This window comes from Petromyzon marinus, chromosome 10 (genome assembly GCF_048934315.1).
Source record: "Petromyzon marinus isolate PM22_M1 ecotype Great Lakes invasive population chromosome 10, UKy_Petmar_22M1.pri1.0, whole genome shotgun sequence".
Lineage (NCBI taxonomy): Eukaryota > Metazoa > Chordata > Hyperoartia > Petromyzontiformes > Petromyzontidae > Petromyzon > Petromyzon marinus.
In genome coordinates, this window is record NC_133676.1 from 4,676,573 (window position 1) to 4,799,183 (window position 122,611).

The window sequence follows — 122,611 nt, forward strand, 5'->3', positions numbered from 1 at the left end:
AGGATGGATGTAGCCCCACCGCAGGACGTGGAGCCATGAAATCAGCTCTCGGTGCACAAGCCATTAACATCGCTGGATCGTGAGGAATGCCGACGCCTGGGGGAGACTTTCATCTAGCAGTGGATAAAACGTGGCTTATTCTGCTGTGTGACGATGACGCGTCTATACAAACGCGTTGCCGCTTTGTATATTAATTTACGAAACATCAAAAACAACTCAAGAAGGTCACTTTACAATAACTCGGAGCAAGTCTTTTTTTTATTCAAAGCAGGTGAGAGCGCATTTTGAGGATACTGGTCTCTGGGTCAATACGCGCTCTTCAAATTATATCCAAACATTGACATTCTTTCCGACGAAACTTTCTACCGCAAACATCAAAAGTAACCACCACACTCGTTTGTCACGCGCGGTCACTTCTGGCTCAGCTGCCAGGACCACAGTGGCGGCGCGCGGGAGGTCACTGCTCAGCTTCATACGCCGTCTGTCATCATCACCATCATCATGTGTAACCACCTCCTCCTCTTCCTGCTCTTCTTCCAGTCTCTGCCGATGCGTTCCACGTGCCCCATGCGGAGGGCCGGCGAGCAATGCTCGCGAAGACGACGAGTGAGCGGTTCGAATCCCGACCCCCAATTCCGATGGCACGCTTGTTCCAATCAGGCTACACGTGGCTCACGATGGAGTCATTGTGACTGCGATCCACCCTTGAGTGAGGCCCCAGCCTCAATCTCTCTCAATGCTCGGGCCTTCGGGGCACGAGTCGGGCACTTTGCGCGTGGAGGCGGAAAGCGGTTGTTTACCGGCCCTAATGCGAACAATTCCCACCGGATGCGCTCCGGGCCTCCTTAATTGCGGCGCCGTTTACTGTACTTAATAATCGCCGCGTTTAGGAAACCAAAACGAGCCTGGGATGGATTAATTCCCATATGGATGTAAATGTATTCACGACGTTAAATGTATTCACGACGTTAAATGAAACGGTGACACGGACGTTCGCCACTCGGCGATTCCTTGGCTGCTGTGCGGTTAATCGGCACCAGGGAAAGAGTAATGGGGGCTTTGGGTGGCCAGCGATGGCATTTTTGCTGGTGGCGAGCCGCGAGCCACGGCCACCGCTGCATGAGTCTCGCGTGCAGCCGGCTGCAGGTAAAGATGGCCCAGGTCTCCTGCGCGCTGCACGAGTGGCGGCGTGAGGCATTGGGAGTGGGGGGATGAGAGAAGCAAAAGCTTAGGGCTCCCAAAGAGCTCAAGGGAGCACCCCCGATTCACGGCTAAAATTGGGTCGCACCAAATATCAGCTCAAATTCAAATCTAAATGAACATAACGAGACGCTTACCATGAAGGGGCCATTTGCCTGTGTCTCGTCTGCATCTCACTCTATTCATCCCACTTCATATCGGATGTCGTCTAATTGTCTCTGAAATATTGATCTCTTGACTCTATGTCTTCCGTCATTTTCTTCCATCATATAAATCCCTCATTGAAACAGCAAATGGGCAAAGATCGTAAAGCAGGATCCCCCCCCCCACGACCCCCCACCCCTTAAAAACATATTGAGACTCATGAAATACATTGCATTACAGACTGTCCTCAATATCCGTGTTATCATTGTCATTGTTATATCTCCCGCAGTGAGAAGCGTGGCACTCGAACTTGAGTCGACACCGGGCGTGACAGCGTTAGAGGCTTCCCTTTCGTGACAGCAGGAAACGTAGCGCCCCTCAGCTTGTCGGCTCAACCAGCAGATGTTTCCGCCTGGATGGAGGACCCTGGAGCCGTGTGGATGGAGGACCCTGGAGCTGTGTGGTTGAAGGACCCTGGAGCTGTGTGGCTGGAGGACCCTGGAGCTGTGTGGATGAAGGACCCTGGAGCTGTGTGGATGGAGTACCCTGGAGCTGTGTGGCTGGAGGACCCTAGAGCCGTGTGAATGGAGAACCCTGGAGCTGTGTGGCTGGAGGACCCTGGAGCTGTGTGGATGGAGGACCCTGGAGCTGTGTGAATGGAGGACCCTGGGGTCGTGGGGATGAAGGACCCTGGAGCCGTGTGAATGGAGACCCTGGAGCCGTGTGAATGAAGGACCCTGGACCCGTGTGAATGAAGGACCCTGGAGCCGTGTGAATGAAGGACCCTGGAGCCGTGTGAATGAAGGACCCTGTACCCGTGTGGCTGGAGGACCCTGGAGCTGTGTGGATGGAGGACCCTGGAGCCGTGTGGATGAAGGACCATGGAGCCGTGTGGATGGAGGACCCTGGAGCTGTGTGGATGAAGGACCCTGGGGTCGTGGGGATGGAGGACCCTGGAGCCGTGTGGATTGAGGACCCTGGAGCTGTGTGGATGGAGGACCCTGGAGCTGTGTGAATGGAGGACCCTGGAGCTGTGTGGATGGAGGACCCTGGAGCTGTGTGAATGGAGGACCCTGGAGCCGTGTGGATGGAGGACCCTGGACCCGTGTGGATTGAGGACCCTGGAGCCGCCTGGATGAAGGACCCTGGAGCCGTGTGAATGGAGGACCCTGGGGACGTGTGAATGGAGGACCCTGGAGCTGTGTGGATGGAGGACCCTGGAGCCGTGTGGATGGAGGACCCTGGAGCCGTGTGAATGGAGGACCCTGGGGTCGTGGGGATGAGGACTCTGGAGCCGTGTGGATGGAGGACCCTGGAGCCGTGTGGATGGAGGACCCTGGAGCTGTGTGGATGGAGGACCCTGGAGCCGTGTGGATGAATGACCCTGGAGCTGTGTGGATGGAGGACCCTGGAGCTGTGTGGATGGAGGACCCTGGAGCCGTGTGAATGGAGGACCCTGGAGCCGTGTGGATGAAGGACCCTGGAGCTGTGTGGATGGAGGACCCTGGAGCTGTGTGGCCGGAGGACCCTGGAGCTGTGTGGATGGAGGACCCTGGAGCCGTGTGGATGGAGGACCCTGGAGCTGTGTTGATGGAGGACCCTGGCGCTGTGTGGCTGGAGGACCCTGGAGCTGTGTGGATGGAGGACCCTGGAGCCGTGTGGATGGAGGACCCTGGAGCTGTGTGGATGGAGGACCCTGGAGCTGTGTGGATGGAGGACCCTGGAGCCGTGTGGATGGAGGACCCTGGAGCTGTGTGGATGGAGGACCCTGGAGCTGTGTGGCTGGAGGACCCTGGAGCTGTGTGGTTGGAGGACCCTGGAGCCGTGTGGATGAAGGACGCTAGCGCTGTGTCTGGCTATGAAACAAGCAGTTGCCTCTACGGTGCCACCACGCTCACAGAGCCTATTGATTCGGTTGGCCAATTGCGAAGCGGTGAACCGCTGTTCACCTCCAGTTAGACCGCTTCGATCAGAGCCGAAAGTACAGTGGGAAGTGGAGTTTGTGAAATGTATAAACGAACCTTATTCAGCCCTAAAACAAAAACTCACATTCATCATTCTTCTTGTTCTTCTTCTCCTAGCTCATGCCTTCGTACGGGGGCGGGGGCAGGAGTCGGTGGGGTTGGGGGGTGGGGTTGATGAGATAACCGCGAGCCCGCGCCCTTCCAAAGATCCGTTCGCAGTAGTAATAATAATAATCACCGTTCCATCTCCGCGGGCTTGGCACGGCACAAGGACGCGCGAGCTGGACAGATAAACGGAGGCTCGCGCGCCACTGCTGCCAGCGACAGTGGCTGAAACTTTACTTGTGGATTCCCTCGACACGTGACCCCCGCGCCCCCCTCCTCCTCCTCCAGGTGGCTGCCTCTTCTCGTCCCCGTGTGTCTGCGTGTCTCTGTATAGTGGGGAGCGGTGGCGAAGTGGTTCGCGCGCTGCCCTACCGAGCCCGGCTACCCGAGTTTGACACCCGTGGCCTACGACCATTAACAGTGGCAGCGAATATTTGGACCGGTCCCGGGGGTTTTCCCCCTTAAAGGTGGGCTCAGCCTAAAAAAAAAATGTTTACCTGGCGCGGTGTGCACACGTCAGCGCTGGGGAGGCAAAGGCGACCGGGCGCGCCGCTGGTCACCCACCCCCTTCCTGCACCGCCAACAGCACTTGCCCCAACAGCCTGTTAAAGGCTATCCGTGGGGATGGGGGGTGGTGGTGTGATCTTCGTCGCGAGTGTGGGGCGCGTGTCTGCCCAGCGCGTGGGTGGTTGTCTCTGGGGCTGCAGCTCAGAGGCCGCGGCCCACGCGCGACACCGTTCCCTCGCCCTCCACCTTCCTCCAATGCCATCTCACGCACTCCGCAATGCCGCCCCCTCACGCGGGCTTGGCATAGGGAGTATTGGCGGCGTAAGGCACTGCCACGGGAGTACGTGGTGCGATCTGTGAATATCGCCAATAGGGAGACAAAGGCGGCCGGGCGTGGTGCTGGGCACCCACCACCTCGTGCGCCGTGCCGGCCTTTATAGGTGCTCGCTAACAGCACTTGCCCCTACAGTCTGTTAAGGCTCTACGGAGGATCTTTGTCTTTGTGTGTGTATGTGTGTATATGTGTGTGTATGTGTATGTATGTGGAACTTCTTGTGCACCGTACGTAGCCAACCGTGCTATTCGGGAAGGACAGCAAACTAAACACAACAAAGCAGTTTTAAAGAAATTAGTTTTCATTCTCGATTTAAAAGTGCACAGCTCCCAGTGGCTTCCTAACATCGGTAGGCAAGAGCGTTCCAGACGGCCGCAGAGGCGCATCCAAGGACACGCAATACAATACATTCCAACAATCCAATGGACAGGTCTCTATATGAATACAGGGCACAATGAAGACAAAGCAAGGCGAGATGGATGTGTCGTGCAACGTTCATTCGGACCGTTCCGGCTGAAGTTCAGGACACGTGTTATGCAACTGCGCAGATTATAGCGGTCGAGCGGCACAGCTGTCCCGTGTGTGTTGTGCCGCTGTCATGCGCTATGATGCCCGACGTTTCGCTCCACGTGCTCGAAGCTTAAATCTGGAACTGAATCGACCCGCGGCACCAACTATAAAACACTTCAAAGGGCAACAACAAACAACGATAGCCCTTGCCGCACTTCGCATTGACACCCCCCCTCCTTCCCCACAGAAAAAAACAAAGACAAAGATCCACCGTATAGCCTCACCAGGCCGTTGGGGCTGTTAGCGAGTAGCACCTACGAAGGCACACGAGCGGCACACACACACACCCTCTGTGTGCGTGTAGGCGTGTGTATGCGTTTGCGCCAAAGTAAATATTCTCTGTGTATATTAAATCGTAAAAGTGTTTGTCCCTTGCGGACTGTCTCGGTGTATATATCTCTATTACGGGGGCGGTGGCGCAGTGGTTAGCATGCTGTGCTATGAGCCCGGCGACCTGAGTTCAATTCCCGCTGACGGCCAACACCGGTGACGATTATCTGAAACGGTCCTGGGCCTCCCCTAGGTCGACTCAGCCTCAAATGAGTACCTGGTGCGGTGCGTAAAAACATCGCCACTTGGGGAGACAAAGGCGGTCGTGCGTGGTGCAGGCCACCCACCCCCTCGTGTACCGTTCCGTCCTGAATAAGTGCTACTTGCTAACAGCACTTGCCCCAACAGTCTGTTATGGCTATACGGGGAGGTCTTTGGCTTATATAGCAAATACAACGGCAAGCACATTCGGTATTCGGTGCCAGTTTCACAGCGCAAAGCTACCGCGGAGGGGACTGTATTTTATCTGGGGTACAAAGAGAGGTTTGTGGGGTGAACTTTCATGCGTATTTTTTTTTAAAATCTACAATGCCAGAAAGCAATGCCACATTTACCAGGGAAATTCAACGTTAAACTTCTTTCGCACCGTACGTAGCTGCGGAGGAGGGGGGACGACAAACTGAACAAAAAAAGCAGTTCTAAAGAAATGAGTTTTCAATCTCGATTTAAAAGTGCAAAGCTCCAGTGGCCCTCTATTGAAGGGTCATTCCCCGAAACGTTAGCTTACTATATACAGTAAATGCATACAGTCTTGGGGCGGTGTTAATGGTGAGGGTAGTGAGAGTTTTTATTTTATTTTACATGTATTTGTCGTGAGTTATTGTTGTAAAAAGCTCGCATCTAGTGCATTTATTGTTTTAAAATTGTGTCCCAACACCCAGGACCGGTTGAGAAATTCGTCAACGAGACTCAAAAATGAGCCCCAAGACTCATTTTTGATAGGGTCCTGCATTCAAGTGTTTTGGTCAATTTCAATAACACATTTAATGCATTTCCACTGCACGATTATCTCCCCCTAATGACGTTAATGAAGTCAACGTGCATGTCCCCTTCTCTAATGAGCTTTCTGCAAGCACCAGAGACATTAGCGGGAGCGGCTTTTTGTTGTTGTTGTATCAGCCAAACTGCTTTTTCGTTGGGCCTTAAAAATCGACCATTATAACAAATTCATCAACATCCTGGCTTTGTACAGCCTATGTGATTCATCTCAACCCTGCCAACTTAAGCGCACCGAGAAAATGACGTTATTTTATTTTTTAAGTTTTTTACTATTTTTTTATTTCACAAAAGTGCATACACAATACGATTTTTTATATTTTTTTCAAGGATGCATAATCGAATCTTATCTTGGGCGTTTTCGTTCATAAACATGTTTACTGTTATACTACGAACAACGACACGTAACGTGCAGAGTAAAAACACAAACAGCAAGTGACATGTTAATTAAAGGAAAAAGTAAAGGAGCTCCAGGCAAAGAGACCCACACACATGACACACACATGACACACACATGACACACACGACACACATGGGACAACTAACACAGTATTCACCGCATAGCCTTAAACTATTAGGGAAACAAACCAAAACACATACATAAATATCCTTATATATACACAAAATATACAAAGATCCCCCACAGGCTGTATGAGCAAATGCTGTTAGCGAGCGCCTATGAAGGCCGTCAAGACGAATTAGGGGGTGGGTGGCCAGCACCAAGTCCGAGACCACCTTTGTCTCCTCAATGGCGAGGCTCAGGGACCGGTTCAGTTATTACTCGCCAGTGATATTAGCCGTGACCGGGTTTGCTACAATTTACATAGCCCGGTCCTTACAGCAGTGGGCTATTCACTGAGATGTACATATATACATGTGTACACTTACACAAAGACATAAAACATGTACACGCATACACATGCACGTATATACACACACACACACACGTGTATGTCACCACATAAACGAAGAACCCACAGTCGCACGTAAATACACGTACACACAAACATATAAATAATGTTGAACTTCTTTCGCACCGTACGTAGCCAACCGTGCTAATCGGAGCATACATGTGCACAAACACATACCCTGACAGTCGAAATGTTCCCCCACGTTTGTCGAGGCAATAGCGAGCACCTCCCAAGGCCACGATTGGGGGGGGGGGGGGGGCTTGGCTGGTCAACTCCCCAGCGCCGATGTTTCAACAGTGCACCGGGTAATCAGCTACATGTCTGAGTCGTGTATGGACGGCGACATCCATATAGCGCGTGCGTCAACTCTGACGGTCCAGGCGTTCTGCATGGATGTTGGGGATGTCTGAACAGTCTGGCGCATTTGTCTGGAATGTTTTCTTTTGTACGTGTACACGTGTACGCAAACACACATATGCATAAACATACACACACACAAACATGCATATACATAAACACACAAAACACACGTACACATAAACATAAATACATAACATACATAAACACGTACACAAACATACATAAACACATGAACACGCATATACATAAACACACATACATGAACATACATGGACATACATAAACAACCATATATACATAGACCCACACACACATATCTAGAAAGGCACACACACACATATACATAAGCTAAAACAGAACAGAAAGTTTCCCCTGTGTAGCCGGCAAGTGCTGTGAGCGAGCACCTATTAAGGCCGGCACGGCGCACGAAGAGAGTGGGGGGGGTGTGGCCAGAGCAAAGCACGGCCACGTTTGTCTCCCTCGGGCTGATGTTACTCGCCACGACCGAGTGTTGCACGTCGCGCCCGGGTGTGCTCGTTTAAGGCTGAGTCGACGTAAAAAAAAAATCCTGGAGAATGGGTTCAGATATGACTCGTCACGGGACTCAGGCCGTGATGGAACCTGGACTCGAACTCAGCTCACCGGATTCGTAGCGCTGGAGTCTAACCGCTAAACCATCGCCATCCATATACATACCAAGGACAAAGTTCCCCCGTATAGCCTGTGCACACTGTCGGGGCAAATGCTATTCGCGAGCCATTTATGAAGGCTGGAACGGAACACGAGGTGGGTGGCCAGTACCACGCCTGACCGCCTTTGTCTCCCCAGTGGCGATGTTTAGTACACACCGCACCAGATACTCATTTGACGCTGAGTCGACCTAGGGGAGGCCCGGGACCGGTTCAGATATTCATCACAGGTGTTGGCCGTGAGCGCGAATCGAACTGGGCCACCGTATTCGTAGCGCAGCGCGCGAACCGCTACACTACCGCTCCCCGCTCTACACATAAACACGCTCACACACACACACACACTGACCTGCGTTGCTCGGCTTTGCTGAGTGAGACGCCCGCAGAAGGCGGTGCGCAGGGAGAGAGCCGTTCTCGCCTTGGCACGCCGTGTCCCAGGGTCACTGGCCGTGACCTCAGCATCCGCGCAATTCGCACCACGCAGCGAAAAGCGGCGAGAGGCACCGTGGCCTCGTCACCCAATGCCCCCGTGAATCAATGCCCAGTGACCCCGTCCACGTCGCTTCAACCTCCCCCCCCCCCCGCCCGCCCCACCAACTCACGAAGCAATGAGAAGCGCATCCACGGTGTTGCCAGTGAACGCGATTGTGTGTGTGGTGGATGAACGCAGTGGTTTGTGACTGTGAGCGGTTTGACAAGTGCTGTGCGAGCCCGTTGGACTCCGTATGAACCATCATACATTTATTTAGACGTTATACATGCACGTACAAAAACATGATACGTACATTAAATGGGTATAATAAGCCATTACTTAAGAACAATTTTTTTACGTAATTGTAATATTGCGATTGCATATTAGATACTATAAATAGCATTTCCAACCGTGCTATGTGTTGCATAGATTATTTTCTATATTTAATAGAAAATCCATTATCGTCCGTAGTCAGAGATTAAGGACTACTGATCTGAACGGACACTCCACTTGCCCATGTGACAAGGTCACGTGCAGGCTACGTCTCTGCGGTGCATCATTAATGCGCTCATTGTGACTATATTTGGGAATAATGAATGCTTCCATACACACATCACCGATTACGCAATAGCCCACTCAAACACTGGATATTATGCATATATTTATATGAATTATACTATTATTTACATAATTATAATGTCATCTGAACAATATTTCCATGCGCTTTGTGTTGCTTTATTGCGACGCATAGTAAACTCACGACGACCAACGTCGACATTAAACACAGATTACATTGAAGCGTACGAACGCCACCACAAATGACCTTTAACGAGTTTAAAGAACGCATGGCTCTCCGTCCAGAAGTTACCAACCGCATTTGATGGTTGTTCTTGTTGCGACTAACACTAATGACAGCACACGCAGTTTACAAGTTCCCTTCTCGCTACAGCCCACGCTGCTGTCACGCCTGAGCCATCGCGAGGGAGTGAGCAGCAGGAGCAGCAGCAGCTTCACGAACCCCGTGGATTCTCCTCCATCGCTGGCGGCGCGCTCCCCAGGCAAGGCGCGCCACGCCTTCGTTGGTGGCCGGTTGACACCTCTAGCACCACCCTGGTGGCGGTGGTCGTGGCCTCTCTCTCAAAACGGGGAGTCCACCGCCACTGTTCCAACCGCACCCCACTGCCGGCCACACCAAGTGCACGATTCCATCCCTGGACGGGGTTAGGGCACACGGGGCGCGGCTCAGACTCGCGGAAGAGAATTCCGCGTCACGTTCACGCGCGCCCCCACGTGAGCGACCGCGCTGCCGGGGTGCGCGCGCGTCGACTTTCCTCCTCCTCCTCCTCCATCGCGTCCTCCGCCCCCTCTCCAGCCGCCGCCTCCTCCTCCCCCGCCTCCTCCCAGAGCCCCCCCCCCCCCCGTCCTTAGCCTCTCTGCGCGGAGCCGCCTCCGTGGCGAAGCCCCATCGCGCCGTGCACTCCGTGCGCCATCGCGGCCTCGCCACCGCCGCCACCGCCGCCGCCGTCGCCGCCGCCTTTAAATTCGCCAGCGTCACAACTTGAGACAACCGAATAAGCCTACGATCGACTCTCTCTCTCTCTACCTGCCTGTCTGCCTCTCTCTCACCCGTCAGCTCCTCCGCCGTCCGAGCCTCGCCTCGCTGCTGAGCCGTGAGAGTCGCCGAGAGTCGCCGAACGAGGGACCCCCCCCGCCCTTGGGGACCCTCGCACTCGGGGAACCCGCGGGGTCCGTGACGCCACAGACCCCGCGCAGGGGTTCATGCTGGCGCTCAGCCCCGCAGACGCTAGCATGGAGCAAGGATTCCTCCTGCCGTCGTCTCGCGCCAGGATGCCGAGAGACAGCGGCGCTCTCCCGGGCCGCTCCCCTCTCTCCCCGGGGCCAGCGCTCGCGCCCTGGGCCCCGGGACCCCCTGCGTCCCCCCACCAGCTCGCGGCTTCCAGCGTGGGGGGCTCCGGGGGACTGTACGCGGGCAAAAAGCGCAAGAAACCCGTGATAAGAAGGTAATCGCCAGACATTGATGCGGGGGGCGTGGGGGTGGGGGGGTCGGGTTCACGGGAGTTCCCTTGGCCAGTGGCGTTAGCTATTGAGTGTGCAGGCGGTGCAACTGCACCGGTGCCTACGGGGCAGGAGGTGGGGGGGCAAGGACCGGTCACTGAAGTGGAAGAGTAATGCATTGGACCTCAGCCCCCCCCCCCCCACCGCCGTTTCATTCCTTGCAGTCGGATGAGGCACGCGCCAAAGTACCCTAACGCCATTGCGCTGTCGTTGTTTACCGCAGTCGAGAGATGGTGGTCTTGCTCGTCAGGGTTTGCCCCGATTCCACGCATCTTCTGATATCAATACACGCTCGTTGAGTGAGAGTGATGTGCATTCTAATTCTGTGTCGGAATGTTTATGGAGCTCGAAAAAAGTTTGCACGGGCATTATAACTCGAATGACATATGTATATTAAACTTTAGAAGTTGGACACTCTTAAAAACAGAAAAAGGTTCGGTCCGAATTTTTAATTGCTTCAACCACTCGTGATACACGCTGCAGAGTAGACGAACTCTGTGGGGTGTGACGCTGAATCAAAAAGGGGAAAGCGTTCACGTGCAACTGCCTCTGACTTTCCTTTATTCAACAACACTGGGAATTTAACAGAGAGTTTGTTTGGGTCAGATCGCGTAAATATAATACATATAGATTGTAAATGTTGTCGGTTTACTCTCTAACACACAACTGGTGTGTGGCTGTACTCGTAAAAAAATTGCCACGTTTTGTTTACATGACAAAACCTTACTAATTGGCTGTGTCGGGTGGTGGCGGGTTTAACGACACACTTTATAGTTACGCGATCTAACCCCCTGAAAAAAAACCTTTATTACGAATAACACTGGTAATTATTGTCCCCAAATTATCAAACAATGACCCTGATATAATAATAATAATAATGATCATCATCATCATTGTAATTTCAAACATCTGTGCCCCTTTTATAAACTATTTGCTCAGCGCACCCAACCACTGCCCTGTGAGCCCTGCGGTAGTCCACCGGAGAAGCTAGACCCTTTGCGTATTGTGTGTGTGTCTGTTTCGATGGTTGATTTAATACAACTCCGTAGGAGGTTTTTTTGCGGTACAATACGCGCCGTGCAAAGATTTAAACGGAATACACGGGGACCATTCGGAGCAGACAACAACAACCACCGCAACGTACATTCCATTCGTCAGCTTCCATTCGCTCAAGATATATTTTGCATAGAACCCTTTGACGATCCACTGCTGGATGAAATTGCCTCATTAGGCAATGTCCGTCACAGGTGGGGAGGGCGAGTAGGTGGAGGTGGGGGGGGGGGATGTTTGACCATATTTCACCACGCCTGTCAGTGGCCGGTTGGTGAAGGGGGAAGAGATTTGTCGCTGACCCAGTGCGCTGACGATGCAACTACTTTGACGGCCTATGGGCCGGGGGGTGAATTGGATAAGAGGTTCATGTTGAATTCATCGCAATCAGGGTCCATGGCAGCCGCGCTGCGTCACTCATTCTCCTCCACGTGCTTCTAAAGTGCTCTTTATGCTCGGTGTGAGCCGTGAGCAGAAATCGCGAGCTCAGGCTTGCTGGCATCAGTGCAGCGTGCTAACCACTGCGCCACCGCTCCACACCTCCGGGTGAATTCATAATATAAGTACGGTATATAGAGAGCATGCAGAAAGAGCGTGGGAACCGAAAACGGCTGATATCGATAATGACATGTAATAATAATAATGATTTAAACTTCTTAAGCACCTTTCACCCGGAGGTCGCAGGCTGCTGTGCAGGTCTAAAAAAAAAAGCAGAACTAAATGTAATCACAAAAATACAAAAAACCGCGGTTAAAACACACACACAAAGAGCTGCTGCCCGAGTCCGTGACACCCTAAGCGCAGCGCCAGGGGGGGTAGGGGGCCCTCGGAGTTGCCTCCCGCACTCCAGTAGCAGGCACGCAGCGCGCACTCAGTCTCGTGGGGCAAATGAAGGGGGGGAGGAGGGGGGGGGGCACACAGCGGGCATTGGCTTCGGATCGCGAATCCACTCGCGCCGGGACTCCACTGCTGGATGAGTGGCTCCCTCCTCACGCCGCGTCAGTCAGGGGCTGGGTGGTTCGGTGGGGGACGAGGGGGGGGGGGGTCGACCACACTTCCACCGTCACGTTGGTCAGTTGCCGTCTGGTTGAAGCGGCGTTCGTGGTGAAGAGCAAGACCGGTTGAGAGATATCGATGCTGACAGTGGCCCGGAATGTAACTCGGATAGCCCTGCCGGATTTGTAGCTCAAGATACTTGCGTCACCGCTCCACGCGTCCGGTGCAACACAGGAGGGGCGCGAACACAATATTTGTTTCGGATCATCGCGTGTTGAAACGAAGCACACGAATAGACGCCAATCGAGTGGGTGAAACGCGACGGCTACCTACGTTGGTGAGGAATGGCAGGCAAAGGAGGGAAACGTCGTGGAGAGGACGAACGCCGCCGCGGAGATGCAGCGATGAGATTAGTTTCGAGTGCTGGAGTGAGATGGAATGTGGAATTGCAGGACCGCGAGGAGCGGCGATGGCGTGGGTAGGAGGCGTTGATACGACAGCGGATAGAGACAGTGGATGACGATGATGCGTATGAGGCTCAGAGATATGCCAATCGCTGTGGGCTTTCACTCGTATACAGTACGTGGCACGTGCTGTGTGACGAAACGCAACACGTGTGTGCACGCACGCGCGCGCACACACGTGTTGCATGTCCTGCACGCTGCATAGACGTGTTAAGCACGCCAGATACACACGCGTCTATCCTTGTGTCTTTGTGTCTCCCCGTTGCTCCGTCTCTCCGTGTCTCTCTCACCTTGCATCTCTATCCCCGTCTCCTTTTCTCCATCTGTTTATCTCTCCCCTTGCCGATGTTTCCGCGAGCTTCTCTCTCCCCACGTGCATACCTCGCTCTCTCCACGTCTCTCCACGTGTGCACACCTCCCTGTTCGCTTATCGTTTAAAAAAAATGTACAATCATGTCGCCGACTTTTCCTTGATCCACTCCGAGCTGAACTGTGCGCGAGTCTTCTAAATTCCATCGCCTCCACCGCGGAGGGGACAAACACACGAATGCCGTGGTCGAAGGTTATCTTATCGCGCGCGCGCCACAGTGTCTGTGATGGTCTGCGCGCAATGCGGGAGTTTTACGATCCCAGCGGTGGCGATGGTGCTGGTGGTGGTTTTCTGCACCACTCAATCTCGGAGGAAAATTTGATGCGAACAGGGGGTGGTGATGGTGCTGGATTCCTGCACCACTTAATCTCGGAGCGAAATTTGATGCGAGTGGTGGTGGTCATGGTGGTGATGGTGCTGGTTTCCTGCACCACTCAATCTCGGAGCAAAATTCGATGCGAGCGGAGACAGCGGCCACGCCACAACAACAACAACGGTCATCCCAGCGTAGCCCGTTGGTTTGACGCGCCAGACAACAACACGAGTTATGATAATGAAATCGTGAATGTAGTCGTGCCGTGCGACTCGTGTTGATGCGATGGGAAATTAAAGACGCGTTAAATCATCCCGCTTCTGCGTTGCAGAGTTCTGTGCTTGCGTATGCTGGCAGCAAGGAATGTTCAGGGGCTCTGTGCGAACGCCGGGGTCTGTTGGCCACGGACGAGAGGGCTTCAGAAGAGCGCCCGTGTGGTTTTTGCTGTTCCTCCTCCGTTGAGGGAGCGCAGACTTGCCGTGGTTGACTCTACGCTCTGTAGTTTACCGTTGGTACGGCTATTTTATTACACACAATGGACAGGAAGGACAAGATCAATGGGCTCGCATAATGCGCATGCATAATGTATGTTGACTCAAGAACGCAGAAGCGCGGTCACCACATCTACGCCTCTAAGGAACGAAACTGGTGGACTTCTCCACAAATATTGTTGTCGCCTGATGAAGCTAGTTGTAATTACCGGCAAAACATCGTAATCAGATTGTAAATGTTGTGGCGTGGCTCTCCAACACACCGGTGTTGCTGTACTATAGTGACGAATGGACCACGTTCTGTTTGCGTGACAACCCTTACTAGTTGGCTGTGTCGGGTGGTGGTGGGTTTTAACGACACAATCACATTACTTGTATCGAATGCAACAAAAAAACTTGTTGCATGGCCACAATCGCATTACTTGTACCGAATGTACAGCAACATCTGCGTGTCTCTATGGCTTTACCGTGTGGTCCATAGTTTGGGTTGTGAGGCCACAATCGTAAACACCGCGGCTTGAGTCCTTTAATGAATTTATTTTATTTACGAAGGAGATGTTGTGTGTCGGCCATTTGCAGAGGTACACAGTTTTGTTACTTAGCTGTTCTTCACCAGGCGGCATCAACGCTCAAAACCGCTGTCAGCTTCACGACCCCTGCAACGCAATAACGAGTTTACAACTACGGCAGTATTGTCATCACATCGAGAGGAGCATTGTTCATTAGCGATCAAAACACAAAATGAAACCCCACAAAATACCGGCAACAGTATCCGCAGACGATCGATCAATCGGTCACACTTGTTCATATTTCATTTCACGGAGCTCCGTGGTCATCGCTTCTTGTGTGTGTATATATATAAAATAAAACACGTGGCTCGTGTTCTTTGTTGCTGTTGCTCTGGAGAACGGAAGATCGACGGTCGATGTTCGGTCGCCCCGCCGTCGATGGCAGTGTGTGGCTTCTCCACTCGGCAGCTCGCGTGATAGGCCCTGCCACCTTACGTGGAAGTGATTTACACGATCACGGGACCCTTTTTTGCCAGCATCAAAGCATGCAAAAATAGGAATAGGTTTTTTTTTAACCCTTTCTGGCAATAAAACAGGTGTTAAGATGAAATAATGAAATGATAAAAATAAAACAATACAATTCTCACGCCGTTTCGATTTCAACACAAGCAATCATCATCAGGTGTGAAAAACCACAGCAAGAAAAGTTTTAAAAACCGCCACTTTTTTCAAATTTTCTTGCTGTGGTTTTTCACACCTGATGATGATTGCTTGCGTTGCAATCGAAACGTCGTGAGAATTTTATTGTTTTATTTTTATAATTTTATGATTTCCCTTCTACGTGACTTTACCGATAGAACCAAGAATATGAATCCCTGCAGTCACGTGTTAAGATGTTCAAACGAGGATTCAAGTACTACATTAACCACACACAGTACCTGTGATGAACATGCAAACAAACACGGCTCTGATAATGATGATATATGTGGCATTGTGTTCGTACTCTTCGCCTTTAGGCGTTGGCCATCAAGAAGGCGGCTGTCTCTGGTGTAGGCCAATCAGTCAAAGACAACGCATCAGATAATGACCAGAGCGATGGTCGTTTGCATGTTCACCACAAGCACTGTATATGTGGTTAATGCTGTGCTTGATTCCTTACAAAATGCATCTGATTGGTGTTTAAACATCTTAACACCTCCTGTTTTACTGCCGGAAAGGGGAAAAAAAACAATTATTATATTTTCATGATTTACAGTCTTGCCCCGATTTACGTCGTTTCGCAAGTACGTCGTCACTTTATTATCAACACCGCTACCCGATTCGCGTCGCCTCGACCCCACACACGCTCACGTCGCTGACAGCATCTTCCCTCCTTTCTCTCGTACCCGTCGCCTCCACCCATTTGACCCGGTGCCATCGCTTTGATTGACGTCGTTTCGACGTTCGTTCGTCCGTCGCACATTCATTTCGGGAACGCATCCCCCGCACGTACACCGGGGCATCGCTGGAATACACTTCAACTTTTCCGCATGTCACTCACGTGAAGTTGGGAGCTTTTAAGACGTTGCTGTTGTTGTTGAGTGCAACCTGCCACTTCGTCGGTGTTTCCACGTGTTCGTAGATAGTGCTGAGTGGTTCTTTTCTGCGTCACGTGTGAAGGTTTACATACACAAATGTGTGCGTGTGTGTGTCTATGTAACCCTGCTCATGTGTGTGCGGGAAGCGGTAGTGTAACGGTTAGCACGCTGCACTACGAACCTGGCGACTCGAGTTTGATTCCTGCTCGCGGCCAATACCAGTGACAATTATCTGAAACGGTCCTGGGCCTCCCATAGGTCGACTCAGACTCAAATGAGTACCTGGTGCGGTCTGTAAACATCGCCACTGGGGAGACAAAGGCGGCATGTGCCGTGCCGGCCTTTATAGGTGCTCGCTAACAGAAGTTACACACGTCTGTACGTGTATAACATGCATGATTACACACACACGTGTGTGTAAATATGCATAGTTACATGCGTATGTTTGAGTGTGTACATGTACATAGCAAGCAGCGTTACACGTGTGTGTATGCATGTGCTTAGTTACACACACGTGTGTGTGCAGGGTTACATGTACGCGTGTTTGTGCATGCATACCGACGTATAAATACGTGTGCGTAGCAATGCATGCGCACACGTCTGTGTAACCCTGCAAGTATAAAATAAAATTTAGAGCCTGTGTGTGTGTGCAGCTTTACACAAACACACAAAGATCAAGATCCCCCATTTAACCTTTACGGACTTTTTGGGCAAGTGCTGTTAGCGAGCACCTAGGAAAGGTGGCACGGCAGGTACTCATTTGAGGCTGAGTCGACCTAGGGGAGGCCCAGTACCAGTTGAGATAATCGTCTCTGGTGTTGGCCGTGAGCGCAAATCAAACGCCGGGTTTGTAGCGCAGCGCGCTAAACTTCAGTGACTCAGTATCAAATGAGTACCTGCTGTGGTGTATAACGCACAATGTATTTACAAAGACAAATCCCCCTATAGCTGATAGCCTATAGCGACTTTTGGGGCAAGTGCTTTAGCAAGCACCGAGCGTATACACACACACACATTCACGCGTGTAACCCTGCACAAACCCCCCCCCCCCCCCTTTGTGTACGCCTCGCAGCCCCAAGGCGGAAGTCGTGGTGCCCAAGAAGACGAATCCTTCCAAGCGGCACCGGGACCGCCTCAATGCGGAGATGGAGCGCCTGGCCGGGATGCTGCCCTTCCCTCCGGACGTCATCTCCAAGCTCGACAAGCTCTCCATCCTGAGGCTCAGCGTCAGCTTCCTGCGGACCAAGAGCTTCTTCGGCGGTCAGTGAAGACCTACGCGGGTTCATACTCTTTGGTTTTTTTCGGTAAAGTCACGTAGGTGAAATAAAATAAAAAGAAAATAAAACAACTAAATTAAATCACGACGTTTCGGAGGCAACCACAAGCTTCCATCTTAAGGTGGAACAGACACAACAAAGTTCGCTGTATCAAGTGTATCAACCTACGCGGGTTTCACATTCCTTACCAAGTCATATTTTAGCATCCGCGGTCAGACAGAGAGGTATTCTGCTCGTGATGGGCCAAGTGTGAGAACATGCATTCTGGGTCGCTGGTAGACCAGAGGAGGTGGCATGTGACCGGTAGTGGCCACAGCCACACAGAGAGGTGTGGTGGATGGATGTGGTGTGCCGGGTGTGGAAATATTTTCAGGGTCCTTGGTAGACCAGAATAGGTGGCACGTGACTGAATATTATCCGCATCCACAGCAATACGGTATAACTGGATGTAGTGTGCCGGGTGCGGAAATATTTTCCGGGTTTCTGGCAGACTGGATTAAGGCACGTCGTTTGAAAGCCACATCCACGGTAAGAGGGTATACTGGATATGGTGTGCCGGGTGTGGGATTTGTTTACGAGTCGCCCAGGCGGACAGACCCAGCTGAAAAAGATCCGCGCGCGCTGAAGACGCAACGGGCGTCCGCGTAGTTGGCGGATTAATAACGCAGCGTCCTCGAAGCCCATCTTACTCGGATGAACAAAGTCATTTTCCATTTTCCCTGCAGAGGGGAGAGGGAGGGAGCGAGGGGATTGGAGGGGAAGGGCCGAACGCGCTAAGCCAGAGCATTTGTAAGATAAATTAGCAGCCCTCAGCAGAGGAACACGTCATTGGCTTTGCCCTGTAAAGGAAAACAACATGTACGACGGGGACGTTTTGGGCATTCGCCCTTCTTCAGGACAGAGAGGTAGAGTCCAGAGAAGTTTTATTCACTCATAGTTAGAGATTGAACCCTTCCCATTGGTCGTGCATACACGTACGGCAGCGGGCGGCCGTCAGCCCCCACCACCGGCCCTCCCAACCCACTCGTTCGCGCATGCGCAGTTGAGCGAACGGTGCGCCGATGAGATTGAGCGAGCTCGAGAGAGGCGGCCTGGGTGGGACACGTCGGTAGAGGGGGGCGATGGCCGATGGTCAAGACCAAGGATGGAGTGGCAGCCCAGGGAGGGAACGCGTCCGAGGGCACGTCCTCCGTGACGTCATTGCGTGGCCTCGAGGGTTGCGGTGGCGAACTGGGAAGGCCCTCATCCAGCAGTGCATTGGTCATGGCTGATGACGATGACCGTTTGGGGCAATGACCTTCCATCAGAGGTGCTCTCCCTCAATACCGTGGTGAGGCAATGAACGTGCCACAGTCAACCCTGCATTCGCTCACAGCATCTATAATCCATTTATAAATTAGAAAACATTCTGAATTATTCACGAATGCAATAGTAAATTGTTTTAAACTTAGCGCACGGTGAATATTTTACTGATCGTAAACAATTTTTGTTTTGCTGATGCAATAGGTTGCATTGTGCGGATTTGAGAAGCGAGATTAAAGCAGTCGATTCTGTTGGCTGGGTTGATGATGAATAATATATATAATTATTTATCTTCACGATTGCATAATCGTAACCCTCGAGTGCAGCGCTCGACCTCGTGGGACCCATGATGCCTTGCCACTGCTCAGATTCCGGGTTCCAATCCAGGTCTCAGCCGCCTGTAATTAAACTGCATTCCCAAGTGTCGTGAGCTGATGGTCCCAGGGCCAGTCACTGGTGGTTTACATAGAAACGAATAGACTCGCATAGAAACCCTTAGACTCACATTTAGACCCACAGACTAATATAGAGACCCATAGACTCCCACAGAGACCCATGGAGACCCATATACTCACATAGAGACTCAAATACTTATAGAGAGACCCATAGACTCACATATACTCACATAGAGACCCACAGACTTATATAGAGACCCATAGACTCACATATACTGAGATGTAATTAAGCTAGGTTCTCAAGTGAAGTGAGTTTATGGTCTCGGCATGCATGACATACCTGCTCGGGGTGAGCAGATATGTCATGGCACCTTAGTTTCCCTACTTTGGTACTGACAAAAAAGGTTCCATGATAGAACTACTCATCCCGAGCGATAAAGTGCACTGATACGTGTGGTGTTGTCTTTGGACTGTTCGCCTTTTGGCGTTCTCTGATCAGACACTGGTGCGACTAGGTCACAAAGAAAGCTGTCTCTGGTGTAGGCCAATTAGTTTCAAAGACAATGCCATCTATTTTCAGAGCATGTTTTTGTTTGCATGTTTTGGCACAAGTGCTGTGTGTGGTTCATGCAGACTCGATGCCTTGCAAAAAAGGTATCTTATTGGTGTTTGACCATCTCAACACCGTTTAATGTGTAGTAGGCTTTCGTGACCAATATCATCCATAATAGAGGTTTTTGGGTTAGATCGCGTAAATATTTAATGTCGTTAAAACCCGGCACCACCCGACACAGCCAACTAGTAAGGGTTGTCACGTTAACAGAACGTGGCTAATTCGTCACTAGTACAGCAACACCGGTGTGTTGGAGAGCCAAGCCACAACATTTACAAACTGAGTATGACGTTTCGCCAGTAATTACAACAAGCTTCATCAGGCGACAGCCAGATTTGTGGAGAAGTCGAACTGTTTCGTTCCTTATATAGCGGCGTAGATGTGTTGACCACCCTTCTGCACTCTTCCACAATGTGGGGGGGGGGGGGGGGATGACTGAGGCAACGTACATTATGCATGTGCATTATGCGAGCCCTTTGAACTTGTCCTTCCTGTCTATTGTGTGTATTAAAATAGTCGTACCAACGGTAATCCTTATTGAAGTACGCTGCCCTGTGTAGGCATGCATTCAAATAATGCATTACTTGATTATTCGCTTCCACGCAGCACTAAGGCGGTAGCTATCTGAACGGTTAAAGTTATTTTGATTTATTTCAATTTCGATAGATGATCTAATTAGTCTTGGCCAGTAGTAGCTAGTTTTGCACAAACTTCAACATTATCAAAATCAATTGAGTGTCCTTGTTGGCACGCGTGTTCTGCTACTGCTGACATTTGCATTTGGGAGAATTTAATATTTATCGGATGTTCCTTTAGTCTCGTGCTGATCATTTGTTTGCCCAACAAAACATTTACCACACGTGCAGTTAATCATGTACACACCTTCTGTTGATAGCTTCGGTAATACATCTTTTGTACCAGATATTAATTTCTGCATTTTATGTACCGTGCCAAGTCTGACTCGGATGTTTTGTTTTTCCAAACATCTGGCTAGTTTATCAGTTACTCCCGCAATGTACGGTATTTTAAATGTTTTAATTACTCTGGCAGTTTCAATGCCCTTGTTATTTGATTTGGTTTTGGTATTCAATGCCCTGTTGATTTTGTGCATCATTGTAACCGTTCATTTGCAGCGCCGGATGACTAAACTAAAACATGTTTATTATTTTACCAGGTGTAAGGCCCCCGGAACAATGTAGCTCTTTTAGCAGAATCCACCTGGCTATCGCGGATGATAGCTCACCCAATCGTCATGTAGAAACGTGTCGCAGCAGCAGCAGCCAAATACTCGAAAGCGACGACAATAAACAACTCCCCCGTCCCCCCCCCCCTGGTGAGCGTTAAGCGGCCGTCAAACGGCGCGCCGGCGGGGGTTGGTGGTGGTGGTGGCATGGCGGCCGCCACGCGGCCCCCACCGGGAGTGAGCGGCGAGGAGCCCGCTGGGTTCTCTGGGCCGTGAGTCACCGGTGGCGGCCTCCGTCACAAGCGCGCCATTCTCACAGGAAAGAGAGAAATACAATTTTTTTTTAAAAAGACCAAAGCCTCAGAGTCTGCTCCGGCTGCTGCTTGCGAGCGGCGCCCTCGTCACGGCGGATCTCGTTCGTTCGCAAAGGGAGCTTCAAAATTGCAGCGTCGTTTTGTTATGCATTTTTTTGATATATTAATACTGTCGAGTGACCTTAGTTGGATTTCCCGATCACGGTTAACGTCGGTTGGAGAGTGGCTGTCTCTGGACTGGCCCTGGGCGATCACTGTCTCCGCCAACTCGCGCTGAGCAGCGTGGTGAAGGATGACCAGACAATGACGGGCAGCATTGGGAGGCCTTCCTCCAGCAGTGGACTCATGAAGAGCTGTCAGAAAATGGAAGTCGTCTGTGTATGTATTTATTCATTCATTCGAGAAACATTCGTTGAGACTCGAGACTCCTTTGTTTTTTCAAGAGTGCCTGCGTTGGCACGGCTGGCCAGTTCCTTTGTAAGAAGTGTTTTGTATGTGCGAGGACACCTTAGGAAGCTAGTAGGTGAGCCACTAAAGCACTCCTTTGATCGATGAGTCAGCTCGTGGCTGCTGACCAAGTGGTGGAAATCCGCCACATTTCAATGACAGGGGTCATTCTCCACATAAAATAACAACTGTTGACTTCCAACAAAGCTGTACCCATTAATCCACGAGGGTGTTGACTGTGCCTTAATTTATTTATCTGTTCGATCACTTCCTGGGAAATACTCGTCGAGAGCGATGAAAGTTTATTTCGGTATATTTCGCCCACGCCCCCTCCGCCCCCCCCCCCGCCGCCACCCACTCTCACCACCGCCGCCACCGAACCAACGGAGAGGCGCTTTGCTCCGTCCACGGATCCATGCAAATCATCCCCCGCGCTTCGCGTCCCCCGTGCCGTTGTCTCCACGTTGCGTAACCGCCGCCACGGCGCAATGCGATGGCAACGATCGCGCCCTGAAACCGCAACCTGCATGCAACAAGCCGAGACCCCACTTGGCGATTCTTTCGCGGGGGAGCTTTGCGGAGGGCTCTGATGAATGGTTTCGGGTTTTCCCTCTCCTTTTATGCGACTCAATTCATGGGCCAGACGCCTCTGTCGAGCGGTGCCCCCTCTCTGTGGGCCACGGGAGTCTCTCGCCCGTGCCAGGTTTTGCCCGCCGGGCATCTTAGCCTCCGGTGCTGGTACAAAGACAAAGATCCCCAGTATAGCCTTCAACAGACGATTGGGGCAAGTGCTGCGAGCGAGCACCTATGAAGGCCGACACGGCATACGAAAGGGGTTTGGTGACCGGCACCACGCCCGACCGCCTTTGTCTCCCCAGTGGCGACGTTTTTTACACACTGCAACAAGTATTCATTTGAGGCTGAATCGACCTCGGGGAATCAAACTTCGTAGCGCAGCGCAGTAATCGCAACACACGCACGCACGCGCATCCAGGGCGAGTTGACACATTGGGAGAGTACAGATGGTGCATCCGATTAGAACGGCTTGGCTACGTACGGTGCGAAAGAAGTTCAACATACATACGTTAACCCATGGCACCTGGCTCTGTGCCATGACCTCCTGCCAGCGAGTCTTCCACACCTCTCGTGGCCTCGAAGTGCACCTAGCTTGGCACCAGCGCTGTGGTGATGTCACCGGCACTTCGTGGCAAATGGTGGCAGCTGTTGCCACTGCTGTTGTTGTGTGGAGGGCGGTAGCGTAGTGGTTGGTGCACTGCGCTACTAGGCCTTCGTGAGGTCAACTAGATCAACTCAGCCTGAAATGAGTACCCAGGTGCAGTGTGTAGCCAGGGGAGACAAAGGTGAGCAGGCATGTTGCTGGCCACACCACCTCCTTGTGCGCTGTGCCATCCTTCGTAGGTGCTCGCTGACAGCACTTGCCCCAACAGCCTTTGTAGGCTATGAGCGGAATCTTTCGCTTTGTGTATTTGTGTGTGTGTTACAGGCATATTGTATATCCAAGCCTTTGCATCATTTGCAGGAGTAAACTTAGCAGCCCGTTGCGTGCCGCCATGTCACGGGGAACAGGAAAGTGGAATTAACAATCATCGGGGAGAAAGAAACGTTCTGGCAGTGAGAAATCACGCACGCTGGCAACTCAGCCCGCTCTGTTCGGGGATTGGACTGCCCGGAGAAATGCGAGCGCACGTCAAAAACGGGCACATGTGCTGGGGCAAGATAACACCTAAAGCGCTTAATTTAAAGTATCTAATTGGCAATCTCGTCCCCCCATCCCACCAAATGGTACGTATCTGAGTGTTGTTATCGGCGAGACGTTGTGAGTTTCACAACGATTGGTGTCGCGGCGTTGTAGTTTTCATTAACAAAAATCGTGAAGTGTGCTCAGAGAACCGACACACGCAGGCAATAAGACTTAGCCAGGCAGAGCGATAAGCAGCTGATCGCACAACTCTTTGAACAGTCTTAAAAATTATAGAAATAAAACTCATCATCATCATCATAAGCCTTGGTCAATCCACTGCTGGATGAAGGCCTCTCCTCAAGTCGTCGCCACCTCTCACGATCCTGCCTGCACTCGAACGGCCGTCACTGCTCCATCTCCCCGATAGACGCCCTGTCGTACCCGCCCCATCCCTTGGCTGCCCATTGCCACTATCGTCCTTGACCATCAACATCGCACCTCCGATTAGCGCGGTTGGCCACCTACGGTGCGAAAGAAGCTCAACAGACGTCAGCAGTAAAAACAATCTGATGACAAATTACAAACACGATGGCTGACCCTCGCCATGACGACCCCCGCCGAGGTGCGACAGCGTGTAATCGGCAACCGCTCGCTGACCCCCCCCCCCCCGCTCCGCCGCAACCAACTTCGCCTTCCCCCTCCCTGCCCGCGGCGCGGCAGTACAATGGGACATTGTTGGGCTGGGAGCAGCCGAGCGTGCCGCAGGAAGGGAGCAGCACCTCGAGCGGCAATGCGCGATTTTGAGGCCAGCATGAGAGGTGCCTCGTTTTGAATCATTTTAATTTGTACGCCCGTTGCGCGCTGTGTGCAATGTCGCGCAATTGTTATTACTTTTTCTCTGCATATCCATACACCGACGACCGAGAGAGTGAAAAAGTGGGGAATTTCGGCGGAAAAATTGCGGAAGGAAAAGCCATCCACGCAATCGTGCTCGGTGAAAAAGCGCTCACGGTTACGCAATTTGTTTTGGGTGAAGACGGAGCGAATGCAAAGTGCCATTCGTGGGGCGGCTCCATCGATACGTGGTGGTGAGATGTTAACTACCTCACCTGGTATGCAGGAGGTCGTGGGTTCGATCCCGACCCTGTCGCCTGTATATTTTGCCTTTGCATGTTCTTCCCGTGAATCCTCCGGTCTTCCCCCTCCACATTTAGAATCAACATGCGTTTATAGCGTAGTGACATCGCGGGAGGTCAACATGCTGGGTGCAGTGCCGGCCCTAGAGGGGCACGGCGTGCGGTGTAGCGACATCGCGGACACCACAGTTGTGTGGGTGCAGTACCGGCCCTAGAGGGGCCCGGTGAGCGCTGAATGATAGCGCTGGATGGCACCACGCTTTGCATGCGGTGCCAGCCCTACAGGACAGGGTGTGTGGGTGCCGGCCGAAGGATGAGGCTACTCGAGGCCATGGCACTCTGGTTGACCCGGGAGGTCACGCGACCCGTTAAGTCTACAAAGGGGCCCCAAGAGGGGGCTAGGGGTGGTCACGTGATTGGGACCCAGATCCTTCCCGAGGATTCTGGAAGGTGGGCGTGGCCAAGGGCGGAGCTGGCCATGCCGCAGAGAAAATCAGCCGGGTCCCGAGAGGGACCAGGGTTGTTGTTGTTCATCCTGGAAGAAACCTTCGTCTGCGTTCTCCGTTCAATGAGTCTCCAACACCTGGACCCGGGCCGAAGCTGTTGGTCCCGGTCCGTAGTAGCAGTTACGTTGTGACTTGCTACTACGTAGTAACTCGTGTTGTAACTAGTGTAGTTAGCCTGGTGGTCACCACCTGGCTAACTACACTAGCTACGTAGTAACTAGTGTTGTAACTAGTGTAGTTAGCCTGGTGGTCACCACCTGGCTAACTACACTAGCTACGTAGTAACTAGTGTTGTAACTAGTGTAGTTAGCCTGGTGGTCACCACCATAGGTTGTTATTCTGTTAAGGGGAAAGTTAGCCTGTGTGTTGGAACTGAATAAATGTGTTGCCTCCAAGTCTACGTCTGTGATTCAGTTGAACCCATTACAATTGTATTTGGCAACTGCATTCAATTTCCACATGATAAGCCACTTCTTTGAGCTATTATTTGTGGCCAGGCTGCTTCTGAAAAAGAGCTATGTAACTCAGTGGGCCTTATCTGGTAAAATAAAAAAATGTTTAGTTTAGTTTCAGATACAGCACACTCGTAGAGAGCTGTTGTAGAAGGAAGTGGTGATGATGGTAAGATTGGGATGTGGTGGCATTAACCAAATATATAAAAGCTTTACATTCGATGAAAAAAAAAGATAAATGTATTACTCTTTGGTTCTTTCACGTAGAAAGAAAATAAATTAAATAATAATATAAAACGCCGTTTCGATTGCAACGCAAGCAGTCGTCATCAGGTAGAACTAAATTTGAGAGACAAAACACAGACACGGAGACACACAGACAGACACACGAGCAGAGAGAGACAACACAGAGACACACAGAGAGAGATACAACATAGACACACAGACAGACACACAAGCAGAGAGAGAGACACACACAGAGAGACACAGAGAGAGACGCACAACATAGACACACTGAAGCAGCCTGGCCACAAATAATTTAGTTCTACCTGATGACGACTGCTTGTGTTGCAATCGAAACGTCGTATTCTATTGTTTAATTTATTTTCTTTCTACGTGACTTTACCGAAAGAACCAAAGAGTAATTCCTGCAGTCACGAAAGCTTCAAATCAAGTTTATAAACGTTATTATTAAATAGTACGGCAGTAATATCCACACTTTTGAGTTTGAGGCTAGGCGAAAGCACAGAAGCGACTTGTGAAAATGAGATGTGGTGTCATCGATGGGGTGCGTAGAAATTAAAACGTTATAAAAACATTCGGTGACGACACATAACGAGAGCAGCAGTTACAGATGAAGGCAGCACAACCCGTTCTTACTCGAGAGCTTTAGCAGAAGGAAACGATGGTGAGATTGAAATTGCGGTAACACTGACGACATTTTGCCGTGATGACCTGATATCTCAAACCCGTACTCTACCACGCTCGTGACTTCTGTGAACCCGTCTTTTGGAAGAGGCTAAAACAACGCGTGTAGATTGTCGCACCTGCAGCACAGGCTGCTGGGAACACAATAAAATATTTTTTTATCTTGCATTTTTTTTTACAAATCAGCTGTTCTGGTCACTGGGCGCCGGTCCGCGCCATCTCCCGTGCACCCGCGAGGGTGCCATCCCCGCCGCATCACAAGGCAGCAGGCAGACAGGGCGGCATTGACGACCCACCCTCTCTCAATGCGGCCTCTCTCAGAGCCGCTGGGGGCATGTCTCGCTCAACCCCACTGCGGTCTCTTTGTGCCCCACATTTCAACAGAGAATCAAACTGAGAATTAAATACGCCGGAAGTACAGTTTGGCTACACCAGTAAAAAAAAAAGACAAAAGGGGGAAGAGCAAATCTGTAAAGAGACGACCTTCCTTGCAGACGCGTTCGGCGCGTCACCGTCTCGCGGGCGTTGCTCGCGTTTGGAATTTATAGGGAACTACGGCGGTGTGGCTCGCGAGCTTGCAGGCGGTGCGACTGCGCTGGTGCCCACGGGCCAGAGGAGCCCGGGGAAGGGGGGGGACCATTGGAAGCAGGGACGCAGCAGGCTGAGCTGCGTGGGAGAAATTGAGTACAATCTCAGCTTCGTGTTTAACTTCTTTAAGTTTGAGGTGCGTAGATTTCACGTAGGGGTTGTATTTTTCAGAAGCGACCTGGCCACAAATGATCGCTCAACGTAGTGGCTTATGTGGAAATTCATAGGAGCCAAATAATATAAATGCATGTTTCTAAATGTGGAGGGAAAAGCTGGAGGACCCGGAGAAAAATCCAGGTGACCACGGGGAGAGAGAGAGAGACATACTAACTACACATATACAGCATGCATCAGGGTCGGGATCGAACCCACGACCTCCTACTTTCCTTCGCTCCAACCACCACCCCCCCCCCCCCCAGCATTCTATGCCAGCCTGGCTATCGGTTTCATATCAAGAGATGAAGAAATTTCCTTTCAGAAGTTACATTCGGAATGCTGGCACTGAATCGGCCCGTGTCAGAGAATTATCGACTTGGCATTCGCACAGACGCGCGTGAGCCACGAGCGAGATTTTCGAACTTCTGAGCGCTGGACTTGGCGAGAGAGTGGCGGCGAGGTCACCACGAGCGAAGCACGCGACAGGCTGATGCAGTCGGGTGAACCGGTGCGCCCTTGAACGCCGTCAGTTTTTGTTTTCCTTTCGGCACGTTGGCGTCGTGCGTACGCCGCACCGACATTAACCGACCCCGTCCCAAGTTGCGCCGAGGAGGTGGTGGTGCTGCTGAGCCTTCTCCTCTCCTTGAACTCGCTGCAGCCCGTGTGGTGACGGTGCTCCCCACTCCCCCTACCCACACAGCTGTTCAAGAGCGAGTTTCTGGGATTCTGACCTAGCGACGGCGAACCAGCGGCGACAGCTGCCCCCGGGTCTACCATGTGCGCTGTCAGCAGGAAAACCTTGCGCCCTCTCGCTTTTGGAAGTAATTTTTTTCGCCGAAATTATGTTTCGGATGTGTTTCTTTTGTTCATCATCCATTCAATATTTCTAATTCGGCCCGCCACAGGTACAGGCAGTACCCGCTGGTAACTCCGACGTCGTTTTCCCATGGACAGGAGAAACAGAAGAAACATCACTTGCCGATGCGTTTTTCCATTTATTGGCCAAATTTAACCGGGTTTAATAGGTAAGCATCCACAAAAAAAACACTTCCCAACGACGAAAGCGCCAACGAGACCGACTGTCCAAACGCGTTTGGAGTCAAGATGCGTCGTAAATCGGGGTTCCGCGTCGTAAATCGATCCACATAAACGTCGTCAGTGTGGATCGTCGTAAAATCGGACCGCCGTAAACCGGAGACCACGTCTGATATGTTTACCCGCGTCACCCACGCCACCTGCCCTCCGCTCACCCCTTGTCCCCAGCGGGGCGGCATCACGAGGCCTCCACGCCGTCGGCAGAATCGAGCAGCCGCTATGTTCCTGCTGACAAAGCGCTCGCTCTCTTCAATGTGAATTACGGCCACGCGCGTGTGTGTACATCATTCGCGACGGCCAGGGCTGCGATGATTTCGCAGAGCGGAGCCAAACGACCTCGTATTTCAGAGCCGCTTTGTGAAGAGCGTTGAAGCAGCAGCGGTGGCGCCGTCGTTAATGGCTCGTCCTGCGGAGCCAGAGAATCAGGTTCGGTTCCCAGACGAGGCAAACGCCAGGGGTGAGAGCGATATCTGCAGCGGTGCCTGATCTCGCTACTTCACCGACTCTCAGTGACCATCATGGTGAAGTACGGTTGAACAACGCCCCATGGGAGAGGCCATGATCCAGCAGTGGATTTATGGAGAGCCGTGAGATGTTGTTTTACATGAAAGATTGGTACCAGGTTGAAAACATATTCCTCTTGGCTGACCCAGGTCACACTTTCAAAAGGAACTTGCAATCTCATAGGGTGCTCACGTGGTTAAACAAAGACAACTGAGCCTGATAAACTGAATCATGCCACCGCCAACTTCCCTGTTGGCTGCTGAAAGTTTACTGAGTTAACCCCACCCCCACCACCCGCCCCCACCATGCCATCGACATGTTAATGTCAAGGAGCCGAATTTGGCCGAAACGTTCAGATACCGATGTGACATGGACACACCTGGTGCTGATGAAAGTGATGAAATCTGGGGTGGAGATGCTCTGGAGGTTCAGCGTGGGCCAGCTCTGACAACCGAGACACGCCACGATGATTTGATCTTTTTTTGCTGTTGTTTTGTTTTCAACGGTAAAAAGATGTGAGATTGGCACGGAGGGGAGATCGGGAGTTCCTCCGTTTGCCGTTTGGTGATCGATGCTCACCGAGCCGAGCCGCCTGCGTCAGGCCTCCGCGCGCCAAACGAGGGGGAGCAGCAGTTACTGTGCTCGCACACGTTTCGATACCGGCCCGTGCTCTCTGCCATGCAGTAACCGTCCGGTTAGACAGCAAGAAACCGGAATTACAATCCCCAAGTGAAGCGTAAATGTTCACCCCATTTATCTTTTTTTCTTCGCCGCCGCCGCCGCTGCGAGCACGTTCCAAATGTACGCCGCCGGCATCGTGTCATGGCACGAGGAAAAAAAAAAGTCTGCAGCTACGAGCATTATTGCATCACCCCCCCCCGACCCCGTCAGAAACGGCCGCGGAAAAGATGATGTCGCAAAAACGAGCGGAGATTGCTCTCAAGGGGCCTCTTTCATCCCCCCCCCCCGCTTTAATAACGTCCTGAAAAATTGGCGTTTGTCATATGTCAACCGAACTGAAATTTAGTCGGAGAGCTATAATTTAGCCAGATCAAGCGATAAGCTCAATTTTTAAAAAAAATGTAGTGCGTGTGTGTGTGCACGCAGTCATTGGTGACCAGGATTCTATCGTCAAGTCATTGCACCTGAGAACCGGTTTAATCGCAGGTGTCTGCCCGGATTTGTACCCTGCATCTCGGCGGTTGCAGCTCAGCACTAATGAGCCCTGAACCGTCCGGCCAGCAGCTCGACAACTTAAAAGCTCCAGTGACAAAAACACTTTTTTTTTGCTGCAGTGGTTTGGGCAGTAAATCGACTGAAGGTGAAGAATGCTCAAATCTCGCAATCTCGACTCGGAATTCGTTTAAAACATAACTTCGCGAATGGCGTTGCCAGTGTTTGCTCTCTGCCGACTTCTGCTCCAGGGAAAGTTGCTCCCATACGTTGCGTTTCTCTCTGCCAATGGAGCTGGCCGCTCCCCGCGTGCACAGCTTTCAGGTTTCTCGCACAAACACCCACGGGGACAGGCTGGGGGGAGGGGGAGGTGTGCGGCACGCGACCGGAGCGGCCGCGTGGCGTGCACCACAGCAACACATTGCCTTGTGATCGTAGGTGGCACCCAGTGTCATAGCCACACTGTGGCATAGCCTCTGAGTGTGCGGGCAGTGCATCTAATTGGGACATTCTTATCACGGGAAGCAGAATTAATCACAACAGCAGCAGAGGAGGGGAGAGAGCTGCATGTGTAGTGTATTTCACGGAGACACACTTGAACTTGGAGGCAACACGTTTATTCTACAACCCCTACAGGGTAACTACATAATGTACAACAGTTTAGACCCCAACAGGGTAACTACATAACGTACAACAACAGTTAACTAGACCCCAAAAGGGTAACTACATAACCGGGTTAAGTCAGTGACGTACTGCCTGACCCACGATGCCGAACGTGACGACCGAAGACCAAAAATCTTAGCACGGCGGGTTGATTCCAGAAGACAGCCGCGATTGCTCTCGCAACTTCCCTTTTATGCTCCCGAGCGTGGCCTCGCTCCGCCTTTGGCCACGCCCCCTTCTGGATCTCACCAGAAGGTTCTTGACCGAGCATCACGTGTCCCTCAAGCCACCCTTTGGGCCCCCACGCTACCCTGTGCCGGTCACGTCCTCACATGCCCTCTCTCTGACCGCCCTCGAGGGCCCGCTTCCATGCCATAGCTACTCTGGTGCCAGAGAGGCTCGAGACGCATCGTTATGTAACAGTAGCTGGCGCTAACGCCATAGTGTCTCCATTAACGTCACTACACGTGAAAAGTTTTATCTCGAGTGCTCTGTTATCACGCAACCGACAAAAAAACTGGCACGTTCAATGTATCGGGACAGCGACTTACAGATTTCCCCAGGACACAGCGACCACAACAAATCCTGGGTAAACCCCCCCCCCCCCCCCCACTAGGGACAGGTAGCAACTCCGGTTTACGCGGGCAGCTGTGGGCCGGCCGCACGGTGCGATCCTCTCGCCGCTCAGGCCTCGCGTGGCCAGCGGAGATGCGCGTCGGTACCGTGCTGCACCCCTCCCTCCTCGTCCTGGACTCTGACACACGCCGCTCTCACTTTGGCGAGCTATAGAGCGCAGTTTATGACCACGTCCTGGGTGAGAGTCTCCCGTGAGCAGATGCGAAATATTGGCTCTGACCCGAAGCGTCAACGTACAGTCACGTGACGTGTTTTCCCAGCGTACTATTAATATTTAACTTCAGGCCCGTGCCCGTGTTTTCGCTAATGACTACAGTATTTCTTTATTCCACTTCTCCTTCGTCATGTTGTTTTGCTTACACATTGTTTATTTTACTGTGTGTGTGTATTTACACGCGTTGTGTATTTCTTCTGCGTTTCACTCGCTAATTTATCGACGCGCGTCGCCTATGGGAGGGCTGTTTTGCCGTTCCCCATTTCGCTCTGCTGACCCTCGTGGGCAAAGCGGCGAACAAAGCAATCGGAGTAAGGAAGTCAGCCAGGGGTGGGGAAACCCTTTCACGCACCGAGGGCCGAATAAGCACTTTAATATCTTCCCATGCGGGCACGCGCACGTCGGTTGACACTTTAACAGCGGGTCGCGCTACACGCACAGCGTGATGCCATGCGCTGGCCGTGTGATCGGAGCTACACGGAAGACAACGGGTTGAGCTGAGCTCGCTGCGAGTTGATACGCAGTGTTGTTGCAAGGCACAAAATGGTCCCCTCTGGTACCCGATTGGCGTGGATAAGATGCCCCGCAGTGACGGAGAAGTGATCGTTTTGCGGGCCTTTCCGAAGTGGTTGAAACCTCATGTGGCCCAGGTACCATACGAAACGAAGCCGTGGGCCGTGCGTGTCTGGCCCCATGAGGCCATAGGTTCCCCACCTGCAAGGGGAATGAAATTGTTTTAGTTGATCAGGTAAAGCTCAGTGAGCTATCGACTTGTTTTCAGAGGCAACCTGGGCACGCATCATAGCTCATCAAAGTGACTTATATCATCATCACATGTGGGAATTCATAGTAATAGCCCAATGATTTAAACGCAAACCGGAGGACCCAGAGGTAAATCCACGCCACCACGGGGAGAGAGAACATGCAAATTCCAAATATACAGGTGTCCATAAAGAGTTTTTTTTGGGTTAGACGCAGCCAATTAGGATCCGGGATCGAACCCAGACCTTCTGCAGAGCAGGCGAGGGAGACAATGACGGTGCGTCGATGTTTGCAGACCCTACCAGCGTCGCACGGAGGAGGTGGCGTTATTGCTCAGAGATAAACATTGACGCTGAGATTAACAACACACGCCTCATAGACAAGTTTGGTTTTGCATCTGTGTATCGAGACCCTTGAGCGCAGAGCACGAATCCTCAGCGGTCTCTCGGCTCTCACAAGGCCGGTGGGGGGGGGGGGGGCAGGGAGGGGGCGTGGGTGGGGGAAGCCAAACGTTGTCAAACGCAGCGTCACTTGTAATTGCGAGCTGCCACCTCGGCTCGCTGTGGCTGATGTCACCTTGTCCCCATCTCCTCCCTCCCTCCCTCGCATCACCACCACCACCACTCCCCCCCCTGCTCTCCCTCCCCCGCCTGCCACAGCCGTGAACCACAAGCGCCACCTAAGCAACGGGATTGCCGGCTACGGGGTCCCGAGCAGCCGCGTGGACGTGCCCGCGGCGTTCCCCGAGGGGGAGATGCTGCTGCAGGTGAGGTGCGAGCGTGCCCGGGCAACGCGCCAGCCCGCCAGCCCGCCCAGCCGGCGCCGGCGGTCGGCGCTAGAGCGGCCGCCTCTTCCCCCCCCCCTCTCCACTCTGCACCGCGTGAGGTCACCGTCGCGTTGGTCGTCGCCCAGCGATTCAGTCGCTCGCTAGCTCGTTCGCTCGGGCCCCCGGGTATTTGTTGTGTGGGTTATTCCACGATGGACACGCAATCTTGGAAGCCATCGGTAACGCTGCCACCACGAACGGGACTTAGGTGTAGCATCGATCGGGGTTTATTTCATTCCATGGAGTGATCCGTGTGGAGGCATGGGAAAAGTCGGAACAGAACGCGTCAGAGGTGCAGACAAACGTAGTGGGATATGGCAATGAAATTAAGACCCTTGTGTTATTACCGGTGCCCTCTGGGAAATAAAATATAAAAGTTAAACATAAGGGATATCCCACTCATGGGCACTGAAAGGGAAATGCTCATCTCATCTGTACAGCCTTGAGCCAGTGGTGGAAATTCCACATTCCTCAGGTAGGGGTGAGTTTCTCCAAAGGATAACCCACTTTATCGACCCCGGAGGGATGATGGGCTGTGTCACCCCCCCCACCTAGCCCAACCAAGATTTGAACTCAGAAACTTCCAATCATGAGCCGCGAGCCCTACAGCAACTTACATATTGGTTGTTTGCGTAATTATAAAAAATATATATGTTTTGTTCAAATAGAGATTACTTCGTTTACAGATTGCAGATGAACGGTTTGAGGAGGGGTAATTCTTTCCTTGTCAGTGGAAAGTTCGCTCGGTTTATCTCTAATGCCAGACGAAATAGCCGCGCAGCCAACGCTTGCTTTGGCAGCCCGTCAGATTTCCGAGCGTGAGCTCATCGCTCCGATTCGCCCCCATGGGAGATGCCAGGTATTTGTGTATCTGTTCACATGTCTGCGTTCTCGTCTACTCTCGGTGCACCGTCACATATCCGACCTGACCAATTGACCGCACCAGAGAAGCACAAAGAATTCCACCCCCCCCCCCCCCGTATAGCCATAACAGACTTTCTTTTGGCGCCAAGCAAGTGCTGTTCGCGAGCACCTCTGAAGGCCGGCCACGGCACACGATGGGGTGGGTGTCCAGCACCAAGCCCGGCCGCGTTTGTGGCGATGTTAACACACCGCACCAGGTATTCAGTTTAGGCTGACTCGACCTAGGGGAGGCCCAGGACCGCTTCAGATAACACACGCGCACAGTTGCAGCGCGCGTACGTGGTTGCGGCTACGCGTCAGTGTCCAGGGAGGAGTTGTCGAGGCGACGTTGTACTGTACCCACGCTTGCTCCTCTCTCCGCCTTACCCCTCGCGGCGGCGGGCGAACAAACGGGCGGGAGGGCGGGATGGTATTGCGTGCAAATAGCGCCTTGGCACACGGGGCCGCAATTATAGAAACCACATGCAAGAATGCGTGACTCTGCCTCGGAGCCTCGCGCAGGCCAACGCGCCGCCTCGCCGGCGCTCCGTCCGTCGTCCGTCAAGGCTCAACAACGGCGGCGTGGACCTGCGTGACGCTGCGCCCGTCCGCCGCTTTGCGTTGGAGTATTCCCCCCTCCAAATTTTTTTAAAATTTGTCACTGCGAGGCGTTTGCGGTGCACGCTTGGCAGTCCTTGCGTTGCCCCCGTGAGAGTGCATGGACAGAGGTGGGTGGGGGGAGGGGCGTACTGGAATGTTGAGATGTCGGTGCAAGCCAGGCCCGGCTCGAGCTCCTCTTGGATTGGGGGGGGGGGGTAGCAGAGCAGTGGGGGGGGGGGGGCACCGTAGCAGTGATAAACCGCGCTGAGGAGAGTGAACTTGGGTCGGACAAAAGGAGATTTGATGGTGCGCGGCCTGACCCAGTATCCCCCCCTAGCACCGGAGCCGTGGCGCAGAGTTGACTTTCCGCTGTCCGTGAACCGGGTCGGACGTTGGTGCGGCGACCGATATAATTGTTGAGGCGTACAAGACCACCGCCGTGCTTCGTAGAAGCCCTCGCAGCCAACTTACTTGCCGTGCCCATTGATCCTCTTGGTTTGTGTCGAGGCACCGGGTGCATTGATCAAATCGTACCTACGAGTTTTTAATCCCTGAATGCCGTACAAACACGTTGGCAGGATTAACGCTGTGGTTGCCCACATGCGCAGGCAGCGTGCAAGCGCTGTCTCCGCGTCCAGAACGGCCGAGACGAACGGCAGCCAAAGGAGAGAGCACGCCCGAGGAATGTTGCATCGCAATACCGTGAGAGATAGCGATGGCTTTGGGAGGCCTACATCCAGCAGTGGATAGATCATGGCTGCCGATGATGATTACGGCGAGTTATTTCTTAGAATACAGCAGAAAGAACTACTGAACTGTTGACCTTTGAGCCCAGGGGTCTGGCAGTGGGGGTTCCTCTCCTGCATTGAAGCATCCGAGGAAGTGTAGCGATGCAATCGGCTAGTGTGCAACGAGCTCCGTGGATTTTTACATCGCAGCATTCACGAGGGACGGCGGCGACTCGGCGAGGCTTTCGTCCAGCAGTGGATCGATGATGGCTGCTGCCGATGGCAATGATGTTGGTGATGATTCAGGCTGCCGGGAGAGTTGTGCTAAGAGTTTGGAGCTCGTGCCCCTGCCACCTGCAGTTCCCTGCCACTGCCAGGCGTCAGTTTTGCTCTCCCGCCGTCCCGGCTACGGCCGCACTCGCCAAATAAACTGCTTGTGGGACGACTAAGCCTCGGAGACAAATGGCCTGTCCAGGCTCGGCGGGGTGGCGAGGGGGAGGGTTGCAGCAAGGGCAGGCTGCCTGCTTTGGCACTTTGTCATCGCAGGCTCAAGCGCTGATAAACCCCCGTGTGCGCATACCATCCGCCCTGAGTTTTTAGGGCAGGTGTATCATCATCATTATCATTTCCATATTGCCGCCACCTCTCAGGACCTTACCCATGTATCGTCTTCATCAGCAGCAGCAGCAGCCATGCTCATGAGCGGCGCAATGTGGTTGGCAGAGCCCCATGATTAATCTCTATATATATAAAAGGGAAATTTGTGAATATGTGTGTCTGTTCCAAATGTTTAGCATACTTCCCAACATGCAACAAACTTTAAATTTGGCATGTGGCTAACTTCCAGACTGTACACAATGCAACAAGTATAAAAATAGACTTTTGTATTTTGGGGGGGGGGGGGCGCAATAATGAATATATTTTGCACGGCAAGTGAGCGGTGACGGCGTAGGCCGTCTATTAACCTAAGACAAGAATCCAAGTCCCGGGCGAAGTCGGGTAGTAAAGCTAGTGTGTTATATGGGGCGCCTCACCCACCCCACCCACCACCTCTGCAATTGTGCCCAACCTCCGTGTAGCCACCTGGGCGACTGATTCGCGTGGTGCCTCGGTGCAGTCGCTACGCCTGCACACACGTTAGGGGCCGTCCATAAATTACGTCACGCTATTTTTGACCCGCCCCCTCGTCACAAGGCGTCACAAAAAGTCAGACCCCCACCTCAAATATGACGTCACAAAGCTCTGCCCCCCCCCCCCAAACCATATTTCCATTTTGAAAAGAAAACATGCTTCAAATCGCTTTAAACTATTGTCATTGTAGTGCGTATTTAATGTTGCACTGTACTCTGATGTTGTAGGAGAAAACATTAAAAAGTCTATTTAATTAAGTAGAACGTGTTGTCTATATTTAAAATTGCGCATTTTGATGTGACGTCACATTTCTCAAACCCCCCCCCCCTCGTCACACATCGTCACAAATGTCTGACCCCCCCCCAGGTGCGTGACGTCATTTATGGACGGCCCCTTAGCCACGTACTCATCAATAACTTGCTGAGCAGCCTTGAGGATGCAATTTGTGGCACTGAAAACAATATATATTGCCTGTCCCACCAGGCGCACTCTGGTATTTGTCATCATTACGGTCGGAGCCGTTTGCGCCGTTTAGAATTTTGCCCCGACGTTGGGAACACCCCAGAAGCCGTTCCCTCGAGGGTTAAGTTTGCAACATTCCGCGTGAACGACGCGTACAGTGGCGCCGTGTCTGGCTCGTCCGTACGCTCAAAGGGAGGGACGATTTTTAAATAACGAACGAGCAAAATGGCATGGCCTCAGGACGGCGAGCTGCGGCAGAATGTTCTCTGAAGCGGTGATCAAAGGGGCGAGCGTCGTTCTTTATGTGGCATCCGGCCCTGGGGGAGCGGGGAGGGACAGCCACCCCCCTCGAGGACGGCTCGGTGGGACTGTCCGGTGATTGCCCTCACCACCAAACAGCACCCACAATCGTCGTTTGGAGGCGGTGGGGGGGGACTGAAGAAGGCGCCCCCCCCTCACCCCCCCCCCCCTTTAAACATGGTCACGTTTACAGGGCTGCCACCCAAACTCTCGAATGCGAATAAATTACGGCAGGAGAATCAATTTCTGGCAAGGTTCGGGCCTCTCTCAGAAATGTGACCGTAATAAATAAATATCCTCTTGTAGCGTGACAGTAAAATTAAAACAGCAACAACATTACAGCAGAGTCAATTATGGGAAAATAAACATCCCGAAAGCATTAATAATGTTATGCCAATGAATGCTTTTTAATGATATACTAATATCAGGTTATAAAGGACATGTATTTTTTTACGAGTTTTCTTTTGCTATTATTAATTTGGGACATTGGGATGTTTACAACGTATGGTGGCGCTGCAGTTAGCGCACTGTGCGGCCACTTCCAGTGCCTCTGGGGATCAAAGCGAGCCCAAAATCACAGCGTCAACTCACGATGATTCACGTGTACCTTTGTCAACCCATTGCTGCGTGAGGAGGCCTCGCCGTGCTGCGTGAGGCTGTAGGCAACTGGTTGATCGTACATTGCCACGCCAGCCGGGACCGTTTCGGTCATCGCTCGCCACCGATGTTACCCGCGGCCAAGAAGCGAGCTCGGGTCGCCGGATTTGACGCCCGGACCACCGGCGCCAGCGGCCCCCGTGCGTGCGCGTTCCGTGGCGTGCTTGGGCACCGTCGCGTGCACGGTGTTGGTGCCCCCACGGCGCTTTCAGATTGTCGCCTCGCTGCGTCGCGGCGGTGTAGCGGTTGGCGCGCGAGCGCTGCTGCCAACACCTCTCTGACTCCACTCTGGGGGGTGACGCGTAGGCGGACGTCAATATCTACAGAAAATGACATCCGCACCCATGTACACGTGCTGCACTGTGCGTGTGTGTGTGCAGGTATTTGGGGAGAGCGGTATTGCAGTGGTTAGCGCGGTGCGCTACGAACCCAGCGACCCAAGCTCGATTCCCGCTCACGATTAATCTGAACCGGGCCTGGGCCTCCCCTAGGTCGATTCAGCCTCAAATGAGTACCTGGTGCAGTGTGTAGACATCGCCACTGGGGAGACGAACAGCGTGGCGTTGGTCACCCACCCCCTCGCGTGCCGTGGCGGCCTTCATAGGTGCTAGCTAACAGCACTTGCCCCAACACTCTTTTAAGGCTATACGGGTGATCTTTGTCTTTGTGTGTTGTGACGCACACACCCCTGCGGCGCTTTGAGATTTGTCGCCTTGCTGTGTCGCGTGCGTGTGCAGGCGCTGCACGGCTTTGCGTTGGTGGTGACCGCGGAGGGGCTTGTCTTCTACACATCCCACACCATCCAGGAGTACCTCGGCTTCCACCAGGTGGGCTGCACTCCCACCTTCTTCTTCCCTTCGCCGAGTTTCCGCCGGTTTCGCCGCCACCGCCGCCGCCTCCGGCGCCATTTCCTGACCTCCCGTTGAGGAGGTCACATCGCTTGTTCGCGTCGGAGCGAATCCGTCAATCCCTCCGCCGAGTTTCCGTGATGCCGGGGGGACAGGAGAGTCATGCAGGGGTCACGTAGGTGACCTCTGCAGCGCAGCGATTGATGCGTCCATGCTTGAGCGTCGTGGGGGCCCTACAGGGAGGCGAGTAACGACCAGGAGCTTCATAAAAAAACTACTAAACAATTTATTTATTTTACCAGGCAAGGCCCACTGACTATGTCGCTCTTTTTCAGAAGCGACCTGGCCACAAAATGATAGCACAGCGAAGTGGCTTATCACGTGCAAAATTATAGCAGGCAAATACTCGAAGCACATCTTTCTAAATGTGGAGGGAAAAAGCGGAGGACCCGGAGAAAAATCCACGCGACCATGGGGAGAGAGACATGGAAACTCCAAATATACAGGCATCAGGGTCAGGATCGAACCCACGACCTCCTGCATACCAGTCATGGGAGATAACATCTTGGCAACCCGGTTTCCATTCCCGCACACACCACATCCAAGCGTACCTCTCGTCTATGACCAGTCACGTACCCGTGCCACTCCACGGGCGACTCAAAATCATATTCAGTAAGAAAATGAAATCCCCCCGGGAATGGCGACCAATGCCGATGGGCTCTGGATGACGACAGACGAAGCGAGCGGCCGTTTGGCAAAAACCCAGCCGATGGGAGACAGAATCAGAATCTGTATTTACCCTCGAGAAATCCGATGAGCTATGCAGCTCTTTTTTCATAGATGTTCAGTAGGGGCGGGTCAGAAAGTTACAACAAACAAAGCACCAGAGACAGCTTTTCTTAGAGCCTAGGTGTTTTGGCGTCATCTGGTCGAACACTAGGCTCTAAGAAAAGCTGTCTCTGGTGTGGACCAATCAGTTTCAAGGACAATGCATAAATTATCTTAATATTGTTTTTTGTTTGCATTTGACAGCAGGTATTGTGGTTAATGTAAACATGATTCCTTGCAAAAGGTGTCAGTTTTGTTTCCAGAAAAAAGGGGAAAAACCCTATTAGTATATTTTGGTACTGGTAAAGGAGGCCTCATGATGAAACACATAATCCCTCAATAACATTAAAATTGAACTATCAATACATGGGCAAGGATTAAAGTTACAAATCACATTGGCAAATGTGGTTGCGTCCAGCACTAAACTAAACCGTGGCGCTGCGACGGCAAATGGCTTTGGTCCACCCATTCCAATCGCTCGTTCTCGGGGCACTCGCATCGCGCCGGTGTGCACCCGCTGCGCCCGCTCTCGCGTCACACCGAACCTCCTCCCTCTTGCCGCCGCCGCCGCCGCAGTGCGACGTGGTCCACCAGAGCGTGTACGAGCTCGTCCACACGGAGGACCGCGGCGAGTTCCGCCGCCAGCTGCACTGGGCGCTCAACCCTGCGTCCACGCAGGGCGCCCGCGGTGGCGGCGACGGCAGCCAAGGAGGTGAGAAGCGGCCGGCGGTTCCCCTGGGGGGCTGCCCTCAGGCGAGAAAAAACGAGCGGGTCGACGGCGTCGTTGATTTAGCGCAGGCGACAGTGGCGGGGGTGGTGGTGGGGGGGGGGGGGGGGTGCCCCACTGAGAGCGATGTTCTCTCCTTTCAAGGGGGGGACCTGGGTAACGAGGAACAACACGGAACACGTGTGTGAAAGATCAAAAACTACGGCGTGCGCACACGGGGGATGAAATGTTAGCGAGAAGGTGCGCATGTGTCTGCTTGTGTGCTTGTGTGTGTGCTTTTGTGCGCGCGGCCGGTTTGGGAAATCACTGCTGTGTGGAGGTCTCCCCATGCCATGCGGGGTCACGGGCGTTGTTTGGCTATACTTCACCGTGCCTGTCAGTGTGGGTGGGATGGGGAAGTGGGGGGTGGGGGGGCGTGTCCAAGACCAGCTCAGATGTGTGGTAGCATAGAGCATAGTACAGCCCAAAAGTGGATTGTGCTGCACTGCTGAAAGATTAAACGAAAGCAATTGAAGGGGTGAAGCTGCGGTGCGGTGGTCCAGGCACCGTGCGGCCTCTCACATCGGTGGCGAGCGACATCTGTACTGGTGTGGTCAAACTCCACCCCCATCCCCCCCCCGTGATCCTTCATCCAGCAGTGTATTGTCAAAAAAAAACTTGATTATTCAGCTCTGCCTTGCAAAAGGGACTCGTAGTCTGAATGAGCTCTCACCTGGTCCCGAATAAAGTCGATGAATGAACAAACGAACGAATGAAGGACGAGTGGGCGTTTGTCTCTGATCGCCGCAGACGGGCGCGCGGCCGTGGAGCAAGGGCTGGGCACGGTCACCACTTTCCACCCGCAGCAGCTCCCGCCCGAGAACTCCTCCTTCCTGGAGCGCCAGTTCATGTGTCGCTTCCGCTGCCTGCTGGACAACTCGTCCGGCTTTCTGGTGAACACTTGCCCCCCTCTCCTACCGCTGTCCCCCCCCCCCCGTCCCCACCATGCGCCACCCACCCACCCGGCCGGGTCAAGGCTTGACTCCTGCTCACCCACATGCCTTGCCTAGGCCCGACCCCTCCTCACGCAAACGCCTGCCGGGCTCAGCCCCGATGAGAGCGCCGGCTGCTTGTAATTTGCACTTCTAGACTCGGATTTATTGCCGTTTACTCAGTCGCGAAGGATTGACGACTGTGATAAATCTCATCGTAGGCCTATAAGTGGACTCATTTTTAATTTACAGCATAGGTGACTGAAACAAAGTCTGATATTCACCAGGATGCTTCCGAAGCCGTCCGCTGGCTCACTCGCCAATCATTAACACGTAAAGTTCGCAATGGGGGAGAAACATTGATGATGAGAATCCAGGGTTTGAATTTAGGTTGCAGCCTTCCGTGATTAAACTTCTCAAGTGTCGTGAGTTGATGGGCTCAGCCTGGTCATCGACGAGTGCTCAATAACACTCCCATAATCAGTCAATTTGATTTTACAGTTAATTTAATTCGGGTCACATTGATTACCGTGGATCCCTGAGGGATAATTTAAGTTGACGTGTGAATACATTTAAATGAACCAAAACCATGACCTGCATCAAGCTACAGTTGAAGGCTCACTCATTCACGTTCTCATCCGTTCAGCTCTAGCTACGTGCTTCCGAGTACCCGATGGAAGCATTGCGTCTAATTCGTGACATATGCACGTGTCATAAATCGTCTTTTTATTATTATTATGATGACGATTAACAAATGCGTCTGTAGATGTCTACACGGCTAACACGTACGACAGGAGTCACATCAGCCGTCGATCGTGACCGCAAAAAACGCATCACTGGAAGTGGAGCTCGGACAGCGCGCACAGCCCCTGACTCGCACAGCCCCTGACTCGCACAGCCCCTAACTCGCCCAGGCCCTGACTCGCGCTGCCCCTGACTCGCGCTGCCCCTGACTCGCACAGCCCCTAACTCGCCCAGGCCCTAACGCACGCGCGGCCCCTAACGCGTCCTGGCCACGTTGCCCCCGGGGGTGGCTGCAGGCGCTGCTGATCCAGGGCCGCCTCAAGCTGCTGCACGGGCAGAACCAGCGGGGGCTCGACGGCTCGCCGACTCCGCCGCAGCTGGCGCTGTTTGGCGTGGCGACGCCGCTGCAGCCGCCGTCCATCCTGGAGATCCGCACGCGCAACATCATATTCCGCACCAAGCACAAGCTCGACTTCACGCCGACGGGCTGCGACGCCAAGTTCGTGCACGCGCTCGCGCGACGGCGGAGCGGCTGCGCCGTCCGTTCGCTCGCACGGTCTCGTCGCGTCGTTCCTCAGAGCATGGGACATTTTTGTTCGTTAATTTCCGGCGCCGGCGATGTGAATTTTTTCGTGAATCTCTCTCGGTCAGTGTCCTTAGCTCGACCAGGTGAGACGCCACCGCAAAGTGTCGTCTCGTGTTGTTGTTGTTGTTGTTGTGCGGAAACATCTGGGGGCAGTGCTTGTTTTTCTCGTGCCGATCAGAGTTATGTAGCGTCGTGTCACTGGCTCGTGAACGCCGATCACTGTGAAGCGGCACAGAGAGAACGGTAGCCGTGTTTTGCGTGACAGTGATCGAGGTTTAGCATCGATTTGTCGATTCTTATTTATGATTAAGCTCCTGATACAATCTGTCATTATCTGATGGGTTCACAAGACCCCCGGCAGCCACAGGCAGCTGTTAAGTTCACCACAATTAGTATTGTCACTCGTACATGATGAGTACGGATGGTGTATATTTCAGATGGGTCTCCCTCAGCACTATTTGAACTCTTCTTGACTCTTTAAACCGTTGGCGTGATCTACGCCGTTGTTCCAAACGCCTCTTTTTTGCCAGGACGTACGTCTTCCGAAATGCGACGCTTTCTGTGCGCGAGCTCTGTCGCCCTTGTTTTCTAAAGTTCACATCTGGAGTCTCGAACCGCCAGAGTATTATTAAAGAAAATAATGCTTTTCGAAGCGAATCGCTACCCCAATTTGCAACGACTCATCGAATGCCTGCCGGGCAGGTGAATCATTGCACCTCCAGTTTTCCTTGTGCAAGAGTTGTCCCGCCAGGCGCTTTGCCAGCGGTGCCAGCGGCACTCGCGCTCGCCATCTATGCAACTAACCGCCGGCGTCCGTCGGTCATGTTGTGCCGTCAGGGGCCGGATCGTGCTGGGCTACAGCGAGATGGAGCTGTGCATGCGCGGCACGGGCTACCAGTTCATCCACGCCGGGGACATGCTCTACTGCGCTGACAACCACGTCCGAAGTGAGGGCTCTACGCGCGCACTCGCGAGCTTTTAGTAGCATCGTCGGTTTTGTCGAGCAATGGTGGCTATGCGTGTGGCCTGTAATCGCACGGGTGTTACGGAGCTCCCTTCCCGTTGGCCGTTTAAGTACCACACCCTGGCTCGCCAGGCGAAGGCAGTACAGCAAGTTGGACTAATTGCCATCTGTTTCCATCTGTATGGGGATAGAGCGTTGCCCCTTCACGCACGTGGGTTTTCTCCGGGCGCTCCGCTTTCCTCCAAGGTGTATACACAACAACATTCAATCGCTGGAAATATCTTAAAATAAATTAAAAACGCAAAACAGGACCCTCCTGAAAAGGAGTCATTCCACTCAGTGCAATACAATTATTATCCACTATGGCCTCTTGCATGTATGTTGAACTTTTTTCACACCATATGGATCCAACCGTGCTAATTGGAACTGCGGAGGGGGGGGGAGGGGGGGAAGGGTTAACCAACTAAATACAACAAGAATCAGTTCTAAAGAGATGTTTACATCCCGGCTGCATTTTTACATTTCTCATATTTCCTCTCGGCCCAGTGATGAAGACCGGTGAGAGCGGGTTCACCATCTTCCGGCTGCTGACGAAAGACAACGGCTGGGCCTGGGTGCAAGCCAACGCGCGGCTCGTCTACAAGGGCAACCGCCCCGACTACATCATCGCCACGCAAAGGCCGCTCAGGTGGGGGGGACCCGCCGATCGCGCGCCCATGAGCCGCCCGACAAACTCGACGGTTGCGCGCGGACGACAGTCGGCAGGCAGAACAGCCCCACCCTCGTTCGGCTCTTGCCGTTACTTCGTAACCGCTGTCCCCCCCCCCCCCTTTCCACACTCCACACCCCGCCCCCCCCCCCCCCGCTACCGCTTCCCCCTTCACCTCCCACCCCTTGCCGCGTCCGCCGATCGCAGCGACGAGGAGGGAGAGGAGCACTTGCGCAAGCGCGCCACGCAGTTCCCGTTCACGTTCACCACGGGCGAGGCCCTGCTCTACAACATGGACCTCTTCCAGCCGCCGATGCAGGACCCCAGCCTCGGCGGTGGCGACGGCGGCGGCGGCAGCGATGGTTACGGAGGAACCGAACAAACAGCGGTGGCGGCCGCGGCGGCGGCGGCGGCGGCGGTGGGGGGAGAGAGTCAAGCGGCCGGAGGCAGGGGCGGCGGGAAGTCATGGCCCATGGACCCCAGCTCGCTGATGGCCGCGCTGATGATGCAGAACCAGTCGGTGTACGTGCGCACGGCCGCCTCCAGCGAGGACCGCCTCCCGTCGTACACGTTCAACGACGCCTCGTGGCTCGCACCGAGCGGCGTCGCCGCCGGCGGCTCGGTGTGCCGCCGAGGTGGCGACGACGACTTCAACCGGAGCCTGGGCCGGATCAAGCTGGAGGAGCACGATAGGGGCAGGGCGGGGGCGGCGTTGACGCCGTACCCCGGCGCGTGCACCAGGGACGAGCTGACCGACATCCTGGACACGCTCGGAGTGAACGTCAACGACATCGAGCTGGTGGAGGAGGAGCGGCAGCTGATCATGGGTGACATGGAGATGTCGCCGCACCTGGGCAACATCCTCTCCAACGACGACATCATCTCCTTTGTGGAGGACCTGCTCAAGAAGCCCGACTGCTGCGTCGCGCCAGGTGCCGACAGCGCAGCGTCGCAGCTGCCCAACCCGAACGCCGGCGCCGTGGGCCCAGAGCCGTCCGGAGCGCAGCTCGGTTTCCCGAGCCCGCTTTTCGCACGCGGCTTTGAATTCTACAGCGGCCGCGAGACGGCGCAGAACTGCGTGCAGAAAGCGCCAATGTCGAGGCCAAAGCAGGCAGCGATGTCGGAGGGCAACGACGTTCGCGACGGCTTCCTGCCGCAGAACTTCTTCGACGGGGCAAACGGCGGGGCCGTCGTAGTTTCACAGGGCGCGTCAAACGTGCCGGCACTCGGCCTGCCCAAGCAGGGCACGCCTCGCGGCGGTGCCGGACAGTGGAACGCGAATGTTGCGTCGGCACATGGCATGGCACACGCCCGCTCGGGGTACGTGGATGGTCAGCTGACACTCGGAAGCAAATTACAAAACTGGAGCCCGACGACGCAACCAGGTTGGGACTGTGCGAACGTCATGCAAGACCAGATGCAAATGCCTGGTGTTGCGGGACACTGCGGAGTCACCGGGCCGGCCCTCGTAAACAGCGCTCACGGCCACGGCACGATGGATGGCGGCGCGTGTCAGGGCCCTTTCGCCGGTTTGCCAGGCCACGGCTACGCGGGAGGGGTCCCGAACTTTGGTGCCGAGCCCGTGGCGTCCTTTCAGCCCCCTTGCCAGGGGCCGGTGTCTGCCGGATTGATGCAGAACGGCCGCTCTGACCGTGGCTGGCCCGCCGCCGCTCTAGTGCAGCAGCACGTGACGGTCACGGGCGCCGGCATCGGCACGTGCTTGGCTTCGGCGGGGAACGGGGACCCGTGGAACGCGGCACCGGTGCCACCGTACACACCGATGGAGGTGGAAGGCATGAACCCCCCGCAGTACTCGGCCTGTGTCTCTCAGATGCACGTGGCGCCCGTGGGCAGTGGCGTGGCCGGCCTCCACCCGGACCTCGCCGCCCACTTTCACCAGCAGCCGGCGCTTACGCAGCCGGTGAGCACTCGCAGCAGCAGAGCAAAATCATTTGACATGGCCTAAGAGCACGACCCTGAATTGTCTGTATTTTTTTACGAAAGCAGAAGTTTGGTCGCACTCTCTTCTTCTCAGTGGCATAGCTATCAGGTGTTCAGGTGGTGCAGCTGCAACAGAGTCCACAGACCGCACAGTCTCAGGTCTTGGGCTCAGACGAAAGGGGAAAATTGGACGGAGTTCCCCGTTTAATTCCTCGCACTCGAGCCCTTGCCAAGCACGCCACGCCATTGCCTCTCTTCAACCCGCCTTTAGTGCGCGTGCCCATTCTCGTGCGCACATCTCAGCCAATGCGACACATATCCCACCGGGCGATTGGCCACTGCCGATGCACGTCTGGCGTTTGGGTTGGTTCAGATGCCGCCTTCCCACCATTTTAAACTAACTGACCGATGGTCCATCCAGAATATGAGCGACACAGCTCACAGGAGGCCGTGTGGTTGATAAAAATATATTTAAAAATTCCCTCTCGACTTTTTTCTTTTTCCAACGAAGAAAAAAAATTGGCGTATTTGCCCCAACATAATCGTTAGATAAGTGACAAAGAAAGCATAAATCATGGCCTTGTAAGTAACTTTTGTTACGATTCATATTGGACTGAGTGGCCCAGAAAATGTTAATGACTTATTGTAAAGGTCAGTTTCCCATGAGGGGGAGCAGGTTTATTCAATTTAGCTCAAAAATGAACCCCCACCCATCTTCCTCTACCCCCTCCCTTGATGCTTTGCAGCTGTAGTAAATACAGCATGGCTTTTTAAATAGTGAAAGAAGGTTTTTTAAATAGCGAAACGAGGCTTTTTAAATAGTGAAACGAGGCTTTTTAAATGGCGAAAGAAGGCATCTGTGCGAATCCAGTGTTCGGGTAATTTTACAGCACTTCTCACTTCGTTAAACCTTCTGGAGACGTGTGCGAGGTGATTGACGTGGGAGACCCGTCGTGAGCGTGGGCGGGGTCAATAGGTCAACGCAGTACATTCACAAAATGGCAACGGAGTGAGTCGGAGCCGCGTCTGCAGACGTGAGGGCAGCTTGTCGAACAGCGCCTCGAGCGTCTCGCCGCAGCGTTGGGGCCGGGGCGCGGGAGGCACTTTGCCCGTGACCGTCGACAACTCCTCAGATTAAACAAACAAATATTTACTTTGCCGTTCAATTGGTTGGCGAGAAAAGAACAGGCAAAAATAGTTCCGGTCGTGCTGGAAGCTCAACGTGAGAAAGTTATTTTTTTTTGTTGTGCGTGCGTATGTGTGTGTGTGCACGCGTCTTGCTTGTGGAGTTAACGGCTGCCATTCGTCTTGGGTGACTGTATAGCCCCGGCTTCCGCGGGGAAACTTACGTCAACACGACTCAGGGTTACTTTGATAGAGGGCAGAAGTGCAGAACATGACAGAATTTTGCCTTTGCCCATCATTTAAGATTAACGCGAAGTAAAAAAAAATTCTAACACGTTAACTCCCTCTTCAGCTATTTTAGGGAAATGTTAAAGGAGCTTTGTCCATCGAGATAAAAGTGTGGATTATTATCGTTCATATTTATTGACTGCCATTAAAACCCAGTCAAAGAGGCGGATGTTCATTGGCATGCACAGGGACCGTCTCTGCGTTTGCAGCTACGTTCCACACTTCACGGCTGGGAAAGTCTTTATTTGTCCAGAACGCAAACGTCACATTCAACATATCTTGTCCAGTTAATTCATATTTTATTCTGCGGTAGAAAAATAAAACAACATGATTAAAAAGTCGCCCCATGACAGAGGGGATTCGTATTCAAAGTGTGCGTCTGGCGGAAAGGGCGACACATGGGACGATTGTGCCGCTCGCGTTCTGCCGGCGGGCGCTTTGATGCCTCGCAACAAACTCGAATTCGACACAGATGCAGCGCCAGCTTGGGGTACCTCGCGGGAGCTAATGCATTCAGCATGGGCGACCGGGCCAGGGCACCCTCAGCTAGCCGCAAGTCTAACTCGAAGCAGGTTTGCGAAACTCACACACGCGCACACAAGCAAGCACGCTCGCACGCACGCGTTCACACGTTAGCAAGCCCGTCCACTCACGCGCACAAAGACAAAGATCCCCCGTTATAACCTCAACAGACTTTTGGGGCCAGTGCTGTTTCGCGAGCACCTATTAATTTCCGGAATGGTACGCATGGGGGCGGGTGGGCAGCGCCACACCCCTACTGCCTTGTCTGCCCAGTGGCGATGTTAACACACCGCACCAGGTACTCGTTTTAGGCTGAGTCGACCTAGGGGAGGCCCAGGATAAGTTCAGATGTTGGTCATGAGCAGGAATCAAACTTGGGTGGCCGGGTTCGTAGTGCAGCGCGCTAACCGCTACACAACCGCTCCCCACTCACGCACACACATGCACACACTCACACAAAGATCAAAGTCTCAGATTTAGCCATACAGACTGTTGGGGCAAGTCCTGTAATCAAATACCTATCAAGGCTGGCACGGCGCATGAGAAGAACTACTGAGTGGCAGCCAACGTTTGTGTTCTGTTAGCGGCACCTATTAAGGCCGGCATGGCACACGAGGGAGTGAGTGACCAGCACCACATGTGGTCGTCTTTGTCTCTCCAATGTTGATTTTTTACACATTACCAGGTACCGTACTTGTTTAAGGCTGAGTCGACTTAGGGGAGGCCCGAGACCGGTTCGCACATCGGCACCGACACACACATGCTAAGGCCCATTGCATGAGTGGTCGGGTGATAATCAGTCATCATCATCCACAATTAATCCACTGTTGGATCAAGGGCTCCCCCAAGCCATCGCCATCCCTCACCGTCCTGGGATGCAACAATCCGCCCAGCACCACGAGCTGATCGCATCGCTCTCCCCCGTGAGCGACGCCGTCTTGGGGGCGAACGTTCTCTCCCTTGGCTGCCGCTCGGTAGTTGTCCTCAGCCACTGGCAAGAGTTGCGGCGGTGGCTACGAGATGTTAAGTACCTCGCCTGGTATGCAGGAGGTCGTGAGTTCGACCCCTGTATATTTGGAGTTTGCGCGTCTCTCTCCCCGTGGTCGTGTGGATTTTTCTCCGGGTTTTTCCCTCCACGTTTAGAATCAACATTATTCGTTTAGAGTGTTTGGCTACTGCTATACATTTCTACAGGATGATGATAAGCCACTTCGTTGAGCGATCATTTGTGGCCAGGTTGCTTCTGAGAAAGAGCTACATAGCTCAGTGGGCCTCACCTGGTAGCATAAAAAAATAGTCGTAGTAAATAGTAGTTTGTTGTCCCCCCCCCCCGCCGCTCCTCTTCTTAGCGTTATTGGCTACATAGGGTACAAAAGAAGTTCAACATACACGCATGCACACGTAGTTTACACAGCTGGCTGAGAGTGTTGGGGCAAACGTGCGTCTGCAGCTGACTGGGCAGGCGCATGGGATAGCTCGAAATACTGAAAGTGGAGCACCAGAGGCCGAATCACAAACGGGAGGGATTCTCCGTCGCTGTGGCAAGCGCAGCTCTCACGCTGACCTGAATTGCACGCGCGCGATTTGAGCGTAGGGTTCATTAAATAGTTTTTGTTTGCGTCACTGGGGTAACCCGGTTAGCGTTGTTGCTGCGTGAATAGAATAAATGTAAGGGTTGCGTGCCTCTCAAGTGAGAGGCGAAATGCGGTTGCCACCTTTGGAAGTTGAACTTCTTTCACACTGTACGTAGCGCCGTACGTAAGCCAACCGCGCAAATCGGTGTGGTGCTTAGCACACTGGACTAGTCCATCGGCGCACGTCTTGCATGGTTGGATAGAGTGTGGGTACGCCAACCTCTTTCGAGAAGTCTGCTCAGCGTGGAAGAGTAGGCCAAATGCCCTCTGGAGATTCCTCCAGTGTGGAGGCCATTTCCGTGAGCAAGCAGCTGCAGCGCTGCACCTGTGCCTTTTGAATACAATAAAGGAAAAACGTAACTGGCATTGATTGGCCAAACATCCTAAAGCTGAAAGTGACTTGCACAATACTCGGCTGGGACCACACGGAGCAGCGTCGTTGCCTTCTGGGACCAAAACCTGGTGGGACCCTGCTGGAAGTGCCCCTCGAGAAACAAAAACGTTGGCTTTCCCGGGTGAATGAGCGGAACGACGACAACGAAAACTGAGAAATGAGGCCAAATGTGACTTTAGCCGTCGTGCCGCGCGCGTGTGTCGGCGCGTGCCAATTGGTACATTTAGAAAAATTCTGCCAGGAAATATTTCCCCCGTTGCCGACATTCTAAAAACCGGTAATCGAACATTGAGAGGGTTTTTTTTTGTTTGTACCGGTCTAGCGGCTCTCTCGCTGTGGCGGCCCTGATTTAAATCTTCGCGGCCAATCGTGGCCGAGGAGCAGAGAGCCAGTCCGGTTTCTGTGGGCTCACGAGGCGATCGCGACCAAGGGGTTTAATGAGCTCTGCATGGGGAATCTCGCGGCTATTCGATGTAAATGTGCTGGCTGCAACCTTCACCGCCCGCTCAGCAGATCCCGCCAGGCCTTGCTCGCTCTCGCGTACACCGCTGGGCAGAAAGCAATCCCGCATGTGAGTTCGTGCGTGCGTGCGTCGTTGTGTGCATGTGTGCGTTGTTGTGTGAATGCTCACAACGATGAGTGTGAGTCAGCACTCTGAGGAGCACAGCTGGTGCATCTGTCAGTCATCCCCGTCAGTTAACCCATAACACCCGGGTCTGTCCCGTGACCTCCTACCAGCGCTTCACGTGATGGCCTCGGAGCACACCTAGCCTGGCACAAGCGCTGTGGTGACATCATCTCCACTAAGTGGCAAATGGCGGCTGTTGTGTGCATTTGTGCATGTGCGTGTGTGTGCATGGGCTTAGGGGATCTGTAGTGTGGTGGTTCGCCTGGCGCCGGTGGTGTTGGCCACCCCCTCGTGTGCCGTACCGGCCTTCATAGGTGGTCGCTAACAGCATATTTGCATGTTTGTGTGTATGCGTTTGAATACACGTGCGTGCGTACATGTGCATGTGGTTCTCTGTGCACATGCGTGTGCGCGCATCTGTGATTGTGTGCGTGCATGCGTGTGTGCGTGCGTGCGATTGTGTTGTCCGCACTCTGGTGCAGGAAACACGTGGCAGGAACACTCACAATTGGGGATTGTTGCTAACTCTAACCCCCTTGATGAAATTGACCTCTGCATGCAACCCATGACAATCGCCGCCGTATCAGCCATGCAAACCTAACCTGCGACTCGCCAGCGAATAGCAACACACAAACACACACACGGCTCGTTATCCCGTATCGCCTCGGCACACAATGGCCCGCTGCTGCTGCTGCTTGCGGGAGCGGCAGCGCGCTTGTTTCATTAGGAAACGAGTTGGACGCTCCAAAGTCTTATTTGCTTCGGTTGTTTTGTCTCCGTTGGGGATTTCGCACGTGTGTGTTTTTTTTTCATTTAGACAGCGCAACCTGTCGGGCAGGTTCAGCCAGACCGTTAAAATGGACGGATTGTCACGGCTCTTCAGCTTGCAGAAGGCTCTGCAGGGGTTGCGGGGGGGTGGGTGGATGTTGACAGTTGTTCCGTGGTTGCCGGGCGCCGATGAAAGTCAAGCGGCGGTCCCGGGGCCCCCCCGCGGATGAGCCACGGGCAGAGCCGGCGGCTGAGATGATGGAAACGGTTGTGACGCAGCAATTCTCGGACGTTTCCGCATCCGATGGAAAAACTCGTGAGATAGCCCCCCCGCGCGCTCACGAGTGATGGGATTGGATCACGAGTGATGTTAACTACCTCGCTTGGTATACAGGAGGTCGTGGGTTCCATCCCGACGCTGACACCTGCTGTAAATTTGGAATTTGCGTGTCTCTCTTCCCGTGGTGGCGTGGATTTTTCCCCGGGGTACCTCCAGTTTTTCCCTCTACGTTTAGAAACATGCGCTTGGCTGCTGTACATTTCCACGCAATTAAGCTACTTCGTTGAGGTATCATTTGTGGCCAGGTCGCTTCTGAAATGAGCTACATAGCTCAGTGCGCCTTACATGGTAAAATAAAAAAATTGTTCATAGCACCTCACAGTGTCACCGGAACATCCCAATGAAGGAGCCTCCTGTAACATAGCCTTGAGACTGAGCTAGACACTTCTCGGTGACCACTGTGCAGCAGCATCATTATTATTCTATGGGGCCCTTTTTTGCCAGTATCGAGATGATGAAAAGATTAAGAGGCTTTATCATTATCCGGCAAGAGGTGTTAAGATGTTCAAACGCCAAATAAACAGCTATCACATAGATTATCAAAGTACATTTGTTTGCGCGTTTGACCACAAGAATGTGTGGTTAATACAGACGTGATTGCCTTGTGATGGGTGTCAATTTGATGTTTGAACATCTTAACACCTGTACGGTATTCTTGCCAGACAGCAAGTTAAATCTTTTTCCTTGTTTTTTCATTATCTTGATACTGGCGAAAAGTGTCCCATAGATGAAACTGCTGGACCCAATAATGTCATGCTGTAATATTTCCATTGTGTTTGTGCTGTTCGCCTTTGACGTTCTTTGGTCTCACACTGTTGAGACAAGGCCATAATGTGTATATATGTACGTTGAATTTCTTTCACACCATATGTAGCCAACCACGCTAATCGGCTAATGAGGCTGTCTCATGTGTAGGCCAATCAGTTTCAAGGACAATGCATACATTTTCAAAGGCTGTTTGTTCGTTTTACCACAAGCATGCGTGGTAAATGCAGGAGGCTTGATCCCTTGTGATGGGTGTCTATTTTTAGTTTTAACAACTTAACACCTGTGCTCCTGACGGTAAGGATAAAGCCTATTCTTTTTTCATGATTACAATCATAAATGGTTGTATAATTTGACACGTAGGCTTTCGCAACCGATATTATTCATGGGTTTTTTGGTTGAGATCGCGTGAGTATAAATGTGTCCTTAATGCGCCACCTACCCGACACAGCCAATTAGTAAGGTTTGTCACAAAAAACTAAATGGCAATTCTGGAAAAATCGGCCGATGATGCTGGATGTAATCACCAGTGAAACATCGTAAATGTTGTGGATTTACTCTCCAACGCCACATCGGTGGGCTGAAGTAGTAACTAATGGGCATGGTTTGTTTACTTGACAAACCTTACGAATTGGCCGTGTGGGTTGGCGGCGGGTTAACGACACATTTATACTTACGCGATCTAAACAAAAACAAATCTTTATTATGTTGTATCATTGTAACTGCCAATCACAGCAGGTCTCGGTCGTGGTGACTCGTGAAGCTGTCCTTGGGTCCACCCACTGATCGCCGACCTCCCTGACTTCCCTTGCTGTCTGGCACTGAGTTGCAGGTGGCGACGACCTTCGACCTGAGGAGCAACCTTGCGTCCTGCCACCCGAACGGCGCTCATGGCCACGAGGCTTTCCTGGGGGGCCCAGAGGTTCTACCTTCCTTTCCCGACATCCTGCGCACGGGCCACTACAGCTGAGCGACGGCACGCGGGCTCCGTCACAATCCCGCCGCTCCCCCACTGAGCCGGAGACTTCATTGAACAGTTTCTCTGTCTTGGTGTGGTTTGTGGAAGTACCAATGTGGCCGAAAAGGAGACATTTAACTTCACATTAACGCAAGTCTACGTGTACGCATGTTACAGTATATTCTATCCGCTTTATATCGACTTGAATCCAGCCACCTGACCCAGTGGTTACCTGAGCTCCACTTGCAGTCAGAAGGTTGTGAATTTGAATCCCGATCATGGGGGTTGATGCCAGTCAATCATCCCTCTACGGTCGGTAAAAAGAAGTATCACTTTGCGGATAGTTCAACAGTGGTGGATTTCCTCTGGAAATACTCGGCTCTGTGTGGTGAGAATGTGGACTTTGTACCAATGGAAATGAGTGAGGCTCCATGCTCATGCTCTTGACTTTGGCCCGTGTCAGTAGTGGCTGAAGGTAAGAAGTGTTGTTAAGGTCTTCCGCTGGTCCTGTGATATGTAGAGATAGGAGAGGCTGCATCACAATCATTGTTCGAGCTTTGGTGATGACTTCACCAGACTCCACTGGGAGGACAGACAGCTATTTAGTTCTTTTTTGAGCGATAATGCACTTACATGTGGCAGTGCCGAGAGGTTTTTGAGCAGACATCATTACATCATAAATACAATACTCGTAAATCCCTGCCAATGCTCATTTAATGGCCCAGGCCTTGCAAAACCAGTTACGAAAGTTGGCAAAAAACCACGAAGATGCACATTGCATATACAACACAAAGCGTATCTGTTTGGATAAAAGTGCTAAGTGGTAGAAACACAGAAGAGATCATCTTTGACACTGTTTACCCAGCGCTGTGACATAACAGAGGTGCTGCAAAACAAGCAGATGCCTCGTTTATGGGCGCACGGAGCGAGCGGGTACAGTCACGAGGCTCGCCACCGTCGACGGTAAATCGCAGGGGTGGGTGGAAGTGCGGTGAGGTGCAGCGGGCAGTGGTGTGGCGATTGAGTGCGCCGGCGGTGCCATTGCACCGAAACCCATGGTCAGGAGGGGCCCAGGGACCGGGCTATGAAGGGGGGGGGGGGGGGGGTGCAGGGATTAGGGGTGGAAATTGAACAGGGGTGGCTTCATTTCATTGCTTGCGCCAGGACTCATGCTAAGCGCACTACGCCAAAGAGAGTGGGGCGAGCGAGGCGAGCGGAATGGTGAGCGCAGGCGAATGAAGGTGATCGTGGGAGCCGTGCTCAATCGCGGCTCGCCGTCGAACTGTGAAGGTCCGTTTTGTTCCGTTTATTTGTTTCCGACTCTTGCGAGGCTGCGGTTTGCTGGGCCGCAGCAGTAGCAGTAGCAGCAGCAGGAGCGGCAGGAGGAGGAGGAGGCAGTCTCGCGGCTATCGAGCGTGCAGGCTTGTGCGAGCGCACTACTGTGCCACTGGCCGGGGCCCATCTCGGAGGTGGACTCCGTGCTTGTGAACATCCGTGCCCTCGTCAAAAGCAGGGCTTACGCAGGAGAAATCTGCGTAAAAACGGTCGAATTTGAACGTCTTCTGTCGTGAAATTGAAATGTGGTCTCATTGGCTTTTATCTCAGACTCACAGTGACACGCATGCCTTCCAAAGCTATTATTGCTATTATTTTCACATCATATACACATGGATGGCTGTGACCGAGTGTTGGATTTAAATTCCACTGTTGTTCCACAATGGCTGCAGAGCTCCCATTTGGTGCAACCATTGTCACGTCTATGGGCCCCCTAAACTCACGACAAAGAGGCTTATTGTTTTCACTTATCGGGGGGCATGCTCGGCCTAGAGTTTAAAAATATGAGAGTTAAAAAATATCCGATCAACTATGACACTAACTCCCGGTGACTACTTCAAGATTACAGGTCCCAAAGTATGATATTCCTCGTTCAAATTGTACCAGAATTTTGTCACTAAAGGAATTCAGAAAAATAACTCTGAAAGAGACGCGGTTTACAGCTACTGCACTGTTTTTAAATTTTATCGATGGGATTTTTTTCTGAAAGAAGAAAAAAACACGAAAATTACATTTTATATATATTTTTATCGTAATTGCTTGCCTGGTAAAGCAAACATCTGCATTCAAATGCAGATGGTGAAATCTAAACCATTCAATGCAGTTCGATATGTTTTAACTTACAAAGTGAGCAATATTAAAACCACGTAGAAGGGAAACAATACAATAATAAAAAAATATAAAACAATACAATTCTCACGACGTTTCGACTGGAACACAAGCAATCATCATCAGGTGTGATAACCACAGCAAGAAAAAATTGCTGTGGTTTTCACACCTGATGATGATTGCTTGTCTTGCAGTCGAAATGTCGTGAGAATTGTATTGTTTTATATTTTTTTATATTATTTTATTGTTTCCCTTCTACGTGACTTTACCGAAAGAACCAAGAATATGAATCCCTGCAGTCACGAAAGCTTTAAAGAAAAAAATATTAAAACCAATAAACCGGCCATCTATCCTCGGCAGAAGCTGTTCTCAGTCCGCTATCACAAACACAGTAATGCTGAGTAGAGATACATGCCTTGGCATAGCACCAGATGGTGCCTTTAAGCGACCCTCCTCAACAATTATATTGGTATTGAAATCCAAATGTACATTTTAAGTTAAGCCAGAAACTTTCCCCAAGTGTAGGAGAGCTCTGTTGTGTATCTTTAGCTGCCTAGAAAGTGCCTTCATTTGCGCGCGCGCGCGTGTGTGTGTGTAACGGTTAGCGCACTGCGCTACGAACCTGGCGAGCTGGGTTCGATTCCCGCTCACGGTCAACACCAGTGACGATTATCTGAATCGGTCCTGGGCCTCCCCTAGGTCGACTCAGCCTCAAATGAGTACCTGGTGCGATATGTAAACATCGCCACTAGGAAGACAAAGGCGGCCGGGCGTGGTGTTGGCCACCCACCCCTCGTGTGCCGTGCTCGCTAACAGCACTTGCCCCTACAGTCTGTTAAGGCTATACGGGGAGTCTTTGTATATATAGCAGTGGAGTAGCGATTGAGCGTGTGAGCGCAGGAGAGCGGTAGTGTAGCGGTTAGCGCGTTGCGCTGCGAACACGATTCCCACTCATGGCCAACACCAGTAACGAATATCTGAACTCGTCCTGGGCTTCCCGTAAGTCGACTCAGCCTCAAATGAGTAGCTGATGCAGTGTGTAAACATCACTACTGGGGAGACAAAGGAGGCCGGGTGTGTTGTGCCGGCCTCCCACCCCCTCGTGTGCCCTGCCGGCCTTCATAGGGGCTCGCTAACAGCACTTGCCCCAACAGTCTGTTTAGGCTTCAGGGGGGATATTTGTCTTTGGTTACAGCTTGCGAACCGCATTTGAACTTTGAAGCGACACGTGACATTAACTGTTGAGACGCACAAAACCGCGAGGGCTTGCCGCATTCGTCAGCGACACTGCTTATCGCGGAAACAAATATTTCATGGGCTAACGCGTCGGTGGGTCAGTCAGTGAAGGAGACTTGAAGAAAATTGTCATTGTACAAAGCGTCAGCTTCATATGTATAATTTCTATTGTAACGCAGTTGTGATGACTAAACGTGGCGAGCTCGTTTTAATTTGTGCTTGGGTACCCCTGCCAACATGGTCATGCATTTTGTTTAGCTTTTTGGCCACGACCGATTAGCACGGTTGGCTAGGTATGGTGCGAAAGAAGTTCAACATACACACTAAGAGAAACTGCCCTACGGAGCACGAGCTCCCCCCCGCCCCCTCCACAACCCTCCCCCCCCCCCCCCCCCATATGGGCCTCAGATTTATTTTTGAAGAAACTTTTCGCTCGCAAAATTTCAGCAGAAAGGAATACCCGACTCAAAAACACAGGTCCCAACGCCGTGTTTTACGGGAGGGTGCCACAGTAGCGAGATGTTAACTGCCTCGCCAGGTATACACGAGGTCGTGGGTTCAATTTCGATCTCGAGTTCTGACACCTGCTGTATATTTGGAGTATGCATGTTCTCCCCGTGGTCGCGTGGATTTTTCTCCGGGTCCTCAGGTTTTTCCTTCCACATTTAGAAACACGCGTTTCTGAGTATGTGGCTGTTATACATTTCCATGTGATAAGCCACTTCGTTGAGCTATCATTTGTGGCCTGGTCACTTCTGAAAAACAGCTATATAGCTCAGTAGGCCTTATCTGGTAAAATAACAATTTAGAATAGTTCGGTAGAAAACTATCCAGGAGTCGATCAAAGACGGTTTGTCAATTTCATTAAAAAAATCCAGTTTTATTTTTCAATTTAGAAGTCGGCAAATCAATCTTCACCTCTCTTTGCTCTAAAAGGAGGGCCATTACCCTTAACGTCAGCCGATATATTTATTTTTCTGTAATGAGGCAGTGGAAGTGTTAATAAGTAACGTGAGTCTCTGTGAATTTGAAGCTTCCTTCACATGAAACTCACTTTGAATAGTTTTAATTTCAGGAGTGCAACATCATCCTCCACTGACACACCTGCTGTGGTGTTTTCAAAAGCGCAAGACTCAGACCACAATGACGGTAATAACACTTTAATTTTATACCGCGTCATTCATGCCAATGGCATCCCCATAACGCTGTACATTAATGATATGGGGACCAAATCCCATAGACGGCCACGACCGAGCGAATGAAACCCCTACGACAAAAAAAAAAAAAATCTAAAATAAATAAACAAATGAATAAATTTCGCCAAAACAAAAAGCGCCAACAACGAGAAAGTTACCATAGCAGATAAACGAGTCCACGAGGTCTACCACCACAATATCCCCGAGCACAGTCCCAACTTCCCAACCAAACCAGGAAACCTTCACAGGAGTGGCGAAAAAGCTGCGGCTCGTTCATACCGATCGCTCCAATGTCCAAAAATGCATAACCTGTTTTTCAGCGCATGCCTGGATGAATTAAAAAAAAGGCCTATAGTTCAGATTTGAATAATACTGTGATGGAGTTTATGTGTCGGATGGGGAGTGGGAGGGTATCCCAGACATCACGAGCAATGCAATGAGCACTCCGCAAAGTCATTTTAAAGTCTTTTTTTTTCTCAACACCGAAGCTTCAAACTCTCCTGAGACGGGCCTGGAGGAACACACTCCCTAAAAAACACGTCTGTGAAATTATAGATATTTGCTGTCTTTTTTTCCTCGAGGCTGCAGAGTTCGTGCCAATGTCCGTTAACAGCCCGTTAATGATCACTTCTCTATATATAATTAAGCTTGTTTACCAAGGAAAAGCCCTTGCCGAGTCTCTGATTGGCACGGTTAGCTACGTACGCTGCGCAAGTAGTTCAACATACACACGTGCACAGTACATGCGCGGTTCCTTTTTTTCCCAGGAGGCTCCTGCCAAGGTAAATCACCTGCCGGTGCGCGCATGTGAAACGACTGCTCCGCAAGTCTCGGCCGTCGTCATACGTGTCCCACTCCCCCCACCCCCACCCCTTGCTCTTTCCCGTAACACAAACACACAGGAGGGCTTCCCCAGTCGCCTGTGGAAAAGGGGACACGGGGGCGATTCAGGGGTTCGTCGAGCTGGGCTGAACATTTACATCAACAACAAAAAAACTGCCATTGTCAATGCATTTTCTTCGTGACTGTCCCGTGGGGGTGGGGGGGGGGAAATCCTTTGTTGGCATCCTTAGCCTGATAAGAATTTTAAATGCACTATGAATGCTTATTATGTATTTTTTTTATAATGTGACGTTGCTTTCCGCGCTCTTTTCGTAGTCTTACACATGCATTAAGCCACATTTACGTGTTGTAAAGTCCACGGTTATTTTCAAAAGAAATGTCGACTCAGTATTAAAACGCGTGCATATATACCGCATTGGGCTTGCTTTCACGTCTGTTCCAGCGAGTGCTGAGCGCGATCGAATCAACCATGAACGTGCCTGACAATGTGAGACCTAATAATAATAAGGTTTTTCACCTTTTTTCTGGCAACAAAACTGAAACCCTTTTTTTTTACAAGGATTCATGTCTGCATTAACCACAATGCCTACAGTCAAAATGCAAAAAAAATACTATGATAATATATGCATTGTCCTATATTATATATTATCATAGTATGTTTTTTGTTTGCATTTTGACTGCAGGTATTGTGGTTAATGCAGACATGAATCCTTGTAAAAAAGGTTTCAGTTTTGTTGCCAGAAAAAAAGGGGAAAAAACTTATTATTACATTTTGGTACTGGCAAAGGAAGTCTAAATGTGAGATCTGTGAATGAAAGAGTTCAGCCTGCTTACTGCTTGGATGGGCGACCACCATGCTTTGTTTAAGTATTATGACTCACTGATGCTTTTCGGGACATTGTCATCATTATTATTATACTAGGTTGTTGGGGGGCGCCATAGATAAAGTTGTGTCTGCTTAGCAACGTAATGGAACGTCTGTCCCTGCGACTTGTAGATTGTGAAAGTGTGTGCGGGGAGAATGGGAAATTGTCGTCGTCGCAAAACAAATGGCAAAGTCGTGTCGGTGGGGGCCAAGTCGATTCTGGGAATCAACACCGAATGGCCTCGTTCTCTCTCCCTCTCTCAAGCGTTCATTATATTCATCACAGACAGATAGAGAAAGTTGTTTATATATAAATAGAATTTTATATCTGGAAGACTTCATTGAAAACGACATTTCGTGTGAATTTTCTCTCGTCGTTAAGTCGATGTCCTTTGCTGGGGCTTCGGTTCGATGCGGACTTTCACCTGGTTGGGATTGCGGGATCGAGATAATGCGACGTAGAGCTGCTGGCCGTGCGAGAAGACCGCCGTCTGCAGATCGATTCCAACGTGATCGAACGTCTGTCCCTGCGCCTCCGCCGTTCAAGCACGGCGCGCGTGGGTTTGCAGCACCCCCTGCATGAAAACGACGGGAAATGCAGCGTTCATCATATTCATCACAGATCAAGTTGGGCGTTTATATTATAAAATAAGTACCTGTAAGTCATGACGAGAGCACTGTTTAATGGAAGTTGCAAAACATCCCAATGTTAAGGATACTCTGGTATTCTATTCTTCTGCATAACGGCGCGCAAGATCATCAGGAGCTAAGCTCGCCACCACGAGAGGGGCTTCAGGAGAAAGTTGGTGTAGTTTTGCTGTTCCTCATGCATCGAAGGAGCGCAGACTCCAGTGGGTTTATTGTACGGTCCATAGTTTGGATTGCGTGATCACAATCGCACGACTGTGGCTTGTCTTCCAGTTTCCATTTGTGAAGGAGATGGCGCGCATCGGCCTGTTGATTAGTTCCAACGCGGTTGATGGTTCACTCGCCGGCATCTTTGAGAAAGAATGTCAAAGCCAGGAGGAGATGCCATGTTTGGGTCTCAAATGAGGCGTTTATTCTGTACGGCTGCTTTGTTCCGCTACGTTCGCCAGCAGCGTCCTGCCGGATCTGGATACCCTGCTGAAAGAGTCGTGAGACTCGGTGAGAATTCTTTGGGAAAGGGAATTATTATAGTGTATAATATATCACACCTAAAGCTAAAACTGTAACTTTTAATATTGATCAATTGGGACACTTTTGGCAAGAAACGTCTTAATATGAAAGGTTCACAATGCAAGTTATAAATACCGTATACCAAAATAGATATTTCCTGTAAATCCTGGCAATTTCTGTCAAACCACAGCACTGAATGACCTGGAAAAGTTTACGCAGCGCTAGCGCTCTTGGTCCAATGACTCAGCCGTGGCGTTGATCGATGCCATGTGTTTATTGCGCCCTAATTCAGGCAGCGTGCTGAAGCTGTTGGTGATAATTGACACGGGAAAGTGCCACATGTGGTTCTCATAACCGACAGAAATTCACGTTGTTTTTTTTGTTTAATGAGTTTCCATTCCAGTCTATAGCAGCACCAATATGAGTGGTGGATGTGGATGTCAGTACAGGAAGTGGGTCCTTGGCCTCTCTGTGTGGATTTGTGCCGACAACATTACATTGCAAAACACTTCTTAAAAGTGTAACTAACACTGTGTACTTAAAACGGAACAAAAATATACATGAGTGACATTTTGAGCAATGGCCCTTCTTCATAGTCCATCATGGAATGCGTTGAGTTTGGTTTGTTAATTTTAAAGGCAAACAAATTAACTATTTTTTATTTTTCCAAGGCATAAGGCCCACTGAGCTATATGGCTCTTTTCCAGAAAGATATTAAAAAATGTGTGCTTGTGCCCCTCAATCGCCACAGCAGCACCACATAAAGTTGATTAACTGCTTTAAAATGGTTTGGGCCAAATGTCCAAAGGGAGGACCCTCATCAATGTGTGTTGAGACTCAGAGAGGCTTCACTGGATGAATACATTACATTATAAGTTATCCCCTCTTATGGAATTGAATTTCTCCTGCCACTCCCGTTGTATTATGAACGCACAAAATGAGCCAACCATTCCAGACGGGAATCTCTTGAAAATTACTTTCTAAACCCATATGGGAGAGCGTTGTGCTACCTGCAAGTTGGAGCGGCTGCACGGTTGGTCACTCACTGCACTCTGAACCCAGTTAACCCGAGTTCGACTCCCGGCGACGGTTAACATCAGTGATGAGTGATATCTGAGATTCCCCCCCTCAGTGACCAACGTGGTGAAGTATGGTCAAACAACCCCTACCCTCCCGCTCCCACCCCCCCCCCCCCCCCCAAAAAAAAAACGTTGCAGCGTATGAAGGAGGCCTTCATCCAGAAGTGGATTTGACAAAGGACATATCAACATTTAATTTGCTGTGGCATAAAAGCTACCTCCAATCCGTACCTCGCGTGAGCCCACCGCCTTCGTATATTGCGCAATGCCGCAATACAACAAAGGCATTGTGCAACAACAAAAAAAACCACCCCAATAAACAACGATCGTGACTATCGAATGACGGATCTTGCAGCAGTGGGGTGAGATGAAGGTAATGCGGCCGAAAGGTGTTAACGCCTCCCCCCACCCACCCCACCCTCGAGTTGATTGGCTCTGGGCCCGGCCTCCCTCCCTGCCGAGATGGTCGTCTCAGGCCCTGCCCGAACCTCCCGGTGATGGTATCTGGAATGCGGCGCAACAGGATGTTTCCGCCACCACCACACACCACGCCACACACACACACATAACTTTGACGCTCCTCTGTGGAAGGCGTGCTGTGGGGGGGAGGGCCTCCCACATTCAACAAAAAAACAATAGCCATGTTCATCTCTTGTTGGCGCTTTTGAACCCCGCTCTGTTTCCGTCTTTAAACGCAAAAAAAGACTCGACAGATTCGTCAAAAACACCGTGGCCTTAAAATATATAAAGTACGTTACGTTTTAGGCAATGGCCCATCGCGTTCAGTGAAGAACGGCAATCTCCCGAAATGTCAGCGTTTTAGGGGGTACGGTACTGTATATATATACATATTTTATTTAAAGCCAGTGTTATCGATACATGTAGAGTAGTTTTGTGTGTGTGTTTAGTAGTTTTATGTGTATCAATTTTGCTCGTGTCCCACTGGCCAAGACTTCTGTCAGTCTAAATCTGTAAATGACGAGAAAACCCCCAATTTGAGATGTGGCCACGTTTCCTCGACTCCCCGAGTCGTAAGCCGAAATGACAAACTGGCCGCATATTCAGAACCCTTTTGAAGTTGTATTGAGAACGTTCCGTTCTTTTGTTTAGTTCGGTGTGCAATGCGAACCCTCCCCTGCCATCGGTTTTCTTTTCAAACGACAAGAATACGCGCCAAGTTACATTAAGTTTACCCTACAAGTTTACAGCTAAAAAGATAAACGACGTTGACGTCTGTAGCGACTGACTGCCGGTGAAATGGCATCGAGACAGGCAGCAGGCAGGCAGGTCGAGGTTGCCTGTGCATACGTGAGATTGCTTAGTGGCGACGCGAGACTGCACGACCGGGTATGACGGCTCCGTAGTCTACAAGATGCTGGCTGTGGATTAATAATGGCCTATTGATTATAGAATTGAAAGATTTTTTTTTTTTTAAACCCAACCCGTGTGGATAGCCCAGTTCCTGAAAAAGCTCCCAGCACGTGGAGCAAAACGTCGGACATTCATGCAGAACAACCCGCAATGCAACCAATAAGGCCTCGTGGCCTCTGGGTTACGTAAAAAAAAACATTATTTGTTTTAATGTGAAGAGACTGATGTATGCAAGGAGAAATTGTTTATTACTATCATAGTCTCCACAAGGTTGATCGTTTCCGTAATCGACCGCTAGAACGATTATCGGCTCAAGTGCCTGAAAAATGGGGTAACACGAAACTTGGAGGGGGACACAAGTCTCACCAACATTCCCAATTGTGCCGCTGGACTGGAGGTGATGGGCGGCGCTTGCCGAAGTCACGTGCACCTCACGCTGGGCGGGGGCGACAGGGATGGGGGTTTCCCACCTTCAAGAGACGGTGGCCGCGATTTTAAACCGCAAAATTAGTCGATTGGAACGTCAGTCGATGAATGTGGCTAGAATGTTCCATTTGTCCTCCGCACTTTAAGTTCCATTTTGTAAAAAAAAAACTAAATTAGAAAACACGAAACATTTAAGCGAAGCAGCGCCCCCTAGTGGACACCGCGAGGTGAATCGTCGTTGGCAGTGATGCACAGGCACAACGAACAACACAATAATAATAATCATCTCCGCGCACATTTTCTTATTACTAACAGGGGGCAATTGCCCGAAACGTCGCTTATTAACATCGATTTCCCCTCCCCCCCCGTTCTAAGGGTTTAGCAGTATGAAGGATTTTATTTTTTATTTTTCATAACTTCTGACAGGAATGTGGGGTGCCGACTTAGCGTGGAGCGCCCTCTCCGGGTGAATTGTGGAGTTTTTGTGTGCGTCATCATCAACAACATCAACATCAAAAACTAAAAATGCGTCAAGTTTTAAAGAGTTGAGCTTGACGAGATGAGGGCACGTGACGGTTCGCATGCGAGCTGACGGTGCTCACGGTTTGGGGTCACGGTTTGGGGTCACGGTTCGGGGTCACGGGTTGGGGTCACGGTTTGGGGTCACGGTTCAACGCAAGAACATATCGGCCGACTCTCCCCCATGCAGAGATTACATTCTGCCACGTGTCAATACACTTTCCTCAACAGGAAATAAACAAGTATGACTTGTCAAAGTGTCGCTTGCTTTTTAACATTTCCCCTGCAGTGCTGAAAAAAAAACCGAATAAATATCCTTGTTTGCCCACTTGACAAATGTATTTGATTGGCTGTTGGGTGATGGAGGGTTATCGTTAAGACATTGCAAACATACGAATTTACCCGAAATATACTAGTAATTAGCAATAAAACCAATTGTTTCGCAAAATGTAATATTCAGGTGGATATTTACATCGCAGGAGCATGAGGGATAGCAGCGGGCAGGCGAGGCCTTCATCCAGCAGTGGATTAAACACGGCTGATGGTAACGATGTCGACGTTTAAAAGAACATATACAGTGAGGGAAAAAAGTATTCGATCCCCTGCTGATTTTGTACGTTTGCCCACTGACAAAGAACTGATCAGTCTATGATTTTAATGGTAGGTTTATTTGATCAGTGATAGAGAGAATAACAACAACAAAATCCAGAAAAACGCATGACAAAAATGTTATAAGTTGATTTGCATTTTAATGAGGGAAATAAGTATTTGACCCCCTCCCAATCAGAAAGATTTCTGGCTCCCAGGTGTCTTTTATACAGGTAACGAGCTGAGATTAGGAGCACTTGTCCACAGAAGCAATCAATCAGATTCCAAACTCTCCACCATGGCCAAGACCAAAGAGCTCTCCAACAATGTCAGGGACAAGATTGTAGACCTACACAAGGCTGGAATGGGCTACAAGACAATTGTTAAGCAGCTTGGTGAGAAGGTGACAACAGTTGGTGCAATTATTCGCAAATGGAAGAAACACAAAAGAACTGTCAATCTCCCTCGGCCTGGGGCTCCATGCAAAATCTCACCTCGTGGAGTTGCAATGATCATGAGAACGGTGAGGAATCAGCCCAGAACTACACGGGAGGATCTTGTCAATGATCTCAAGGCAGCTGGGACCATAGTCACCAAGAAAACAATTGGTAACACACTACGCCGTGAAGGACTGAAATCCTGCCGCGCCCGCAAGGTCCCCCTGCTCAAGAAAGCAGATATACATGCCCGTCTGAAGTTTGCCAATGAACATCTGAATGATTCAAAGGACAACTGGGTGAAAGTGTTGTGGTCAGATGAGACCAAAATGGAGCTCTTTGGCATCAACTCAACTCGCCGTGTTTGGAGGAGGAGGAATGCTGCCTATGGCCCCAAGAACACCATCCCCACCGTCAAATATGGAGGTGGACATTATGCTTTGGGGGTGTTTTTCTGCTAAGGGGACAGGACAACTTCACCACATCAAAGGGACGATGGACGGGGCCATGTACCATCAAATCTTGGGTGAGAACCTCCTTCCCTCAGCTAGGGCATTGAAAATGGGTCATGGATGGGTATTCCAGCACGACAATGACCCAAAACACACGGCCAAGGCAACAAAGGAGTGGCTCAAGAAGAAGCACATCAAGGTCCTGGAGTGGCCTAGCCAGTCTCCAGACCTTAATCCCATAGAAAATTTGTGGAGGGAGCTGAAGGTTCGAGTTGCCAAACGTCAGCCTCGAAACCTTAATGACTTGGAGAATATCTGCAAAGAGGAGTGGGACAAAATCCCTCATGAGATGTGTGCAAACCTGGTGGCCAACTATAAGAAACGTCTGACCTCTGTGATTGCCAACAAGGGTTTTGCCACCAAGTACTAAGTCAAGTTTTGCAGAGGGGTCAAATACTTATTTCCCTCATTAAAATGCAAATCAATTCATAACATTTTTGACATGCGTTTTTCTGGATTCTTTTGTTGTTATTCTGTCTCTCACTGTTCAAATAAATCTACCATTAAAATAATAACTTAAATATACTTAAGGACAAAAACATGCAAATACAGGCCCGTATTTTTAAATTTTTATTTCTTTGTGTAGTGCGTTTACCTTTAATAAAAGATACGTTAAATGTATTTTTTTATTTGGCTTTAAAATATAAATAATGTACAATCACAAGCATTGCACAACTCCGGATGACATGTGAAGTGAACCCCTGCAGACACGTGAGTTTGGAAGTCATGTCTAGTTGCACCATGTATTAACATGCTTACATATTACTATGCATTCATGTAATTTCAATTAACTAGAGCATGCCAACTCTGAACAAATATTAACATTACACTAATTAGGAGCACACTCTTAAAGGGAGTGCTCCTAATCTCAGCTTGTTACCTGTATAAAAGACACTTGTCCACAGAAGCAATCAATCAGATTCCAAACTCTCCACCATGGCCAAGACCAAAGAGCTCTCCAACAATGTCAGGGACAAGATTGTAGACCTACACAAGGCTGGAATGGGCTACAAGACAATTGTTAAGCAGCTTGGTGAGAAGGTGACAACAGTTGGTGCAATTATTCGCAAATGGAAGAAACACAAAAGAACTGTCAATCTCCCTCGGCCTGGGGCTCCATGCAAAATCTCACCTCGTGGAGTTGCAATGATCATGAGAACGGTGAGGAATCAGCCCAGAACTACACGGGAGGATCTTGTCAATGATCTCAAGGCAGCTGGGACCATAGTCACCAAGAAAACAATTGGTAACACACTACGCCGTGAAGGACTGAAATCCTGCCGCGCCCGCAAGGTCCCCCTGCTCAAGAAAGCAGATATACATGCCCGTCTGAAGTTTGCCAATGAACATCTGAATTATTCAAAGGACAACTGGGTGAAAGTGTTGTGGTCAGATGAGACCAAAATGGAGCTCTTTGGCATCAACTCAACTCGCCGTGTTTGGAGGAGGAGGAATGCTGCCTATGGCCCCAAGAACACCATCCCCACCGTCAAATATGGAGGTGGACATTATGCTTTGGGGGTGTTTTTCTGCTAAGGGGACAGGACAACTTCACCACATCAAAGGGACGATGGACGGGGCCATGTACCATCAAATCTTGGGTGAGAACCTCCTTCCCTCAGCTAGGGCATTGAAAATGGGTCATGGATGGGTATTCCAGCACGACAATGACCCAAAACACACGGCCAAGGCAACAAAGGAGTGGCTCAAGAAGAAGCACATCAAGGTCCTGGAGTGGCCTAGCCAGTCTCCAGACCTTAATCCCATAGAAAATTTGTGGAGGGAGCTGAAGGTTCGAGTTGCCAAACGTCAGCCTCGAAACCTTAATGACTTGGAGAATATCTGCAAAGAGGAGTGGGACAAAATCCCTCATGAGATGTGTGCAAACCTGGTGGCCAACTATAAGAAACGTCTGACCTCTGTGATTGCCAACAAGGGTTTTGCCACCAAGTACTAAGTCAAGTTTTGCAGAGGGGTCAAATACTTATTTCCCTCATTAAAATGCAAATCAATTCATAACATTTTTGACATGCGTTTTTCTGGATTCTTTTGTTGTTATTCTGTCTCTCACTGTTCAAATAAATCTACCATTAAAATAATAACTTAAATATACTTAAGGACAAAAACATGCAAATACAGGCCCGTATTTTTAAATTTTTATTTCTTTGTGTAGTGCGTTTACCTTTAATAAAAGATACGTTAAATGTATTTTTTTATTTGGCTTTAAAATATAAATAATGTACAATCACAAGCATTGCACAACTCCGGATGACATGTGAAGTGAACCCCTGCAGACACGTGAGTTTGGAAGTCATGTCTAGTTGCACCATGTATTAACATGCTTACATATTACTATGCATTCATGTAATTTCAATTAACTAGAGCATGCCAACTCTGAACAAATATTAACATTACACTAATTAGGAGCACACTCTTAAAGGGAGTGCTCCTAATCTCAGCTTGTTACCTGTATAAAAGACACTTGTCCACAGAAGCAATCAATCAGATTCCAAACTCTCCACCATGGCCAAGACCAAAGAGCTCTCCAACAATGTCAGGGACAAGATTGTAGACCTACACAAGGCTGGAATGGGCTACAAGACAATTGTTAAGCAGCTTGGTGAGAAGGTGACAACAGTTGGTGCAATTATTCGCAAATGGAAGAAACACAAAAGAACTGTCAATCTCCCTCGGCCTGGGGCTCCATGCAAAATCTCACCTCGTGGAGTTGCAATGATCATGAGAACGGTGAGGAATCAGCCCAGAACTACACGGGAGGATCTTGTCAATGATCTCAAGGCAGCTGGGACCATAGTCACCAAGAAAACAATTGGTAACACACTACGCCGTGAAGGACTGAAATCCTGCCGCGCCCGCAAGGTCCCCCTGCTCAAGAAAGCAGATATACATGCCCGTCTGAAGTTTGCCAATGAACATCTGAATGATTCAAAGGACAACTGGGTGAAAGTGTTGTGGTCAGATGAGACCAAAATGGAGCTCTTTGGCATCAACTCAACTCGCCGTGTTTGGAGGAGGAGGAATGCTGCCTATGGCCCCAAGAACACCATCCCCACCGTCAAATATGGAGGTGGACATTATGCTTTGGGGGTGTTTTTCTGCTAAGGGGACAGGACAACTTCACCACATCAAAGGGACGATGGACGGGGCCATGTACCATCAAATCTTGGGTGAGAACCTCCTTCCCTCAGCTAGGGCATTGAAAATGGGTCATGGATGGGTATTCCAGCACGACAATGACCCAAAACACACGGCCAAGGCAACAAAGGAGTGGCTCAAGAAGAAGCACATCAAGGTCCTGGAGTGGCCTAGCCAGTCTCCAGACCTTAATCCCATAGAAAATTTGTGGAGGGAGCTGAAGGTTCGAGTTGCCAAACGTCAGCCTCGAAACCTTAATGACTTGGAGAATATCTGCAAAGAGGAGTGGGACAAAATCCCTCATGAGATGTGTGCAAACCTGGTGGCCAACTATAAGAAACGTCTGACCTCTGTGATTGCCAACAAGGGTTTTGCCACCAAGTACTAAGTCAAGTTTTGCAGAGGGGTCAAATACTTATTTCCCTCATTAAAATGCAAATCAATTCATAACATTTTTGACATGCGTTTTTCTGGATTCTTTTGTTGTTATTCTGTCTCTCACTGTTCAAATAAATCTACCATTAAAATAATAACTTAAATATACTTAAGGACAAAAACATGCAAATACAGGCCCGTATTTTTAAATTTTTATTTCTTTGTGTAGTGCGTTTACCTTTAATAAAAGATACGTTAAATGTATTTTTTTATTTGGCTTTAAAATATAAATAATGTACAATCACAAGCATTGCACAACTCCGGATGACATGTGAAGTGAACCCCTGCAGACACGTGAGTTTGGAAGTCATGTCTAGTTGCACCATGTATTAACATGCTTACATATTACTATGCATTCATGTAATTTCAATTAACTAGAGCATGCCAACTCTGAACAAATATTAACATTACACTAATTAGGAGCACACTCTTAAAGGGAGTGCTCCTAATCTCAGCTTGTTACCTGTATAAAAGACACTTGTCCACAGAAGCAATCAATCAGATTCCAAACTCTCCACCATGGCCAAGACCAAAGAGCTCTCCAACAATGTCAGGGACAAGATTGTAGACCTACACAAGGCTGGAATGGGCTACAAGACAATTGTTAAGCAGCTTGGTGAGAAGGTGACAACAGTTGGTGCAATTATTCGCAAATGGAAGAAACACAAAAGAACTGTCAATCTCCCTCGGCCTGGGGCTCCATGCAAAATCTCACCTCGTGGAGTTGCAATGATCATGAGAACGGTGAGGAATCAGCCCAGAACTACACGGGAGGATCTTGTCAATGATCTCAAGGCAGCTGGGACCATAGTCACCAAGAAAACAATTGGTAACACACTACGCCGTGAAGGACTGAAATCCTGCCGCGCCCGCAAGGTCCCCCTGCTCAAGAAAGCAGATATACATGCCCGTCTGAAGTTTGCCAATGAACATCTGAATGATTCAAAGGACAACTGGGTGAAAGTGTTGTGGTCAGATGAGACCAAAATGGAGCTCTTTGGCATCAACTCAACTCGCCGTGTTTGGAGGAGGAGGAATGCTGCCTATGGCCCCAAGAACACCATCCCCACCGTCAAATATGGAGGTGGACATTATGCTTTGGGGGTGTTTTTCTGCTAAGGGGACAGGACAACTTCACCACATCAAAGGGACGATGGACGGGGCCATGTACCATCAAATCTTGGGTGAGAACCTCCTTCCCTCAGCTAGGGCATTGAAAATGGGTCATGGATGGGTATTCCAGCACGACAATGACCCAAAACACACGGCCAAGGCAACAAAGGAGTGGCTCAAGAAGAAGCACATCAAGGTCCTGGAGTGGCCTAGCCAGTCTCCAGACCTTAATCCCATAGAAAATTTGTGGAGGGAGCTGAAGGTTCGAGTTGCCAAACGTCAGCCTCGAAACCTTAATGACTTGGAGAATATCTGCAAAGAGGAGTGGGACAAAATCCCTCATGAGATGTGTGCAAACCTGGTGGCCAACTATAAGAAACGTCTGACCTCTGTGATTGCCAACAAGGGTTTTGCCACCAAGTACTAAGTCAAGTTTTGCAGAGGGGTCAAATACTTATTTCCCTCATTAAAATGCAAATCAATTCATAACATTTTTGACATGCGTTTTTCTGGATTCTTTTGTTGTTATTCTGTCTCTCACTGTTCAAATAAATCTACCATTAAAATAATAACTTAAATATACTTAAGGACAAAAACATGCAAATACAGGCCCGTATTTTTAAATTTTTATTTCTTTGTGTAGTGCGTTTACCTTTAATAAAAGATACGTTAAATGTATTTTTTTATTTGGCTTTAAAATATAAATAATGTACAATCACAAGCATTGCACAACTCCGGATGACATGTGAAGTGAACCCCTGCAGACACGTGAGTTTGGAAGTCATGTCTAGTTGCACCATGTATTAACATGCTTACATATTACTATGCATTCATGTAATTTCAATTAACTAGAGCATGCCAACTCTGAACAAATATTAACATTACACTAATTAGGAGCACACTCTTAAAGGGAGTGCTCCTAATCTCAGCTTGTTACCTGTATAAAAGACACTTGTCCACAGAAGCAATCAATCAGATTCCAAACTCTCCACCATGGCCAAGACCAAAGAGCTCTCCAACAATGTCAGGGACAAGATTGTAGACCTACACAAGGCTGGAATGGGCTACAAGACAATTGTTAAGCAGCTTGGTGAGAAGGTGACAACAGTTGGTGCAATTATTCGCAAATGGAAGAAACACAAAAGAACTGTCAATCTCCCTCGGCCTGGGGCTCCATGCAAAATCTCACCTCGTGGAGTTGCAATGATCATGAGAACGGTGAGGAATCAGCCCAGAACTACACGGGAGGATCTTGTCAATGATCTCAAGGCAGCTGGGACCATAGTCACCAAGAAAACAATTGGTAACACACTACGCCGTGAAGGACTGAAATCCTGCCGCGCCCGCAAGGTCCCCCTGCTCAAGAAAGCAGATATACATGCCCGTCTGAAGTTTGCCAATGAACATCTGAATGATTCAAAGGACAACTGGGTGAAAGTGTTGTGGTCAGATGAGACCAAAATGGAGCTCTTTGGCATCAACTCAACTCGCCGTGTTTGGAGGAGGAGGAATGCTGCCTATGGCCCCAAGAACACCATCCCCACCGTCAAATATGGAGGTGGACATTATGCTTTGGGGGTGTTTTTCTGCTAAGGGGACAGGACAACTTCACCACATCAAAGGGACGATGGACGGGGCCATGTACCATCAAATCTTGGGTGAGAACCTCCTTCCCTCAGCTAGGGCATTGAAAATGGGTCATGGATGGGTATTCCAGCACGACAATGACCCAAAACACACGGCCAAGGCAACAAAGGAGTGGCTCAAGAAGAAGCACATCAAGGTCCTGGAGTGGCCTAGCCAGTCTCCAGACCTTAATCCCATAGAAAATTTGTGGAGGGAGCTGAAGGTTCGAGTTGCCAAACGTCAGCCTCGAAACCTTAATGACTTGGAGAATATCTGCAAAGAGGAGTGGGACAAAATCCCTCATGAGATGTGTGCAAACCTGGTGGCCAACTATAAGAAACGTCTGACCTCTGTGATTGCCAACAAGGGTTTTGCCACCAAGTACTAAGTCAAGTTTTGCAGAGGGGTCAAATACTTATTTCCCTCATTAAAATGCAAATCAATTCATAACATTTTTGACATGCGTTTTTCTGGATTCTTTTGTTGTTATTCTGTCTCTCACTGTTCAAATAAATCTACCATTAAAATAATAACTTAAATATACTTAAGGACAAAAACATGCAAATACAGGCCCGTATTTTTAAATTTTTATTTCTTTGTGTAGTGCGTTTACCTTTAATAAAAGATACGTTAAATGTATTTTTTTATTTGGCTTTAAAATATAAATAATGTACAATCACAAGCATTGCACAACTCCGGATGACATGTGAAGTGAACCCCTGCAGACACGTGAGTTTGGAAGTCATGTCTAGTTGCACCATGTATTAACATGCTTACATATTACTATGCATTCATGTAATTTCAATTAACTAGAGCATGCCAACTCTGAACAAATATTAACATTACACTAATTAGGAGCACACTCTTAAAGGGAGTGCTCCTAATCTCAGCTTGTTACCTGTATAAAAGACACTTGTCCACAGAAGCAATCAATCAGATTCCAAACTCTCCACCATGGCCAAGACCAAAGAGCTCTCCAACAATGTCAGGGACAAGATTGTAGACCTACACAAGGCTGGAATGGGCTACAAGACAATTGTTAAGCAGCTTGGTGAGAAGGTGACAACAGTTGGTGCAATTATTCGCAAATGGAAGAAACACAAAAGAACTGTCAATCTCCCTCGGCCTGGGGCTCCATGCAAAATCTCACCTCGTGGAGTTGCAATGATCATGAGAACGGTGAGGAATCAGCCCAGAACTACACGGGAGGATCTTGTCAATGATCTCAAGGCAGCTGGGACCATAGTCACCAAGAAAACAATTGGTAACACACTACGCCGTGAAGGACTGAAATCCTGCCGCGCCCGCAAGGTCCCCCTGCTCAAGAAAGCAGATATACATGCCCGTCTGAAGTTTGCCAATGAACATCTGAATGATTCAAAGGACAACTGGGTGAAAGTGTTGTGGTCAGATGAGACCAAAATGGAGCTCTTTGGCATCAACTCAACTCGCCGTGTTTGGAGGAGGAGGAATGCTGCCTATGGCCCCAAGAACACCATCCCCACCGTCAAATATGGAGGTGGACATTATGCTTTGGGGGTGTTTTTCTGCTAAGGGGACAGGACAACTTCACCACATCAAAGGGACGATGGACGGGGCCATGTACCATCAAATCTTGGGTGAGAACCTCCTTCCCTCAGCTAGGGCATTGAAAATGGGTCATGGATGGGTATTCCAGCACGACAATGACCCAAAACACACGGCCAAGGCAACAAAGGAGTGGCTCAAGAAGAAGCACATCAAGGTCCTGGAGTGGCCTAGCCAGTCTCCAGACCTTAATCCCATAGAAAATTTGTGGAGGGAGCTGAAGGTTCGAGTTGCCAAACGTCAGCCTCGAAACCTTAATGACTTGGAGAATATCTGCAAAGAGGAGTGGGACAAAATCCCTCATGAGATGTGTGCAAACCTGGTGGCCAACTATAAGAAACGTCTGACCTCTGTGATTGCCAACAAGGGTTTTGCCACCAAGTACTAAGTCAAGTTTTGCAGAGGGGTCAAATACTTATTTCCCTCATTAAAATGCAAATCAATTCATAACATTTTTGACATGCGTTTTTCTGGATTCTTTTGTTGTTATTCTGTCTCTCACTGTTCAAATAAATCTACCATTAAAATAATAACTTAAATATACTTAAGGACAAAAACATGCAAATACAGGCCCGTATTTTTAAATTTTTATTTCTTTGTGTAGTGCGTTTACCTTTAATAAAAGATACGTTAAATGTATTTTTTTATTTGGCTTTAAAATATAAATAATGTACAATCACAAGCATTGCACAACTCCGGATGACATGTGAAGTGAACCCCTGCAGACACGTGAGTTTGGAAGTCATGTCTAGTTGCACCATGTATTAACATGCTTACATATTACTATGCATTCATGTAATTTCAATTAACTAGAGCATGCCAACTCTGAACAAATATTAACATTACACTAATTAGGAGCACACTCTTAAAGGGAGTGCTCCTAATCTCAGCTTGTTACCTGTATAAAAGACACTTGTCCACAGAAGCAATCAATCAGATTCCAAACTCTCCACCATGGCCAAGACCAAAGAGCTCTCCAACAATGTCAGGGACAAGATTGTAGACCTACACAAGGCTGGAATGGGCTACAAGACAATTGTTAAGCAGCTTGGTGAGAAGGTGACAACAGTTGGTGCAATTATTCGCAAATGGAAGAAACACAAAAGAACTGTCAATCTCCCTCGGCCTGGGGCTCCATGCAAAATCTCACCTCGTGGAGTTGCAATGATCATGAGAACGGTGAGGAATCAGCCCAGAACTACACGGGAGGATCTTGTCAATGATCTCAAGGCAGCTGGGACCATAGTCACCAAGAAAACAATTGGTAACACACTACGCCGTGAAGGACTGAAATCCTGCCGCGCCCGCAAGGTCCCCCTGCTCAAGAAAGCAGATATACATGCCCGTCTGAAGTTTGCCAATGAACATCTGAATGATTCAAAGGACAACTGGGTGAAAGTGTTGTGGTCAGATGAGACCAAAATGGAGCTCTTTGGCATCAACTCAACTCGCCGTGTTTGGAGGAGGAGGAATGCTGCCTATGGCCCCAAGAACACCATCCCCACCGTCAAATATGGAGGTGGACATTATGCTTTGGGGGTGTTTTTCTGCTAAGGGGACAGGACAACTTCACCACATCAAAGGGACGATGGACGGGGCCATGTACCATCAAATCTTGGGTGAGAACCTCCTTCCCTCAGCTAGGGCATTGAAAATGGGTCATGGATGGGTATTCCAGCACGACAATGACCCAAAACACACGGCCAAGGCAACAAAGGAGTGGCTCAAGAAGAAGCACATCAAGGTCCTGGAGTGGCCTAGCCAGTCTCCAGACCTTAATCCCATAGAAAATTTGTGGAGGGAGCTGAAGGTTCGAGTTGCCAAACGTCAGCCTCGAAACCTTAATGACTTGGAGAATATCTGCAAAGAGGAGTGGGACAAAATCCCTCATGAGATGTGTGCAAACCTGGTGGCCAACTATAAGAAACGTCTGACCTCTGTGATTGCCAACAAGGGTTTTGCCACCAAGTACTAAGTCAAGTTTTGCAGAGGGGTCAAATACTTATTTCCCTCATTAAAATGCAAATCAATTAATAACATTTTTGACATGCGTTTTTCTGGATTCTTTTGTTGTTATTCTGTCTCTCACTGTTCAAATAAATCTACCATTAAAATAATAACTTAAATATACTTAAGGACAAAAACATGCAAATACAGGCCCGTATTTTTAAATTTTTATTTCTTTGTGTAGTGCGTTTACCTTTAATAAAAGATACGTTAAATGTATTTTTTTATTTGGCTTTAAAATATAAATAATGTACAATCACAAGCATTGCACAACTCCGGATGACATGTGAAGTGAACCCCTGCAGACACGTGAGTTTGGAAGTCATGTCTAGTTGCACCATGTATTAACATGCTTACATATTACTATGCATTCATGTAATTTCAATTAACTAGAGCATGCCAACTCTGAACAAATATTAACATTACACTAATTAGGAGCACACTCTTAAAGGGAGTGCTCCTAATCTCAGCTTGTTACCTGTATAAAAGACACTTGTCCACAGAAGCAATCAATCAGATTCCAAACTCTCCACCATGGCCAAGACCAAAGAGCTCTCCAACAATGTCAGGGACAAGATTGTAGACCTACACAAGGCTGGAATGGGCTACAAGACAATTGTTAAGCAGCTTGGTGAGAAGGTGACAACAGTTGGTGCAATTATTCGCAAATGGAAGAAACACAAAAGAACTGTCAATCTCCCTCGGCCTGGGGCTCCATGCAAAATCTCACCTCGTGGAGTTGCAATGATCATGAGAACGGTGAGGAATCAGCCCAGAACTACACGGGAGGATCTTGTCAATGATCTCAAGGCAGCTGGGACCATAGTCACCAAGAAAACAATTGGTAACACACTACGCCGTGAAGGACTGAAATCCTGCCGCGCCCGCAAGGTCCCCCTGCTCAAGAAAGCAGATATACATGCCCGTCTGAAGTTTGCCAATGAACATCTGAATGATTCAAAGGACAACTGGGTGAAAGTGTTGTGGTCAGATGAGACCAAAATGGAGCTCTTTGGCATCAACTCAACTCGCCGTGTTTGGAGGAGGAGGAATGCTGCCTATGGCCCCAAGAACACCATCCCCACCGTCAAATATGGAGGTGGACATTATGCTTTGGGGGTGTTTTTCTGCTAAGGGGACAGGACAACTTCACCACATCAAAGGGACGATGGACGGGGCCATGTACCATCAAATCTTGGGTGAGAACCTCCTTCCCTCAGCTAGGGCATTGAAAATGGGTCATGGATGGGTATTCCAGCACGACAATGACCCAAAACACACGGCCAAGGCAACAAAGGAGTGGCTCAAGAAGAAGCACATCAATGTCCTGGAGTGGCCTAGCCAGTCTCCAGACCTTAATCCCATAGAAAATTTGTGGAGGGAGCTGAAGGTTCGAGTTGCCAAACGTCAGCCTCGAAACCTTAATGACTTGGAGAATATCTGCAAAGAGGAGTGGGACAAAATCCCTCATGAGATGTGTGCAAACCTGGTGGCCAACTATAAGAAACGTCTGACCTCTGTGATTGCCAACAAGGGTTTTGCCACCAAGTACTAAGTCAAGTTTTGCAGAGGGGTCAAATACTTATTTCCCTCATTAAAATGCAAATCAATTCATAACATTTTTGACATGCGTTTTTCTGGATTCTTTTGTTGTTATTCTGTCTCTCACTGTTCAAATAAATCTACCATTAAAATAATAACTTAAATATACTTAAGGACAAAAACATGCAAATACAGGCCCGTATTTTTAAATTTTTATTTCTTTGTGTAGTGCGTTTACCTTTAATAAAAGATACGTTAAATGTATTTTTTTATTTGGCTTTAAAATATAAATAATGTACAATCACAAGCATTGCACAACTCCGGATGACATGTGAAGTGAACCCCTGCAGACACGTGAGTTTGGAAGTCATGTCTAGTTGCACCATGTATTAACATGCTTACATATTACTATGCATTCATGTAATTTCAATTAACTAGAGCATGCCAACTCTGAACAAATATTAACATTACACTAATTAGGAGCACACTCTTAAAGGGAGTGCTCCTAATCTCAGCTTGTTACCTGTATAAAAGACACTTGTCCACAGAAGCAATCAATCAGATTCCAAACTCTCCACCATGGCCAAGACCAAAGAGCTCTCCAACAATGTCAGGGACAAGATTGTAGACCTACACAAGGCTGGAATGGGCTACAAGACAATTGTTAAGCAGCTTGGTGAGAAGGTGACAACAGTTGGTGCAATTATTCGCAAATGGAAGAAACACAAAAGAACTGTCAATCTCCCTCGGTCTGGGGCTCCATGCAAAATCTCACCTCGTGGAGTTGCAATGATCATGAGAACGGTGAGGAATCAGCCCAGAACTACACGGGAGGATCTTGTCAATGATCTCAAGGCAGCTGGGACCATAGTCACCAAGAAAACAATTGGTAACACACTACGCCGTGAAGGACTGAAATCCTGCCGCGCCCGCAAGGTCCCCCTGCTCAAGAAAGCAGATATACATGCCCGTCTGAAGTTTGCCAATGAACATCTGAATGATTCAAAGGACAACTGGGTGAAAGTGTTGTGGTCAGATGAGACCAAAATGGAGCTCTTTGGCATCAACTCAACTCGCCGTGTTTGGAGGAGGAGGAATGCTGCCTATGGCCCCAAGAACACCATCCCCACCGTCAAATATGGAGGTGGACATTATGCTTTGGGGGTGTTTTTCTGCTAAGGGGACAGGACAACTTCACCACATCAAAGGGACGATGGACGGGGCCATGTACCATCAAATCTTGGGTGAGAACCTCCTTCCCTCAGCTAGGGCATTGAAAATGGGTCATGGATGGGTATTCCAGCACGACAATGACCCAAAACACACGGCCAAGGCAACAAAGGAGTGGCTCAAGAAGAAGCACATCAAGGTCCTGGAGTGGCCTAGCCAGTCTCCAGACCTTAATCCCATAGAAAATTTGTGGAGGGAGCTGAAGGTTCGAGTTGCCAAACGTCAGCCTCGAAACCTTAATGACTTGGAGAATATCTGCAAAGAGGAGTGGGACAAAATCCCTCATGAGATGTGTGCAAACCTGGTGGCCAACTATAAGAAACGTCTGACCTCTGTGATTGCCAACAAGGGTTTTGCCACCAAGTACTAAGTCAAGTTTTGCAGAGGGGTCAAATACTTATTTCCCTCATTAAAATGCAAATCAATTCATAACATTTTTGACATGCGTTTTTCTGGATTCTTTTGTTGTTATTCTGTCTCTCACTGTTCAAATAAATCTACCATTAAAATAATAACTTAAATATACTTAAGGACAAAAACATGCAAATACAGGCCCGTATTTTTAAATTTTTATTTCTTTGTGTAGTGCGTTTACCTTTAATAAAAGATACGTTAAATGTATTTTTTTATTTGGCTTTAAAATATAAATAATGTACAATCACAAGCATTGCACAACTCCGGATGACATGTGAAGTGAACCCCTGCAGACACGTGAGTTTGGAAGTCATGTCTAGTTGCACCATGTATTAACATGCTTACATATTACTATGCATTCATGTAATTTCAATTAACTAGAGCATGCCAACTCTGAACAAATATTAACATTACACTAATTAGGAGCACACTCTTAAAGGGAGTGCTCCTAATCTCAGCTTGTTACCTGTATAAAAGACACTTGTCCACAGAAGCAATCAATCAGATTCCAAACTCTCCACCATGGCCAAGACCAAAGAGCTCTCCAACAATGTCAGGGACAAGATTGTAGACCTACACAAGGCTGGAATGGGCTACAAGACAATTGTTAAGCAGCTTGGTGAGAAGGTGACAACAGTTGGTGCAATTATTCGCAAATGGAAGAAACACAAAAGAACTGTCAATCTCCCTCGGCCTGGGGCTCCATGCAAAATCTCACCTCGTGGAGTTGCAATGATCATGAGAACGGTGAGGAATCAGCCCAGAACTACACGGGAGGATCTTGTCAATGATCTCAAGGCAGCTGGGACCATAGTCACCAAGAAAACAATTGGTAACACACTACGCCGTGAAGGACTGAAATCCTGCCGCGCCCGCAAGGTCCCCCTGCTCAAGAAAGCAGATATACATGCCCGTCTGAAGTTTGCCAATGAACATCTGAATGATTCAAAGGACAACTGGGTGAAAGTGTTGTGGTCAGATGAGACCAAAATGGAGCTCTTTGGCATCAACTCAACTCGCCGTGTTTGGAGGAGGAGGAATGCTGCCTATGGCCCCAACAACACCATCCCCACCGTCAAATATGGAGGTGGACATTATGCTTTGGGGGTGTTTTCTGCTAAGGGGACAGGACAACTTCACCACATCAAAGGGACGATGGATGGGGCCATGTACCATCAAATCTTGGGTGAGAACCTCCTTCCCTCAGCTAGGGCATTGAAAATGGGTCATGGATGGGTATTCCAGCACGACAATGACCCAAAACACACGGCCAAGGCAACAAAGGAGTGGCTTAAGAAGAAGCACATCAAGGTCCTGGAGTGGCCTAGCCAGTCTCCAGACCTTAATCCCATAGAAAATTTGTGGAGGGAGCTGAAGGTTCGAGTTGCCAAACGTCAGCCTCGAAACCTTAATGACTTGGAGAATATCTGCAAAGAGGAGTGGGACAAAATCCCTCATGAGATGTGTGCAAACCTGGTGGCCAACTATAAGAAACGTCTGACCTCTGTGATTGCCAACAAGGGTTTTGCCACCAAGTACTAAGTCAAGTTTTGCAGAGGGGTCAAATACTTATTTCCCTCATTAAAATGCAAATCAATTAATAACATTTTTGACATGCGTTTTTCTGGATTCTTTTGTTGTTATTCTGTCTCTCACTGTTCAAATAAATCTACCATTAAAATAATAACTTAAATATACTTAAGGACAAAAACATGCAAATACAGGCCCGTATTTTTAAATTTTTATTTCTTTGTGTAGTGCGTTTACCTTTAATAAAAGATACGTTAAATGTATTTTTTTATTTGGCTTTAAAATATAAATAATGTACAATCACAAGCATTGCACAACTCCGGATGACATGTGAAGTGAACCCCTGCAGACACGTGAGTTTGGAAGTCATGTCTAGTTGCACCATGTATTAACATGCTTACATATTACTATGCATTCATGTAATTTCAATTAACTAGAGCATGCCAACTCTGAACAAATATTAACATTACACTAATTAGGAGCACACTCTTAAAGGGAGTGCTCCTAATCTCAGCTTGTTACCTGTATAAAAGACACTTGTCCACAGAAGCAATCAATCAGATTCCAAACTCTCCACCATGGCCAAGACCAAAGAGCTCTCCAACAATGTCAGGGACAAGATTGTAGACCTACACAAGGCTGGAATGGGCTACAAGACAATTGTTAAGCAGCTTGGTGAGAAGGTGACAACAGTTGGTGCAATTATTCGCAAATGGAAGAAACACAAAAGAACTGTCAATCTCCCTCGGCCTGGGGCTCCATGCAAAATCTCACCTCGTGGAGTTGCAATGATCATGAGAACGGTGAGGAATCAGCCCAGAACTACACGGGAGGATCTTGTCAATGATCTCAAGGCAGCTGGGACCATAGTCACCAAGAAAACAATTGGTAACACACTACGCCGTGAAGGACTGAAATCCTGCCGCGCCCGCAAGGTCCCCCTGCTCAAGAAAGCAGATATACATGCCCGTCTGAAGTTTGCCAATGAACATCTGAATGATTCAAAGGACAACTGGGTGAAAGTGTTGTGGTCAGATGAGACCAAAATGGAGCTCTTTGGCATCAACTCAACTCGCCGTGTTTGGAGGAGGAGGAATGCTGCCTATGGCCCCAAGAACACCATCCCCACCGTCAAATATGGAGGTGGACATTATGCTTTGGGGGTGTTTTTCTGCTAAGGGGACAGGACAACTTCACCACATCAAAGGGACGATGGACGGGGCCATGTACCATCAAATCTTGGGTGAGAACCTCCTTCCCTCAGCTAGGGCATTGAAAATGGGTCATGGATGGGTATTCCAGCACGACAATGACCCAAAACACACGGCCAAGGCAACAAAGGAGTGGCTCAAGAAGAAGCACATCAAGGTCCTGGAGTGGCCTAGCCAGTCTCCAGACCTTAATCCCATAGAAAATTTGTGGAGGGAGCTGAAGGTTCGAGTTGCCAAACGTCAGCCTCGAAACCTTAATGACTTGGAGAATATCTGCAAAGAGGAGTGGGACAAAATCCCTCATGAGATGTGTGCAAACCTGGTGGCCAACTATAAGAAACGTCTGACCTCTGTGATTGCCAACAAGGGTTTTGCCACCAAGTACTAAGTCAAGTTTTGCAGAGGGGTCAAATACTTATTTCCCTCATTAAAATGCAAATCAATTCATAACATTTTTGACATGCGTTTTTCTGGATTCTTTTGTTGTTATTCTGTCTCTCACTGTTCAAATAAATCTACCATTAAAATAATAACTTAAATATACTTAAGGACAAAAACATGCAAATACAGGCCCGTATTTTTAAATTTTTATTTCTTTGTGTAGTGCGTTTACCTTTAATAAAAGATACGTTAAATGTATTTTTTTATTTGGCTTTAAAATATAAATAATGTACAATCACAAGCATTGCACAACTCCGGATGACATGTGAAGTGAACCCCTGCAGACACGTGAGTTTGGAAGTCATGTCTAGTTGCACCATGTATTAACATGCTTACATATTACTATGCATTCATGTAATTTCAATTAACTAGAGCATGCCAACTCTGAACAAATATTAACATTACACTAATTAGGAGCACACTCTTAAAGGGAGTGCTCCTAATCTCAGCTTGTTACCTGTATAAAAGACACTTGTCCACAGAAGCAATCAATCAGATTCCAAACTCTCCACCATGGCCAAGACCAAAGAGCTCTCCAACAATGTCAGGGACAAGATTGTAGACCTACACAAGGCTGGAATGGGCTACAAGACAATTGTTAAGCAGCTTGGTGAGAAGGTGACAACAGTTGGTGCAATTATTCGCAAATGGAAGAAACACAAAAGAACTGTCAATCTCCCTCGGCCTGGGGCTCCATGCAAAATCTCACCTCGTGGAGTTGCAATGATCATGAGAACGGTGAGGAATCAGCCCAGAACTACACGGGAGGATCTTGTCAATGATCTCAAGGCAGCTGGGACCATAGTCACCAAGAAAACAATTGGTAACACACTACGCCGTGAAGGACTGAAATCCTGCCGCGCCCGCAAGGTCCCCCTGCTCAAGAAAGCAGATATACATGCCCGTCTGAAGTTTGCCAATGAACATCTGAATGATTCAAAGGACAACTGGGTGAAAGTGTTGTGGTCAGATGAGACCAAAATGGAGCTCTTTGGCATCAACTCAACTCGCCGTGTTTGGAGGAGGAGGAATGCTGCCTATGGCCCCAAGAACACCATCCCCACCGTCAAATATGGAGGTGGACATTATGCTTTGGGGGTGTTTTTCTGCTAAGGGGACAGGACAACTTCACCACATCAAAGGGACGATGGACGGGGCCATGTACCATCAAATCTTGGGTGAGAACCTCCTTCCCTCAGCTAGGGCATTGAAAATGGGTCATGGATGGGTATTCCAGCACGACAATGACCCAAAACACACGGCCAAGGCAACAAAGGAGTGGCTCAAGAAGAAGCACATCAAGGTCCTGGAGTGGCCTAGCCAGTCTCCAGACCTTAATCCCATAGAAAATTTGTGGAGGGAGCTGAAGGTTCGAGTTGCCAAACGTCAGCCTCGAAACCTTAATGACTTGGAGAATATCTGCAAAGAGGAGTGGGACAAAATCCCTCATGAGATGTGTGCAAACCTGGTGGCCAACTATAAGAAACGTCTGACCTCTGTGATTGCCAACAAGGGTTTTGCCACCAAGTACTAAGTCAAGTTTTGCAGAGGGGTCAAATACTTATTTCCCTCATTAAAATGCAAATCAATTCATAACATTTTTGACATGCGTTTTTCTGGATTCTTTTGTTGTTATTCTGTCTCTCACTGTTCAAATAAATCTACCATTAAAATAATAACTTAAATATACTTAAGGACAAAAACATGCAAATACAGGCCCGTATTTTTAAATTTTTATTTCTTTGTGTAGTGCGTTTACCTTTAATAAAAGATACGTTAAATGTATTTTTTTATTTGGCTTTAAAATATAAATAATGTACAATCACAAGCATTGCACAACTCCGGATGACATGTGAAGTGAACCCCTGCAGACACGTGAGTTTGGAAGTCATGTCTAGTTGCACCATGTATTAACATGCTTACATATTACTATGCATTCATGTAATTTCAATTAACTAGAGCATGCCAACTCTGAACAAATATTAACATTACACTAATTAGGAGCACACTCTTAAAGGGAGTGCTCCTAATCTCAGCTTGTTACCTGTATAAAAGACACTTGTCCACAGAAGCAATCAATCAGATTCCAAACTCTCCACCATGGCCAAGACCAAAGAGCTCTCCAACAATGTCAGGGACAAGATTGTAGACCTACACAAGGCTGGAATGGGCTACAAGACAATTGTTAAGCAGCTTGGTGAGAAGGTGACAACAGTTGGTGCAATTATTCGCAAATGGAAGAAACACAAAAGAACTGTCAATCTCCCTCGGCCTGGGGCTCCATGCAAAATCTCACCTCGTGGAGTTGCAATGATCATGAGAACGGTGAGGAATCAGCCCAGAACTACACGGGAGGATCTTGTCAATGATCTCAAGGCAGCTGGGACCATAGTCACCAAGAAAACAATTGGTAACACACTACGCCGTGAAGGACTGAAATCCTGCCGCGCCCGCAAGGTCCCCCTGCTCAAGAAAGCAGATATACATGCCCGTCTGAAGTTTGCCAATGAACATCTGAATGATTCAAAGGACAACTGGGTGAAAGTGTTGTGGTCAGATGAGACCAAAATGGAGCTCTTTGGCATCAACTCAACTCGCCGTGTTTGGAGGAGGAGGAATGCTGCCTATGGCCCCAAGAACACCATCCCCACCGTCAAATATGGAGGTGGACATTATGCTTTGGGGGTGTTTTTCTGCTAAGGGGACAGGACAACTTCACCACATCAAAGGGACGATGGACGGGGCCATGTACCATCAAATCTTGGGTGAGAACCTCCTTCCCTCAGCTAGGGCATTGAAAATGGGTCATGGATGGGTATTCCAGCACGACAATGACCCAAAACACACGGCCAAGGCAACAAAGGAGTGGCTCAAGAAGAAGCACATCAAGGTCCTGGAGTGGCCTAGCCAGTCTCCAGACCTTAATCCCATAGAAAATTTGTGGAGGGAGCTGAAGGTTCGAGTTGCCAAACGTCAGCCTCGAAACCTTAATGACTTGGAGAATATCTGCAAAGAGGAGTGGGACAAAATCCCTCATGAGATGTGTGCAAACCTGGTGGCCAACTATAAGAAACGTCTGACCTCTGTGATTGCCAACAAGGGTTTTGCCACCAAGTACTAAGTCAAGTTTTGCAGAGGGGTCAAATACTTATTTCCCTCATTAAAATGCAAATCAATTCATAACATTTTTGACATGCGTTTTTCTGGATTCTTTTGTTGTTATTCTGTCTCTCACTGTTCAAATAAATCTACCATTAAAATAATAACTTAAATATACTTAAGGACAAAAACATGCAAATACAGGCCCGTATTTTTAAATTTTTATTTCTTTGTGTAGTGCGTTTACCTTTAATAAAAGATACGTTAAATGTATTTTTTTATTTGGCTTTAAAATATAAATAATGTACAATCACAAGCATTGCACAACTCCGGATGACATGTGAAGTGAACCCCTGCAGACACGTGAGTTTGGAAGTCATGTCTAGTTGCACCATGTATTAACATGCTTACATATTACTATGCATTCATGTAATTTCAATTAACTAGAGCATGCCAACTCTGAACAAATATTAACATTACACTAATTAGGAGCACACTCTTAAAGGGAGTGCTCCTAATCTCAGCTTGTTACCTGTATAAAAGACACTTGTCCACAGAAGCAATCAATCAGATTCCAAACTCTCCACCATGGCCAAGACCAAAGAGCTCTCCAACAATGTCAGGGACAAGATTGTAGACCTACACAAGGCTGGAATGGGCTACAAGACAATTGTTAAGCAGCTTGGTGAGAAGGTGACAACAGTTGGTGCAATTATTCGCAAATGGAAGAAACACAAAAGAACTGTCAATCTCCCTCGGCCTGGGGCTCCATGCAAAATCTCACCTCGTGGAGTTGCAATGATCATGAGAACGGTGAGGAATCAGCCCAGAACTACACGGGAGGATCTTGTCAATGATCTCAAGGCAGCTGGGACCATAGTCACCAAGAAAACAATTGGTAACACACTACGCCGTGAAGGACTGAAATCCTGCCGCGCCCGCAAGGTCCCCCTGCTCAAGAAAGCAGATATACATGCCCGTCTGAAGTTTGCCAATGAACATCTGAATTATTCAAAGGACAACTGGGTGAAAGTGTTGTGGTCAGATGAGACCAAAATGGAGCTCTTTGGCATCAACTCAACTCGCCGTGTTTGGAGGAGGAGGAATGCTGCCTATGGCCCCAAGAACACCATCCCCACCGTCAAATATGGAGGTGGACATTATGCTTTGGGGGTGTTTTTCTGCTAAGGGGACAGGACAACTTCACCACATCAAAGGGACGATGGACGGGGCCATGTACCATCAAATCTTGGGTGAGAACCTCCTTCCCTCAGCTAGGGCATTGAAAATGGGTCATGGATGGGTATTCCAGCACGACAATGACCCAAAACACACGGCCAAGGCAACAAAGGAGTGGCTCAAGAAGAAGCACATCAAGGTCCTGGAGTGGCCTAGCCAGTCTCCAGACCTTAATCCCATAGAAAATTTGTGGAGGGAGCTGAAGGTTCGAGTTGCCAAACGTCAGCCTCGAAACCTTAATGACTTGGAGAATATCTGCAAAGAGGAGTGGGACAAAATCCCTCATGAGATGTGTGCAAACCTGGTGGCCAACTATAAGAAACGTCTGACCTCTGTGATTGCCAACAAGGGTTTTGCCACCAAGTACTAAGTCAAGTTTTGCAGAGGGGTCAAATACTTATTTCCCTCATTAAAATGCAAATCAATTCATAACATTTTTGACATGCGTTTTTCTGGATTCTTTTGTTGTTATTCTGTCTCTCACTGTTCAAATAAATCTACCATTAAAATAATAACTTAAATATACTTAAGGACAAAAACATGCAAATACAGGCCCGTATTTTTAAATTTTTATTTCTTTGTGTAGTGCGTTTACCTTTAATAAAAGATACGTTAAATGTATTTTTTTATTTGGCTTTAAAATATAAATAATGTACAATCACAAGCATTGCACAACTCCGGATGACATGTGAAGTGAACCCCTGCAGACACGTGAGTTTGGAAGTCATGTCTAGTTGCACCATGTATTAACATGCTTACATATTACTATGCATTCATGTAATTTCAATTAACTAGAGCATGCCAACTCTGAACAAATATTAACATTACACTAATTAGGAGCACACTCTTAAAGGGAGTGCTCCTAATCTCAGCTTGTTACCTGTATAAAAGACACTTGTCCACAGAAGCAATCAATCAGATTCCAAACTCTCCACCATGGCCAAGACCAAAGAGCTCTCCAACAATGTCAGGGACAAGATTGTAGACCTACACAAGGCTGGAATGGGCTACAAGACAATTGTTAAGCAGCTTGGTGAGAAGGTGACAACAGTTGGTGCAATTATTCGCAAATGGAAGAAACACAAAAGAACTGTCAATCTCCCTCGGCCTGGGGCTCCATGCAAAATCTCACCTCGTGGAGTTGCAATGATCATGAGAACGGTGAGGAATCAGCCCAGAACTACACGGGAGGATCTTGTCAATGATCTCAAGGCAGCTGGGACCATAGTCACCAAGAAAACAATTGGTAACACACTACGCCGTGAAGGACTGAAATCCTGCCGCGCCCGCAAGGTCCCCCTGCTCAAGAAAGCAGATATACATGCCCGTCTGAAGTTTGCCAATGAACATCTGAATGATTCAAAGGACAACTGGGTGAAAGTGTTGTGGTCAGATGAGACCAAAATGGAGCTCTTTGGCATCAACTCAACTCGCCGTGTTTGGAGGAGGAGGAATGCTGCCTATGGCCCCAAGAACACCATCCCCACCGTCAAATATGGAGGTGGACATTATGCTTTGGGGGTGTTTTTCTGCTAAGGGGACAGGACAACTTCACCACATCAAAGGGACGATGGACGGGGCCATGTACCATCAAATCTTGGGTGAGAACCTCCTTCCCTCAGCTAGGGCATTGAAAATGGGTCATGGATGGGTATTCCAGCACGACAATGACCCAAAACACACGGCCAAGGCAACAAAGGAGTGGCTCAAGAAGAAGCACATCAAGGTCCTGGAGTGGCCTAGCCAGTCTCCAGACCTTAATCCCATAGAAAATTTGTGGAGGGAGCTGAAGGTTCGAGTTGCCAAACGTCAGCCTCGAAACCTTAATGACTTGGAGAATATCTGCAAAGAGGAGTGGGACAAAATCCCTCATGAGATGTGTGCAAACCTGGTGGCCAACTATAAGAAACGTCTGACCTCTGTGATTGCCAACAAGGGTTTTGCCACCAAGTACTAAGTCAAGTTTTGCAGAGGGGTCAAATACTTATTTCCCTCATTAAAATGCAAATCAATTCATAACATTTTTGACATGCGTTTTTCTGGATTCTTTTGTTGTTATTCTGTCTCTCACTGTTCAAATAAATCTACCATTAAAATAATAACTTAAATATACTTAAGGACAAAAACATGCAAATACAGGCCCGTATTTTTAAATTTTTATTTCTTTGTGTAGTGCGTTTACCTTTAATAAAAGATACGTTAAATGTATTTTTTTATTTGGCTTTAAAATATAAATAATGTACAATCACAAGCATTGCACAACTCCGGATGACATGTGAAGTGAACCCCTGCAGACACGTGAGTTTGGAAGTCATGTCTAGTTGCACCATGTATTAACATGCTTACATATTACTATGCATTCATGTAATTTCAATTAACTAGAGCATGCCAACTCTGAACAAATATTAACATTACACTAAAGATGAATTAACATTGTCATTATATGTCTATGCAACCTTTTAATCCTTCCTCTGCTCGCATTTAGTGCTCCGAGTGCAGGGGTCGTCAAACACAATAAGAAGAGGAGACATTTTTTGTTAATTCAGTAAAAACCTCAACATTTCAACAACCGCAATGCATGTCAATACGAGACCGTCCTCAATAAATAACGTCACGAAGCAGTGCTTAAAGAGCCGCATGCGGCTAAGGAGCTAAAGGCTGCAGACTCCCCTGCCCGTGTGTTACATCGTATTGCATACAGTACATGTACAGCCCGTTGTTTTTCCAATGTACTGTTGGCCGAGGGCCTCCCCCCACAACACGTGGATCTGTTGTGAATGCTATTTGACCATTCTTCACGACGCTGGTAGGCGCGGGTTGAAAACGGGCAGCGGGGAAGGGTATACAGCTCATCAATGGGGATTGATGCACTGCTCTCTGCCGACCACCATGTAGAACACAGCCTCGCGGCTGCCTGTGGCAACCTGTTTGTGCATGGTTATCACCCTGTTTGTGCACGGTTATCACCCTGTTTGTGCACGGTTATCACCCTGTTTGTGCACGGTTATCACCCTGTTTGTGCATGGTTATCACCCTGTTTGTGCATGGTTATCACCCTGTTTGTGCATGGTTATCACCCATCCAAGCACGATCCAGGCTCTATTCCGCTTAGCTTCTACGCTATGACGAAATGAAGTGCATTTCGGGCGATTTTTGCCATAGGTGAAAATTTAATGAAAACGGCCATGAAAATATTTAACATGGCATTCCTGACGCAATTATCTGGCTTAACCACCTCATTCGTAAACAATTATCCACACAGAGTAGTGAATGTCCATGTACAGCCCAAGCCAGTGATAGAAATTCCACATTTTCATAGTGGACCAGAGTCCCTCCACAGGGCGATGATTGTCTAAACCCCAAAAAGTGGTACTCTTTTTAACGACCGCTGGAGTGATAAACTAAACTATTTATTGTACCAGGTGAAGCCCACCGAGCTATACAGCTCTTTTTCAGAAGCGGCCCAGCCACAATTGATAGCTCAACGAAGTGGCTTATTGAGTGGAAGTTAATAGCAGCAGCCAAATAAGGTATTCCTCGCTTTACAAACGTTCGGTTTACGAAATTTCGCATGAACGCAATTGACAAATTATGAGCAAAATCGAATTTCCGCGGCAATGAAATTTCGCATTCCACCCGCCACGAGATCATGAAACAAGAAACACGTGGGAGGCTGTGTCAACCGTCCGTGACAACGTCATGGTTCCCCTTAAGTGCAACAGTCGCACCTCCTCATCACGTGTCCAGGCCTTCCAATATGTAGATCTTTTGGCGAGCTGCCCAACAAAAGATTAATGATTTTTGTTTTAAATGTATTATTTAATCATCTTAATTTGCATGTTGCTTATTGTTATTTTTGTATTGTGAAAAGTGATGTGTAATATTTTTAGGTTGGAAATAAGAGTTGGAATGACACCTCCCTCATTTTAAGTTTTAAATTCATGGGAAAAGCCAATCCGATTTACGAAATTTCGTTTAACCGTGACTTTCGTAAATGGAGGGACACCTGCTATCTAAATGCACGCTCCAAAAATGTGGAGGGAAAAACCGGAGGACCCAGAGAAAAAAAAATCCACGTGACCACGGGGAGAGAGACACCGCAAAACTCCAAATATACAGCAGCAGGCATCAGGGTCGGGTTCGAACCCACGACATCCTGCATACCCGGCGAGGGAGACAATGATGGGCCGAGTTGACCACCATCTCTGACTTGAACTCAAGACTCTCCGATTGAGACAGCGGCACTCTTCCATGGCACCACGACCCACCAGAATAAATAAATACACAATTGTAAACAATTATCCAAAAGATGGTTCTCATTCTCTTCTCCTTGCGGTTTGAGTTGATCAATTTGCCGTGATTTTGATGTCACTTATATTTGAGCATCATATTCTGCTCGCCTTGCTTTCGCGTCTCATTTTCATCGTCTCATTTACGCACGTGTTTTGTCGTGCTCCGTCTTATTCATTTTTCATTAGCCTGCGGTTAAAAATCTTCACAGGCAATTTGCACAATGTTCAAATGCCTAATGTTTACGTGCATTAATCCAACGCGTGTATCAAGGGCGTGAGAATAAAATGACAGTGATGCATTGAAGAATGGCTACAAGCTCACGAACAATTCTCTGGAATTAAGGGGGGGGGGGGGGGGGAATGAAACAATCAGTCTGAAACAAAGTTATTTATATATGTGCGTATATATGTAACATTGCTTGCGGCTATCGGAGCTTGGAATCGACTGGAAGGCTCTTCAGCTGGGAAGAAGAGGAGTCTGAATTTCGGCCAAAGAGCGCCCATTGGGCCGTCTGGTTGATGGGCAGCTCACGGTGGCTGTATCCATAGGGGCGCAGGTGGTAGGCGAAGTACTCAAAGGTATACATCCACGTCGGAGACATGTAGTGGAACGTGGCCGAGTAGTCCGAACAGCACCGAGGACCCTGGAGCACGTAGCGGGGAGAGACACAGGTATGACACACGTGACATGGGGGGGGAGGGGGAGAATGGGGGCACACACGGGGATACATGGGGTATTGGTGGAACACAGTGGGACACGTGGAAACACACGGGTGCGGGGGTAAGATTTGTTCAGGGCCGCAACAGGACAGGGGCAACGTCTAGAGATGGGCTGCATTGAGGATGGTAATGTTAGCAGCTTATTGTGTCATGGTTACGCTGGTCCCTGCCATAGCAATTTGGAATTTCCACTCCTGGTGCAAGACCAGCGATTGAGAGAAGCACGACTCCATACCCCACGTGATCAAGATGCTTTTTGACCTAACGTAAGTTTGCTGCAATTGCCAAGGGCCCCCAATTTAACTTTGTGCAGCACTGTAATCACGTATTACATTATTAAAGCTGCGGATGTGGCCAGGAGATGGCAGCGCTGAGTGTCACCACCACCACCACAACCCCCACGAATTCGGTGGGAAGTGGTGGCCTAGCGATTAGCGCGCTGCCCTACGGACCCAGCGATCGGAATTCGATTTCCGCTCACGGGCTAACAACAGTGACGATTATCTGAACCGGTCCCGAGCCTCAGCCGAAAATTAGTACTTAGTGCGGTGTGTAAACATCGCTACTCGGGAGACAAAGGCGGCCAGGCGTGGTGCTGGCCACCCACTCCCTCGTGTGCCGTGCCAGCCTTTATTAGGTGCTCGCTAACAGCACTTGCCCCAACAGTCTGTTAAGGCTATACGGGGGATATTTGTCTTTGTATTCGTGGTTTCTCTGGTTTCTCCAGTTTCCTCCCAAATGAAGTAAAAATAGTCTTGTAATTGGTCAAACATCTCAATGCAGGGCCCTCCTGAATAAGAGTCCTGTGACTCAGGTGAAGCTTCTCAGGCTGAAGGGCATTACCATTATTATATTATACCAATAGCTAAAATGACACCTCAAATACGTATCGTGAGGCGACAATGGGTGAGCGACATCTCATTCGTGAGGGTACGATACGATTCAAAATGTACCAACAAATGCATTCTCACATTATTCTAGACACACGTTATTGCATGAATTATTACTCTGCACGCAGAATAAACCAACATGCCTCCAGCAGTGAAGCTGCCTTGTTTTTTCGAGATAGTAGCGGCTTTTGGCTGGCCATCGAACAAACACGGTTACCGCATCGCGCGCTTTCAGATGCGCTTCTGCGACCGTCTGGACTGCTCTTCCTTCTGATATTAGGAAGCCACTGGAGCGATCTTTTAAATTATCTAGATTTAAAAGCAGTTTCTTGAGAACTGCTTTTTGTGTTTATTTTGTTGTCCTTCCCCCATATGGTGTGCAAGACATTCAACATACATACACACATATCGTATTCCAGTTTTAACTTAAAGCTTTTGTGACTGCAGGAATTCATATTCTTGGGTCTTTCGGTAAAGTCACGAAGATCGTTTAAAAGAAAATATCAAACATAACAAACAAAAAACTCCGACGTTTCGATCGCAACACAAGCGGTCGTCTTCAGGAAAAGGGGGGTGAGAGCTTTCTAGGCAAACTGTTTATAAGGGGTTGAAAATGGGCGTAGCCCAAATGTCAGCAGCCAATGACAATGCGAGTGGTGGGCAGCCAACCCGATGGTGGTTGGTTTTCCACCATTGAAAGGGCTGCCAGGTGAAAATTAGAATATTAAAGAGAGATTAGTATATTAAAGATAGATTCGCATATTAAAGAGAGATTAGCATGTTAATGTAAGATTAGCATGTTAATGGGAGAATAGCATGTTAAAGAGAGAGAATAGCATGTTAATGGAATATTAACATGTTAAAAAGAGAGATTACCTTGTTAAAAAGAGAGATTACCTTGTTAAAAATAGAGATTAGCTTGTTAAAGAGAGAGATTAGCATGTTAAAGAGAGAATAGCATGTTAAAGAGAGATTAGCATGTTAAAGAGAGACTAGCATGTTAAAGAGAGACTAGCATGTTAAAGAGAGACTAGCATGTTAAAGAGAGATTAGCATGTTAAAGAGAGACTAGCATGTTAAAGAGAGATTAGCATGTTAAAGAGAGACCAGCATGTTAAAGAGAGACCAGCATGTTAAAGAGAGACCAGCATGTTAAAGAGAGACCAGCTTGTTAAAGAGAGACCAGCATGTTAAAGAGAGATTAGCATATTCTTAGTTTTTTTCGGTAAAGTCACGTTGAAGAGAAACAACAAAATAACAAAATATATATAAAACAACAAAAAATTCTCACGACGTTTCGACCATAACTCAAACGGTCATCATCAGGTGTGTTGGTTTGCATAAATGTATTTCCAAACGGCACATTTATTTATTTATTTAAAAAAACGTTGGCGTCACGCGCAGCGATTTGGCAGTTTGCCCAGGACTAGTCCATCTATTTTTTTGAAAAGAGTAGGGGGGAGACGAATTTTTTTATAATGTATGCTGTCTGAAAGCCACTGTAAGCGTGAACAATCAATTAAGAACTGAAATGGTTTATCAAATCTTTCCAATGATTGCTAAGAGAGAATCCATCTTCTCGGTTGAAATTGTCTCTGTGCTTGTATATGTGGATAGCCTCATGAACGAATCTCTCATGGAAGCCAGATGGCTTACAAAGAACCTCCATCTTGGAAAAGTCAATGGCATGTGAGCCTACTGAATTAGAACAATGATCTGCTACGGCCGAGGTGTTGGTCCTACCGTGTTTAAGGTCTGCTTTATGTTCACGAATGCGGTCCGAGACATGGCGTTTGGTTTCTCCAATGTAACTACTACCACAGAGGCAACTTAGTTTGTAGACACCAGGGTATTGTATGTCCGGAATCACATCTTTTACAGATGGAACCAGATCACGGATTTTATGTAATGTGTTGAAACGGACCTGGATCTTGTGTTTATTCAAGATTTTGGAGATCTTTTTTGTGATCCCAGCAATGTAGGGTAAAGTGATGGTTTTGAAAAGCTCCTCAAGAGGGTTCTTCTTCATGGTTTGAGTGATAGCTTTGCGGATTGTATAGTCGGAGTAACCATTAGCCCTAAGAGCTTGGTGTACGTGCTTGAGTTCACTGTTTATGTGTTCCTGGTCGGATATGCATTGGGCTCTATGATACAGAGTCTTGATGAGAGAATTCTTCTGTGATGGATGGTGGTGGGAATCCGGTTTCAGATAAGCATCCGTATGGGTAGCTTTCCTGTAGACAGAGTGGCTCATTGAACCATCAGGTCTCTTTTTAATTAGGACATCCAAAAAAGGTATCTTGCCATCTATTTCGACTTCCATGGTAAATATGATGGCTGGGTGTATGTAATTGATGTGGTCAAAGAATTGGTCTAGAGCAGGCCGGCCATGTGGCCAGATGACAAAAGTGTCATCCACGTACCTCTTCCATAAGGTTGGGCGCAGAGTGGCAGTCTGGATGGCGTCAGTCTCAAATTTCTCCATGAAAATGTTAGCTATAACTGGAGAGAGGGGGGAGCCCATTGGGGTGCCCTCAGTTTGTTTGTAGAAAGTTCCATTCCAAGTGAAGTATGTATTGGTTAAACAGTGTCTCACCAGGGGGGGTACCTCAGTGTTTAGTCCTTGATGAACCAAGTCTTCAATGATTGCAATGGTGTCAGGTACAGGAACCTTGGTGAATAAGGAAACTACATCAAAACTGACAAGCAGGTCGTCTGGGGACAGGGAAATACCCTTGATTGTCGATACCAGGTGAGTAGAATTTTGTACCGCAGAGGTGGTCTTTCCAGTGAAAGGACGCAGGATTTCAGACAAAAAACGAGCTAGTTTGTAGGTGGGGGAGCTGATAGTAGAGACTATGGGACGAAGAGGTGTATCAACTTTATGTATTTTTGGTAAGCCGTATAATCTTGGTGGCCTGGCAGCAGAAGGTTTCAACGAAAACTGTTTAGATTGATCAATTAATGCGGTTGAATCAGAAATTATTTTGTTGGTTTGTGTGACGAGGCTGTTGGTGGGATCTCTTTTTATTTTTGTATAACTACCATCGTCGAGTAATTCTTTAATTTTGTTGTTGTATTCTATTTTATCCATGATGACAGTAGCATTGCCTTTGTCAGCTGAGAGGACTACAATATCATTCCTCTTTTTTAATTTATATCGGATTGGGAACATGTAGACAATATGACTGCCTCTTCAGCTGCTACTATGTCGACCAAATGTTAAAGAGAGACTAGCATGTTAAAGAGAGACCAGCATGTTAAAGAGAGACCAGCATGTTAAAGAGAGACTAGCATGTTAAAGAGAGACTAGCATGTTAAAGAGAGACTAGCATGTTAAAGAGAGACTAGCATGTTAAAGAGAGACTAGCATGTTAAAGAGAGACCAGCATGTTAAAGAGAGACTAGCATGTTAAAGAGAGACTAGCATGTTAAAGAGAGACTAGCATGTTAAAGAGAGATTAGCATGTTAAAGAGAGACTAGCATGTTAAAGAGAGACTAGCATGTTAAAGAGAGATTAGCATGTTAAAGAGAGACTATCATGTTAAAGAGAGACCAGCTTGTTAAAGAGAGACCAGCATGTTAAAGAGAGACCAGCATGTTAAAGAGAGACTAGCATGTTAAAGAGAGACCAGCATGTTTAAGAGAGACTAGCATGTTAAAGAGAGACCAGCATGTTTAAGAGAGACTAGCATGTTAAAGAGAGACCAGCATGTTTAAGAGAGACTAGCATGTTAAAGAGAGACCAGCATGTTAAAGAGAGACCAGCATGTTAAAGAGAGACCAGCATGTTAAAGAGAGACCAGCATGTTAAAGAGAGACCAGCATGTTAAAGAGAGACTAGCATGTTAAAGAGAGACCAGCATGTTAAAGAGAGACTAGCATGTTAAAGAGAGACCAGCATATTAAAGAGAGACTAGCATGTTAAAGAGAGACTATCATGTTAAAGAGAGACCAGCATGTTAAAGAGAGACTAGCATGTTAAAGAGAGACCAGCATGTTAAAGAGAGACTAGCATGTTAAAGAGAGACCAGCATGTTAAAGAGAGACCAGCATGTTAAAGAGAGACCAGCATGTTAAAGAGAGACCAGCATGTTAATGGAAGGTCGCAACCAAGGGGTCGGCGTGAAGTGGCTTTGAAAGCGCAAGTTTGAAATGGGCCTAAAGCACAACTAACATCGGAAGGTGGTAGGATGGGAGCATCATAGCCAATGACGACTTAAACTGGTTGATAACGTTGATTCTCGGTACCCGAGAAGATGTGTATAAACTGAGTAATCATTGGAAGGACGTTAATGGCAGTCAGCCAGGGTATATTTGAAAGCTGCTGCTATTACCGAAAAAACACCGACTCCCAATAGACAATCTGACTTTTTATCGAGACCATCTAAAAATATATATTCCATTTGGAATATATGTTTGAAAATTCAAGCAGCCTGCATGACCTTTTTTTCTAGTTGGGCGATTTGCTCGCTTTCTCCTCAGATTGTGCACGCAGCGTTACCATTCTGTGCGGTGGCTGGACGTTTTTTTTTTTACAGAGCTGTGTACACACGCGGGGCGCATGGTGTGGGGGGGGGGGGGTCCAACAACTCACCAGCTCGAGGGGGTGGTAGGAGTAGTCTCTGTACCAGAAGGGTTTTTGGTCGTGTTTCTTGGTCAGCAGCTCCTCGGGAAACACCCCGTGGAAGGTCTCCCTTCGGTGCATGTCCAGAGACTCTCCGGCCACTACGCCAACCTTTGCGAGGCACTTGGCCACCTCCACGTCCTCGATGGTGGACGCGTGCGTGCACTTGCCCGTCTCGAAGGCCTCCACGAACTTGCGCACGGCCTCCCTGCTCATCGCATAGCCGCCACCCCCGCTCATGTAGCCCTGCTTCACGAAGTACTTGAACTTGCGCCCAAAAAAGATGGGCTCTGACGGAGAGTAGCTCACCAGCAGCAGCTTGAGGTTCTCCATGATGACGTAGGTGTCGTCGTCGGCCTTGAGGAACCAGTCTGCATCGTCAAGGTGGTTCTCATGTATGTAGTACAGCGCCTTGATGGTCTTCCAGTAGAGCTTGTCGCGGCCTTCCCCCGTGCCGAGCCCGATGGCCCCAAGCTCCTTGTCCTCCTCCGAGCTCATGAAGAGCACGCGGTCACAGCGCTTGGCCCAGGTGGCCTTGACGTGGCGAGCTTTGGCCTGGACATTCTTCGGGTGCGTGACGATCCAGCACAGCACCCTCACTTTCTTGAGCAGTGCTGCTGCCGTTGAGTTGTCCATGCCTGTGTGGAGGATCACAAAAGCGGTTGTGTCTATGCGCGTGAACAACGTGGCATTTGTATGTTTCTTTTACTCTCTCGACTGTATTCTAATTATGCCGTCGGCATTAACGGCACGGATCAAGTGAACTTCGTTCGGGAACTCCTGTGGAAAGCAGTGCAAAATCACCCCATGTTGATCAGAGCCTTTGGAAGAGGTGCCCATTCAAAATTGCCACGAAGTGGCACTGCACTTTTACCCAGGCCACTCTTGCAGATGAGACAACGCCTTGCCTATTTCGTTTTCACCTGGCTAAAAATACAAACAATACTATCTTCCCGCATTGCATTCTCTGCAAGTGACGTTTGTGAAATGGCAATACAAACATATGTCTTTAGTTCCCAGAGTTGTAATAACCCAACTTAAGAGAAAGATTAAAACAACTTTATTATAGACAATGATTACTATCCAGAGTTTTTTTTTTATTAGATCGTGTAAATAAATAAATGTATCGTTAAAACCCGCCACCACCCGACACAGCCAACTAGTAAGGGTTGTCACGTAAACAGAACGTGGCCAATTCTCCACTAGTACAGCACACCGGTGTGTTGGATCACTAGGCTGAGGGCATACACTCGTTATATTTCAACACCATAGCTTAACCATACATGTTAGCACAAACGGTTTCAAGTCAATGAGACCACTACTGACAAAACCCCGAGAAACTGAGCGAGAACCCAAATAAACCGAGGCACAATAACATTTAAAATGAAACTAAAACTATACTATTTTTATGTTACCAGGTAAGGACCACTGAGCTACAGTATATAAATATTTTTCAGAAGCAACCTGACCACAAATGATAGCTCAACGAAGTGGCTTATTACGTGGACATTTATAGCAGCCCAAATATATATGGAAAAACTGGAGGCCCCAGAGAAAATGTCACACGACCATGGGGAGAGAGACACGCAAACTCCAAATATACAGGCATCGGGTCAGGGTCGAACCCACGACCTCCTGTATACCAGGCAAGGTAGTTAACATCTCCTAGCCACCGTGATGATGATGAGAGAGAGAGAGACACGCAAACTCCAAATATACAGGCATCGGGTCAGGATCGAACCCACGACCTACTGTATACCAGACGAGGTAATCATAACAATAATTAACATTTATAATGCACATTCCATCCGAGAATCACAATGCACAATGCATGAAAAGCAGGAGACAAAAACAGAACCAGGGTAAATGTCTAACCTAAAGACGGAAGGCCAGTTTAAAGAGATGGGTTTCCAAAGCAGACTTAGATATATATACCGACTTTGATTGCCCTGATTTTAAGTGGCTCGGCATTCCATAGCTTGGGTGCCACGGTAAAAAAAGCCCGATCACCAAAAGAGCGCCACCTAGACCTGGGAGTGCCGAGCAGTTGGAGATCGGAAGAGCTTGGAGGATTATATAAATGTATTAATTCCTGCAAGTAATGTGGGGTGAGCCCTTTAAAAGCTTTATAGATTAATATCAGTATCTTAAAATCCACTCTGAATTTGATCGGTGCTCACGAAATGGTGTACTTTTAAGCACTCTCACAGCTGCATTCTGAACAAGCTGCAGTCTACCCAGTACTCTACTCAGTATCCCATTCAGTAAGGCGTTGCAGTAGTCGAGTCGGGATAAAAACAAAAGCATGGACCAGTCTCTCCAATGAGCAGGTGCATTCTGGATATATTTCTTAGGCGGAAAAATGACAGTTTAACCACCTTAGATATATGTGTCTCAAAGGATAATGACTGGCCAAACTGAACACCAATGTTTCTGACCTCCCATGTGGGATTGACATCGTGACCATCAATCAACAAACGAGGCGAACCAATTTTAGAAAGATGCAGAGGGGAACCGATTAAAATGGCGTCGGTCTTGTCGGCATTTACGAGCAAAAAGTTTTGGCGCAATTATGAATTCACTACCGTTAGTGATGCAGATAGCGCAGTAGATGCTGTTGCATAATCTGGTCCTAACCGGATATAAATTTGAGGATCATCTGCACAACAATGGTAGAATAAGCCAAGATGTTGAGCAGAATACCCAATGGTACCATGTAGATGCTAAAAAGTTATGGGCTAGCACAGATTCCTGCGGAACACCACAGAAAACCGGTCTAATTAGTGACGAAGTACCTGCGATTCCTTAAGTAAGAGTGGAACCACAACAAACCTAAGCCAGGAGATCCCCATTGAAACTTCCAGTCGCTCAAAGAGAACCCCCGTGATCAATCGAGTCAATTGCTGTGTTTAGATCTAGCAGAATGATGAAGCTGACAAAGCCTTTATCTGCTGACAAAAGTAAATAATTGACCACCCTTACAAGAGCAGTCTTGGTGCTATGTGCAGGTCTGAACCCTGATTGAAAGTGGTCAAATAGATCGTTTGAGGCCAGGTGCTGATGTAAACGAGTGACCACAGCTATAGGTTGGATATTGGGTGAAGCTCGGGATCAAGACCTGGCTTTTTAAAAAGTGGAATGACCGCAGCCATCTTAAAAATGTCTGGGACTGTGCTGCTTTTGAGGGACCTGTTGAGAAGACTGAGGATTAATGGCCTCAGTATAACGGAATGGTCCCGTAACAGCCTTGAAGGGATCCAGTGGACAGCTGGTAGGTCGAGAGGCAGCAAATAAAGAGAGTAGTTCCGCAGTTGACATTGCGGGAAACTCGGTTAACAATGTGCCTTCGAACTGAGCTGGAGGCAAGTAGGAAAGAGAAGAAACACGGGGAAGAGACACTAATTTGGACTTGATAGTTGGAATTTTATCGTGCAAAAACTGTTGAATTTTAGTACAGAAATCAGTGGCGGAGTGGGAGATTACATTTGGTTCCTTATTCAAAAGTTGACTGATACAGGAAAATTCGGTCTGAGGATTGTCATCACTATTTGCAATGCGACCAGTAATGTAGGAGGATTTCGCCAAGGCAATGTCGTTATGATAAGTACAAAGTTGTTATTTAAATATTTCATGATGAATAGTGAGGCCAGACTTCTCCCAGCACGTTCTGCTTCACAGGCGGTAGTTTTTTGCACCCTCAATTTAGCAGTGTACCATGGCGAATGGCGATGGAACGATATACAGCGGTCTCGAAGGGGAGTCAAATGATACAAGATCTCTGACAGACCAGAGTTATATCATTGAGCAGCTTCAACGGGAAATTTTCACTCATCAGCGAGTGAATAACTCGATAGGGGGTCTGTGAGAGAGGCCACAGTGATAGATATAATTTTGCTAAATGAAATTCGACGTTTAATAGAAGGACCAGGAGGGGGCATAGATATATCAAAGAGGACCAAAGAGTGGTCTGAGATTCCTGGATCCATCACAGTCAATTCAGATAGTGAAAGTCGAGAGAACAAACCAAATATAGAGTATGTCCACCAGACTGTGCTGGCTGTGTGACATGCTGGATTAAACCAAAAGAGTCAAGGATGGCCAAAAAGTCCTTGACATAAGGTTTGGATGGTGTATCACAACGTGAATATTAAAGTCACCAATTATGAGAATCCGTTTTGAACGAGCACACACCACCAAGAGGAACTCTGAGAACTCTGAAAGGAATGTGTAAATTATCCTGGGAGGGTGATAGAGCAATATTAACAATGCCAGCTTGGTACAAATTGGCCTCCAATGTAATGCGAGGTGCTCAAATCACTGGAATGTTGGCAATGGGAAAAGTTTTACAAATGCAGAATTTGTATGAAATGAAGCCAGACCACCCCCTCTACCTGATGACCGTGGATTCTCACAAAAAGCGAGACCAGATGGAGTCGCCTCATTCAGTGAAAAATAGTCAAGAGGCCCATGCCAGGTCTCAGTCAGACAAAAGAAGTCAATACAGTGGTCTGTGATAAGTCCGTTCATTGCAAACGCCTTACTTGTGATAGAACGTACATTAAGTAATGCTAAATGAGCATAACCAGTTATGGGGTCCTTTAACGGCGATCATTGAGCAGGCCCCAATGGGCAATGAAAGGAACAGGTACCAATGGAAATGGTGGGACTATGACAAAACAGATCTGATGTTATGACCTAATTTGCGAGTGAATTGATGATATTGCTACGTCCAGCCCCATGATGAACATACCCAGGGAATAACAGAGTTGGGACAACTTTGCATCACGTGATCGAAAAACAGAGAGCAAACTCAATAATGCATTTCTAAGGTACACAGCCATCATAATATCAGACCGCTGTCATCATATACATCAATCTACTAGTGATGTTTGTAAACCGATGAGGCAGAAATGAACAGAGATAATGGGAAATCCACAAGATGGAGGACCACAGCCACACAAAACAATGCCAGGGAGGGTCACATGCAGCATGAAGTGGACAACTGACGCAGAAAGAAAAAAAAACTGAGAAAAACAGACGACCACATATTTATAAAGGCTGCAAAAGTTGCTGTGGCCAACCTGCCAACAGCCCAGATGGGCCAATCAGAGGCAAAAATGGCGGCCAAGGGGTGCAACACCCGTGGCTTTGTTGACTTATGAAGCACGACAACCAAGCAGTCCCAAGTTAACCAATCAGTCGCGGGAGTGGCAGTCACTGGGGCTGACAATGGCGTCCAATGCAGCATGCAGGCCCAGGCAGGCCGCATAATGATGGTCGCAGCAAGCAGCACAGCCAAAGCAGGCAATGTCGCGGCCATACAAAAACAGGGGCCCAGCTGAACCACTTGCAGGTGCCGTGAGATAACATCTCGCTAAGGCCGACGCAGATGCAGCAGCCAGACCAACACCAGCAGGCCAGCAGCACAATGACCAAAAGCCCAGTAGTTAACATCTGGCCACCGTGGTACCCTAACTGTCACGCAGGAGAAGGCGAGTCCACTTCTGGAGAAAAGAGGGGGATTGGGGGTTACTTCGTGAGTTTGCGTAGCAGCAATCGGAAGCCAATGCAGTGCACCACTTAGCGAACACCCACATTAGTGAATAATATTATAATGACCTGGAATTGTGGTTCTTATTAGTTTCCCTGCTTGTTTATCATAGAAAGGCTGTTAGCAAAAGACAACACTTTTAGGGCTGACCATTACATGCGGCCTAAACCATCGGCAGCAGCTGCTGGTGCACTGCAATAAATAAGGCCTGGGTCTGTTATTATTCACAGGTAAATAACAATAAACGTGAGAATCCATTTCATTGTGAAACACCGGGAGTCTCCTGAATGGAAATACATGCTAGATTACAACTCAGGATTATTTCAATGGTGCCGACTCGATGTTTTGACATTGTGTTAGTTCCCAAGCCACGTGGTCACCTGGCCACCTTTAAAATCATGGAGGTTTATTTGTTTAATCGGTCTGCTGCTATTTAACTATGAGTCGGACTTGTGCTGTGACAAATGCACACACTCGTTTGGTTGAACTGCAGTCGACTTAAGCGTCATGATCAACAAATAAAACAAATTATTTGACCAACGTCACACAACGTGTGACGCACATGCATCTAATGAAACAATTTTGGAGGCAATGCTCATGGTGGTGGATCACGCAGATCTGCAAAACTCTGAAAGCCGCTGTGCTGCAAGGTAGCCAGTGGATATGGCAGTAAACCAAGTGGGTTCTCTCTGCTCCAGCGACAGTAAACCAAGTGGGTTCTCTCTGCTCCAGCGACCAAGGCCTTTCTATCCAAGACCCCAATAAAACTTTACTCGACGGGAGCTCCGCTCATTTCTCATATGGTGCCCCCCCCACCCCCCATGGGCTAAAATGTCCTTACCCCAGATATCTCTGTATTTGGCTCCTTAACTCCGTTTAATTCAATGCTCAAACCCTAATACATTACTTTAAATACGTGAAGCACGGGGTCACTGGTAATGAAAGCCGAGTTCTCCCCCTACCACCAAAACAATGTTGGTTTAAGGTGCTTTTCTGTTTGCGAAAATAATAATTAACTTTCTGCTCTCCCTTCTTCCGTCGACTGGCGGCTTTACCTCCTCGCCATCCCCCGCCCAGTTAACAAAGTTCGTGGCTTAAAATTGGGTCTGCACTGCTCCCATATTTGTTAAATGCTTCCGCCTCACCCTCCTCCACCGCCCCGATCTCTTTAACCCCCTCTGCCCAGGTGTAGACCTATCCCAATCCACGTCCGGTACACAGATAAAAATATCAAACACGGTAACCTGGGCATAGCAACCGAGAACTTTCATGCAGAGTTGGACCCATGTTAGAGAAAGTAGCAACAAGTATTGTAGTTTCTGTTGTAATTTTTTTTAATCATTTCTGGCCTCAATGAGCCCCTACTTACAGGGTAACAGAGGAGGGGCGCCAGTATGGAAGTTTGTCCCAAGCTTGAGATCCATGGGGGCCTCAGAAAGTGCCACTGTTGCCTTCTTTGGCATTTTTTCCTCCGCCCAGGCCAAGACAAACCTTTTGACAGCCCTTCATATGTGGTCATAATGCAATTTATGTACATACGTATACACTGCGAGTCCCGGGTTGTGGAACGTAGATTGTGATGAGATAATGAAATCTAAAGTTAGTCAGGGCCATCTTGTTAGCACCCTCGTGACATATCTTAAATACAGTTTCACGTGCCAAATCAATTTCGTCAGTGGCTATTACGGAACGCCTGACTGTGATTGTTTGTTCTTCTCAGTAACAAAGGGCTTCAACCCCATTCTAGTAGCCCGGGATACACGGCCCACATTGTATCCAACGTCTAAAATTCAAAAGCTGTTTGTTTTTTGGGTGTGGGTTTTTCTTTTTATAGAAACGTGGGGCCACTGTGTGGAAATACAGCACATCACTTCAGTATGTGCACCTGTTCCTAAACCCCCAGCAAATGACAGTGCGGGTGATAGGCTTGGGGATGCAGATATAGTTGTAGCCATTAGTATACAGAAAAAACCTAAACTTTTTACCTGGCGACCAAAGTTCTATTCAATAACACGCCTAACCATCAGTGGCGAGCGATATGCTAACAGGTCCTGGGTTTCCACCATCACAGACCACACTGAGCGGTGTGAAATTTGGTCAAATAAATCGATAAGATATGCAAGGTGTGTTGAGGACGTCGGCTCAAATGGCTCTTAAGAAGCAGCTTAACATGTCAATGTGCATTTATCCAGGTAAACTTAAAGGAGGTTTTCAGGAGGGCCCTGCACTGGGGTGGTGGCCAATTCCATTTTGGAGTGTTTGGCTGCATGTCGGAGGAAACCAGAGTGTCCGAACTAAACTTGCGCTGAAGAACAGATAACACTCAGGAGGATCCTCACAGATAGACTAAAGAATCAACTTTGTACTGCCATATATTGGCAAACTCGCATCCAAAGAATACAAACTTAGGCAGCCTCATGTCCAAGTGCAAACCAGGCCAGAGCCTGCTTGGATTCTGAAACAAATTAAAAATCAAGATAACTTTATCACCAATAAATAGCAACCAAGGGAGTTAACAGGGATTTACTGAAGATGTTATATGCACCTAGCTGGCATTTCACACTGGTTTATTTGCATAACCACTTTAGGGGTAGGGCAGAGGCTCATTCAGAGATATTTGTAACCCTGATACATAATGCTGGATTAGGGGCCCATCCTTTACCATGTAAACCATGTACAGATATAACCCGTTTCCACCTCCTCTCGTCAGGCTCTGGGGGTGGAGGAGGTAGAGGGGAGAATGTTCATCTTACCTTGATGGCTCAGAACGTCAGAATCCAGGTTCATGACGATGGGCAGTGGCTCTTCGTCTGTGTCGAGGTGGCCGTGGGGGTAGCTGGTGGACAGCACTCGCTCGTGCAGCTTGAGGTCCCCCACCGTCTGCATCAGCAGGTAGCAAATTCCGTAGCCCACGAACCAGCCCAAGATCTTGGAGAGCTGTGGCCGATTTAGCAGCATGGCTCCTTCAGGCGACACGTGATGTATGTATATTTAACTTCTTTCGCGCCGTACATAGCCAACCATGGTAGTCGGACGTGCGGGGGAAGAACAACAAACTAGACACAAACAAATTTTGATTTAAAGCTTTCGTGACTGCAGTAATTCATATTCTTAGCTATTTCGGTAAAGTCACGTTGAAGGGAAACAATAAAATATATATAAAACAATAAAAATTCTCACGACGTTTCGACCATAACACAAACGGTCGTCATCAGGTGTGTCAGTTTGCATTAATTAATTTATTTTTAAACGGTGTATTTAGAACATTTGTTCTAAATAAATTAGTTGTAAATCTAGATTTAGAAGTGCACAGCTCCAGTGGCTTCGTAAATGTCGGAAGGAAAGCGCGTTGCAGACATCTTCCGAAGCGCATGTGAAAGTGCACAATGTGGTGACCGTCTTTGTTCGATGGTTAGCCAAGAGCCGCTGCTCGGATGACCGGAGTTTGCGTGATGGTTTATGCGCCTTGATGGTGTTTCGGTGAGCCAAGAGACAAACGATACGTTTCAGGGAACATTTGTTATGATGAATGACAAACGCAGCGACGGTTTCTCCACAAAGCCGTATACATGTGCGCGTGTGTACAGCCCTTTTGTCGATCAGCTGTTGGCCCATGCGGGTTACCGAACCACGCTTTCAACAAACTGGTTAATACGGGTTTGTGAATGTGTGGATTAAGAACGCAGAAGTGCCGTCCAGAAATGTAATGTGCTGCTTTGCACTCTGCTGCCCATCACGTAACTCGCCTGCACTAAGCTTGGTTCTTTCGGTAAAGTCACGTTGAAGGGAAGTAATAAAATAATACAAATAAAACAATAAAATTATCACGACGTGCCGATTGCAACACAAGCAATTATCATCGGGTGTGAAAACCACAGCAAGAAAATTTGAAAAAAGTGGCGGTTTTGCTGTGGGTTTCACACCTGATTGCTTGTGTTGCAATCGAAACGTCGTGAGACATGTATTGTTTTATTTGTATTATTTTATTACTTCCCTTCTACGTGACTTTACCGAAAGAGACAAGAACATGAATCCCTGCAGTCAAGAAAGCTTTAAATCGAAATTTAAATGCACTAAGCTTGTTCCATTTTTCCGAGTAGCTTTCAAATACCAGTGAGAGAAGTTTGCTGGTTGGTCCTTGAACTACCACTACTATCTTGAACTACCGCTACTACCTTGAACTACCGCTACTACCTTGAACTACCGCTACTACCTTGAACTACCACTACTACCTTGAACTACCGCTACTACCTGAAACTACCGCTACTACCTTGAACTACCGCTACTACCTTGAACTACCGCTACTACCTTGAACTACCGCTACTACCTTGAACTACCGCTACTACCTTGAACTACCGATACTACCTTGAACTACCGCGACTACCTTGAACTACCGCTACTACCTTGAACTACCGCTACTACCTTGAACTACCGCTACTACCTGGAACTACCGCTACTACCTTGAACTACCGCTACTACCTTGAACTACCACTACTACTTTGAACTACCGCTACTACCTTGAACTACCGCTACTACCTCGAACTACCGCTACTACCTTGAACTACCACTACTACCTTGAACTACCGCTACTACCTGAAACTACCGCTACTACCTTGAACTACCGCTACTACCTCGAACTACCGCTACTACCTTGAACTACCGCGACTACCTTCAACTACCGCTACTACCTTGAACTACCACTACTACCTTGAACTACCACTACTACCTTGAACTACCGCTACTACCTTGAACTACCGCGACTACCTTGAACTACCGCTACTACCTTGAACTACCACTACTACCTTGAACTACCGCTACTACCTTGAACTACCGCGACTACCTTGAACTACCGCTACTACCTTGAACTACCACTACTACCTTGAACTACCGCTACTACCTGAAACTACCGCTACTACCTTGAACTACCGCTACTACCTTGAACTACCGCTACTACCTTGAACTACCACTACTACCTTGAACTACCACTGCTACCTTGAACTACCGCTACTACCTTGAACTACCACTACTACCTTGAACTACCACTACTACCTTGAACTACCGCTGCTACCTTGAACTACCGCTACTACCTGGAACTACCACTACTACCTTGAACTACCACTACTATCTTGAACTACCGCTACTACCTTGAACTACCGCTACTACCTGGAACTACCACTACTACCTTGAACTACCACTACTATCTTGAACTACCGCTACTACCTGGAACTACCGCTACTACCCTGAACTACCGCTACTACCTTGAATTACCACTACTATCTTGAACTACCGCTACTATCTTGAACTACCGCTACTACCTTGAACTACCACGGTGCCACCGCTTTCACAGACTCGTCACTGTCAAAACTGCGGTCACAGAAATTAGAATTGGACTATACTATTGTCAGAACTGTTGACATGCGCCAAATGCTTTCATAACTCGATTTGGTGCTTTCGTGACTGGAGGAATTAATCTTTGTTTTTTTTTTCGGTAACGTCACGTAGAAAACAAACAAAGATTAAATTATTTCATGTTCACCCGATTGGCAAGAATGACACTCCAGCATCCTCCTAGCGCCAGCCCCGGTTTGTGAACGTGGCAACTATTCATTCGCACAAAGGGTTGTTTAAAAATGTAACCTTAACCATGACATATGGTCCAAGCAACATCCCTCGGTAATACACAACGTCATACGTTACACATTATAGAATTGTGTCCGCCAGTTGAAATTGTTGCAACACACAGCCACACAAGGTACACATCGGCCCTATGTATTGTCCAACCCTCATACGTGACTGTATATGATTGATAAAAACACATTGTTCACTCGAATGAGAAAGAACAGATGCTATTATGAACCGAGTCGTTAAGGGATCACTCAGGTCAATATACACAGCATGGGTGTACCTCGAGTTGAAATGTGCACCCGTTTCACCACTACAACACAATCATTGGCGTCATTGTGCAGACTAAGTAATGTATTATAATATGAATCTGTAATATATTTTATATATTTTTTCGCATAACTAGGATCCACGTCTTAACGAGAGGCGCCTTGCCTACTACATACAGTCGCATATCTGGCGGCTCGACAGCATTCATTCAAGCAAGCTTCACTTTTTGGTGACGAGACGCTGTATGATCGAAGTTTGCTCTGTGCCGAACGAAACGATTTAGTGTCGGTTGGTTTGCCGGACCGATGGCTTTCGTGAAGAAATACAGTGTCGTTATGTGCATGCAACAGATGGAACAAGGAGACGCAATTTCCTGCCAACTCGCGTTCAGGTATACTCCTGGTCACCCGTGGGTGTCAAATTCCAAACGCACTCGCAAACCGCCTCGTCGCTTGGACCAACACATAATCTCTACGAATACTGGGACCCCCTTGGCTCTCCGAAAGGGGGACCCTCTTGGCTCTCCGAAAGGGGGACCCTCTTGGCTCTCCGAAAGGGGGTCCCCCCCGCGGTCGAGGGGGGCGTAGGGGGGGGGGGTCCTCGTCCCCTGCGACGCGATGGGATAGTCACACGCAAGCTGCCGTACGATTACAGGTGAAGGGCCGTGGCTGGCTTACCTGAGCGTGTCTTCCTGTGCCAGCAGCTGATGTGGTGATGGTGGGTGGGTGGGGTGGGGGTGTCTCTTATCTGCCTCGGCTTTTATGCCTGAGCCTGTACAGGTGCGGCTCGTGTCCCAACTCCTCCTTCCCCTGCCTCACTCTCTGTGCGCTAGGGTGGATAATGTTGAGGAGGCGGAGGAAAGGGGAGGGGTGAGGTGTGAGAGGAATGCGAGGTGGGGTGCAGGTTGGGTATGGGATGCGGAAGCGTGGTGGTTAGCCCACGTTCGCGGCGCTGCGCTTGCCTTTGCGATTTGCCGTTCACTGCCCAACACCACTGACGTACATCTGAGCCGGTCCTGGGCCTCCCCCATCAGGCATGAAATTAAAAAGCTGGTGCGGTGTGTAAACATCAGCACTGGGGGGGGGGGGGGGAGACAAAGACGGCCGGGCGTGGTGCTGGCTAACAACCAGCTACCTTCCCCTAAAGCTGTGTTCAAGATAACCGAGGGGGGGTTATATTTGGTGAGGAATGATAGCAGCCCCACCACCCGCCCGCTCTAAACCAGTCGTGCGAGTCGTAACACGCGCGCAGCTATCGGCGGCGTTGGACACGGGAGGTTGAAATTCACTCGGGCGGCGTGGGCACGGGAGCGGGAGGTTGGAGGCGGCATCCGGAGCGAGACGGAGCCGGTGGGGGGTGGGGACACGAGAGTCAGGGGCCACCACGCGTGCGGCGGGCTGGAGGAGGGCATGTTAACGAAATCGACATTTGGGAGTGAGTGTCAGCCAGGGGTCAAGGGGAAGACAACGCCAAATGGAGGTGGTGATGTTGGTATGTTGAAGTTCTTTCGCACCGCACTTCGATAATCGAAGGTGCGGAGGAAGGGCAATAAACTAAACGCAAAAAGCAGTTCTCAAGAATGTTTTTTTTAAAAATCTATATTTAAAAGCGCATAGCTCCAGTGGCTGCTAATAACACCATAAGAGGGTCGTTTGAAGGATCAAGTGTCGCCTATGTAATAAGTGGAACATACACAAAGGAAAGATCGTTCATTGTCTTCTGAAACCTGCAAAGCCTGGGGTTTTTCCACCACTGGTCACGCTAACTTAAAGTTAAAACTCAGCACCCTATTGTGTTCCTCAACCGACGACTGTTCCTTCTCTCGAGTGGGGATGGGCGCTGTGATTAAATGGAATCTGCCACCTTTATCTGAATTCGACTTAAACATCACTCACTGGGCCTTAAATGCATTGTTCCCACAACATATAAAGGACGCGTACGTTTGGCCATGTTTGCGAGTTGGATACGTTTGTTTTGGAAATATGCATTGTGATCCGTCCTATCAATACCCCAAAACTTGTACGGTATTTTATTTTTAATGCCACTTTCCCGTCTGCGTACGCCTTGCCTTGCGATTTCACTTGACTCCCATGTTTTGGACCGCGTCTTGAGACGCGCCTGAATTTAGAGGATGTTATAAATTAAAATTGCGCTTGCAATTAAACAACGCGTTTGTTTGACAGCACATCCGGATGATTATCTTTGGTTATCTGGTCTTAATTATAGGACATTTGAGCTTCATCATATTTTGTGCTTGCATCAAAAGATACTACGTCTGCGAATACCATTGCTTCAATAAATGGAGACAAATCGTTAGAGTGGTGTAGCCTTTCCCAGAATTCGACAACTGATTTCATTGTTCCATCTCGTTGGTTTACGCCCTCTCAGAAACGTGACGTTCATGGCCTTTCACTCATTTCTCGGGATTTCTCAGCGTGTGACGTCGCGGGTGACTACGCGACACATTCCGTTGCCTCAATGTACGCAGCCATCAATTACTCAATTGCAATGCATAATTGACTTTTTTTTACACGTCTCGCGGCAGCAGCCTTTATTGTACCTGAAAAACCAGTTTGATCCACGAAGCGTTCTGCTTTGCAACATCTTTCACGCCCACTGACGTCGCTGCGCAATTTTCCCCAGGCCGCAGAAAAGGTCGAGAGGTTGGAGACCCATTGTGGTATCTGTGCCCCGGGCCTCCAAAAATATGTCGGTGCCTTTATCCACAACACGCTTGCATCACACGCACGACTCGGTGTTCTTTGTGAATGTTATCCCTTTTCGTCAAAAGTAATTACGTTTGGTAAACAATCCAAAATACAGTGTTGTGTTGAGCTTTATTCACTACAGACCCATGAAGACTGTTTAATCTCTTGCGAGGGTGACTTCAGTAACCTCTCTGGCTAATCATAATCAGAACACTAATACCGACGCCAATCTTTTGGCTCCTTGTTTTGCTAAACTTTATACCACCAAGTATTCGCAGAGGCATGCAAGCTGCAAGGTAGTTTACATGTTTCCTTGCCAACGACAACCACATCATCAACCAAGATCTCGACAATTCACCTCGCCGCCGACTCAAGTCCCCACCTCCCTTCTGGTTTTGCGCTGTCACTATCCTACAATCTCTTCCAGTTCTGGAAGAACATCGCCGGCAAAACAGGGTGGAACAACACGGTTGTCCAGGATAAACACCTCATTTGAGACCCAAACATCGCACCTTCTGGCTTTGACATTCCTCGGACACTGGTGGTGTAACCATCATCAGCGTCAGACCATCAACAGGCCGATTCACACATCTCTTTCATGAATGGAAAATTAAAGACAAGCCACGGTTGTGCGTCAGCGGTCTTGCAATCTAAACTTTGGACCGTATAGTAAACCACTCAAGTATGCGCCCTTTAACGGAGGGGGAATAGCAAGTCCTGTGAAGCCCTCTCGTTGCTAGTAGACTCCGATTTTGGCATTTAGCTCTTAAACATATTGCCTTTTGGCGTCCTCTAGTCCAACACCGTTTTAAGACGAGGCTCAAAAGAAAGCTGTCTCTGGTGTGGACCAATCAGTTTCAAAGACAATACATACATTATCAGAGTATGTTTTTTTGTTTGCATTCTGACCACAAGTATTGTGGTTAATGCAGACATGATTCCTTGTAAAAGGTTTCAGTTTGGTGTTCTAATATCTTAACACCTATAATCTTAGTTCTTTCGGGAAAGTCACGTAGAAGGGAAACAATAAAATAATAAAAATATAAAACAATAACATTCTCACGACGTTTCGACTGCAACACAAGCAATCATCATCAGGTGTTGCAGTCGAAACGTCGTGAGAATTTTATTGTTTTATATTTGTATTATTTTATTGTTTCCCTTCTACGTGACTTTACCGAAAGAACCAAGAATATGAATCCCTGCAGTCACGAAAGCTTTAAATCAAAATCTTAACACCTGTTTGTTGCCAGAAAAAGAGGGGAGAACCTCTTCTCATATTGCCATTCGCAAGAATAGAATATAAATTGTGTCCGTATACCTCTGCGTGCATGCATATACTTTCAGCAATGTGGGTCACAACGGAACACTTCACCTATTCATACAAAGGATAATCCTTCATACAGGTCGAGGTATGGCCTGCCAGTGTTTCAGATTTATCGTAGTTTTGAAAGACTAGAGAGCATTACTCAAATAGCCTATGCAAACATCGGTGCTCTCCAATCACTGCAAATCAAATAGCGCACAACTGTATTATTTGTTGCAAGTTCAGAGTACTGGTCTCTCTTTACACAACGCTTATTGTATTGAAGTGGCGTCTAATTCGGGCCACAATAGACCGGCTGGTCTTTGCACAAACTGAAGTTGTATTCTTCTTTGGTTCTTTCGGTAAAGTCACGTAGAATGAGAATAAAATAATAAAATAAAATAAGACAATAAAATTCTCACGACGTTTCGGCCACAACACATGCAGCCTTCTTCAGGTGAAAGAACAGAACTGTCGGGACGACAGAGCTACTCAAATAGCCTATGCAAACATCGGTGCTCTCCAATCACTCCAAATCAAATAGCGCACAACTGTATTATTTGTTGCAAGTTCAGAGTACTGGTCTCTCCTTACACAACGCTTATTGTATTGAAGCTCTGTCTTCCCGACAGTTCTGTTCTTTCACCTGAAGAAGGCTGCTTGTGTTGTGGCCGAAACGTCGTGAGAATTTTATTGTCTTATTTTATTTTATTATTTTATTCTCATTCTACATAACTTTACCGAAAGAACCAAAGAAGATGATTCCTTGCAGTCACGAAAGCTTTAAATCGAAATTGAAGTTGTATTATCCTCTTTGGTTATTTTGGTAAATTCACGTCGTGATTTATTTGATTTTATACCTACGTGACTTTACCGAAAGAACCAAAGAGTATGGATTTCTGCAGTCACGATAGATTCAAATCAAGATTGGAGTTGTATTTATTTAAAGCTAGGGTGAGTACATCCACTTTATAGTTATTGTACAAGTATTGCTATTCTAGCTAAAGGATCCCATTCTATTTATAAAGACAAAAATTCCCGTTTAGACATACACATTATTTGGTATGCAAGCACACGTAACAATTTTTTTTAACACATTCGTCAATAATACTGCCTTTATATAAACCTACTTGCTTTACTACCCGGATTAATACGGCCTACGCGTGACGCTGCCGCATGCGGGTGACATCAAAGATGTGACGCCAAAGATGTGACGTCACCACTCACTTGCCGTGCAAAATATGCATTATTGCGCCCCCCCCCCCCCAAAAAAAAATACAAAAGTCTATGTTTATACTTTTTGCATTGTGTACAGTCTGGAAGCTACCCACATGCCAAATATCAAGTTTGTTGCATGTAAGGAAGTATTCTAAACATTTCGAACAAACACACATTCACAAATTTCCCTTTTATATTGAAACCTATATACTCGGGGAGAATACACGTATGCACTTTGAAAATGGGCAGTTGCCCCAAAATGTTGCCAATGATATATTTTCCGTTTAACACCAGTGATATTCACGAAGGTATTGAGTTGTTTTGTTTTCGACAATTCATTTTATATTTATATACAAACTGTTGCGGCAAGTGTCGTTTAAGCAAATGCATGTTCGGGCTAGAACAGCACTCGAGGGAGGAATGTTGCCAATACCTCGCCCAACCGCAATTGTCTCAGTGCGGTTCTTTACACACCGTGCCAGGCATTCAATTAAGACCTAGGGGAGTCACAGGACGGGTTGAGACATTTGCCACTCATTTTGGCCTTGAGCAGAGAATGATAGCCTCTACTTCTATACCGCTTCCCGCACATACACGCACATAGCCCACAAGCCCATACCAGACGGGTTTTCACCTGTCGGTACCACCTGAGATGGTGTCACTTTGGTGGTCCCAATTGCTTAATTTTTACACGCTTTTTATTTAACTCTGTCTGTTGTTGTATCCTCAAATCTTGTAACTCAATTTTTACCCACTTCCCAATGTGGTATCGACTGTAAACTTGGTACACTTATGTCATACTGATGACAATACTATATTCTATCATTAAAAATAAAATACACTTTTTATAAAACATTATTTTTTATCTGTTATGTTTCGGCTTGGGTCTAATTGTCCACGCTCAACTCACGTTGGCTGTAAATCACCACGGCCCTATTACGGTGTGGCAAGCTTCGGGGCCACTTCCTGGAGTCGTGGAGTTCTTACATTACTAGTACGAGACATTTCATTAAACGGTGTTTAATTTTTTTAAATATTACTTATGTAGCCAATTACAGTCCAATTATGTTATAACCAATTGAAATGAGTGGGGATATCACATACCTGACTGATTATCCATACCAGTGGTGTTTAGCCTTTTTTGGCTAACGTACCCTTACATTATGAGGCCTCCTTTGTCAGTAGCAAGATATAGTAATAGGTTTTCACCCTTTTATCTGGCACCAAAACTGACACCTTTGACACCTTTATACAAGGGATCATGTTTGCAATAACCACAACACAAGCAGTCAAATGCAGTCAGTTTTGGTGCCAGATAAAAGTGTAAAAACATTACTATACTGTACCCCTTGTTGATTTGTGTTTCAACCGAGTACTCCCTTACCTGACTCAACATGGTTCTGATAAATGTATGAATAATGAATATCAATATATTAACCAATTGTCCATTTTGTGAGGTATTCTCACGAGCTAGTAACTGCAAGCGAATAAAAAAAACTCTGCATGCGTGACGTAATTCGCTTTCGCTGGTTACTCTTGAAAACCACATTGTGAACGATTAATGAGTTTAGAAAGGTATTTTATATCGTTATAGATTACCATGTGGATTAACGTTTTTTATAGTTATTTTATATTGGCATGTTCATACATGACTATTCACCAATGACTGTTATGTATATCATTTTACACATTTCTAAATCACCTCACGTACCCCCGGTTGAGAACCACTGATCCATCCCAATACGTCGGTGAAGTGTTGCCGATTTCTGCACTGGCCCATGGACGAACAAAGTAATTATGGAGCCACGTCAAAGAGACTGACATCATTCTATGGGATATTTTTGCTCCACCCGAGTTATAAAATGCTCTAATAGTTGCATGGCCTTTGTACTGTTGGCCTTTTGGCGTTCTCTGTTCTAACACTGATGGTGAGACAAGGCTCTCTGGTGTAGGCAAATCAGTTTCAAAGACGATCCATATTTTATCAGAGCATGTTTGTTTGCATGTTTCACCACAAGTAGTGTGTGTGGTTAATGCACACTTGATGTCTTACAAAATGTATTTATTTGGTGTTTGAACATCTTAACACCTATTATTGGTTCTTTCGGTAAAGTCACGTAGAAGGGAAACAATAAAATAATAAAAATATAAAACAATAAATTTGTATTGTTTTGTATTTTTATTATTAAAATTTTATTGTTTTATTATTTTATAGTTTGCCTTCTACGTGACTTTACCGAAAGAACCAAGAATATGAATCCCTGCAGTCAAGAAAGCTTTAAATCAAAATCTTAACACCTGTTTTATTGCCAGAAAGAGTAAAACCTATACTTATTTCTTCATCATTACGTCACACGTCAGTTGGTTAGTATTGATGTAAAGTTAGTTGTAACATTTGTTATTCAGTGCTGGTCGTGGGAGTTGTTTCACCAGACTTCACCGTGCTGCTCAGTGAAGGCTGGTGTACAGTGAAGGCTGGTGTAATGTCGATGGACCCAGTACGGTGTCATATATCATGTATCCGCCAGACTTAATGCAGACTGGAAACAACTTGGTTTAACCACAGAGGTATGCATTGCATGTACAAAGCCACGCAGCCACATCCAGACCACCAGTTGAAATGCACTGGATCTGTAGACATTTTGTCAGTCTAGACCAACTTAAAGACTTGAGGAAATATAACCATTCCAAGAGGCAGCAGTAAACAGAAACACAACTGTAGACTGGTTTTGTCCGCATTAGGACTTATTCCTATCGTACAGTCATAAATGTTCGCCGCTGCCATATGCCTCTGGAAGCCCTGTCTATGCGGAAGGCTTTAGTAACTTCTCACTCTGGCGACCCATTCGCACTTGCCCAAGGCAACGATCATTCTAACCTGCAAAGGACGAGAAATTCTTCACACAAGAATAAATATGGTTGCCTTCATTGCCATTTTCACCAATGAAATATTTCTCATTTTATTATTGTTTCCTTCAGGCAAGCTGATGCGCCCCCAAATTCACAACTCGTGTTGACCGTGACTCTGCCAGCTCTCGTCGCTGGGGTCGTTGTTGTCGTACGCTAGCCGCTGCCGTCACAGCAATGAGGCTGGGGTTGCGCACACCTCCTCCATCACATGCGCGCCGCAGAGAGTGGGGTCTCATCCGAGACGGCCCAAGACTCGCCGCCCATCAAAGGCCGGTGATTTCCCATGTGTCCGCCTTCGTTGACCAGTGCTGGGACGCAATGCGTGAGAGGTGGGGTTGTTGGAGGCTGCTGACGCAATGAGGGCTCACCGTTGCGATACCGGCACGGTAGGAGGGTGAACGTGCACGAAACAGGATTCACGCGTGACGGGACTTTCGCGAGAACCGGGACGAACTCGCGATGTCGTGGCTGGTAGACGGTGGGGAGCCGGGGGGGACGGTAGAGTATCACGGCCATATATTTTCGCCACTTTCGCCTACAACATCTGGCAAGCCCTGGTGGTCACCCCCTTTCCAAGTACTAACCCGGCTCAATCACGCTCACATTCTGAGATCCGTCAAGATCGGGCGTATTCAGAGTGATTTGGCCGTAAGCAATGATTCGCACGAATTACAATGGTGACGTCAATTGTTCTGAAATTAATATGTAATTATGCATCCTTGGGGTGATGACAATGCCGAGCTCTAGCGCGTTCACCGCTTGTTGTAGTGGTTCAAGGTTCAAATCCAGCGACCGCCCAAATTATCACTGTAGCTGTAAAAAACAATGTTAAGGGCAGTCGAGTTCACAGCGGACATTAAAGATTCTCTGACGCAATTTGCCAGTGTCAGGGTCCAAATGTGCCATATATTCGAAAATTATCCGCAAATTACTCAAATGGGATTATACCTAAAAATGACCGCCCCGGCCAAACAACTTGAACTTGAGCTACAGGTCATTATTGGACCCATGTTTTTCAGTTGTATTCAGGGGTAAGACAGGCCCTATTGATTTATTTGACGATACTGTACAGTACTTCAAAACAGCATTGACATCCATAGACTTCCTGCGAATGTGGCCCGTGGCAACCTCTGTGTTCTGCATGGCGATCGCATTTTCCATGCTCACACCTGCGTAGCTTGCCAGATATGGCAACAAGTGGTGGATCTGTGAAAACTACTGGACATTTGTAAAAAAAAAATGAGTTTCATAACTCATCGAATTTCTCCGGGATAAAGATTATGATTTGGGGCAGAATGTTTACTTGCTGTATTTATATGACATTGTGACATTATACCACGAACTATATTTAATTACATTATACAGTATAATGTATGTGTGAGACGGTTGCACAGTGACCCGATTGACACGGTGTTGAGAATGCCTTCATGCATGAGTGGATTAATAAAGGGGCTGTTAAAACACGATTGCGGCATTTTTTTACACTAAACATTTTTACTTGCTATTTTTTTTATTTTACCAGGTACGGCCCACTGAGCTACACAGATCTTTTTTACACTAAATATTTTTATTTGCTATTTTTTTATTTTACCAGTTACAGCCCACTGAGCTACATAGCTTTTTTTTCAGAAGCGACCTGGCCACAAATGACAGCTCAACGAAGTGGCTTATCATGTGGAAATGTATAGCAACCAAATACTCTAATCGCACGTTTCTAAATATGGAGGGGAAAACCGCAGGACATGGAGAAAAATCCACGCTACCACGGGAAGAGAGACATGCAAACACCAAATATACAACAGGCGTCATGGTCAGCATCGAACCCACGACCCCTGCATACCAGACGAGGTCGCGTGGCTGTGCAAATACAATACGTGGTCGCCAGGCCTGAACAAAAGGTCATCACCCTTGTATTCTAAAACCATCTTAGTGAGGTAATAAAGCCCGGAATGACTATGTGTAAGTAAAGTTCAGACTATTTATAGAAATAATCTGACTTTTTAAGTTTCCATATTCCACGGAGGGTCGTGGCGGTTCGTGCAGTGGGTGGCGCACCAGATGGATTTTATCGCTCAGGGCCAACATCGGTGGCGAGTGGGGTCCGTAAAAAAAACCCCATCACTGGGGCAGACAAAAGGCAGCCAAGGTCCTCGTCACAACATTTTGGCTATACCGCTGTCTCCTGGCGAGCCGTGGTATGGCTGCACATCGACGCCCACGGTGAAAAAAGAAGTTTCGCAACATATGTACGACCCACCAACACTCGCCTTCCAGAATGCTTGTAAAGTGATGTTTACTTCATGAGGCTGAGACCACAGCTAGCAGGGAATCGGCAGTAGTTAATGTCTTATGGGCAGACTTTAACCCTGCAACAGCAACATCGCATTCCCATCCACTTTGGCGGTGTGAGACCGGTTGGAGGTCCGACTTAGCAGGAGACAGCTGACCGAATGGATTCGTGCTTTGACGGGCTCGGCTGGTCCATGACAGCGTGATTTGTTATCTTTAAGGAGCGTCCTGCTATATCGGCACGTTTGGCCAAATCCTTTGTAAGGAGCACACACTACTGTATATGTCTCTGTCCGTGTATAGTGTACTGTGGGGGCTACCGTCCCCCGCCATCACTGAATTGTCGGGGCCGTTGCCCACCGACTCCCCCGTTCCATTCATACCGCTACCCCCCGGCTGCTCTGTCAGGTCCAGACTACCGACCCCTAATGCCTCGCCCCCCTGTACCTCTGCCTGGGATGTCGACCGCGTTTGCGTAGCTTAATTAGCGGCTCGTACGCTTTCCGCTTGCGATGCGCTACCCTGTTCAACGGCGGCGTGTCGCGGTGAGCGCGCTCGCAAAGTAAAACCCCGTCCTGCACGGGAATAAACAGGCGCGGCGCGCCCCCGTGGGATTCCCTCCTACCCACGCTCCATGCGCTTAAGCAAAAAAACAAACACGCCGCGATTACTTTGCGGGCTGTTTACACAGCTGCGTATTCGCGCACGCCAGGCGCTTAATTCGCTATTAGACAATAGCGGGAGTGCGCGCCCGCCACCCCGTCACACAGGCACGCGGGTGCAAAGCGCTACTGTAGGCTATTGCGCAGGTACGCGAGCGCTGGGCACCACCGAAAATATTCGTGTAGGTACGCGCGCGCTGAACAATACTGTAAACGATCGTACAGGTACGGACACTAAGCACGTTCTACTCCCTTATTCGCTGCAAACAGCCGCGTATGCGCGCGAACACAAAACACTCTGTACACACTCGTACCGGTATGCGAACACCAAACACTTCGTCTCCCTCCTCGCACTCACAGTGACCACGACACAGCTTTATCCTATTAGTGGTTTTATTCCCCGCGAGTATCGAACTAGACTGTGTGTGTCAGTACGGACCAGCAGGACAGGTCTAACCTATCTCGCTACTGCCTGATACTTGATGGACCTGTCTGCCCTCTATTTTCTCTACGAATTTCGTCCCTTTATCCTACCTCTCTCCCTCGTACTTACGGTCCGACCTCGCAGCGATGGAGTTCGCGGATAGATGATGCCGTAAACAGAATCTGGCTGTTCTCTGCCCCGTCTCACGGACGTGCGAGTAACAGTCAGGTGACGGCTCCGCGATCCCTCCCTCCTGTTGATCTCCAGTCAAATAAAAATCGCCCCGTGCTTCCCCAAAGCGTCCCTTTTTATGCTCCTTTCAAAGCCCTCGCAGCGCCCATCCGCGGTGCATCACGGGTCAGGCCGTTAATCCGCGGTGCATCATGGGTAGGGCCGTTAATCCGTAGTGCATCATGGGTAGGGCTGTTAATCCGCGGTGCATCATGGGTAGAGACGCTAGCCCGCGGTGCACCATTGGTAGAGACGCTTAACCCATGCTGCCCCGCTCCCCACCTGTCTGCTGGTCCGTGTGTGTCTTGGGCATCTCCTCACTGCGGTTCTCAGTGGGTTCGCCGTGGTCATTTAATTCTAAGTTAAGCCACGGCGCCGCAGTGCCATTTGGCCTGGGCGGGGGGGGGGGGGCCTGCCAATTCCCTGACCCTGAGAAACCGTGGAGCACCCCCACGAGGGGGCCTCTCGGGTAAAAACTCAGGGCAGGTGCCCCCCTCCCCATGAGGCCCTACTTGAGTGTGTGTGTGTGTTTAGGTGGGGGGGGGGTGGCGGGGGAAGTGCTGTGATGGGAGCCGGGTGGCTTCTCGGTCGCAGCAGCGCAGCGACGGCCCCGGTTTCGACGGAGCGGCTTCGCTGTTGTGGCACCACAGTACTGTACCAGGGTGGTGGTGGGGTGGAAAATAATCACACGAGGGCACGTAGGTGACTCCAGTTGCCATCGCGAGATGTGTAATAGATATGGTGTGTGCGGCATGCAGAAATATTGTCCTTGGTGGAACAAGACTATCGTAGCCACAGGTATAGCGAGATTTATACTGGATGTAGTGTGCCGGGATGCATATTGTCCTTGGTGGAACCAAGCTATAGTAGCCACAGGTATAGCGAGATTTATACTGGATGCAGTGTGCCGGAATGCGGAAATTTATATTTTTTCAGGTCCTCAGACCCGGCTGAAATTATTGTTCCCTCAACACCAACACGAATATATTTTCTAAAGCAACTAATCACAGCTGGTATAAGCCACGTGCACACACAATCGGGGCTGCCTCTCTCTGGTAGCTCTACTAGCTACAGTACTGATACTGGTAGGAACCTCCTGGTTACACCACCAGCCCACAGGGGATTATTGTGTCCGTCCGTCCGTCGTGCATCCGAAAATGGGAGGGGTGGGGCTGGGTGGAGAGGGGAGGGTGGGGAGGGAGGGGCTGGGTGGGGAGGGGCTGGGTGGGGAAGAGAGGATCGGGGAGGGGCTAGGTGGGGTGGGAGGGGTGGGGCTGGGTGGGGAGGGGCTGGTCACCCCGTGGTGCCCTTATAAAACTCAACGTTTAACCTACTCACGCCGGCTTGTGCCCGCCCTCACAGTCGGGCATATTTGCGGAATACACCACGTGGTGCCGCCGTTGACCCTGGCCATTGACCGAGCAACCTAACGTTCCTACCAGCTCCCTCCGCAGGAATGTGTTAATACTCATCATTTGGCTCTCATAATCATCATCACATACCTGTCAACCCCTTATCAGTGCCCCGACCTTATTACAGACCAATTCAGACCTTATTGGTCACCCCGTGCCCTTATACATCTCAAAGTTCGTCCTACAAAGTCCCATCACAAGGGAGAAACACAAACAAATAAGACAAAACATTTTTGCCCGTATTAAAACGGCTGTGCACCGCATGGAACTGAAAACTAAATTTTCCTGTACAAGAACACGGGGTAAACCGATGGGTTGACAGCTGTTATTCGTTCCCGTAACAACACCACGAATATATATTTACAAGCAATTAATCACAGTTGGTATAATCCACGTCCACACACAACCGGGGCTGCCTCTGTCTCTACGGTACGAATACTACTCGTCATCATCCTCCCTAGCCTTGCTTGCTGTGTGCCTCAGCCTTGTTCTAGAAGCCGCTGCTGCCGATGTACTTACAAAAAAATCCCCAGACTACCTGCTAGATCTCCTCTCTGTTTCGAAGAACAAATGTGACCTAAGGTCTTCGCTCATTTACGAGCTTCACATTCCTTATTGCCGTACAAATACTGAAG

At 48.3% G+C, this 122,611-nt stretch overlaps 2 protein-coding genes across 2 annotated transcripts; one reads left to right on the forward strand and one right to left on the reverse strand.

Moving 5' to 3' along the window:
• Positions 1-9,999: 9,999 nt before the first annotated feature.
• Positions 10,000-59,671, forward strand: LOC116941065 (aryl hydrocarbon receptor-like). Its single transcript, XM_032951666.2, has 11 exons — positions 10,000-10,603; positions 17,501-17,688; positions 33,133-33,239; positions 38,818-38,907; positions 40,333-40,468; positions 41,273-41,415; positions 42,495-42,697; positions 43,622-43,731; positions 44,295-44,436; positions 44,665-46,378; positions 53,695-59,671. Exons 1-11 carry the CDS (start codon positions 10,362-10,364, stop codon positions 53,830-53,832), a joined length of 3,213 nt encoding a protein of 1,070 aa, XP_032807557.2. The 5' UTR covers positions 10,000-10,361; the 3' UTR covers positions 53,833-59,671.
• A 31,639-nt stretch (positions 59,672-91,310) lies between these two features.
• Positions 91,311-109,830, reverse strand: LOC116941064 (glycoprotein-N-acetylgalactosamine 3-beta-galactosyltransferase 1-like). Its single transcript, XM_032951665.2, has 4 exons — positions 109,494-109,830; positions 105,678-105,887; positions 97,344-98,011; positions 91,311-91,779 (listed from the first exon to the last, which is right to left on the reverse strand). The coding sequence occupies exons 2-4, from the start codon at positions 105,880-105,882 to the stop codon at positions 91,561-91,563; spliced, it is 1,092 nt and encodes a 363-aa protein (XP_032807556.2). The 5' UTR covers positions 105,883-105,887; positions 109,494-109,830; the 3' UTR covers positions 91,311-91,560.
• Between the last annotated feature and the right edge of the window lie 12,781 nt (positions 109,831-122,611).

Coding starts and splice junctions, on each gene's coding strand:
- LOC116941064 (XM_032951665.2), bottom strand. CDS start 105,882: ATGCTGCTAAATCGGCCACAGCTCTCCAAGATCTTGGGCTGGTTCGTG. Junction 98,012..105,677: donor TGACGTTCTGAGCCATCAAG/GTAAGATGAACA, acceptor TCCTCCACACAG/GCATGGACAACTCAACGGCA. Junction 91,780..97,343: donor CCTACCACCCCCTCGAGCTG/GTGAGTTGTTGG, acceptor TACGTGCTCCAG/GGTCCTCGGTGCTGTTCGGA.
- LOC116941065 (XM_032951666.2), top strand. CDS start 10,362: ATGCTGGCGCTCAGCCCCGCAGACGCTAGCATGGAGCAAGGATTCCTC. Junction 42,698..43,621: donor CCGACGGGCTGCGACGCCAA/GTTCGTGCACGC, acceptor TTGTGCCGTCAG/GGGCCGGATCGTGCTGGGCT. Junction 43,732..44,294: donor CGCTGACAACCACGTCCGAA/GTGAGGGCTCTA, acceptor CTCTCGGCCCAG/TGATGAAGACCGGTGAGAGC.